Genomic DNA, 121896 nt, shown 5'->3' on the forward strand with positions numbered 1-121896 from the left:
TGAAAGAGATGGAAATGCAGACAAAACTTCCGTGAATGCATCTTCTCGTATAGTTTCAACTTTGTAGTCAAGTAAATATTCCATATAATTTAAAAATAAAATTAGATTAGAAAGTATAGTTCTAAAAATTAAAACCTAAATTAAAATAGCCTCACTGTACATGAATCAATTATGCTTTAACCAAATAAAAATATTACTTCATTTGACTCTAAAACCAGTGTTTTTATTTTTGATCCTTGTGAAATATATTCTAAGGACAAAAAATGTCACAAAGGGACTCAGGACCCAAGTCTAGTGGAAACCAGCCGCCATGTCATGAGGACACTTAGGCAGCCTGTACTGAGGCCTTCCACCAACAGATATGTGAGTCATCTTGGAAACCAGTCCTCCAGTCCTGCTCAAGGCTTTGGCTGACAGCAACCCATGCCAACATCCTGACTGCAACTTCAGGAAATCCTGAGCAATGCCTGCCCAGCTAAGCCACTCCTGGTTTCCTGACTCTCAGAAACTCTTCATCCCTACATACCTTACATGCTCCCTCAGAAACATGGATTTACAAACGCAGAGCTTATCACATGACTACTGGATCTAAGATTTCCTGGAGCAATCCTAAACTATCAATAAAGAAATGGATACTACAGGGGTCATCTCTTTGGGGCGGTCTGTGGAGGAAAATATGTAAGTTATTTGCAACATCTGTGGAAAACATAGCAACCAAAGACAAAGGCTCCAAATGGTTACCAACTGACTGATGCACCTCTGGTTCTTCTTTCCGGAAGGAAGAAAGAAGAGGAGGAAACAGTGGCCTAGAGGAACCAAGATGGCGGAGTAGAAGGACGTGCTCTCACTCCCTCTTGCGAGAACACCAGAATCACAACTAGCTGCTGGAAAATCATCAACAGGAAGACACTGGAACTCACCAAAAAAGATACCCCACATCCAAAGACAAAGGAGAAGCCACAATGAGATGGTAGGAGGGGCGCAATCAGAATGAAATCAAATCCCATAACTGGTGGGTGGGTGACTCACAGACCAGCGAACACTTATACCACAGAATTCCACCCACTGGAGTGAAGGTTCTGAGCCCCACGTCAGGCTTCCCAACCTGGGTGTCCGGCAACGGGAGGAGGAATTCATAGAGAATCAGACTTTGAAGGCTAGTGGGATTTGATTGCAAGACTTCGACAGGACTCGGGGAAACAGAGACCCCACTCTTGGAGGGCACACACAAAATAGTGTGCGCATCGGGACCCAGGGGAAGGAGCAGTGACCCCGGGAGAGGCTGAACCAGACCTACCTGCTAGTGTTGGAAGGTCTCCTGCAGAGGCGGGGGGTGGCTCTGTTTCACCGTGGGGACAAGGACACTGGCAGCAGAAGTTCTGGGAAGTACTCCTTGGCGTGAGCCCTCCCAGAGTCTGTCATTAGCCCCACCAAAGAGCCCAGGTAGGCTCCAGTGTTGGGTTGCCTCAGGCAAAACAACCAACAGGGAGGGAACCCAGCCTCACCCATCAACAGTCAAGTGGATTAAAGTTTTACTGAGCTCTGACCACCAGCAACAGTCAGCTCTACCCACCACCAGAACCTCCCATCAAGCCTCTTAGATAGCCTCAACCACCAGAGGGCAGAGAGTAGAAGCAAGAAAAACTATAATCCTGTAGTCTGTGGAACAAAAACCACATTCACAGAAAGATAGACAACATGAAAAGGCAGAGGGCTATATACCAGATGAAGGAACAAGATAAAACCCCAGAAAAACAACTAAATGAAGTGGAGATAGGCAACCTTCCCGAAAAAGAATTCAGAATAATGATAGTGAAGATGATCCAGGACCTCAGAATAAGAAAGGAGGCAAAGATCGAGAAGATGCAAGAAATGTTTAACAAAGACCTAGAAGAATTAAAGAACAAACAAACAGAGATGAACAATACAATAACCGAAATGAAAACTACACTACAAGGAATCAATAGCAGAATAACTGAGGCAGAAGAACGGATAAATGACCTGGAAGACAGAATGGTGGAATTCACTGCTGTGGAACAGAATAAAAAAAAAAGAATGAAAAGAAATGAAGACACCCTAAGAGATCTCTGGGACAACATTAAACGCAACAACATTCGCATTATAGGGGTCCCAGAAGGAGAAGAGAGAGAGAAAGAACCAGAGAAAATATTTGAAGAGATTATAGTCGAAAACTTCCCTAACATGGGAAAGGAAATAGCCACCCAAGTCCAGGAAGCGCAGCGAGTCCCATACAGGATAAACCCAAGGAGAAACATGCCAAGACACATAGTAATCAAATTGGCAAAAATTAAAGACAAAGAAAAATTATTGAAAGCAGCAAGGGAAAGACGACAAATAACATACAAGGGAACTCCCATAAGGTTAACAGCTGATTTCTCAGCAGAAACTCTACAAGCCAGAAGGGAGTGGCATGATATACTTAAAGTGATGAAAGGGAAGAACCTACAACCAAGATTACTCTACCCGGCAAGGATCTCATTCAGATTTGATGGAGAAATCAAAAGCTTTACAGACAAGCAAAAGCTAAGAGAATTCAGCACCACCAAACCAGCTCTACAACAAATGCTAAAGGAATTTCTCTAAGTGGGAAACACAAGAGAAGAAAACGACCTACAAAAACAAACCCAAAACAATTAAGAAAATGGTCATAGGAACATACATATCGATAATTACCTTAAACGTGAATGGATTAAATGCTCCAACCAAAAGACACAGGCTTGCTGAATGGATACAAAAACAAGACCCATATATATGCTGTCTACAAGAGACTCACTTCAGACCTAGGGACACATACAGACTGAAAGTGAGGGGATGGAAAAAGATATTCCATGCATCTGGAAATCAAAAGAAAGCTGGAGTAGCTATACTCATATCAGATAAAATAGACTTTAAAATAAAGAATGTTACAAGAGACAAGGAAGGACACTACATAATGATCAAGGGATCAATCCAAGAAGAAGATATAACAATTATAAATATATATGCACCCAACATAGGAGCACTTCAATACATAAGGCAACTGCTAACAGCTATAAAAGAGGAAATTGACAGTAACACAATAATAGTGGGGGACTTTAACACCTCACTTACACCAATGGACAGATCATCTAAAATGAAAATAAATAAGGAAACAGAAGCTTTAAATGACACAATAGACCAGATAGATTTAATTGATATTTATAGGACATTCCATGCAAAGACAGCAGATTACACTTTCTTCTCAAGTGCGCATGGAACATACTCCAGGATAGATCACATCTTGGGTCACAAATCAAGCCTCAGTAAATTTAAGAAAATTGAAATCATATCAAGCATCTTTTCTGACCACAACGCTATGAGATTAGAAATGAATTACAGGGAAAAAAATGTAAAAAACACAAACACATGGAGGCTAAACAATACACTACTTAATAACCAAGAGATCACTGAAGAAATCAAAGAGGAAATCAAAAAATACCTAGAGACAAATGACAATGAAAACACGACGATCCAAAACCTATGGGATGCAGCAAAAGCAGTTCTAAGAGGGAAGTTTATAGCTATACAAGCCTACCTAAAGAAACAAGAAAAATCTCAAGTAAACAATCTAACCTTACACCTAAAGGAACTAGAGAAAGAAGAACAAACAAAACCCAAAGTTAGCAGAAGGAAAGAAATCATAAAGATCAGAGTGGAAATAAATGAAATAGAAACAAAGAAAACAATAGCAAAGATCAATAAAACTAAAAGCTGGTTCTTTGAGAAGATAAACAAAATTGATAAGCCATTAGCCAGACTCATCAAGAAAAAGAGGGAGAGCACTCAAATCAATAAAATTAGAAATGAAAAAGGAGAAGTTACAACAGACACCGCAGAAATACAAAGCATCCTAAGAGACTACTACAAGCAACTCTATGCCAATAAAATGGACAACTTGGAAGAAATGGACAAATTCTTAGAAAGGTATAAACTTCCAAGACTGAACCAGGAAGAAACAGAAAATATGAACAGACCAATCACAAGTAATGAAATTGAAACTGTGATTAAAAATCTTCCAACAAACAAAAGTCCAGGACCAGATGGCTTCACAGGTGAATTCTATCAAACATTTAGAGAAGAGCTAACACCCATCCTTCTCAAACTCTTCCAAAAAATTGCAGAGGAAGGAACATTCCCAAACACATTCTATGAGGCCACCATCACCCTGATACCAAAACCAGACAAAGATACTACAAAAAGAGAAAATTACAGACCAATATCACCGATGAATATAGATGCAAAAATTCTCAACAAAATACTAGCAAACAGAATCCAACAACACATTAAAAAGATCATATACCACGATCAAGTGGGATTTATCCCAGGGATGCAAGGATTCTTCAATATATGCAAATCAATCAATGTGATACACCATATTAACAAATTGAAGAATAAAAACCATATGATCATCTCAATAGATGCAGAAAAAGCTTTTGACAAAATTCAACACCCATTTATGATAAAAACTCTCCAGAAAGTGGGCATAGAGGGAACCTACCTCAACATAATAAAGGCCATATACGACAAACCCACAGCAAACATCATTCTCAATGGTGAAAAACTGGAAGCATTTCCTCTAAGATCAGGAACGAGACAAGGATGTCCACTCTCACCACTATTATTCAACATAGTTTTGGAAGTCCTAGCCACGGCAATTAGAGAAGAAAAAGAAATAAAAGGAATACAAATTGGAAAAGAAGAAGTAAAACTGTCACTGTTTGCAGATGACATGATATTATACATAGAGAATCCTAAAGATGCCACCAGAAAACTACTAGAGCTAATCAATGAATTTGGTAAAGCTGCAGGATACAAAATTAATGCACAGAAATCTCTTGCATTCCTATACACTAATGATGAAAAATCTGAAAGAGAAATTATGGAAACACTCCCATTTACTATTGCAACAAAAAGAATAAAATACCTAGGAATAAACCTACCTAGGGAGACAAAAGACCTGTATGCAGAAAACTATAAGACACTGATGAAATAAATTAAAGATGATACCAACAGGTGGAGAGATATACCATGTTCTTGGATTGGAAGAATCAATATTGTGAAAATGACTATACTACCCAAAGCAACCTACAGATTCAATGCAATCCCTATCAAATTACCAATGGCATTTTTTACGGAACTAGAACAAATCATCTTAAAATTTGTATGGAGACACAAAAGACCCCGAATAGCCAAAGCAGTCTTGAGGGAAAAAAACGGAGCTGGAGGAATCAGGCTCCCTGACTTCAGACTATACTACAAAGCTACAGTAATCAAGACAATATGGTACTGGCACAAAAACAGAAACATAGATCAATGGAACAAGATAGAAAGCCCAGAGATAAACCCACGCACCTATGGTCAACTAATCTATGACAAAGGAGGCAAAGATATACAATGGAGAAAAGACAGTCTCTTCAATAAGTGGTGCTGGGAAAACTGGACAGCTACATGTAAAAGAATGAAATTAGAACACTCCCTAACACCATACACAAAAATAAACTCAAAATGGATTCGAGACCTAAATGTAAGACTGGACACTATAAAACTCTTAGAGGAAAACATAGGAAGAACACTCTTTGACATAAATCACAGCAAGATCTTTTTTGATCCTCCTCCTAGAGCAATGGAAATAAAAACAAAAATAAATGGGACCTAATGAAACTTAAAAGCTTTTGCACAGGAAAGGAAACCATAAACAAGACGAAAAGGCAACCCTCAGAATGGGAGAGAATATTTGCAAACGAATCAACGGACAATGGATTAATCTCCAAAATATATAAACAGCTCATTCAGCTCAATATTAAAGAAACAAACAACCCAATCCAAAAATGGGCAGAAGACCTAAATAGACATTTCTCCAAAGAAGACATACAGATGGCCAAGAAGCACATGAAAAGCTGCTCAACATCACTAATTATTAGAGAAATGCAAATCAAAACTACAATGAGGTATCACCTCACACCAGTTAGAATGGGCATCATCAGAAAATCTACAAACAACAAATGCTGGAGAGGGTGTGGAGAAAAGGGAACCCTCTTGCACTGTTGGTGGGAATGTAAATTGATACAGCCACTATGGAGAACAGTATGGAGGTTCCTTAAAAAACTAAAAATAGATTTACCATATGATCCAGCAATCCCCCTACTGGGCGTATACCCAGAGAAAACCATAATTCAAAAAGACACATGCACCCCAATGTTCATTGCAGCACTATTTACAATAGCCAGGTCATGGAAGCAACCTAAATGCCCATCGACAGATGAATGGATAAAGAAGTTGTGGTACATATATACAATGGAATATTACTCAGCCATAAAAAGGAACGAAATTGAGTCATTTGTTGAGACGTGGATGGATCTAGAGACTGTCATACAGAGTGCAGTAAGTCAGAAAGAGAAAAACAAATATCGTATATTAACGCATGTATGTGGAACCTAGAAAAATGGCACAGATGAGCCGGTTTGCAGGGCAGAAGTTGAGACACAGATGTAGAGAAGAGACATATGGACACCAAGGGAGGAAAACTGCAGTGGGGTGGGGATGGTGGTGTGCTGAATTGGGCGATTGGGATTGACATGTATACACTGATGTGTATAAAATTGATGACTAATAAGAACCTGCAGTATAAAGAAACAAACAAACAAAACTAATACTAAACTTTCATTGGGTTATTTGTATGGAAATATGTTAATATAAATGTTTCAGACATTACATGAAATTTCTAAAAATCTTAAAAAAAAAATGTCACAAAGGACTCAACTACATTCATTGTCTTATTATTTATATCAGTATTGTTATTTTGAAAACATTATAAGTATGTTGTAAAACAAATCAAATAGGTAATTAAATTATGTTAATGTTGATGGAAACCAAGATTTTCAAGCTAAGAAAGAAAACATTAAAATCCAAGAATTTAAGTAAAATAAAGTAAAATTTAAAAGGAGGCATTTCCTGACTCTGCCTATTGAATAGCCTACAAGCAAGGACAACTCAGTAGCAGAAAACACAAGCAAAACATTGGGACCTCTAAATACCATTTAGAGATTCTAGATCTGAGGAAGAAAATGAAAAGGAAAAGCCAAAACACAACAATGCTTGAATTTGATACCTGAACTGTGGTTAATAAGAGAATGAATATCCTTATTCTTAGGACATGTGTGCTTAAGTATTAAGGGATAAAAAGACCATGTATGCAACCTACTTTCAGATGGCTTGAAAAAGATGAAAGGATGATAAAACAAGTGTGGCAAAATGTCAAAAAATGGTGTACCTTGAAAAAGGTATATAGTAATTTTTTGTATTACTCTTACAACTTCTCTGTTTGTCTTTATTTTAAATTATGTGAAAATAATTCTTTAAAAGCAAGGAGACTTTCAATGGAACTTAATCTTATACACAGGCTTAAGGTGTGTTGATTGAGACACATATATTCAAACAAATATATTTAAAAAAATCATGAGTTCATGATACTTGATCACCTTTGGAGTTTTTTAGGGCACTAATTCATTAAAGATTGAGAAAGGAATGAATCGCACAATTTCCCCAGCCTTTCCTTAATAGACCTTATCTCAAGGTACCCAAATAAGTGATGAGGAAATGCTTTCCTTTATAGAATTCCAGCTAATAAATGCAGAAGGAATGGCAGAGTTAGAAAACTACTATTTTACAACTCAATATGATAATGGATCCAGCAGTAGTCACTAATAGCTGCTAAAACCATCTGGTGAGAGTTTGATGGGGAACTTGATAACGAAGGCATCAGGTTGACAACTGAACTCAAACTATGATTAATGTTAGCATCACTAAAAGTGGGATAACCAGACATAATATGCCTCAGATGCACTACCATAGGAGGTATATGCAGCATGAACTATGCTTGCAAAAAAAACCCTGAATCTAATGAAGACTCTGCAGACATCAGTTAGTTTATAGAACATTTGCAGAATAGGACAGTAAGTCAAACAAAACACACAAAAAGCAATCTGGCAGATCTAGAATGTGGGACAATCTACTAGACGAACAATCACATTTACTAACAAGTAAATGGCATGAAAAGGGGGAGGAGGGCAGTGACTGGTAGAGATTAAAATTGACTTAGGGATGTAACAGTCAAATGCAATGTATAAACCTTATTTAGATCCTGACTTAACCAACTAACAGAAAAAAAATTTTGAGACAATAAGGGAAATTTGAATACAGACTATACTAAATAATATAAAAATATTCAATTTTTAAGTGTGATTATATTGGTGTAGCTTACAGAATGAAAATTTTAAGTGTCCTTATCACTTAGAGATGCAGCCTCAATTATTTACCAGTCATATTATATTGCATGTTTGGGATTCTCTCTAAAATATTTCAGCCAAAAAAAAAAAGGGTGAATAGATAAGGAAAAGTAGGATTAACAAAATGTGCTTAATTGTTGAAGCTGGGTGATGGGTACATGCAGATTCCATTTCTATTAAAAAGAGGGGGGGAAAAAAAGCCTGGAAGATATATCAAAACCCATGTGTACTGTTTTAATACTACCTTGACACAGAACTCAATTTTACTCCTAGCCTTAAGAGTTTGGACTCCTGGAACAGCTTTTTGTATCCCATTATGAGTCTATTGCTGATTCCTACAATCCGCTCATCAGTCTTCCAAACTGAGTTGAAACTTCTACTTCCATTACTGCACTGGCCCCAAACAAGAGAAGCATCTAGTAATTTTAGAAAGAACATGAGAGGCACCAGTAGAGCTCTGCTAGAGTAGCATTCTCTCTTCAATTCTCCCTCCCTGAAAAAACAAACAAAAAAACCCCAAAAAGCAACCGAGGTGTCGTTTTCATTCCTCAAGCAGATTGTAAGATAAGGCTTGTTACTCCTCTATACCTTCCATCATGTCTTAAACATATTAAGCTCTTAATAACTGTCTGCTGACAGATTTTCTGGGTAATGTAAGAGCTATCTGTTCATGTCTTAGAATTAAAAAGCAGAACTTCAAAAGCATCCAGTCAAGAAATCTAAAGCCAGTATTTTAATATGCATTCTCAAAACATGTATTAACATATGTCATCTATAATACTTTAAATACTTCAGCATATATGTTAAGTTTCTACTTCAACTGCAGGAGTTGCCCTCACTAAGAATGCAGCTGAGGGATGGTTAGCTGGCATGCTAACCAGGAAACCCATTCTCAAGGCAGCTACAAATACATCTCTTATCCATAATTTGATCAGTAGCTGATGTTTTGCTAATTAGTATACTAAATGTCAGGGATATTTATTAGGGAATAGTGGCTTGTAGCCTAACATGATACCAAAAAGTTGCTCTTACTGGTGAAATTAAAGTTTCAAGATATGTGGACTGTCTACAAATACATTTCCAACCCTTGTATGGACAGGTTATCAGAATCCTTTCAGGCCTGTAGTTCACAACTTCCTTAAAGATAGTACCTAGGTTTACAGCTCTTCCTTTAGGAGGCCTATTGGTTACCTGATGCTGGCCATAAAAATAACAGAAACTTCTAGAATGTTGCCATGTCTGCCTCAAGTAAACCCCTCTTATAAGGCTGGTTCAAGAATCTAAAAAGATAAAAAGCTGGGACTGCAATGAACTTATCAACTGAACTCTTTTGTGCCTGCTTTGTTAATGAATGTTTCTTTAATAAGTGTCTAAATGTGCAGCAGTATTTAGCCTAAGACATGTTTTCATTATAACCTGGTAATCAGGATGTAAAGGAGTGGCTATCCCACATCCAACTCAACTTCTGTGGCCACTATCTACCTAAAAGAACCTAAGAGTTAAGCATGACAAAGTTAGCTTGGGTCAATTCACAACAATGGACACACACAAAGTCTTGTTTTTCAAGTTTATTTTTAATATTTCACATTAAATGAAATTTAACCATACTCGGTACAGAGCATTACCACAATAGTACACACAAAGAACTTTAAAAATAAAAGACAAAAGAATACAACCTTCAACAAGTTAAATGCCACTTTACTATGTAAACAAAAATAAAACCCTGATGCTAAAAAGATACATATTCAGAGGTAAAATACATATACAAAAAACACTTAAACATTAACATAATCCACAACTAGATCACATTCTTTGCAAGAGAGTACAGATATTAGTACTCTACATCTACAAAATTTCAAAATCCTGTTAAAATCAAAACCATCTCTGGTTTATGATACAGCACAATTCATAAGGCAAAAATATAGGCATTATCATCCAGTTCTTTAATTTCACTTGTTTTTAAGGCAAACTTGGAACTTTTTGCTTAGGATTTTAAAATAAATGGGACTTAACACATGATAACTTGACAAAATTAACCATAAATTATCTCTAGTTAAATATGTATAAAATAAAAAGATATGGATAACAATTTTTCTCTCTGCAGAGATGTAAACTGGATTTTTGACTCCATATTTACACCAGTAAGAAAACCTTTAAACCTGTAATAGTTAAAACTTATTGTATTCCTCAATCTTCAAATGTGAATCAATACTGAATCAATATACTGTAAGTGAAAATCTAATAAACATCCAGTCACAGAATAATTGTATCTAATTAAATCATGTCTAACTAAAGTGCTGTCTTACAAAGGAAAAAAAAAGGTTAAGAAGTAGAACTGGATGTTAACTTGATGTGTGACATCTTTATAAGTTATTAACTTTCAAACTACAGAGGTTATAGAGGTTATCACAAGTTTATTGAACTTTAAGCAGTGTATTTATTGTAGAATCTGATTTTCCTGAAAATGAGCACTTCGGTGACAATACCAGAAATCAAACACCAAAACTGAAAACAATCAGCATTATATTTACATATATTTCCTTCAATGTTAGCCAGAGCCTTGATAACATAATATTTTTTTTAAGTTTCTATAATTCTGTTTTTCTACTAGAAAATATATTATCCAATTTTAGGAAAGTTGGAGTTCTATAAATATTAGCTTTTAAATAATTCTCTTTCATGTCAATAAAACCTAATTGGACACTAGAGGACACAAATGTTTATATATAAACTGGATCTCCAATCACTTCATGATGTCAGAAATAAGGAATTAGATTCACACTTTACCATAATAGTTATTTGGGTACAGGTCTCCCTTACTATATTTTACTCTTTGGGTGAAAAGACTATATCTTATTTATATTTCTAGCCCCCATAGCATCCAGCACAGTATCTCATATAGTAGACCCTCCATATTTGCCAAGTTATCAAAATAATTTTTCAAAACCTAATGCCATTCTCCTATTACTTTGATACCACGTCCTAAAATGTAATATTCATTCATGTTTAAAACAGTATTAGCAATAATATAAGGAACTTACGTAACTATCCTTTGGGTTACATTAAAAATCACTTGAGTTCTATTACTATATTTAACAAATATTAAATAGCCAAACATTTCTAACAGATTAAGTCTTCATAACATAATTATAGAAGGCAATTATCTTCTAAATGATTAAATTAATTTCTATTTCCCACTGTTACTTTTTTCCAAAATAGTTCTGGGCAATCTTAAATAGCTTTCTCCTCCTTGCCTGAGTATATAAAATTATTTCTAAAATCTTTAACCCTGGGAATTTATAATCAAACATTTCGATCCTTTTTAACACTAGAAATGTGGCTTTAAATTCACAATTTGTCAGCAAAGTATTCATGATGAAACTTCTCACAAGCTGAACGAGAAGGCTCTATTGTAAAGTTATCAGCTGTCAGGTCATAATACTCTGGTTCTTATGCACAATTAAGTAGGTTTAGCAAACCTAAAATAAATATTTCTAAATTTGGGGGTTTTTTTCTCTTCCTTTCACAGGGTTTCATAATTTGTTCTCTAGTATATTGCTCTTACTACTGCCCCAAATGTTTCACATTTAGTCTTCACTGAGATGAAATTTAGATTCTTCCAAAACAATGATCAACTTATATCTTTGGTCTAATTTACCAAACGATTATATATTTTATACTAATTTGATAGTGGGGATGATATGTGAGGAAAACATTGTGAAAATAAAATGTATAGTACAGATCTGTTTACAATTAAAATAAATTTCTATAGTCTTTCAAATTCCCTTATCTTCTGGGGAGAGGGGCTTAAAAACAGTGTAATAGGATGTATTTAATAACTGATTAACATTGTTAATGTTATCAAGAATAACAATTCTTTCTGATTGATATAAACAGAAAGAAAATTGAGATGGGGATTTAAAATTAAGTATGTGATGGAATCTATTTTAAATTGCTTTCTTTAAATAAAGTCTAGGCCAATCACAATAGTGCACCTTGTTTCTATTCAACAGATTTATTCAAATCAATTAAAAAGTTATTGCTATATATCATTAAGTTATTCAAACAAGCAACATAGAAAATATTCAGCCTGTCAATTTTATTAGTAGCTCCTGTTGAGTTCTTAATTAGAAAGAGACTAAAAATCACTTGTAAGGTTTTATAATCTGTGCAAATATTCATAAAGGATGAAACTACTTATATGATTAAAGATGAGTTCACACAGTTTTGCAGTATATATTTAAGTCTACAACTGGCAGTTTATGGAAGAACAAGGAAAACTGAAAATTGCCTGGCTATAAATAGTTTTCAAGAAATAACATATATGTTAAAAATGAACCTATGTTTTATAATTACAAATGGCTTCTTAACAATAGTTCTGAACATTATGGCACTTAAGAATGCAATATGAACTTTTTCTTAGGAAACAAATATAGTTTTGTAGAGACTATAAAGAGATAGTGGGCAGTTAAAAAAAAGAAAAGAGAAAGAAAAAATCAAGGGAAGGAAAACAAAATGACTACAGTACCAAAAATACAAGTACCAACATCCTAATAAAATGCAAAGTAATGTATTCAAGATTAAGAGACATTACTAAAACATGCAAAACAAAATGAATTAACCAGTTCTTTTAAATAAGCTGTCACTTGGGTAAAGCAAACAATTTTGCTTTAAAAGATCGTTTCTTTAGTCAAAGTGGAACTGAATTTATAACCATTACTCAAGTAAACATCAAGTTCCAGTTTTCCTCAATAACTTTAAAATATTCAGTTACCTAAGAAATGTACAAAATAATGCTTAACTGCCTAGTGCTTTATATTTAATGCATATATTTCTGTTTTTAAGAAGGGCATATAACATCTAGCACAAGAAGAAAGAAGATAAAATGTATCTTTCTTTAAATCACTATTCAGGAACCATGAAAAGCATTAACAGGCCATTTGAATGTTTTTTGGATGTAAATATTAGTATAAACACTAACATTTTTAATAAGCACACATGAACCAAGCCGGTAAAAATGAAAAATACTATCAAAACATGTCATGCATATCTCATATTTAACATCCAAAAGAACATTTTTATAGCCCTGTTACAGATCCTACAGTTAGCACCATTTTTATATCTGAATACTTTGAAAAAGCAAACAAAAGTCTTAAAAAAACTAAAATTATTGTAAGCATATATGAAAAAACTTAATGTGCACTAAGGGTGGTACTAAACATTTATCAAATATTTACATCAACACTGGGAAGCCTGCTGGACTACTAAAAAAAAATTGAAACTGATATGCTTAACTCTTTCTATCCATGCTTAGCATACCATAGATGGGTAACTAAATTCATCCAGCATTAACCTGCCCATATAAAAAAGGCATACACAGTAAGTATCTGATTGCTTAAAATAGGACCCGAAATCATGATAGTAAATGCATTTATCTTGAAAACTTATTACATCCCCAGCCCTAAAGCCATTTAGCAGGAAGAATATCCAGGTGACTCAGTATGGCATGTAATTTACAACCCTTAAAAGTACCAGAAAAAAAAAGCAGCCCTTTGTTTAAAATGTGAAGCATATGAATTTATATCCAACAGATAGTATCAGCACTCTGTCTAGTCACTCAGTATACTCCAGCATCTAAGCATCTCTCATCCTGGTAAAAAACGGTGCAGAACAAGGAGGAGGAAGAAAGCTAAATTTTTTTTAAGAAGCAGCAAGGTTTTCTCCACATGTACACTTATGAACATAAAACTATTCTATCCCAGTATTAGGAAAAAAAAGTGCACAATTCAATTGGCAAGATCTTTCCTTTTTTTTTTTCTTGGATTATTGATTCACTGTATAATCAAGAGCAACCAAAGCTACTTGTCAGTTCAAAGTACCCAACAAAACTTTGAGTCTTCATGCCATTTCAAGTTAAAAAGAAAGCAATGTAGCTTTTGGGCTTCAGAAAACTGGGCATCCTTTCATGCGGCACAAGGTTCATCACTACGCTATTTCCACAAGTCCACACTTGTCAAAGTGCAGTTAATCCAAAATTGCAGCGACAGTATATCATGCCAGCTGAATCCAGCCATGTATCTGAGATAGGGTCATATTTCTGCACAGTATTCAGATAGGAAGACCCTGAGTGACCACCCACTACATAAAGGTAGTTATCAATTACTGCAGCACCAACTCCTAGGAAAGGTGGGTAAAAATAGGGGGAAAAAATATGTTAACCATGAAGCAGACTTCGCACTAAATTAAATTTGTATTTAAATGTTTTCTTAAAATACATTTCAACAATCTATTATTAATTATACAAGCAATATAGCAATATGTGCTTACTGGAAAAAAATCCCTTAGTATAAAAGAGCTGAAGTCTTCATCTCTCCTCCACAATCCTACTCTCCCTCTCTCCACCACAGTTAAATATTATTAAGAATGTAGTATATATCTTTCCATATGCTTTCTTCTCAATTTATATTTTTCAAAAATCATTAATTTTTGTTTTCAAATGTGTTAAAATTTTAAATATATATTGAACTATATAATTTATGCTTTAAAAATTTTACTTTATATATATATAGTTCTAAGAAGAACAAGCCTACCCAAATATTTTACATTTTCATTGTTTTATGGTTTTCCTTCTCAATGGTACCACAGAAACTAATTCTAGTAAACAAGCTTTTCAATTTCCTTCGTATGTTTATTTTTCAGGAGTTTCTTTAATCATAAATGCAAGGAATACTCCTAAAGCATTTCCACCAGTAACTTAAAATGTTCCTTTTAAAATAATGTGATTTGAGTTTGGGTTTAAGGATAATTTCTTCTTTTCCTCAAAGGTGTATTTGTTTTTCTTTATGAAACCTGAAACCCAACCCTTTCTAGATCAACTATAACTATACCCCTTAAGGAGGAGAGAACATTTGAAAGTAACATACAGACTGCTGATGTACAATAAAAAACAAAATAGAACAACCCTAGGATCCTGGGTGTGTGTGCACATGTGTGTGTAACACATAAAACAATTAACATTTGTTACATGGACACAAAGAGCTTCTATAAAGTACTTTCTATTATCAGCATTTCTCAAGATGTGTTGTAGAAGTTTAAAAAATAACAATATGCACACTGGCATATTAAAATCACAGTAAAAAAATATATATAGTTTTGTCTAATCAAGTTGTCAGTCAAGTTTATCACAAAAAAAGTTTTTTCTGGACAAGTAATAATACTCTTACTGTTATATCCCAAGAAAGTACTATTTCAAGAACATCACTATAAAAAATATTGTCCTGTATGTTTAGAAATTGGTATGTTATTATTACCTGTTCTGGGTTCTTTCATTGGTCTACACACAGTCCACTGATTTTGATGAGGGTCATATCTTTCAATGCTTGACAAATGTGAAACACCATTATGTCCACCCACCACAAAAATAAAGCCTAGCATGACACCCACACCAAAGTGAATCCTTTTATCTGCCATAGATGCAACCATCTCCCAGGAGTCCTTACTTGGATCATAACGCTCCACACTGCAAATATTCACAAAAGAAAGAATTAATTCACATATCCTTTGTGTCACTCTTCCTACTAAAGCAACTAAAACCCACCAGAGTTTTAAAAGTGCAAACGGACAGATATAAAACAAGAGTAGTTTGTCCCAAATGTTCAGATTTTGCTGATAAAATCAAAGGGATAAAAGCTTACCTTGTAGACTGGTGCAATAATAGCCGTACCCTACTCTATTATATTGTACAAGCAGCAAGGTGTATTAAAAGCATGGAGCATTTGAAGTCAGAAAATCTGGGTTCAAGTACTAATAATACATACCTAGACCTACCACTTTGGATTTGTGTATTCCTGGATAAGTCATTTCCTGTAAACATGGGGATAATATAACCTCAAGGATTCATGTAAGAATAAAGTCCAATGAGTATGCATGTGAAAGGACTCTGAAAATCACAAACTGAATATAGACGGTTCCTAAAGATACTAAGGATTTTCCACACAGCTACGGAAAAGGGAAGATGAAGAGAAGGAAAGAAGAGGAATTTTTTTCTTATAGGTGAATTCATGTTGACTAACTGTAAAGCAAACGCTACACACTTCATAACACAAACTGGCTAATCATAATAATGATTATTGTAATGATTATAATAATCAGAGTAATTTATGAGAATTCACGGATTTAAATAAAGTCTGTATTCCAGAGAATTCTTGGCATTTCCAAGTTGCATTATGGAAATCCAAATCAAATCAGAATTTCCAAATAAGCTTTCCTGGAAAATCCCAGAAGGCCTTTAAGCCTACACTTTCCCTGAAGGGGTGCAAAGGCAAGTTGGTTGAGCTTGTTCTGGTCCTAACCTAACTTCTCAAGAAATCCTAAAGCATTTGAGAGTAAGTTCAGAATAGGGACTAGACTAGACTAGACTAGAAGACTAAACTACAACTATTTCTGAAAGGACACCAGGATAAAAACCGTTAGAGCAAAATCACTAGACAAGAAAAATCCTGTGAAAAACTGTAACAAGAGCTTAAACTTCAAGAGCATTATCTCAAAATTAAAGTACTTAACCTTTTATCTTAGAAATTTCTGCTAGCAGCTTTTCAAAAAATAGAAATGCATGTCTGGGTCCCAAATACTTTTCCTTCAACTAAAGGAGCAATAAAAAGGGAGAAAAATTTAGCCTACACAGAAATAAAAATTTATAGATGAAATGCTGTTGTGTCATTACTTTCTCAGTCTATTAACAAACCACCACATACTCTCTTTTATTAAAATGCTCACAATAAATAAAACACATACCACTATTAGAGATAAAATACTATTAGAGAGAAAATCTTTGGAAGATCGACTTTCAACAAAGGTTCAGAATTATGATTAATTTTCCATATAAGCACTTTATGCTTTTGTTTTTCTCATATATATATTTCTCCTTTATTCAGAGAATACTATAAGATACAGAAATCTCACATTTAAATTTCAGCACAGCTCAGATACATAATGATACATGTATGATTACAGAATAAGAATCCAGAATGGAATATTTAAATAAGGCTTAAAGTTTATGATGTGTTATAATATTGTGTAAGCATATAGAAATTACATTTTCCACTTTTTTATTCTTTTAAACAATGTAGTAACAGATCATCCATCCATACACACACATACAGACACACACATTTATACGTACACACACCACCCCAAATCTAAAGTTATCTAACTTCATCTTATTTTCAGATTGCTGAATTCTAAAATCTAGTCCATTTATATTGAATGAATGAATGTAAAATTTAATAAAAGGGACTTGATTTTTAGGTTTGTATTAAATCTCCATGTAAAACAATTACAATTATACTTGTGGAGCAGGTTAAGTTTCCCAAATGTCTATCAATATTACTTTAAAAATTAAAAAGGGAAGTTCATTCATATACACAAATTGTTTAAAATCCAGAAATCATTGTTAATGATACTTTTAAAAATCTACAAGCATATACAACGTGATTAAGTTAAATACCTGTTCATGTGGGCAGGACCATACCCACCAATGGCATATATCATTCCATCCAACACAGCTGCGGCAAAACAACTTCTTGTTGTAGTCATTGGTGCCACAGGTTGCCACTTTCTTACTTTGGGAATATACTTCTCTACAGATTGTAAATAAGATTGTCCATCATAACCACCTAAAGCATAAAGTTCTCCTGCAAGTACCACTACTCCAAGGGTACTTCGGCTCTCATTCATTCTCTCAAGAGATGTCCAGGTATTTGTATCAGGATTCCAGCATTCGACTGAATTTTCATGTTTTCTGATAGTGATGCCAGGACGCACGTTAGTTTCAATACCACCTATAACATACACTTTTTGGTCTAAAACGCATATTCCAAATTCATAGCGAGGAATGTTCAGGGGTGCCAAACCAATCCAAGAGTCATTCTGAGGAAAGTACATCTCCACACTAAAGAATAAGCAGAAAAAATTAAATTTAAAACATCAAAATGGCCCATAAACAATATCTGGCAAAACTGAAGATACACGTATGCTCTGACACAGCAAGTTCATTCCTGTGTATCTACTCTACTGAATGCCTATTGCAGCCAGTTTTGCAAAAGAACACAAATAGAGAAAGGTTTACAGCAGCTCAACACAGTCATCTATCAAAAGGAGAATGGATAAATAAGATGTGGTATGCCCACCCCATGACAAAGCAATTCCATTCTTAGATATGCACCCAAGAGAAATGCACACATATGTATATGTACAACAGTGTTCACAGTAGCATTATTTGTAATAGTTGAAAACTGGAAACAATCCAAATTTTTCATCAACCATAAAATGGATAAGTAAATTGTGCATATCATATAAGAAAATACTATACAGCAATGAAAATGAACAAACTACAACTACATGTAACAGCGATGAATCTTACACATATAATGTTGAGGGAAACAAGCCAAATTCAAAAGAATATATTCAGTATAGTCTCATTTCTATCAAGTTCAAAAACACTTCTAATCTCTAGATTAGAAATGAGGGTGGTGGTTACCTTTGGGGAGGACAGGGAGGGAACTTAGGGGTGGTTTCTGGGTGTTGTTCATGTTCTTTTCTTGAAATGGTTTGTTATGTTTGCTTTGTGATAATTCATTGAGCTGTACACTTGGAATTTGTGGACTTTTCTGTATATGTGAAACATTTCAATTAATTTTCAGTCATCATACTCATAGTAGAAAGAAAATGTTGTATTATGTCCATCTACTATAATACCATACGCCAATGAAACTAAATGAATTATTTCCTCATGCAATCTCAATTTCATAAACCTACTGCTCAATGATAAAACACATCTCTGAAGAATATACATGGTACTACTGCATTTACATAAAAATGTGTAAAACCTAACTATATACTGGGGCACATATAATATGTGGCAAAATTATAACAAAAAGCAAGGGAATAATACATTAAAAATTCAGAATACTGGTTACTTCTGGGGGAGAGAAGGAGATGGCATCAAGGAGGGGCACAAGGGAACTTTAAAGCTATTGTTAGCCCAATCTCAACAATACTAGTTTTAGACCACAATTAAAATGTACACTGAGACTTTTTAAAAGATAAAAAACATACCAATTGACATTGATAAAACATCAACAGTTTCCTCCTATTGGAGGAAAGAAATGCAATCTACCAAATGTTTTGAAATATTTTAGAATATTAAATATTCTAATATTTATTCTAATATTTAGAATATTAAATATTAAAGAAATAAATTAAACACAAAAGTTTTCATAAAGCAATCCCATTTAAGGGAAAAGGAAGGTAACATCCAGCTATATTTTCAATGTATAAAAGTTATTTGTATAACACATTGTTAATCAACTATACTCCAATATAAAATAAAAATTAAACAAATAAACAAACAAACAAAAAAAGTTACTTGTAGAATGCTCTAAATCAATGATGGCCATGGGCCAAATTCAGCCCACCAGCTACTTTTGTAAATACAGTTTTACTGGAACACAGCCATGCTCATTTGTTTATGTATTATCTATGGCTGCTCTTGCACTATAATGGCAGACTTGGGTAGTTACAACAAAGACCATATGACGACGACAAAATTTAAAATATTTACTATTTGGTTCTTTATAGAAAAAGTCTGACAACTCCTACTCTAAGTTATCAGAAAAGAAAGCACTTTTTACTACTGTTGTTAAAAAAATATTTACGCTGAAGAAAATAAATTGCATGTAAAGTCCATGATTTATATCAATATCCTGTTTTTTATTTTCCTAGTGGTTACTCTGATTAACTGTATTCATTCAAACATATTCTTGTCCCAGTCTGACTTCATCACAAATCCCTAGCTCTCCTCTTTAGCATTTTTTGATATAGCTAGCAATAATAAATCTCCTCTGACCTGGTCTGACTCATATAAAGATGTAAATGATTTCACAAAGGAAAAAAGGGCATAAAATGGAAGAAAAGTTCATGAATAACCAGGATGGATAAAATTTGTGCACTGGGAGGGAGGAGAGGTGTTTAAAATTGAGAGTGTTGTACAGAATGGACGACAATGTGATTAAAATAATCAGGTAAGTGATTTAAAAAGAAAACAACAAAAAGAAGCAAATAAACAGGAAAATCAAACTATTTTAAAAATATAACAAATTAGCAAATTTTAAGAGTATAAAATCTATTAGCATCAATCCTTTAAAAGCCTTCTATTTACCTATCCAAACAGGCAAACAGTCCAGATTTTCCTCCTACTGCACAAAGTACTTTGGGAGCACAGCGAGGTCGTGTCATCAAGACTGTCTGATGAGAGAGTCTGTGTTCAGGCATAAAGTGGTACTTCAGAGCTTCATTCAAAAGATGTTTACAAGTGCGATCATCACGAATAAGATGATTTGCTTCATATAATCTAGTGAGAAACTTAACACTCAGCAATGGTAATCGTACACTGTTAAGTAGCTGTGCTAAGTATTTCTGGCGTTCTTGGACGTCATACTTGATCCAAGACTCAAGTGCATAAAAAACAGTCTCTTCAGTAGCTACATTCAAACAGTCATTGGAAACAATTTCATCCAAATCAGCATGCGTAAGCTCAAAAAACTCTTCAGTCTGGCAAACTGCTTCAAAATTCTGGCATATGTATTTAGTGGCTGCCAAATAAAGGTCATGACAACCATATGTCTCTGCAAAGCGAGAAATTCCAATACAATTACCAGGATCAAGTTGGCTTTCAAGAAATGCACAACATTCTTTCAGGACAAGTTTTATCTGGAGTAGGTTTGCTGCTGGAAGGAGAGATTCAACTGTGTCTTGTGAAATAAAAACAGTCCCTGTATAGGCATATTCCACAATGGCCTGGAGAGCAGTTTCATCAATGCACTGAAACTCAACCTCACTGTTCTCTTTTTCAGAAAGGTTTCCAGTAAACATAGCTTTGAAATATGGGCTGATGCTGGCAAGTACCACTTTGTGAGCATGGATTTTAACATCACCTACTCGAAGAATGATGTCACAGAGTTCGTGATGTTGACGAAGAAGATTCAAGCCCTGTAGAAGTTGTTCAGAATGTAAGTGGGTTAAGTTAGCAAGCATGTAGGTCGGGGATGTGTGGTCCATCTACAGAAAAACAAAAAGCATGAATAGTTATTTCAAAATAATTTGCAAATGATTACTTTTACAGGTAGCACAAAATAAATAAGATTTGTTGTTTATCTGCATGTTTGTTGTTTTTTAAATACTAAATACTAGACAGAGGCTTTTAGAGTTAGAAGGGAAGTTAACAATCATTCAACTCCTTTATTATCGATATTAAGCACACTCCGTGCTTCTGGAAGATGAACAAGATTAAAAATAGAAGAGAAGAAAAGAGACTAGCAAGAAAAGAAGAAGAAAAAGTGAGAGGCAATAAGGACTGGGGTAGGTTGAATAATTGCTCCCCCAAAAGACATCCGCATCCTAATCCCTGGAAACTTTGAATGGTACTTTTACGGCAAAAAAAAAAAAAAAAAAAAAAAGACTGTGCAGATATGATTAAGGATTTTGAAATGGGGAGATTATCCTGGGTTATCTAGTTGGGCCCTAAGTGCAATCACATGTACCTTATAAGAAGGCAGAAGGAGATTTGACACAGACAGAAGAAGAGAAGGTAATCTGACCACAGAGGCAGAGATTGGACTGATGCAGCCACAAACCAATTAACATTGGCAGCCACTAGAAGCTGGAAGAGGCAAGGAACACAGTCTTCCCTAGAACCTCCAGAGGGCACAGAGCCCTGCCAACACCTTAATTTCAGCCCAGTGATAATAATTTCAGACTTTTGGCCTCCATAACTGTGAGAGAATAAAGTTCTGTTATTTTAAGCAACTGAGTTTGTGGTAATTTGTTATAGCAGCCATAAGAAATCAACACATGGATACTTCAGAATGGCTCACAGCAGTTGCTTAGAATAGATGAAAGGAATATAAGACATCTACACAATATGAACTGTTTCTTTCCTGTCTCATTCACACCTCAAACACAAGTAATGGGGATAATTTAAAAAAGCAGAAAATTTGGTTCCTATTTTAAAAGTATTATCAAATAAACTTAAAAATTCTGAACATTATTAAATAATATAAATGTTGGTAGAACTGGGAGAGTATAGCACTTCATTCCTGTGCATTTTTAAGTGCAAATATCCAAATATTAAAACTTTTATCTTCATTAAGAACGTCATCATTTCACACTTGTTTCATTTGAATTTTATGTCCATTAACAAATTTTGTTAACATGACCACATTATAGCTGATATCACCAGCCTCCACTTCTGATCTCTCCAACTAATCCTGCACACATCTAACAGAATAATTCTCAATCAGGGTACAGACAAGTCTCAAGAAACCTGTTGGTCTTCCAGTAGGCACTTTATTCCAGAACAGAATATTGGTAAGAAAACAGCAACCAGAAGGCACATGTTTAGATCTGGGTCTGTTCTTTTTACTTACTATAGTGTTGACCTCTTAAACTTGTTTAACTTCTTTTAGCCTCAGTTTAATGGAAAAAGTTAACATCTAGACTGAAAAGAGAAAAATGAACAACAGGAAAGCAAGTAGATATAGCAAATAAGTGACAGGATTAAGAAAGTAGTCCTAGCTACTTTACATCATTAACTTTACCTTATCTTCATTTTCCTTATCTGTAAAGTGAGATCATAATAATACCTGAACTATATATATCTCACAAGGTTTCTGAGGATCAAATTAGATAATGCACAGGAACATATAACAAACTGTAAGAGTTATGAGTACAGGGTACTATGGTGAGGCAACAGAAATGTAACAGTATCAGCGAAGAACAGGGACCTTGGAAATATAATGAGTTTTAGTTCTAACTGGGTCACATACTATTATATGGAATTGGTACATTTCTTAATCTAAGTATTAATTTTTTCATCCATAAAATAAGAATACCTCCCACCTATCTCAGAAGGTTACATGAAAATTGTTCTGTAAAGTTTAAAGTTCCACACAACTCGAAGTGCTATGAATACAGCACTTAAGTCTCATTCTCTTCTCATGATCCCCACTTTCACTACTTCCCATTCTTTCCATAACGACCTTTCATTCCAATAAAGCTCATGTAATTACCACAGCTCTATATAAATATTTTCTTACATTTGCCAGATTTTGCCTATAAACTTTCTCCTCTCCCATGTTCTTTTCATCCAATTCAAATTTGCAAAAGGCTGGTTCAAAATTAACTTCAACTGAAAGTCTATAAACATTTAAGTACTCACTTCCTTTACATGCAATTAATTTAATTATAAGTGCTGTTTTGTGAAACATACCCCTCTCAACTCTCATTTGTCTGATTCAACAAGCAGATGTTATTCAGGATGAAAAGTGAACAACAAACAGGAAAGGTGAATGATACAGAAAATAAGAGAAGGAAATGAAAAATGACACCTAGCTAATACAATGAGATGAGAAAGGGAAATACAAGGCACACTGATTGGAAAGGAAGAAACAAAACTCTTTGTTGGCAGATGACATGACTGTCTATGTAGAAAATCCAGAACAATTAAAAAAAAACAAAACCCAAGACAGTGGAACTAATAGGCAATTATAGAAAGTTTGCAAGATACAAGGTTAATATACAAAAGTCAATCAATTTTCTATAAACCAGAAACGAACAAGTGGCATTTGAAATTTAAAACATATAACCATTTACATTAACACCTAAAAACTGAAATACTTAGATATAAATCTAACAAAATTAGGTACGAGATCTATATGAGGAAAACTATAAAATTCTAATAAAAGAAATCAAAGAACTAGCTAAATAAATGGAGAGATATTCCATGTTCATGGATAAGATGACTCAACTTTATCAAGATGTCAGTTCTTCCTGACTTGCACTACAGATTCAATGCAATCCCAATCAAAATTCCAGCAAGTTATTTTGTGGATGTTGCAAACTGATTCTAAAGTTTTTATGGGGAGGCAAAAGACCCAGAATAGCCAACTCAATATTGAAAAAGAAGAATAAAGTTGAACAACTGACACTACCCAAATTCAAGCATTATTATAAAGCTGTAGTAACCAAGACAGTGTGGCACTGGTGAAAGCACAGACAAATAGACCAATGGAACAGAACAGAGAGTCTAGGAACAGACCCGCATAAATACAGTCAACTGATCTTTAACAAAGCAGGAAAGGTAATACGATGTAGAAAAGATAGTCTTTTCAATAAATGGTGCTGGAATGTAAAGTAAAAAATGAATCTAGACACAGACCTTACTTATATCCTTCACAAAAATTAACTCAAAATGGATCACAGACCTAAATGTAAAATGCAAAACCATAAAACACTTAGAAGATAACACAGGAGTAAATTCTAGATGACCTTGGGTATGGCAATGACTTTTTTTTTAGATAAGACACCAAAGGCACAATCCACACAAGAAAGAATGATAAGTTGCATGTCTCTATAAAACAAAACAAAACAAAACAAAAAACCACACAAAAACTTCTACTTTGGGAAAAACAATGTCAAGAGAATGAGAAGACAAGCCACACACTGGGAGAAAATATCTGCAAAAAAACACAACTGATAAAGAACTGTTATTCAGGGACTTCCCTGGTGGCGCAGTGGTTAAGAATCTGCCTGCCAATGCATGGGACACGGGTTCAAGCCCTGGTCTGGGAAGATCCCACATGCCGCGGAGCAACTAAGCCCGTGCGCCACAGCTACTGAGCCTGTGCTCTAGAGCCCGTGAGCCACAACTACTGAGCCTGCGTGCCACAACTGAAGCCTGCGCACTGCAATGAAGAGGAGCCCCCGCTCACCGCAACTAGAGAAAGCCCTCATGCAGCAACGGAGACCCAACGCAGCCAAAAATAAAAATAAATAAAGAACTGTTATTCAAAATAAACACAGAACTTTTAAAATTAAACAAGAAAAGTAACAATCTGATTAAAAAATGGATTAAAGACCTTAACAGATACCTCACCAGAGAAGATACAGATGGTAAGTAAGCAGATGAAAAGATGTTCAAGATCATGTGTCATGAGGGAACTGCATATTAAAACAACGACATACTACCACACACCTATTAGAATGGTCAAAATCCAGAATACTGAGAACACCAAATGCTGGACAGAATGTAGGGCAAAAGGAACTTTCATTCATGGCCGTGGGAATGCCAAATTGTACAGCCACTTTGGAAGACACTTTGTTAGCTTCTTATAAAACTAAACATACTCTTACCATACAATCCTGCAATTGCCTTCCTTGGTATTTACCCAAATGAATCGAAAACTTATGTCCACACAAAAACCTGCACATGGATGTTTATTGCAGCTTTATTCTGAAGTACCAACACTTGGAAGCAACCAAGATGTCCTTCAGTAGGTGAATGGATAAACTATGGTACAACAAGACCATGAAATATTATTCAGTGTTAAAAGAAATGAGCTGTCAAGCTATGAAAAGACATGGAGAAAATGTCTTACCAAGTAAAAGAAGCCAATCCGAAAAGGCTATATACTGCAAGATTCCAATTATATGACATTCTGGAAAAGGCAAAACTATGGAGACAGTAAAAATATCAATGGTTGCTAGGAGTTAAGGGGGACGGAGGATGAATAGGCAAAGCACTCAGGATCTTTAGGGCAGTGAAATTATTCTATATGATACTATAATGGTAGATATGTATCATTATATATTTGTCCTAACCCACAGAATACAGAACACCAAAAGTGAACCTTATGGTAAATTATGGACTTTGGGTGATAATGACATGTCCATATAAGTTCATCAATTGTAACAAATGCACCACCGTGGTGGTGGACGTTGATAATGAGGGAAGGTACACATGTGTTGGGGAAGGGTGTAAATGGGAAACCTCTGTACCTTCCTCTTAATTTTGCTGTGAACTTAAAACTGCTCTAAAAAAATAGTCCTTTAAAAAAGTAAATTAAAAAAAAAGGAGACCTAGCTACCTTATAAGTTCACATCTCTCCCAGACCAAACAATTATGTTCCAAGATATTTAAAAGAACCTGTGAATGAGATCCCTGAATCATTGCCAGTGCCACAAGACAGGAGACTATTTTCAAAAATAAGAGTGTAATTTCTACTAACATTCTGGTAAGGTTAATGTTAATTTCAGATAACACTTTAAAACAAACGATTAAAGGTTTGATATGTGAATACTTAGAAGAGGATGTAGTGATCTCTAAGACTAGGATGCATGAGTTAACAAGAAGACGTGTCACAGATTAATCTTTTTTTTTTCCTGATGTATTTAGAAGACTTGCAGATCAGAAAAATATACAATGTTTAACTAGATACTTGCAAAGAATTTTATAATGCTTTTATGATTTTGAGAACAAAATCAAAAAATATAAGCTAGTTCAGTTAACTAAACTAGCAAGTGGTTGGACAACCACACCAGAGTATATACTACTTAATGAAATGAGGTCCACCTGGAGGGAGGTTTCTGATGGTATACCATAGGCCGAGATGAAGATACTGCAGGCAGGCTCTTCAGCTTTGCAGATGATATGAAGCTGCAGAGGACAGCAAATACATCAGCTAACAAAACATGGATCCAAAAAGACCTGACATCTAATAAGAAGAAATTTAAGAGGGATAAATGTTAAGATTCTATAGTGGATTCCAAAACAACTATACAAGTACAGAAAAAGAGAGAAAAGACTCATCTGTAGGATGTGTTTAAAGGGTTTAGGGATTTTAATTTTAGCAATACTTTAGCACACTAATCTTATGGAGGTTTAAGGTGCATTAATAGAACTATAATATACAGAACTAGAGAGGAGACATTCCACTTGGCTCTGCAAATGTCAGACCACATCTGGAGTTATGTGAAAAACCAAAGGGTGAAAGTTACTCAGTAATAATACAATAATATAGGAATGTTTTGAGGATTAAATGCATTTATGCATATAAAGTGCTTAGAATAGTGCCTATCAGTAAGCTCGTGATAAATATCTTATTTATTTATAAGTTATCTTATTACTAGTGATTTTTTTTACGTTGTTTGCTTAAGAGGTATTCTGCTTTCTATGTTGTACCATCTCTTACTACTGGCTAAGAAATCTACTTTGTACCATCTTTGTACAAGATATCAGTGGACATCTTGGACCACACAAAGTATTGAAGAATTGTTGATTCTCAAATCAAGGTAATGAGTTATTGGTTAGATTCATTTTTAGTATAAATAGAAATCATACAGTAATAGATCTTTATACTAATTTTTGTATATCCAATTCAAGACTGGTAAATTACCATCAACACGATATAAAAGCATACTACAATATTGATTTGTAAATATACATACACACACATATATATGTACACATGCAACACATAAAAGAACATATGTTTGTGTGTATATATGACACATATCCAGATATGCAGGATGGTATAATTTTAAGAGACGGGGCTCTGGAATCAGGTTCCTAGGGTTACAATATTGTTTGTACTATTTAATAGCTATGTGACCTTGGGAAAGTGATCTTAAAGTCTCAGTTTTCTCATCTGTAAAGCACAGACAAAATGGTACACATAGCACTCAATAATCATTAGGTGCTATTTATTATTATCATTATCTTCCTTAAGAAGACTCGGTTTTTGCCAGCTAAACCCATGTGACTCCCTTCCACACTCACCAAAAACGGAACAAAGCTTACTTACTGTCAAATGAATAAATACAAACAGGGCAAGGCCAAAACCTGACTAATTTGACCAGAAAAGATAACAGCGAGCCACTTTTAAATTTAGACAGTTTATTACTTACAGACAGTGAAAGAAGACTAAGCTCCCTGGATCCTTGTCCCACATACTAAAAAGGACAACACAGAAACAAAAGGGGCTGGATGGCAGCAATACAAGTTGTGAAGAACCCAAACTACGGCAGCAGCAGTTTTATATTCTGGAGCTCTATTCTGCGGGGCAGCAGGACACAAAAGTCCCATACCTCGTCACACCAGGGAGGTAAAGAGAAACTGTCTCACGGCAGACTCCCAGGGGTGACAGAGAGGTAGGTCAGAGATGGCCTTGCAGCAGCTCCTTAAAGACCACCCATCCTCTCATGTTCCAGGAGAATCGCAAGGTGTTCCAAGACTCAGATAAGCTTCAGTCCCACAGTCCAAGCTTTTGCCTATGTGGACACATGCAAGTTCACCAGAATGCCAGGATGAAGCTATTCCCCTACACTTATACCCTCTGTAGTATTTTTCCTTTGTCTCACTTTCCTATTACCCCCAAAATAATAAAAATGATCAAAGGTTTAAAAACCACTCAAGAAGGATACTGGTAAAGATGACTTCATAAAAGAAAACCCATACATATTTCTATCATTGTACTGGATTCAAATGACATGATGTTTAATCCCTTTAAGAAGTATTGAGAATAAAGTTTAAGAGATTATACTCTTAACATATAACCAAAACAATTTGAACTAAGAACTTTAAAAGGGCAAGGTAAATATAGGGAACTTAAAATGAATTACATTGGAGGTTTGCCATAACATCATTCTTAACATTTTAAATTTGACTCCTTTTCTCTCTCAAGAAATCTGACTTAAGAGAAATTCACAGAACTTTAAAAAGAGAGAGCTTTAAAACAATGGTTCTCCAAATATGATCCTTGCACCAACAGCATCAGCATCACCTAGGACCTGCTAGAAATGCAAATTCTTGAGCTCAACCACACATCTAAGGAATCAGAAACTAAGGAAGGGGCAGCAATCTGTGTTTTAAGAATGCATTAGTATTTTTATGCATGCTAATATTTGAGAATCGGTTAAAATATTTCCAGCACAAGTGTAACTGCTTAAAAATTATGGCAAATTATAACTGTTACTCCTTCAAAATTATGAATTACAACTGTGACTATACTTGGTTCTTAGTTATTTACCCATAAATGGCTAAAAATAACTCACAGAAGCAATAATTCCTAATCTTCAAAACCTAACCTTTGTCAGTTTTACACTGGCAGTTTCATTTATCTAAATAACAACCTTGTGCAGAATGAAGAACAAGTACCATAGAAAACAGGAAAGAACAGTGAGGAAAAAATGTGAATTTCAGGGCCAGAGAGATTAGGGGGTTCAAGTCAACATTTGACTACTTAATAGCTGTAGACTTTGGGCAAATTACTTATTCTAAACTTGAACTTTCTCATCTGTAAAATTTGTTGTGGATTAAATAGAATGTTTGGTTTGGAGAAACAAATCAATGGTGAAAAATAGAAAATACAGAAATAGATAATTTAATAATATATGTAAATTTAGTTTATGATAAAGGCAGCATCTCAAAATCAGTGAGGAAAAGAGGGACTTTTAAATAAACATGTTGGGATAACTGAGCCTCAGGAAAATAGATAAAATCAGATCCCTTCCACATATCTATGCCAGGATAAATTCCTTATGGATCAAAGGTATAAATGTAAAAAATGGAATCATACAAGTATTAGAATAAAATGGAGTGAATTCCTCTATAACTTAAGATTAGAGAACAGTTTCCTAACTATGGTACAAAACCCAGGGGCAATAAGTGAAAAAGTAGATCAAATTAATTACATTAAAAAACTTTCAATAGCTAAAAAAATAATAAGCAAAGAACAAAATATAAATGAGATTGAGAAAAAATTTACAATATATATATAAAAGATGTATCAGCAATAAATAAAACATTCCTAAAATACTCTAGCCCTATAGAAAAATTAGGCTGAAGAAATGAACAGATGGTTAAAAAATACAAATGGTTCTTAAGTATATGAAAAATCACTCAACTTCAGTTATAATCAAATGAATTAAAACTATATGGAGTTAACAATTCTCTCCTGACAATATACTCTTGGTGAGGCTGTAAGAAAGAGGCACACTCATACATCCTTGTGGGAATGCTGAATGATACAGACCTCTGGAGATAAATTTGGTAAGTCTAGCAAAATTACATTTGCATTTACCCTTTGATCCAACAATTCTACTTCTAAGAATTTATCCAAAAAATACACTGGCAAAAAATATATAAAGACAAATGCATAAGGTAATAATTGTAGGTCTATTTGTACAAGCAAAAGAATAATACCTTATGCTTTTGAACTTTCATATTTGAGAGACCAAGAGGCAACTGACCAAGAATTTTACAACAACTCTAATGCCCACCAACCAAAAAATGGCTGAAAAAACCTATGGCACATCCATACAATGGAGTACTATGCAGCTGTGAATAGAAATGAGGAATCTCTGCATATACTACTCTGCAGGATCTCCCTGCTCCAAGCAAGGAAGAGAAATGTGTGTACAGTATGTCACTATTTATCTAAGAAAGGGGAGGTTACAAATATACACACCCACTTATTTTTTTTTAAAAAAGGAAATATTACATGGTATATTTTTTAAAAGGTTACCTAACAGAGAAGGGAGAGAAAAGAGTGGAGGGGATAGAGATAGAAGCTACACATCTTTGAATATATCCCATTTATAGATTTGACTGTGGAATTAGGGAATTATTTTACACAATTATAAAGCAAAATTAAACCTTAAAAACACAATCCATAAGAAACTTGAAAATAAAAGGAAGCAAAGGAACCCAATGTTCATCTAGTTAGTAGCCTAACCATACCATTCCAAATAACTTTAAAACAGTAATTTGATAGTCCATCCCTAGTGGGGTATGCCCTAAAAATTTTTACACCACTTTCAGTAATCACATGGTTGGTGGGAGTGTTATTTGTATTCTGAAACTGTTACTGTGCATTGCCACATGCATAATTATGTGACATTTCTAATTCTATCGTCCCTAGAGTCATTTGTGATCTGGGATTCTCAATATGGGAGAAGAGAAAGATGTAAGACTGAGACATTAAATATAAACCTAGTAGTCTGATTTTGAATTAAAAATATCAAATATATATAGAAACAACATTATATACACTAATACATATGTATATACCATATGAAATATATGAGATATACAAATGTATAAAATGTACATTAAGAAAAAAATTGTATTTCCTAGCTCTGTCTACTAAAAAGGGCTAGAAATTACGACCAACCCAGTAGCAAAGAGCACTCCTAGCACCAGATGTGGTCCCTAAATACTGTTTCCCTCCAAGGGAACAGAACTCCTTGGAAAAAATGGCTGATTCCACACCTGGGGCAGAAAATGTCACCATAAATTTGGAATCTTTACATACTAGGTAGCAATAAAGCTATCAATGATGACTAAGGTCATAAAAAACTTAGGAGCCAAACTGAATAGGCTCTCATTAGAAAATAAAGGGAAAGAATCAAGCATTTATCATGCCTTTCCTATAATAACTGTACCACTGGGTTACCAAATAGATGAGGGTAAGTTTTTCTTTATAAAAGTACTCCAGTTATTAAAGAAGGAATGATAGAGTATCACCATTTTACAATCTTAATGAATTAATAGAGGTAGACATTGATTATGAAGGGCTGCTAACGTCACAAAAACAGAGACAACCAGACATCAGGGTCTTCTGATGGAAGATCATAATACCACCTATAAATATTTTTGCATACTCCCACTCACCATACACCCCCCCCCAAAATCAAACATGTAGTCAACAGACTAGATCCAACTATTAATTTACAAGAAATAAAGAAAACAGAAAAAGCATGTTAAACTATAACAGAAGGATGCAATCAGCAAAAACATCCTGACTGTGAGAAATTTTATGGAATAAATAACGTAGACGGCTTCAACAAATAAACGGAAAGAAATAGGATGAGAATGAACCTACAGATTACTATAAACTTAAAAGACATTATCAACCAAATACAACCTGTGATTCATTCAGGTGCGTGCACACACATGTAATATACATACACATATACACAACATTTAGGAGACAACTGGGAATTTTGTACACTGACTGTATTATTGATTATATTAACTAATCACTGTTATTCTTTGTTGTTGAACAGTGATACCATAGTTTTGTTTTTAAGAGTTTTTATCTTTTACAAATACATACTGAAATATCAGTAGATAAAATGATGTCAGGGATTGGCTTCAAATTAATATAGGATGAGGGATTGGATAGAAATGGATATGATGTCATGAGTTGATACCTGCTGAAGCCCGGTGACAAGTACATAAGGGTTCATTACATTATTCTACATTTGCATGTTTATGAGATTTTGTACAGGAAAAAAGAAATAAATAAAAAAATATATGGCACTAAACTTCACATAAGACTTACAGATGAAGAACCTGAAGTTCAGAGAGTTTAGATGAATTAACAAGATCACACAATTAGTTAAGACGTTACTGGGACTATAATGTTTTCTTAACCTTAGAACAATGTTCTTTACATATTACATTAAAAAAAATTACAATGCTGATCAGTGTTGACCTGCTTAAAATATTTACTGAACCAATTTATAATTGTTGTTACTCCTGATAAGACTAAATTATTCTATAAAGAGCATCTAGAATATCTTTGATTGCCATAATGTACCAGCTACTGTTCTAAGCTTTTTACATGTATTAACTCCGTTCATCCTCAGAGTAACACCATGAGATAGGCACTGTTATTATTATTATTCCCATATAACAGATGAAGAAATCTGAGGCACAGAGAAATTAAGCCCAAGGCAAGATTTAAACCTTTGTACTCTGTCTCCAGAGTTCTTAAATACTATGTTATAGTGCCTCACTTATAAACTCATAATTTCTTAATCTTATTCAAGTTTTAACTCAAACAAGAAACTAAAAAGGTACAGAACAGAAACCCAAAAAGGACAGATCATATACATATATATAAAATACACACACACACACACACACACTATGTAGATCAGATACAAGAATACATCAGAGCTTTAAAATGAAATAAAGAAAGGTCCATGGAACAATCATTCCCTTCTGTTATTTATATAATAGTAGGATTGATTCTTCTTCCCCCACATCCCTGCCATACTTCTTTGTTTTTAATTTTGGTATCATAAAACAAATAATTAGGAGTACTCTAAATCCAGGTAACTGGATTGATTAGTCAAAATTGAATAAATGGTATCCATTTGAAAAGTTTTAAAAAGGTAATAGCATTGTACTTCACTTCTAATCACATTCTTATCACATAAATATCCACAATATAAAGATAACATTAGATAAATTTAAAATAAAATCAAACATTCCATAGTCTACAGCAGCTTCACAATTTTAGATTCTGAAACCAAGCTATTAAAGGTCAAGTTGTGAGTTATTACACTTAATTGACACCTAAGCTACAAAACAGTGGTGCTGAAATCAGCTGGGAGGCAATTATCTGCTACAAAGAGGGCAAATAAATGGTCAAGAGAAATAAGAATTGTTTAAATTTCTTTCCCACAGTTCAATTTTCCTTACAGAAGAATTCAACTAGTGATGGCATAATAATTTTGACAGTGAGCCTATGGAACAAGTTGGCATATCTTCCTTTTCTCTGAGCTTGACTTTCATTATATCTAGAGAAACAAAAGTAAAATTAGAAGCCTGTTATAATACGAGTCATTATATCATAGATTCCAAAATAACACAGAAGAAAGCAAGTCCCCAAAGCCATTACTACATCCAGTAAAAGCTCTAAGTTACATAATTAACCCATCTACTGAAAAACTGGTTACAAAAAATGTGAAATCCTGTTAACAAACAGATTAGTGCTTAAAATGCAACAAATTTTTTTTGTTTGTTTAAAAGTAGCGTTTTGACTCAGAAACGCACAATGGATTTGGAGCACAAACCTAAGTAAATGAAATATAACACTGATACACATCAAGGAAACCTGTTTAATCCTACATGTATAAAAATAAGCTCATAATTTCTTAACCTTATTAAAGTTGTGACTCAAACAAGAAACCAAAAGGGTTCAGAACATAAACCCAAAGAGGAAGATTAAAATACATATAATCAAATAATACATAATAATAGATATGAATGATTAATGATGGAAAAATCTAATTTTATCCTATAGTTTCAACACTCTCCCCCATCAAAAGTTTTCCAAAGCTCTAAGCAAGTAGCTAAATTGACTAATTTGAGTAATTACTTTCTGATGCAAACACCCACAAAATGTGCCACAGTACAAATGTAGATGATGTAACCTCAAAAAATTGTGAGGATTCAATGAGTTAATATTCATTAAGTACCCAGCAAAGTGTATGGCACACAGCAAACACTCAAATAATAGTGTAATTATAATTACTTGTTAACGTTAATAGCACCTTTCATTTCCATAGCAATTCTTCACAATAACTTCTTAAACTATACAAAATTCTTAACAGTTTACAGAATTCAAACTGGTTTCCAATATTCCTGGACGTCTGTAAAATTTGAGTAAGAACAAGGAAAAAACTATAGTGGTTCATCCAACCAATTAATATTTTATTCTGACTGTGGAAATAAAGGATGCTTTTAGGGCAATTGTGTTTACCTTAACTTCAGCTCAAAAAGTTAAGGTATGTATCAGAAACATTCCTTAATTTAACTAACTAATCCATTAATTTAAGTAAACTTTCTTGAACTTACTGAAATTATCTTGAAATTATTAACTTATTTTATCTGAATTTGCTATTTTCAATGTATTCTTAATTACTCCCTTTCAACTTTCAGAGGTGTACTATTAATACACCTAATAGTGTATTCCACTGTTCTGGAATTTGATTTAAAAATTTTTATCCTACCTCTCTATATGGTTAAATACAAAAGACTTCTCTAGTCAGTACACAATTCCTAGAATTCAAGAATAAGATTTTTTAAAAATCTGCTTCGTAATAGAAATAAACAGAATATACATTAATTGGATGAGATTTATTTTCCACAAAATAACTCTAAAAGATAATTAGTAAGATATGGGATGCTGATAAGGTCCCATTTCCTGGTCCCATCCACCATGAAGACTAATGCATCTTCCAAGTCTTCATCAAGGAAATTAAAGGTAACAGATATAAAATAGACTACAATCTATAACATAGTGATCTACAGGGCCCTGAGAAAAGGGGTCAAAATGAAAACTCATCGTGCTTTGTTCCAAGGAAAAGGATATAACTAGTTGATTTAAGTATCCAAGCCCCTTGAAAAAGTATTCTTTATAGAGAGAAGGGGTAATTCTTAAGCTTCTACCATAATTTTGATGATGATATATAATTCAGGACTTTCCAAGTTCACTTTCTTTGTTCCATGATTACCACACAACTTCCCAAGTTCTTGCATACAGGAAAGAGTGCGCTGGATTTTCAACCTGAAAATTCTGATTACTGGAAAGGGTTATCTTCTATTCCAACATAAACTGGCATTCTAATGTGTACATTCTGATGTGTACATCATTCTTTTAGTTAAGTCTGAATTGAGTTCCTGAAGTCTGAGCATACATGAGTAAAAGTATAAATTTGAACTTCTTACGTTGGAAATATGAGAACTAGACATTCCTTCTCATTGACAACTTCTAAAATCATCTCTTGGTTTTCACTCCCCTGCCCTTACCCTGCCCCTAAAATTTAAAAAAAAAAAATTATTTTTTTAGTCAAACCAAATTTAGGCATTCATTTAAACACCAAAATGACTAATTAAAATCAAAGTAACAACCTAGAACTTAAACCAAAACAGAAGGATGCATGTTTACACAAGCCCCATTTACATTTACTCTACTCCCAAAAGAAAGGGGAAAAAGAAAAAAGAAAAGAAACCTATAATAATCAAATTGTGCTTTAAGACAACACCCAGAAGTTATTTTTGAACTTCCATTATCCAGCAAAAATTATTTATAAAGTGGTTTGATATGCTAAGACTTAAAAAAGTATTTGAGACATCTCGTGTGGTACAGAACAGGGTAGGAACACTTGCATTTTAAGTGCATAAATTGTAGACTTCAAATGATAACAGACTTTTCTCACTGGGTCATTCAAAAGCAACTGTATTATTCCTTCCCAAAAATATTTTCTTCCACACGCCAAAGAACTCAGCCTCACACCAGGCACTCCAGCTCTTCAATTGTTTCCGCTTAAGTTTAATTACAAGAAGGAAAAAATGCTCACCAAATTCACAGTTCGCCCAAAACAAATCAGCTCTAAATCTACAGGGCAGAATTCTCTTAGGACCGTGATGCCAAGAACTTCAACAGCAACTGAAATTCTCTGCAATCTCGGTTTCCAGGATACTGAAAGGCTGCAGAGACGCGGGAGGATCCTGCAGGGAGGCTGGGGTTGCGGAGGGAGCGGGAGAGGGGAAGGTGTGAGTCCCGCAGAGGAACTGCATTAGACTTTGAGAACCTATAAGGGAAAGAAGGTTAGCTACAAGGAAAAACAGATTTATCTCCAGATCAAGTACGTTTTCAAAGAGAACTTAAAGTGATGAGGATAAGGAAAAATGACAGAAAACCATTGACAGAAAACCATTAACCCTCCAAAACCGGAGGGTAAGCGAAGTAGGAAAAGGGGGTTGGGGGGGGACGGCGAGGAGAGTAAAGGCCTAAAACACCAAGATTTGAAAAAAAGTACGCGAGCTCTGAGCTTGGCCTTGGGCCGGCTCTCCCGTCCCGGTAAGCGGACGGCAGGCGGAAAGGATCGCACTTAGGGCTGTAGATAGCAACGCGTTTACAACGATTGAGCCCTGCACAAGAAGATGTCGCCTCTCTCCCTGCTTGCTCCCGTTCATTTCTTTACATCTTACTCCAGCACCAGCGGCACTCCAGCAGAACTCTGCCAAAGCCTGCGCCGCAGAAGGACAGCAAAAGGAAAATACCTGAGTCCCAGGAATCACGCCTGCAGCAACAAGAGGAGGAGCCGTGGACAACGCGAACCCGGGCAAAATCCTCTTTTGCCTTTAGTCAAATTCCCAACTCTTACGGGTGGGGCGGGGAACTTCCGCCCTGAGCGAGGAGAGCGTCACTTCCCCTTAATGCCTTCTCTCTTCCTCGCCTTCTCCGCTCCAGATACGTTCATTACGTTCGCAACGTTTTCACTTCCTTTTCCAGGAGCCTTCTGCCTAGTCCGAACTTCCGATGTGGACTACATGACCCGGCATTCATGACGGCAGATTGATTTCCGGGTCAAGAGGTCCGCGCTGGGTACATCACCATGGAAGCGATCGGTTTGGTCACGTGGTGCCCCTGGTTACGCCCGGAGGCAGCTGTGGGGTCTGGGGCTCAGACGGGGGCCATTTTGCCGAAGGCAGTCTCCTGGAGTTGGGGGCTTAAGCTGTTCTTTATCCTGCTCTGCAGCTTGAGGCTTGGAGAAGAACAGGAAGGCTGGGCTCCATCGAGCCCTTCGGAGACGATGGTTTCCTACAGGCTCCGCCACTTGACGACCCTTCATGGCGGCTGCGCCCTTCGCGCTGCTCCCGCTGCCGCCCCTTCCAGCCCTCTGTGCCTATCGCCTCCAGAGCCGCAGTCGTCCTCCCGCCCCAGAGACTGATGGTAGACGAGGTGGGGGCGCCATGAGAAGCGAGAAAAACTACTGCTGCCGTGGAGCTGCCGGAGACCGCGGTTCCTGCCCGCCGACACCTTCGCCTCTGGCCTCGACCTTCTTGATGCCCGCGGAGGCAATCTCAAGTAATTGGTCTGGGTCTGGAGGTGGTTTGTCAGGGGGAGATGAAGAGGAGACTAGGCTCCTTCGACAACTCCGGACCGCGCCGGATCCTTCCGAGGCCTTCCAGGCTTTACAGGCTGCTTTGCCGCGCCGGGGCGGTAGACTTGGCTTCCCCCGACGAAAGGAAGCATTGTATCGGGCCCTGGGCCGAGTGCTTGTGGAAGGAGGTAGTGATGAGAAGCGACTCTGCTTGCAACTCCTCTCGGACGTTCTCCGGGGTCAGGGGGAGGCAGGCCAGTTGGAGGAGGCCTTTAGCCTAGCACTTCTGCCTCAACTAGTTGTCTCCTTACGAGAAGAGAATCCAGCCCTGCGGAAAGATGCGCTGCAGATTCTACACGTGTGTCTGAAACGTAGTTCTGGACAGGTGCTGAGAACGCTTATACAACAAGGACTGGAAAGTACCGATGCCCGGCTTAGAGCTTCCACGGCACTACTGTTCCCTATCTTGCTTACTCCTGAGGATTTGTTGCTCGGCCTAGATCTTACCGAGGTGATAATATCCTTAGCCCGAAAGCTTGGCGTTCAGGAGATAGAAGAAGAATCTGAGACAGCCTTCTCTGCACTTCAACAAATTGGGGAGCGTCTTGGCCAAGAGAGGTTTCAGTCATATATCTCTCGCCTGCCTTCTGCCCTGAGGAGACACTACAATCGCCGCCTGGAGTCCCAGTTTGGAAGTCAGGTTCCTTATTATTTGGAACTTGAAGCCTCTGGATTTCCTGAAGATCCCCTTCCCAGTGCAGTGCCTCTTTCCAACAGCAATCTTAAATTTGGGATTATTCCTCAGGAGCTGCATTCAAGGTTGTTAGATCAGGAAGACTATAAGAACCGGACTCAGGCTATTGAGGAGCTAAAACAGGTGATGGGATGCTTTAACCCTAGTTCCACCTCTCATTCTAGCCTCGTCGGTTTCATTAGTTTGATGTATAATTTGTTAGACGATTCTAACTTCAAAGTGGTCCATGGCACACTTCAAGTCCTGCATTTACTGGTTGTTCGCCTTGGAGAGCAGGTACAACAGTTCTTGGGACCAGTTATAGCAGCTTCTGTCAAAGTGCTGGCAGACAACAAGTTGGTGATCAAACAAGAATACATGAAAATCTTCCTCAAGCTAATGAAGGAAGTAGGTCCTCAACAGGTGCTTTGCTTACTCCTGGAACATCTCAAACATAAGCATTCCAGAGTGAGAGAGGAAGTGGTGAACATTTGCATCTGCTCCCTCCTGACCTATCCCAGTGAGGATTTTGACTTATGCAAACTGTCTTTTGATCTTGCCCCAGCTCTTGTAGATAGCAAACGCAGGGTACGCCAAGCAGCTCTTGAAGCCTTTGCTGTGTTGGCATCATCAATGGGCTCAGGTAAAACCAGCATCCTTTTCAAAGCTGTGGATACTGTTGAGCTGCAAGATAACGGAGATGGAGTGATGAATGCTGTGCAGGCCAGATTGGCTAGGAAAACCCTCCCAAAGTTAACAGAACAAGGATTTGTGGAGTATGCAGTACTCATGCCATCATCTGCCCAGGGTAGATCAAGCCATTTGGCACATGGAGCAGATACAGACTGGCTGTTGGCGGGTAACAGAACTCAGAGTGCACACTGTCACTGTGGTGACCACACAAGGGATAGCATGCAAATTTATGGATCTTATAGTCCAACTATCTGTACTCGAAGGGTACTAAGTGCAGGAAAAGGAAAAAATAAATTACCATGGGAAAATGAGCAGCCTGGAGTTACGGGAGAAAACCAGACCTCCAATTCAAAGGATATAGAACAGGTATGCATCTTCCCTAATTTCCTTGAGTTGAAGCAATGAAAGAATTTAAAATGAAAGTATGCTTGTAATGACTTAAAGGTGAGGCTCCTTGAGGGCTGTATGCTTTGTTTTTAAGTCAATTTGCTGATGTATCTATTATAATGAGACAGGTTTGGTAGGTTAGGTAGGCTTCCTGCTTGATTGATTGGGTTAAATTTGAGGCATAATTTGATATAGACAATGCTTGGATTTCAGTTTTGGCCTGTCACTTTGGCATATCAGTTATCTCATTCATACAACAAACACTGAATACCTGGTAGGTGCCAGATAAAGAGCCAAGTTCTGGGAAGGAAGATGAGACCAGTTCTGCATAGTTGAGGGAAAAGGTCAGACCTATAAACAGGCAGTTACAAATTTGTTAAGTGGGTCCTGTGGGAATGCTGAAAATAGAAAAAATAATTCCACTGGAAAATTAAAAAAGAAGCCTTCCAATAAGATATGACATCTGAACTGAGATTTTTTTTCCTCATAAGTTTTTATTTTGAAAATTCCAAATCTGTAGGTTACTTAAAAGAATAGTACAGTGAATATTCATGTGCTTCATCTGTATTTACCACCTTACCATCTATAATGTGATGAACTTTACATGACATCACCTCATGAGGCATGTAATATCAGGTGTCCCACTATTGGTGATGCTAAGTTTTATCACTTGGTTAAGGTGGTGATAGCCATATCACGCCATTGCAAAGGTTTATTTTCCTCTTTATAATTAGCACATGATCTGCAGGATGATACTTTGAGACCTTATGGATACGTCAACAACCTTCCACCCCTGTTGTTAGCATCCACTAATGATCCTTACCTGTATATTTATTACATTGGGAACTACAAAAAAGGGTGACACTTCTGAAAATTCTAATGGTCCTTCTGTATTTGTTACCTGGCATTCTTTTTTATTCTATGTGTAATAATTAAATACATTAGTATTCCTTTTGATGCAAAAATTGATTTGACCAGTGGCTGGCTCCTGTGTCCTTTCTCATGACTCTTTAGTCTTTGAACACTTCCTTAACTTAAACATAATATGATGCCTAGGCTTACCTTGTATTTTTCTTGCTCCAGACCTGGAATCAACCTTTTTTCCAAGAGCCCAAGAACTGCTTTTTTTGTGGAGAGTGGAATTTTAAAACCAAAGTCTGGGTATAGATGTGCTCACTGCTATTGCTTATCATTATGCATTGGTCCTTTCAGTGGCTAGAACCAGGGAATACCTTTATTTATTTATTTATTTATTTATTTTAATTTTATTTATTTTTTGGCTGCGTTGGGTTTTCATTGCTGTGCGCGGGCTTTCTCTAGTTGTGACGGGAGGGAGCTACTCTTCATTGCGGTGCGCAGGCTTCTCATTGTGGTGTCTTCTCTTGTTGTGGAGCACGGGCTCTAGGGCGTGCGGGCTTCAGTAGTTGTGGCGCATGGGCTCAGTAGTTGTGGCTCGTGGGCTCTAGAGCGCCGGCCCAGTACTTGTGGCGCACGGGCTTAGTTGTTCCAAGGCATGTGGGGTCTCGCCGGACCAGGGATTGAACCTGTCTGCCCTGCATTGGCAGGCGGATTCTTAACCACTGTGCCACCAGGGAAGTCCCAATACCTTTTTTATTTTTTTAAAACAAATTCATACTGATACCTCCAATTCAAATCCAGCACTACAGGGTTCTTACTCATCTTCCTTTAGTCCATATTTGTATCTCCCTTCTCCCACAGTATAACTCTGGTCCCCAATATCAGTTATATTTATTCATATGCTGTATCCTACAATACACAAAAAATAATTACTACACTAGTAATACAACAACTAACTACCTACTAAATAAAGTTCAAGATTTCTTTGCAGTTGTTTTTATGCTTAGAATTATCCAACAGTCATATGGTCAAACTTTTCTTAAATTAATTGGTTTATAGGGGATTATAATCGAAATGGTATGATAAAAGATGAATAGGAATTTGCTAAGTGTGGATACATCCTGGTGAATTTCAGACTGAAGATATATATGTTCAGAGACACTGAATTATAAAAGGACTTAGCGAGTTAATAAAAAATGGCGAATTTCTAAACAGCTGAAACAAGGAGTTTGGTGGGAAGCAACAGAAGATGAAACTAGAAATGTAGGCAAGGACCAAGTATGGAGATCATTTTTGTAAATAAGGAGTTCATGCCTTTTGCAGTATGGATGGAGAAGAACTGTGTTCTCCCTTGTTCCTTTTAATTCTAAAATTTTTAATTTTTTAAAAAAATAATTTTTCCATATTTACATAATTTAGTCATATGGTTTTTCTCATGTATTTCTCATATAACTACCAGGCAATGAATGATTTTCTGTAAGCATTTATTTTAACACTGCTTGTTATGTGTCAAATCTAAAAGGTTAGTGTAGGGAGTTCTCTGGCAGTCCAGTAGTTAGGACTTGGTGCTTTCACTGCTGTGGCCCGGGTTCAATCCCTGGTTGGGGAACTAAGATCCCACAAGCTAGGATTTCCCTGGTGGCGCAGTGGTTGAGAGTCCGTCTGCCAATGCAGGGGACACGGGTTCAAGCCCTGGTCGGGGAAGATCCCACATGCCGCAGAGCAACTAAGCCTGTGTGCCACAACTACTGAGCCTGCACTCAAGAGCCCACAAGCCACAACTACTGAGCCTGCGTGCCACAACTACTGAAGCCCACATGCCTAGAGCCTGCGCTCCGCGAAAAGAGAAGCCACCGCAGTGAGAAGCCCGCACACTGCAACAAAGAGTAGCCCCGGCTCGCCGCAACTAGAGAAAGCCCATTCACAGCAACGAAGACCCAACACAGCCAAAAATAAATTAAAAAAAAAAAAATCCCACAAGCTGCATGATGCGGCCTAAACAAAAAAAAAGTTAATGTATTAAGATTCTGGTGCTCGCTAAAGCACCGAGAATCTGAAAATTAACACATTTCTGAAATTCTAGTGTAGATATATATTGCTTTTGAAAGAAGTTATGGTGAAATTAAAAATTATCCCAGAAATTAAGTTATACAGTTGTCCTTCAGTATCTGAGGGAGATTGGTGTCAGGACACCCAAGCATACCAAAATCTGCAGATGCTCAAGTCCCTTATATAAAATGGCATATTTTAGTTGCATATAACCTCCTCCTGTATGCTTTAAATCATTTCAAGATTACTTATAGTATCTAATACAATGTAAATGCTATATAAATAGTTGTAAATGCTATGTATTGCCAAGGAATGGAAAATTCAAGTTTTGCTTTTTGGAACTTTCTGGACTTTTTTTTTTTAAAACATTTCCCATCCACTGTTGGTTGAATCTGTGGATGTAGAACCCACCGATTTGGAGGGCTGACTGTACTTTCTTGCTCAGAAATGGTCTGTAGAAGAACTACACTGGAAATTATCTTAATGGAGGACATGGATTAAATATTTAAATATTTTTATGTGTGCAGTTTTTTAAAGTGCATATATTTTTTAAAAATTAATAAATACTATAGTTTCAAGCAGATGAATAGACAGAGCACAGAGAATTTTTAGGACAGTGGAATTATTTTGTATGATACTACAATGATGGATACTGGTGATGGATATATTTCTCCAAACCCATAGAATGTACAACACCAAAAGTAAACCCTAATATAAATCTGTGGATTTTAGATGATAATGATGTGTCAGTGTAGGTTCATCAGTTGTAACAAATGTACCACTCTGGTAGGGATGGTGTTAGTGGAGGGTGGGTATCTGCTATATGTGTGGGTGTGAGTAGGCGATATATGGGAACTCTCTGTACTTTCAATTTTGCTGTGAACCTAAAACTGCTCTAAAATATAGAGGAGGAGAGGGAGATAAAGAGAGATAACTCAAATTTTTTTTTTTTTAATGCATTTGAAATTTTTATTTATTTATTTATTTATTTATTTTTGGCTGTGTTGCGTCTTCGTTTCTGTGCGCGGGCTTTCTCTGGTTGTGGCGAGTGGGGGCCACTCTTCATCGCGATGCGCGGGCCTCTCACCGTCGCGGCCTCTCTTGTTGCGGAGCACAGGCTCCAGACACGCAGGCTCAGCAGTTGTGGATCATGGGCCCAGTTGCTCCGCGGCATGTGGGATCTTCCCAGACCAGGGCTCGAACACGTGTCCCCTGCATTGGCAGGCAGATTCTCAACCACTGCGCCACCAGGGAAGCCCTGATAACTCAAATTTGAATGAGGTAACAAAATGCATAATAAATCCATGAATAGGAAGACCCAAAAAATGGAAGTTAATTTGGGGGAAAATGAGCTTTAGGTAGAGGAAGATAGAACACTCAGCTCAGTTTGTTGAAGACCACTATTCAAGAGACAAGTAAAGAACTAGAGATGTAGAGCTTGGAAGTCCCATATTGAGAAGTAATTGCTGAAACTGTGAGATTGGAGGGGCTCTCCAATGAAGGGCATTTAGAGCAACAGCAGAGTGCTTAAGACTCAATTTTAGCCTACAGGCCCATTTAAGGAATAGCAGTAGGAGATAGAACCATACAAGGCAAAGAGAAAGAGAGCCTAAGAGTTGGAAGAGAACCAAGAAAGAACAAAGGTTTTAGAAGTGAAGTAAAGAAAGTGTTTCAGGAAGTACATCAGTACTGTTAAATGAAGGAGAGATTGAGGAGAATTAAATCTGAAAAAGCATGATTTGTTCTTATATATTCAGCCTGCTACTTGTAAAATAATTTTTGAAGGTACTTTTCTCATAATTTTATCTTTCTTAATTTCCTCTTAATAATTCTTCTGATTGTAAAAAATTATAGTGCTTATTATAGAAAATTTGGAAAATATAAAAAGGCACAAAGAAGAAATTTAAAATTTTCAGCAATCTCACTACTGAGGCCTCCTGTGAATATTTTATTGCCTGTTCCTCAGTATCATTTCAATTTATTTATACAAATGTAGATTATCTTTTCCATACACAAACGTCTCCCCCTTTCACTTACTTTACCATGAACGTTTTTTTCTTGAACAATAAATAATTTGTAGTAGGATCTTTATTGGCTGTTTAATATTAGATCATATAAGTCTGTTTAGCTGTTCTCATACTTTTGAATATTTAGGCTTTTTTTTTTTTTCCAAATTTTATTTATTTATTTATTTATTTTTGGCTGTGTTGTGTCTTCGTTTCTGTGCGGGGGCTTTCTCTAGTTGCGGCAAGCTGGGGCCACTCTTCATCGTGGTGCGCGGGCCTCTCACTATCGCGGCCTCTCTTGTTGCGGAGCACAGGCTCCAGACGCGCAGGCTCAGTAGTTGTGGCTTACGGGCCTCGTGGCTCCGCGGCATGTGGTATCCTCCCAGACCAGGGCTCGAACCCGTGTCCCCTGCATTAGCAGGCAGATTCTCAACCACTGCGCCACCAGGGAAGCCCTATTTAGGCTTTTTAATTCTGTTTTTATTTCCACCATTTAGTTGATTATTTTTGTGCCCTGACATATAGACTGATAACCAGATTCCTGTGGTATTCTGGTTATCAGAAACTTTGCATCTCTTTCTCTGCTTTTATGACTGTTTTAATGGTTTAGTGGGGTCCAGTAATCAGGCATCACTAGCTGGCTGCCGTGTTAGTTATATTTTTCCTAACAGATTTCTCTACAACGTATTAAGAGTTACAGTAACCTAGACTGAAAAGTAAGGAGCATACGTGCTTTACGTGTATGTAGTTACTAGGTCTGTAGCTTTTTCAAGGTAGAAGATTTGGTTATTGGAAGGTAATTGGGACATGGACGAAAGTGGTTTTAGACAGACCAAATTTATAAGTTTATGAGATGAATTGATAAGGAAATACAGGCAGCAAGCATTTACTAAACATCTTTTTGGTAATCCACTATGTGTGAAGCCAAGTTCGAGCTTATAGGTTACTCTTTAAAGCACTGCCTAGCATTTTTTTCCTCTTTTGGTATTTAGCACATGAGCCATGTCTTCTTTCTTCTCAATGATGGTAAGCACTGTGCTGATAGGGACTGTTTTTGTTTGTTTGTTTATATAACAGTACTAACATAGTGCTGTGTCTACAATCAGTATCAACAAATATCTGTTAAGTGAGAAAATAGAATCTAAGGGTTTGAGGGTGAAAGAAAAGACCAAGGAAGATATAGCAGGATGTAGTGGGATGAGTTATTACTATGTTTTATTTTTAAATAGGAAACACCCGATTTGAAAGAAGCAGAGAAAGAAGCCACTAGTGACTTCAACTTGCCTACTCTGTGTCTTGTACTGTGGTAGATTTTAGATTTGCAAGGAACATATGATTTGATCCCTGTAATCATATATGAGAGTCAAATTTGAGAGAGAAAGGCAAGGAATTAATGTCCCTAAATACTGAGTGAGTCAAGAACACAGGTATGTAGAGAGGTTAGCTTTGGAATAGAGGCAGAAGTCTTTTCTTCTAGAACTGGAGGAAAAATAAAAGGAAGATGACTTAGGATTCAGAAAAATTTTGAGACAGCAAAATTTTTTTTGAAGTCAAAAGAAAGGAAGACATGAGCTCTGGAATAGTGCTTATCGAATTTTAATGTGCATATGAATTACCTCAGGATCTCGTTAAAATACAGATTCTGGTTCAGTTTGGGAGGGGTTCTGAGACTACATGTCTAATAAGCTTCTAGGTGTTGCTGATGCTGCTGATTTGTGATTCACATTTTGAGGGCAGGGCTCTAATATTAGGCTTCCATATTCTGGTAAACTAAGAGGCAAGCTGAGAATGGAAAACAGAGGATCAGGGATTTGAAGAATGTGGGAAAGATTTAGAATACTTAATGTGACAAATTTAAACGTAATAGAAAATCCCAGATTATTAAGTTGCACTAATGTATTTGGTGTGAACTTAATCCTAAAAATTGAAATTTTCGGGCTTCCCTGGTGGCGCAGTGGATGAGAATCTGCCTGCCAATGCAGGGGACACGGGTTTGAGCCCTGGTCTGGGAGGATCCCAAATGCCGCGGAGCAACTGGGCCCGTGAGCCACAATTACTGAGCCTGCGCGTCTGGAGCCTGTGCTCCGCAACAAGAGAGGCCACGATGGTGAGAGGCCCGCGCACCGCGATGAAGAGCGGCCCCCACTTGCCGCAACTAGAGAAAGCCCTCGCACAGAAACGAAGACCCAACACAGCCAAAAATAAATAAATTAAAAAAAAAAAAAAGTAAAAAAAAAAAAATATATGATTGGAGGGTTTCCCTGGTGGTGCAGTGGTGAAGAATCCGCTTGCCAATGCAGGGCACACAGGTTCAAGCCCTGGTCTGGGAAGATCCCACATGCTGCGGAGCAGCTAAGCCCGTGAGCCACAACTACTGAGCCTGTGCTCTAGAGCCCACGAACCACAACTACTGAGCCCATGTGCCACAACTACTGAAGCCCGTGTGCCTAGAACCCGTGCTCCGCAACAAGAGAAGCCACCGCAATGAGAAGCCCTCGCACCGCAACGAAGAGTAACCCCTGCTCGCCGCAACTAGAGAAAGCCTGCGCACAGCAACAGAAGACCCAATGCAGACCAAAAAAAAAAAAAAAAAAAAAAAATATGATTGGAATATCTGAAAGAGAAAAACCCTTAGTTTTAAAACATGTCAAAATCATAAACAATCCTGAAAGCATATTTAATATCAGTGTAGATGTTGGATTGTTTCCAATAAATAGTCATTAATTTTCTTTTTAAAATTTTATTGAGATGTCTGAAGTATTGGAAAAACTTTTAATTTTTTAAAATTAATTAATTATTTATTTATTTTTGTGTTTGGCCAAGCTGCGTGGTTTGCAGGATCTTAGTTCCCCAACCAGGAATTGAACCTCCAGGCAGGGCAGTGAAAGTGCCAAGTCCTAACCACTGGACCACCAGGGAATTCCCAAAAAACTTTTATTTTTAATGCTTGTCAAAATCATGATTAACCCAAAAACATATCTATTCTCAGAGTAAACGATCTATTTAAAAACTTAAAAATAACTTAAAAGTAAGTTTTTAAAAATAAACCTTAAAAAGCATATTAAATAAGACAATGTATATATTATATTGATTTTACGATCTAAAAAAAAGCTATAACAATTCCCTTGATAAATGGATGAAACATACCCATTTCCTTGTATACATATTTTTATTGCCCTGTAACTTTTTAACCTAAGGCAGCATCAGCTACATATATTAAATATAACCTTACCCAAAGACACCAACTTTTGTTTCCTCACAGACAAAGAACTAAAAGTCATGTAACCAAGAACTGTCTTTTTATTCTCTCCATGAGTATATATATCCTTTTCATAATGATTTAAGTGGCAAAAATAACATGCATTTGTCATCATCCAAAGGCACTTATATATCCTTTAACCTGTTTATTTGATGGTTATCCAGTAATGTATAACAGACAAGGGTAAATTTAACATGGGGAACTATATTTAATATCCTGTGGTAAATGATAATGGAAAAGAATATATATATGTGTAACTGAGTCACTTTGCTATACAGCAGAAATTAACATAACATTGTAAATCAACTATACTTCAATAAAATTTTTTTAAAAAGTATTGTGATCAGTGATTTGCATTTTTATCTTAATTAGAAATTAAGTTTTAAAGATTTTTCATTAATTCAGTTTTGTATTATTCTAAAATCTTAAAGTTAACTGAGTCTAGAAATTATAATGTAAGCTAATATATTAGACATTATAAGAATTGTCCCTTTTAATAAAGATATCTATTATAAAATTTAATTGAACACATGATTTTACAATTTTATATTTTGAAAATGAGTGATGTTAATGTATCCAACCAGTGAAACCAGTAGGGGAAATTTAAGAAATTTAAGTTAATTAGGCGTTTCCTGAGAGGATGAGTTCAAGTTTGCACAAACAATTATATCATACTGATATTATTTTTTTATATATTTATTTATTTATATATTGGCTGCATCAGGTCTTAGTTGCAGGACGTGGGATCTTTCATTGGGGTGCACGGGATCTTTCGTTTTGGCGCATGGGCTTCTCTCTAGTGGCACGGGCTCAGTAGTTGCCCTGTGGCATGTGGGATCTTAGTTCCCTGACCAGGGATCGAGCTGGCATCCTCCGCATTGCAAGACGGATTCTTAACCACTGGACCACCAGGGAAACCCCCTAATATTATTTTTACACGGTGATAAAATCTGGGCAAAGACAAAAAGCTGTTTTCAAATGAGTCTGATTTGTCCAAAGAGCCATCTTAAATAGAATTTTTATGTGAATTTTTTCTATACAAGTATATGCAGTGTGTTAAAACTCTTAAGTTTAAGAACATTTTTTTTTCCCTTGTTCTTTAACCTAGTAACCAAGGTCATTAATTAAACCCACAGGTAGTCTGTGTTTTCCCTTGAATGTATAACTTTTGGCAAGACCATTTTTTTCCTTAAAGAGCCAGTACCTTTAAATCATCAGAAGTAAAAGAAATCTTAAATTCTCTTTTTGGGTTTTACTTAGTTTAATGTGATATAAGCTCTTAACCTAGTAATAATGATTTTTATAAACCAATTGGAACAAGAGTTTGTTCCAGTTGATATTATCCTGATTGATTAATATTGTCTATAGCGAGACAAGATATACCAATTTGCTCAAAAAATTTCATATTCATAAAATGGAAAATTTTTTTACTTTCTACATAACTTAGAGGATCTAATTATGATAAATCAATAGAATTTAATGTAGAAGCAGGTGCCAATCTATTAAGAATATTGAGCAGCTAAAGAAACAAAAGTATAATTAGATTCATTAGGTTCACCAAGGAAACATCATTGTTGAGTGTGTTGGTTTTAAATATATTTCCACAAATTCTTTGAAATTCTTCACCTGAAGAATTGGAGTCCAGTTCCCCTCTTCCTGAATGTGTCTGGACTTACTGACTCACTTCTAACAAATAAAGTAGAAATGGTAGTGTGTGACTTCATAAACTAGGTCATAAAAAGGCATTTTAGCTTCCATCTTGGTTGCTCTCTTTCTCTGATCACTTGCTCTGGAGGAACTCAGCTGCTATGTTGTGAGCAGCCCTTTGGAGAGGCCCAGATGGCAAGGAACTGAGGCCTCCTACCAGTAGCCACCTGAGTGAACTTCAGTGATCCTTCAGTCTCAGTCAAGCCTTCAGTTGACAGCAGCCTAGCCAACATCTTGATTGCAGCCTCAGAGATATCTAAACCATCAGTTAAGTTGCTTCCAAATGTGTGATCCATAGAAAGAGAGACAATTATGTTTGTTGTTTTAAGCTACTGTATTTTGGGATAACTCATTACACAGCAATAGGTAACTATTAGATTGAGAATTGTGGTTCCCAGGAATTTGGTGAGACATTTTTTTTTTTCCGATGTCCATATCCTTTATAATAATGGCATTAAATTTTCTTAGTTTTTAAAAGGCTAAACTTGCTTAAGGTTTGGAAAACTATTAAATATTGTGCTGTTTGGCTTTTGGAAACCATCATTTTTCTAAGTTTTTCTAATTTATAATTAAGTTTCTTTACTGTCCTTTCTTTAGCTTTAGAATTCTAAAATAATGTTAATTTGCAGTTATTTATTTAGCGAAGTCGAAGAAAGCTGACCATTGAATGTTAAGGATTTTGTTTTCTTTATTTTTGGTGTAAGAATTTGATTTTTATAGATATTGTCAGGTATTGGGCCCATAATAAGTAAACATGAAAAAACCTTAATTTTGGATGGAGGAAGAGGGCTCTGGTTATTGGAGTAAAGGAGCTCATATCCATACATTTACAAAACAAGCAAAAACAGAACATACCAATAAGGAAACAAGATTCCAGATTCCGTGTCAGCTGCCACCTGACAAGCAGACTGCTATCCTGCAGAAATCACCTGATAGACCATGAAATCAAAACCCATTTCCACCATTGCTGCCATCTGTGTGGAAACTATTATCCATGTGCCCAGTCAAAATCAGAACCAGAAACAGACTTTATCAAGAATCAGATTCACTGCAAGAGCCCTATTGCTCAGTGAGTTACGTGAGGAAAGGTTCACTGAGGACTCAACGGTCCAAGTCTCAGAAAAGGTACACTTTGAGGCCATGTGTTCGATTCTCAAGCTAGGACCCAGAAGGGCAGTATATTACTGACACCTCCAGAAATAGACATCAAAGAGCAGTCAGAAGCATTTGGTTTGTTATTTTGCAATTTGTTTTCTTACATGAGAGAGAGTCAGCTAATAGGCTAAATCAAGGAAAAACCAAGAGTGAGAAAAGAGAAAAAAATTGTTACAGACTAGACATAGTTAAGTCTTGTTTGCACATTTTGTGGGTAAACTGGTTAGCTGATACCTACAAAGAGTTCAGTCTGGGTATTCTGTTCTTATGTAGGAAGACTAAGGATATCAAAGAAACCATTTTAGTTGTTTTTAAAAAATACTATGCAACAATCTTTCTAAGGTCTGCTAGTCTCCTTCCATCAGCATTGCTACCTTATGCCAGGTATGTGCCATTTCCCTCATTGAAATTCCTTACTTACCAATATACAAAAAAAATTTGGAAGCAACCCAAATGTTCAATAATAGGAGAATGGCATATCTAGTCAATGGAATATTATGCAGCCTTTAAGCATAGTTTATGTCCTTAGACCTAGCAATTCCATTTTTAGTATTTCTGTAGAACTATATATTTCTCTTTATATATATTATATTTCTGTAGAGCATATAATGCACAAGGATATGTGCATAATCATGTTCACTACAAGATTGTAATAGTAAAAAGTTGTGACAAGGAAAATGTCCATCAGTTGGGAACTATGAGTCCAACCGTAATGTGGAATACTGGGCAGCAGTTAAAAAGAGTAAGAAGGTTTGTGCGGATTAACATGCAAGGATGTCTACAGTATGCTGAGCACTAACTATGTGCCAGAGTAGTATATGATCTATTTTTGTTTCTTTTTTAAATTGCTTGTTGAAAAATGTATATATGTTGAGAAAGAACTGTTAACAGAGCTTATCCACATGATTCTAGTGAAAAGGGTGCCAAAGAAGAATTTGACTTTATCTTTTTTTTTTTTTTTTACTATAAGTAGTTACTACTTTTTGTAATGAAAGTTTGTAGCACTTATGAGAGGTTTTAATAACATGGGAAATATAATGTTGTTTATAATATTTCATTATAATGTTAAGTACAAAAATGGGGTATAAAACTTGTCATATATGGTATCACAACTCTGTTTTCTTAAAGGGTGCATAGAAAATGATTTGAAAAAACACACAAAGATGTTTCAGAAGGTGACTTTGGAGGTAATTGGAAGGTAATTGGAATAAACTTTTTTAATGGCCACCATTAAGGGACAAGGTTGGAGTCCAGGTAAAACCAGAAAGAACTGGTAGAATATGAATGGATCCAAAAACTGGAGGCCGGAGGTTAAGATAAATGTAGTACAAGCTCAATAAAGGCAGGAGTGTAGGTGGTTTCTGAGAGAATTAGCTATTAAAAAGTCTTTTCCTGATAATTTGCTACTAACTATACCAAAGTGGAATTAAAACTATTTTTGTGATGGAACTTCCCTGGCAGTCCAGTGGTTAAGACTCTTGTGTTCCCAATGCAGGGGGTGCGGGTTCTTTCCCTGGTCAGGAAACTAAAAGCCCACCACATACAGCCAAAAAAGAAAGAAAAAAGCAACAACAACTATTTTCGTGATATCCTTAACATACCTTGCCAAAAGCTGAACTAAGATGTGTTAGGTCAAAGAAATGTTTTTAAGAAAAATATATAAGCAATCAAGTGTAAAGGTTAAGAGATAATAAACAGCAAGATTAAAATAGTAGATAAGACTGTGAATTTCAAATCATTGTTAATATTAAATGTGAAACTTGCCTTTTATAACACTTTCGTTTACTGTAAGGAATTAAGTGAATTAAATTTTAAGATATTAACTTCAAAGACTTAAAACTCAGTTCCATCTTCCTAAGAGTCATAAGGTGCTCTAAACAGACTGCTTCATATTTTGTAAATTTAGCTCACAACATTTTCAAAATATATGTGTACTTTTCTCTTTTATGTAACTCATTTCCCTTTCCCTTTATTTTTTGTTTAGTCCCATCAAAGCTTATCCTGATGAAAATCATTTGACTGCTTTTAAGAGAAACCAAAAGGGACCTCTCATGTTAATAATAATTGGTGTGTCTACAGTCTGCTTTCAAATATTTGCAGATTTTTCTACAGCAAAATGTAATTCCTGACTTCTAGATTCTTGAAAATGCCAGATTCACAGACACATTCTCCACTGCTACCACCGCTCCCATTATCTCCACCCCACCACCACTACCAGTAGCTGTTGTATTCACTGTCATACATATTCATGTTCTGTTCTCTAAGCAGAAATTAATTATGGAGTAATTCTAATGTAAGTGTATTCCATACTGGAGAATTATTTCTGGATTACTCATGATTTTAACTGGGTTAGTATACCTTCTTTTAATGTATCTAATCAAAAGTTGACTGTAATTGGTTTCATTTTTATTCCATTGTGTCCTTTTCATACTGCCTTCTATATAATCAGTCACAGAAATTATAACATTGGATTTTGAGAAAGTAAAGTGAGGCCTTTTTCAGCTGAGGCATTCATTATTTCTCACTGGTGTTTTGGGATTAATTTTTGAAGGAGTTAACAGGTTTTTCACAAAATTTGATGAGGAATAAGAAGTTACTTGAGGTATATTTAGTAGTTTATAGTCTTAATCTTGTAATGGTCAAGTAGCTAAGAGGTTTTCAAGTAGATGTATCTTTAATTTTATTGTATTTCATTGCCATTTGACACTTGACAAAGTTTGTAGGGAAGGATACCTGAGAAGACTTATAGTTCACTGCATGTGTAGATTTGATTGTGTCTGTAAGCGCCAAATAAATATATGGACAGTAAGTATAATTCCTTGTGTTTTCACTCAATTTTTAAAATGTTCTATAGCTATGATCCATGCGAAATGATCCAGAGCAATTGAGGCCGTCATTGGTGAAGAATTCTGAACACTTGAATCATGCTTTCACTTAGTTCTTTAACTATGATTAGGTAGAAATTCAAAATTCTATCCTGGCACTTTTGTACCTTAAGGATCAAAGTGGGTATGTGGAAAAGGAATTGGAAACTATAAAGTACTAGACGTATATAAAGTATTATGTACACTTGGTTTTGACTGAAAGACCTATCATACAGAAATCTCCTAAGGGAACTGTGACATAGGTTACATTTACATTTGGGCTGCAGATTATGGATAGTAAATTTGTCTCACTAAGAATAGTAAAATGGGATGCTTACAGGTTCAGGGATCTTCAATTAGCATTTATTGTCCAATGCTCAAAGATGGCATAGTGTGACTGGCCATGCTGCTGAATCAGAAATGTCCTTTTCTCTATTCAAGTTGTCATTTCACTCTTTTTGTCATTTGCTTTCTTTCCTTCCTAGCTGCCAGGTGTGTACTCTAGGAAGGTAAGGTACAGAAAAGGTTTGGGGTGAGGTATAAGAAAGAGGAAAAAAATTAGCATTTCTATCATGGCATGAAAAAATACTGCTAGTGTACCATACTGTATGTGGACGTTTATTTGTATCATTGTGTATTTGATTAATTTTTTTCTTTTAATCTGAATTTCATAATTAGGTCTAAATTGTGTCATATTTATTGCCAAGTAGACTTAACCCACATTTGCTAATTTATTATTCTGTTCTTATAGTTTTCAGCCAATGATTTCATTCCATCTCCAGAATTAAAGCCCTCTCAAGGAATGCCAGTCAATGATGGTTTATGTTTTAGCAGAAAAAGAGTGTCAAGAAACTTATTTCCGAAGAGTCAGGAATTTAACTCAGATTCTCTTCCTACATGTGCTGCTGGTAAGTGAAAGTTGCAGGTAATGGAAATTTTGAACCAAGTTAAAGATTCCTCTAAACTTCATGGTTCTTTTAAGAGCTCATAGAACTTATAATCTAGTAGACAGTTCAGATTCAATAAATATTTGTTAAAGATCTGATAAGAATGGACAGTTTGACATAATTGTCTCCTAAGACCCTGGGAGTGTTTCTCACTGAAATCCTTTAAGTGGTAATGTAAGGCAATATTTGCTTAATCAACAACCCATATTTACTGAGTATATCCTATGTGCAGGTACTTTTCTAGGTAATAGAGATATAGCAGTCAACAAAAGGGGGAAAACTTTCTGCCTAATAGGTCTTTCATTCTAGTTGGGGCAAAGCAAACATTAAATAAATGCAAAACAGAGTAGGTTAGATGGTGATAAATGCTATGGAAAAAAATAAGCAGAAAAGAGGAATATAGAGGAGGGGCTACTTTAAATAAAGTGATGAAAGAAGGCCATATTCAGAAGGGAATATTTGAAGCAAACCACATAGATATCAAGAGAGAACAGCGAATAGTTCCAGGAAGAGTGAACAGTTAGTGCAGAGTACGGGACATGTTTGAGAAAGATCAAAGAAGCTAGTAAGTCTGGAATGAAACGCGTAAGGGGAAGAGTAGAAAATTAACTTGAAGAGATAATAGGGGTTCTTATTTTAAGGCCTAATGGGCTTTCGAATGAACTTTGGCTTTTACTCTGAGTGAGGAATATTTTTGAGGAAAGAAGTAACATCAGTTGCCTTGTTTTCCAGGCTTGTTTTGGATGTTACATTTGAAATAGATTAAAGGAGGCAAGGGAGAAAACAGGGAGTCTGTAGTAATCCAGGCTAGAGTTGATGGAGGCTTCGACCTGTGTAGCAGTAAACGTAGTGAAAAGTGATTGGATTCTGAATATATGTCAAGGGTACAGTTGATATGATTTGCTGATGGGTTGTGTAGGAGTGTGAGAGGGAAGTCAAGAGTGCTCTAAGGTTTTTTGGCCAGAGCAACTGGAAAGGTGTTTAATTGCCTAAGTAAGTGTTACAGAAAGTAAATATTATGTAGTTCAGAGAACATGGTCACTATCATGGGCCTTATCAGATAGAAAAGGCATTAAAGAGGAGATAGTACTTGAACTGCATCTTTTTGGGATATATATGATTTAAGATGTTAGAAGGGAGGTATGAAGAGAGCAAAGGCTCACATTAGGAATGGGCTTGAGACGTTCTGGCAACTGTGTAAAGGCAAGATTCATTTTAGATGGTCAAAGATAAATTGGGATGTGGGGAACCCTTGTGTGCTAGCTAGATTCAAAAATTTGAGCTTGTACTTATAAGCTATAGGGAGCTAATAGAGATTTTTTCTGTTAAGGAAAAAAAGAAGCTAGGGTTACAAGGTTGTTTACAAATTGAATAGAAATGAATAATCAGGAAAATATGACTGGATATAAAAAATAAAGAAGGGGAATAAAAATTTCAAGACTTAGTACCCAGGTAATTAGAAAAATGGTAATGTGTTGACAAAACGAAACCAGTTAGGAAGGGAAAATGGAGTATAAGATAAAGATTGAGTTTGTTTTTTATTTAAGATCCAAATGGTATCAGTTATTGAAATTTGTTTGCTATGAGTTCAGACACAATATTTAGAAAACGTTGTTACCCTAGGAGAATTTATAGACCTTTATACAGTAAAATTCCGTAATATTTTCATACAAAAATGAAGTGTTATAATGATTGTGTAGTTGAATGTTTATTTAATAGACAAAAGGAAATGCAAGAATATATCCAGTTATGCTTGTGCCATTACTTGGGATTTTTATAAGGCTCACTTTTTTTTTACCATCTAGAAGTTCTTACCTAATTTTACAGATTTTAAATAACTGAGACAACATGTAATTTAATGATAGATTGAATGATATGAATTATAAGTACCATAGGGATTCAAGAAAGGAAACGATCATAGGTATGGAAGTGGTTTACAACAACTCCAGGAAAGAGGTTGGACTTGAGCTGAATTTTAAAGAAGGGAAATGTTTGTGATTGGCAGTGAGGCAAGATTTCAGGAGAAAGTATAACCGAAGCATGGAGGTAAGAATTAACTTAGAAGATGTCCAGTACATGAAAGATAAAGGGGCTTGAAATCGTAGAGAAAGAATTATAAAAATCAGAATTTTAGAAATACATACAAAGGATTTTATAGATGAATAAACTAAATACCAAAGAGGTCAATATCACCTTCTTTTCTTCAGACTTATTCCCCTGCCCAGGAATAACCTTAACCAGCCACAGGAGGGGGAAAGGGATCTGGGAAATATTCCTGGATAAGCTTGGAAACTGTGCAAATGCTGTGTTACATGTTAGGAAAGAAAGAAGAGTCCTGCAGTAGACCTTTTTGGGTAGAGTGTAAATGTACTTACAAATACTGGGAAGAAGGAAAGCCAGGTCTGGAGAAACCTTCCATGGTGAGAGAAGGGAGCATGTAGGAAGAAACTGCCTTTGTACATATTTTTCGATATATTTTTCTTTTCTCTGTACTTTACCAGTCTGTCTTCTGTCCTTTAACCCCTGTCACTAATCAGATCTGCCAATAGCAAAAGCTTTATCCCTTTCTTGCCTGCCTGGCTCACTGTATATATACTCCTGTATTCATTCCCACACAAATGACACCAACATTTGTGAAATTAGATGTGTTCATGAAATAAAGTTAACTTTTGATTTTATGTTTTTCTCCTCCTTCCTTCCAAAGGCACCACTGGGACTCATCAGACAAATCTTTCTGGGGAACGTGGACAACTTGGATTTTCACAGATATGTGGTAAAACTGGCAGTGTGGATTCTGACTTACAGTACCTGGGGACAACTAACAGTCATCAAGATAAAGGTTTAAATTCCAACTTTATTTGGATACAGATGATTTATAATTATTATGTGGGGTTTCCAAATCTACCTTATGTGTTATTTTGGGTAATTATACTCATTACAGAAAAGAAAAGGATGTTGTATTTTTTTTAAAAACTTTTAATCAAATTTTTTATAACTGTTATCCTAAAATGTTAGATTTAGTAATCTTGAGATATATATATATATATATATATATATATATATGACTAATTAAAATTAGAGAGCTTAGAAACTCATGGTAGAGATGAGCATTTTAATACCAAGTAATCGAAAATAAAATTATCCATTAAGTATTACTATGTTAGCAGAAGACAGTTATTTTCCATAACAGTTTTAAATTTTAAACAATTTATTATGTCTCCTGTTAGGAACCATAGTTAGGAATCACAACTTCCTGACCAGCTATCATTTCAGATATCTTACATATATATAAGGTATAGAACAAAAGGGAGGGTTTGAGGCTGGCTGTCAGTCATATGAATTCTGGATATGAAGATGTTTCTTCAATTTCTACGCTAATTAATAGCTATATCAATTATTATTTAGTAGTAGGATCAAATCAAATATTTCTAGAGATATTTTGATTTTGTTGTATATCCTTTACTAAAATTTTTTGAGTGATAGGGTTGTACTTCTGTCTTTATTTGTTGATGAAAAAATAATGCTCATTAGAAATTAGTGAAGATTTAGTTAATAGTATAGCACTTACACTTTAGCCATCCTTTCCTCCACCCACTCCGAAGGGCCACATGTCTCCATAAAGTTTTTCTTTATGGTGTTATTCCCAGTAAAATAGTTTATCTTTCTTAATGATAAAGCTTTTTTTCCCCAAATCTTGACGAGATACCTTTGTGACTGGTGATTAGTAGAAACAGAGAGGCTTCTCTGTGTTGCTTAGCCTCTTCCTGTTTTGGATATCCCTGAATGATTACATTACTTTTGTAGACTACTTCCACTCTCAGTGTTTAATCAGATCTTCATAGTAGCTCTGGTTTTAATAACCTCTCGGAATACTTGTTAGAGCAGCTACTAAAGGAATATCATGTTTTTCTAAGGTCAAGGTATAACTTACTAGTAGGTTGTGTATGTAAATTTGTGACCACTTAAGTCTCCAATAAGATTTAGGTAGAAGTAGAGGTCCTAAGCATGTCAGATATGAATTAAAAGTAAATGATATATGATATACATAGTCATTTAAGTCTTAAGAAAAATGTTTTATTTGTTATATACATAAGCTAGGTCTGTTGTCTTAGAAAGTCTTCAAAAAAATTTAAGGAAAATTTGAGGGAACCCCTAAAAGATTACAAATAGACTTTTAAAATTGAAGTATAGTTGATTTATTAGGTTGGCCAAAAAGTTCATTCGGTTTTAAGTAAAAATAAAAGACACATTTTTCATTTTCACCAAGAACTTTATTGAATAGCATATTCATTAACCAAACAAACTTTTTGGCCAACCCAATACAATATTATGTAAGAAACAGGTGTACAATATAGCGGTTCACAATTTTTAAAGGTTATATTCCATTTATAGCTATAAAATATTGGCTATATTCCTTGCATTGTACAATATGTCCTTGTAGCTTATTTTATACATAATAGTTTGTATCTCTTAACCCCCTACGCTTATATTGCCCCTCCCCCCCGTCCCTCTCCCCACTGGTGACCATTAGTTTGTTCTCTATATCTGTGAGTCTGCTTCTTTATTGTTACCTTCACTAGTTTGTTGTATTTTTTAGATTCAAATGTAAGTGATATCACACCGTATTTATCTTTCTCTGTCTGACTTATTTCACTTAGCATAATAGCCTCCAAGTCCATCCATGTTGCTACAAATGGCAAAATTTTATTCTGTTTTGTGGCTGAGTAGTATTCCATTGTAGATATATACCACATCTTCTTTATCCATTCATCTGTTGATGGACACTTGGGTTGCTTCCGTATCTCGGCTATTGTAAATAATGTTGCTGTGAACATTGGGGTGCATGTATCTTTTCAAATTAGAGTTTTTGGGTTTTTTTCGGATATATACCCAAGAGTGGAATTGTTGGGTCATATTGTAGTTCTATTTGTAATTTTTTGAGAAACCTGTGTACTGTTTTCCACAGTGGCTGCACCAATCTACATTCCTACCAACACTGTCTGAGGGTTCCCCTTTCTCCACATCCTTGCCAACATTTGTTATTTGTGTTCTTTTTGATGATAACCATTCTGACAGGTGTGAGGTGGTATCTATCTCCTTGTGGTTTTGATTTGCATTTCCTTTCCCTGATGATTAGCAATGTTGAATGTCTTTTCATGTGCCTGTTGGCCATCTGCATTTCCTCTTTGGAAGAATGTCTATTCAGTTTTTCTGCCTATTTTTTAATCGGGTTGTTTGTTTTTTTGGTGTTGAGTTGTATGAGCTGTTTATATGCTTGGATATTAATCATTTATCAGTCATATAATTTGCAAATATTTGTTCTCATTTAGTATGTTGTCTTTTCGTTTTGTTGATGGTTTCCTTTGCTGTATAAAAGCTTTTAAGTTTAATTGGGTCTCATTTGTTTATTTTTGCTTTTATTTCCTTTACTTTAGGAGTTGGATCCAAAAAAATACTGCAGCGATTTGTGTCAAAGAGTGTTCTGCCTATATTTTCCTTTAGGAGTTTTATAGTATTCGGTCTTACATTTAGGTCTTTCATCCATTTTGAGTCTATGTTTTGTATATGATGTTAGAGAAATGTTCTAATTTCATTCTTTTGCATGTAACTGTCCAGTTTTCCTGGCACTACTTATTTGAAGAGATTGTCTTTTCTCCATTGTTTATTCTTGCCTCCTTTATTGTGGATTAATTGACCATAAGTGCATGAATTTATTTCTGGGCTCTTTATCTTGTTCCATTGATCTGTGTGTCTGTTTTTGTGCCAGTGCCATACTGTTTTGATGACTGTAATATAGTCTGAAATCAGGGAGTGTGATTCCTGCAGCTCTGTTCTTCTCTCTCAAACTTGTTTTGGCTATTCGGGATCTTTTGTGCTTCCATAGAAATTAAAAAAATTTTTTGTTCTAGTTCTATGAAAAATACCATTGGTATGTTGATAGGCATTGCCCTGAATCTGTAGATTGCCTTGGGTGGTATGGTCATTTTAACAATGTTGATTCTTTAAATCCAAGAACACAGTATATCTTTTCATCTGTTTGTGCCATCTTCAATTTCTTTCATTAGTGTCTTATCGTTTTCCAAGTATCCGTCTTTTACCTCCTTGGGTAGGTTTATTCCTAGGTATTTTATTCTTTTTGATGCAATGGTAAATGGGATTGTTTCCTTAATTTCTCTTTCTTTTTTTTTTTAATTTATTTATTCATTTATTTATTTTTGGCTGCATTGGGTCTCCATTGTGCACACGGGCCTTCTCTAGTTGCAGCTAGTGGGGGCTACTCTTCGTTGCAGTGCATGGGCTTCTCGTTGTGGTGGCCTCTCTTGTTGTGGAGCATGGGCCCCAGGCACGTGGGCTTCAGTAGTTGTGGCACGCAGGCTCAGTAGTTGTGGCTCGCGGGCTCTAGAGCACAGGCTCAGTAGTTGTGGCGCACGGACTTAGCTGCTCCGCGGCATGTGGGATCTTCCCGGACCAGGGCTCGAACCCATTTCCCCTGCATTGGCAGGCGGACTCCTACTCACTGCACCACCAGGAAAGCCCCTTAATTTCTCTTTCTGATAGTTTTTTCATGTTTGTTTTTTGGCTGTGCCACACGGCTCGTGGGATCTTACTTCCCCAACCAGGGATTGAACCGAGGCCCTTGGCGGTGAAAGCGTAGAGTCCTAACCACTGGAGCACCAGGGAATTCCCTGATAGTTTGTTGTTATTGTATAGAAATGCAACAGATTTCTGTATATTTTGTATCTTGCAACTTTACTGAATTCATTGATGAGCACTAGTAGTTTTCTGGTAGTGCCTCTAGGATTTTCTGTGTATAGTATCATGTCATCTGCAAACAGTGACAGTTTTACTTCTTCCTTTCCAATTTGGATTCTTTTTATTTCTTTTTCTTCTCTGATGGCTGTGGCTAGGACTTTGAAAACTATGTTGAATAAACGTGGCAAGAGTGGGCATCCGTGTCTTGTTCCTGATCTTAGGAAGTACTTTCAGCTTTTCGCCACTGAGTATGTTAGCTGTGGGTTTGTCATATGTGGCCTTCATTAGGTTGAGGTACGTTTCCTCTATGCCCACTTTCTGGAGAGGTTTTATCATAAGTGGATGTTGAATTTTATCAAGAGCTGTTTCTGCATCTACTGCTATGATCATAAGGTTTTTATTCTTCAATTTGTTAATGTGGCATATCACATTGATTGATTTGCAGATATTGAAAAATCCTTGCATCCCTGGCATAAATCCCACTTGAACATGGTGTAGGATCCTTTTAATGTATTGTTGGACTTTGTTTGCTAGTGTTTTGTTGAGGACTTTTACATCTATGTTCATCAGTGATATTGGCCTGCAATTTTCTTTTTTTGTGGCATCTTTGCCTGGTTTTGGTATCAGCGTGATGCTGTCCTCATAGAATGAGTTTGGCAGTGTTCCTTCCTCTGTAATTTTGTGGAATAGTTTGAGGATAGGTGAATTGATAGAACTCACCTGTGAGGCCATCTAGTACCAGAGTTTTGTTTGTTGGGAGTTTTAAAACTACTGATTCAATTTCAGTACTGGTAATTGGTCTGTTCATATTTTCTGTTTCTTCCTGGTTCAGTCTTGGGAGATTATACCTTTCTAAGCAGATAAAACATGGTGCAATGTAGTGGTTAAAAGCACAGGCTTGGGAGCCAGAGTGCCTGAGTTCATATCCCAGCTTTATAATTTCCTAGTGTGTGATTTTTAGCAATTTACTCTGTCATTTTTTTAATCTATAAAATAGGAATGATACCAACACCACAAAATTGTTGTGAGGATTAAATTAGTTAATACATATAAAGTACTTGGAACACCACCTGGCACATAAACATTAGCTCAATAAATATTAGCTCTCATCATTGTCATAGTCTTCATCATTATCATTATTACCATTATTGGATTAATTATCTATGTAGAAAATCCAAAAGAATATACAGAAAACTATTAAAATAATAAACAATTTAGCAAGTTTGCCAAATATAAAACCTGAAAGGAAAGGTCAATAAAGCTCCCAGACACCAGCAACATTCAGAAAATGTAGTTTTTAAGAAAGATTACAGTACCAACAGAATGTGTAAGTATCTGGAAATCTAACAGAAGATTTGCATACCATTTATTATGAAAACTAAACTACTTTTTTGAGAGACATAAAAGAAGGCCTGAATAAATTAAAAGAGATCCTATATTTTTAAACAAGGAGACTCAGTGTCATTTCTGTCAAAATCTCAACAGGATCTTTTATGGAACCTGACAGGCTAATCCTGAAATTCATATGAAAGAATGGAGGACCAAGAATGGCCTAGATAATTCTAAAGAAGATCAAAATGGAAGGAGACAACATGATTACTATAGTTAACACTGCTGTGTGGCATACATAAAAGTTGTTACGAGAATAAATCCTAAGTGTTCTCATCACAAAGAGAAATTTTTTTTTTCCTTTTTTCTCTTCTTTTTATTGTATCCATGTCAGAAGGTAGATGTTAGCTGAACCTATTTTGGTAATCATTTCACAATGTGTATATATATATATATATATATATATATATCAAACCATCATGGTGTGTGCCTGAAACTTATACAGTAATGTATGTCAACCATCTCTCAATAAAACTGGAAAAAAATGGAAGGAGACTCATCCTATCAGCGTGATGATAAATAAAACATTGTGGTGCTAGTGCAAGAACAGACAAAAAGACTAAGGCAACCAATAAGAAGCACCTAAGAATAGACCTAAATATACATATGGGAGATTTATAGATGAAAGAGAAACAATGCGTGGCTCAAAAAGTGGCACTGGGAAAACTGGACTATCTATATAGCAGAAAAATTAGGTCTTTACCTCACATCGTACAAAAATATAAATGCCAGATGGGATTAAAAACCTGAATGTGAAAAGCAAAAAAACTTTAAACTCTTAGAAGATGTGTATAAATAAATTACATTCTCTTTTGTTTTATTACAGTTTATGCTAGCCTAAATTTTGGCAGTAAGACACAGCAAACATTTGGTAGTCAGAGAAAACGTACTTCATCATACTCTCGTCCAAATCCAAGTTCAGGAGGCTTCATTCTTCCATCCTATCCTCTCTCATCACCTCGAACTAGTCCAAAGCACACGTCTCTTACTGTATCTCCAAAGAAGTCCCAAGATAATTCCGTTAATTTCTCAAATTCCTGGCCTCTTAAAAGCTTTGAAGGAGTTTCAAAGCCAAGTCCGCAGAAAAAGCTTGTCAGCCAAAAGTCGTCTGATCCTACAGGTATACATGATGGTAAAAATTAATACTTTGTTCAAATTTATTTATATGTTCGAATAATTACTTTGAAGTTCGGGTTGTTAGATCTTTAAAAGCTGGTAAATTGCATTTTATTTCTCTGAATTAGTAAATATTTAAGAAAATATATAACAGAATGTTAAATAGATCAAATGTGTAATATAAAATTCCATTGAAATTCTCATTTCTTTTTTTTCTTATATTGCTGCTTCAAAATCCTTTTTCGGAACTAAACAAATAATAATGCTTTATAATGTACATGAACATGAACAGCCTGAGAGCCTACTAACAAGTTTTAGCTTTACAAATATAAAATATCATTCATATATTTACTGTAATGTCTAGTATTTATACAACATTTATTGACTATTTACTCTCTGTTAAAATTATTTTGATGGTTTTTCTACTACTTGTTATTAACTAAAATATTCTTTTCTTAACAATAGCCCACTCCAAAATCATAAAATTAGCATGTTAGATTATTTAAGACAGAGTCAGTCGCAAAATAAAAAGTCTATTAAAGGCAAGCCCCATGTCCCAAATGCTTTCCTATCCCTAGCCCCTGAGGTCAGATATTTCACCTTTAAACTATCCTACAACACAAATGTTCCAGTTTATAACCATAAGGTCAATTTATTGCATAGTCAGCCGATATTATTACTTTCTCTTAGCACTGAGTCTTCATTCTCTTCTTTAATTTATTTCTGTATTTGTCTTTACTCTAAAATCAGATATTGTATTGAAAGCTGAGACATTATTCAACTTGTTCTCCCTAGTGCCCAGTATTACTGCTTTGCACATAGTAGTCATTCAAGTGTTGCTTGCATAGTTATATCAAGCCAGATAATTAACCCTTCTAGCTTATTACGGACTTTACAAGTATTAATCATGATGATGTGTATGAAGAAGTTTCACGGAATTCCCTGGAGATCCAGTGGTTAGGACTCCGTGCTTTCACTGCCAAGGGCGCGGGTGCAATCCTTGGTCAGGGAATTAAGATGTCACAAGCCATGCGGCGCAGCCGAAAAAAAAAAAAAAGATTCACTTGGTATATAATATTTTTATTTGATATGAAAGGATTTTGGGTGGTCCATTTTTGTTATATTTGTTAGGGGACACTGATATTTTTATCTCATCTTAAGTAGCAATCTTTATTTCTAGTAAAATATAATGTGCTTTTTAATTTAAAAACACCTAATTCTAAACACTTGTGATTTTAATGCTATTGATTACTGTTTTTCAACTTGAAGTTGAAAAAAAAAAAGAGTACAATATGTCTTTTTCATGCAGGAGAAAATTCTCAAGAGAAACCTTCTCCAATTCAACTTACACCTGCCTTGGTGAGATCACCATCTTCCCGACGAGGCTTAAATGGGACCAAGCCTGTACCTCCCATACCACGGGGTATCAGCCTTTTGCCTGATAAAGCTGATTTAAGCACAGTGGGACCCAAAAAGAAAGAGCCAGATGACATTTGGAAGAGTGAAAAAGATAGTCTTTCAATTGATCTTTCAGAATTAAATATCAGGGATAAAGACTTGGATCAAGAAGAGGTTAGAACCAAATATTTTCAGTAATTTTTAAATGCTTGTAATTGTCTATAAATAATAGTTGTTATTTAAGGAAAAATCAAGTACTTTTTATCCCATAACATGGTGTCTTATTTGTAAAAATATTTTATGTTCACAATAGAAAACGTGGAAACTATAGTGAAGTATTAAGAAGAAAATTCATCACACCAAATTCCACTACCCAGAATAATTTATCATTATCACTCTAATGTCTTTCCTTCCAGTATTCTGTGCATATATTATTCCTTTTCAAATTAAAAGTACAGATAATATAGCAATATACCCATGCACTAACCCCTCCCAAATGAACAATTTGTCATATTTGTTTCCTACTTTTTTAATAAATGAAACATAACATAGTTCCCTCCCTAATCCAGTTTCTCTTTCCTCTTCACCAGAGGCACCACTGTTACCATTAGTTTGTGTTTTATGTATTTATGTACTTTTTATATTGATATAGTAGTATTTTGATATATTTATAATGTATTCATATAATTGATTTTGGCTTATTTCTAGTCTTTTGCTATTGCAAACTATGCTGCAGTAAACATTCTTGGGCATGTCCCTTGTGCATACGTGCAAGTTTATTTATCTTTATGAAATTGACATCATATTGTATTTTCATCTTTGAATCCTAGATCACTCCATTTATACTATAAAAATGTATTGCCAATATGATAACTCCGTATATTAATTATGCCAGAGGAGGGATGTGGCTGCTATGTTACTTTAGATTCAGAGCACTATTTCCACAGATGCTTCCTTTTTATCATTTCAGTTTGCCTGATGTCAGGTTGAAAAGTGTTTTACATTAAATATGTAAACTGAAACACCCAATGATGATATTTTGTGGTCTTATTTTAGCCTGTTTTTAAGACGTAAGGCATCATGAACTGATAATTTGCTCAAAAAAAATTAATGCATATTCATTTAAAAAGCATTTCTTTAACATTAAGCATGTGTAAAACTAACTTATAAAGAATCAAAATTGGTTCTTAATGAATTAATTAGTCATTCCAGCTTCTAATTGCTTGTAAAATCTTTTCTTGTTTTTTTCTTTTTGCTTTTGTTTTTCCAGTTATAGTCCAGTGGTACTATGAAGGGAATTTATTTACAGGAAACAAACTTACAGAAGAGGCATTTTCCTGTGTAACTCATAAATTTCATCTGATCCTACATATTGTTTTTTATGATAACTTAAAAATAGTCCTTTTAGTGGGTAATTGAAAGGGTAATTTCTTTTTTATAATTATTAGTAAATATAGGTAGATACTAATGTTTTTGGATATTCAACCTTCCAAGGATTTACTAGGCAAGTGGCTGTACTATTGAATCAACTATTACAATTGTTATAATCAAAATGTAAGCAAAACACAGCTTATGTATATTTCTGAGTTCCTTAATTTGTTCAAGGCTCTATTCCCAAACTTAATATATATGTGATAAAGATTTCTACTCTGCATTTCTATAAATACTTGTCTTCAGAAGTTGCATACAATGATCTATTATTCTCTGAACTCTAACACTGGCAAGCTTGATGTAAACTTCAAATTTAGAAAGCTGATTACTTTTTGCTGACCTTCTCATAGAAATTCTAAATAGCCACATCGGCACACTATTGACCTAAGGTTAGATGGACCTCTGTGACTTCAACTGTGCTACCATCTGATTCAGTGATTCACCTATGAATGAATTTTTACAATATATTGGTCATTGTACCCAGTGCTGGAAATACCATGGCGAATAATATCTTGAGATCCTTCCTCTTAAGGAACTTATAACCTAGGAGGTTGTTTATAAATAAATACCTGAGTGATGAAATCTGTATTTATACTATGTACAAATATGTTAACATCCATCTTGTTAGTATTGGATTGAAGAGTGGCTAGCTAGGTATAGTTATTGGAGTTTGAAATCTAAGGATAACTTTTACTTATATTATATTTATGTATATATATTTATATTTATTTATATATATTTATATTTTGTAAAGTTTATATATATTTATATTTTGTAAAGTTAATTGTTTTAATTTTTTTTAGATGCAGAGCTCTCTTAGGTCCCTTCGTAATAGTGCAGCTAAGAAAAGAGCAAAACTGAGTGGCAGTACTTCTGATCTTGAAAGCCCTGATTCTGCAATTAAGCTCGACTTGACTGTGGACTCTCCATCTCGATCTTCCTCTCCAAACATCAGCTTTTACAGTGAAAGTGGAGTTTACAGCCAAGAATCTTTGACTTCTTCTCTGTCGACAACTCCCCAGGGGAAGAGAATAATGTATTTTACTTTTTGACATGTTAAATGAATTCTGATCTGTAATTTGTAGTCTGAAGCTCTAATATCATATTTAAAAAAAAAAAACTTTAAGATCATTTTCTAGTTTTTGAAATGTTGAAATACATTTAAAAGACAACAGAAAATTTACAGATATTACCTTGGTTGGCTTTGGTTTGGGGTGGTGGTGGAGAGACAGAACACAACCCCAACTAAATTAATATAAATCCTAGTCTCAAAGCCCCACTTATTCTTATGCCTATCCAAGATTTATCCTAATATTCCTTGTCCTTTAGCTCTTTTCTGTATCATTGACTCTTTGGCGATTGACCAATAGCTGATATTGCTGTTTTCGTTTAATAATTTTCGTTTAAAACTCAGCACCAGTTTCCTCTAATCGATGGATAAATTCCACCCAGCCATTACCCAACTATTTCTTATATTTTGTTATTCCATTATCTTGTGGGAGTTTAGGACTCCATGCAGTAGCTTTTGCAGCCCTCTCAGGAGTTTCCTTACGGCAGCAGTGCTAGAATTAGAGTCCTGGTCACCCCATACTGACAGCATAGCAATTCAACAAACTTTTCCAGATTACCTCAATAACGTTTAAATCTTAAACAGTGATCCTACCTTGATTTCTGAAAATCTCTGTGACCCTATTCTAGAATTTTGGGGAATCCTTTCCCTCTTTATTGTATTTTATTTTATTTATTTTTAAATTTTTATTTTTTATTTTATATTGGACTATAGTTGATTTGCAATGTTGTGTTAGTTTCAGATGTATTCCTCTTTATTTTAGACAAAAACCTAGGAGTAGAATTACTAGGTCTTGGGTAGATGGACATTTAACTTTTTAAATAAGTGCTAAGCAGTTTTCTAAGATGCTTGTGCAATTTTATACTCCTGTCAGCAATGTATGAGAGTTCCAGTTGTTTTACATCCTTATTAACCTTTGGTGTTGTCAGTCTGTTTAATTTCATTTTCCTTTGATTTTATCCATACCATGTTTACATATAGAGGTAAATATTTAAAATTAAATTTAAATTATTTTTACTTAAGTGAACTAGAACCTCTAATAGGTAGAGATTACATAATCCAAGGAGAGATGATGTTCTGTGAACATTAATGTAAAAGGGTGTTTTATTTCAGCAGTTCATAGAATTAAACCAAATTTTTGTGTCCCATTGTGAGAGGTTTGTCTCATTCCATGATTTCCTTCCCCACATTTTTTAGCTGAAACAGCAGCTTTTTTTGCAGTTGGAAATTTTTTCTTACTGGAAATTCCTTTGTTGTAATTACCTATGTAGAATAATGCAATATATTTACAAAATGAATTTGGAATGGCTACGTGGGCTGGTGAAGTAATTATGTTTACATTAAGTTACCAGACATTTAAAATATATACATTTATCTCTTAGACCTAAAGTTTTTCCTTTATCTTACATGAGTGTGAAATTTTATGTTACATACTCGTACAGTTTCAAGGTTCTGTAAGTAATCTGGAATGCAATTGGGAAGAAAAGTTCATTTTATATTGTTGATATAACATTTAGAATTCACTATTCACAATATTGTTTCATAGAGTTATTCTCTTCAGATATTGAACTCCGTGAGAAAAGAGTTCAGTATACCCTCATTTATGGACTGAATTATCTTTAATGAATTTAGTATTTCCACATTTTATTTTATTAGTTTAAGAGCAATTATTCTCAACCAGCTTACATCCTGCCTTAAGAATCATGGCCAAAGAAAGTCACTACTACTTCTGCAGGGCTTTCATCCTTACGTGGGTTGGGAAGGAAAAATTATTGAGAACCACTTTTCTAGAGACTGAAGTATTTTCTTTCATCTAAGTCAAATACACTCAATATAAATGTAAATTGACAGTCATCTAGTCTAGAGAAATTACTCTTTTAAAATATTTAACATTGATTTCTCACTAGGCCAATTAACGAATATGCCTACCCAACTACTAAGAATTGTACTGCTTTGTAAAATCTCTTCTTAATAATATCCATCACTGACTTATTGGCATTATAGCTCTTACTGATTTTAAACAGTTCCCTTTATGTACAGACTTAATATTCTTCAGTTTACTTTCTTTGTGAAACAAGGCCTGTAGGCCTTTATGAAGTCAAGAAAGTATAGCAAAAAATAGTCCACGAAGAAAGCGGCATTTGCTAAAACTCACTTGTTGCTGATCTCTTACGTATAATATTATTAAGTCCCTATTTTTATATCATATATGAAGGTAGATAATATACTAGATGATTAGAATCATTTGGCTTAGTTCTGGAATGGACTGTCTTTGGGTCAGGTTTTTTTTTTTCCCCTTACCCAAGGAAAGATTAAACAGCACAAATTGTAGTGTCTTCATTTCCTTTGGTAATCCTCTCATGAATAATTAAGGATTGACCATATGTTGAAAAGGTTGGAAGTTCAAAAGGTGAAATAGGAATACCAATAAGAAATATTCTTAGCCATAGTTTATCATACTTGTTGCTGCCTCACTATCAAAGTTTAGTGAGTTAATTAAAGTATAGAGAATGTTTGATATAAGAATGCTGAATAGCTCTAGATCTTCAATGTTTATTGAAATTACTTTGTTTCATTGTAGGTCAGACATATTTCCAACATTTGGATCAAAACCTTGTCTAACAAGACTTTCTTCTGCAAAGAATAAGAACTCTCAGGTAGCTGAACAAAGCCCCAGTGCAGGTATTCTATGACTGTTTTATAAATATGTTTTATAGAAAGTATGATTTTTAAATGATTAAAAAATGATGGCAAATGTATTTTAGATTTAGAATTTTTGTAATTACTAATTAAGGCTAACCATCTTTTTAACTCCTTAAAAGGCCATTTTGGCAAGAATACTTATTATTCTTGGAAGAAAAAATACTTACCTGAATAATTGATACCCCTTTAAACCCATAAGTTACCCATTCTGGCTCCCACACCAGGACATTTTGATTTAATTGATACAGAATGTCACCTGGCCATCAAAGTTTTTGAGAACTCTCTAGGTGATTCTAAAGTGCAGCATAGTTTAGAAACCACCGGGGGCCACAAAAGACAATTTCTTTTAAAAATAATATTTAACTAGTATAAATATCTTGTGTTAAGCATTTTGCAAACTAACCTGGAAATCACTAATTTATAACAGCAGTTCTTAGAAAATAGATTCAGGTATAGGTAATAAATTAGAAAAATATTTGAATTCTGATCAATTTAGGATGGGAACTATATGTTCTTCTTTATGATTTGTAAAACTATTGAATTATGAATTAATTGTAGCAAGTTGGGATATGATATTTATTTTCGCATGATCTCATTGTGAAAGTCCTAACAACCTTAAGGTTTACCTTATAATTACTTTCCTAAAAAGCTGTGTGTGTATCTAACTGTTTGCTAAGATTTTAAATTTCTTCCTCCTAAATATATCTTAATTTCATCTCTTTTTAATTCCCACTATCACTCTTACTCATTTTTTACCTAGCTGCCTAACATTTCTCTCCAGCTTCAGTCTCATCCACTTACAATCCCTTTCCCATAATGCAAAACTGACTATATTGCCCAGCCTAAATTTATTCAGAGCATTCTTCTTTGATCAGAGCCGTGCAGACATCTCCAGCTTCATTTTCATTTCCTGCTTTGTATGTTGTGATCCATTTAAATCAGTACCATTTCCTATCTCTGCAGTTGCACATACTGTTTCTTCTGGATGAACTCTGAAATCCACACCACACCCCATTCAGCTGTGAAAACAACTCAGTTGCTTTCTCTGGGAAGCCTTCCCAATTCACAAATAAAATTGATATTACCGCTTTTGTAATATCATTACATTTTGCACTGACATTTTTATAGTGGTATTGCAATTATTTTACTTTTTTGGACTCTCAGATTCTTGATCCCCAGAGATTATTTACCCCTGATTGCCAACAAGTGCCTGTCATAATTATAAAAGCCCAACTCAACTATGTGTGTCTGGTATACTGGCTTCCACAAAGCTTGTGTGTTAGACTAAGAGATAGTTATTCTACTAGGCACAGGAAGGCAATGTATATGTGCTTTGGAGTCTGAAAGACCCCAGCTTGATATTTTAATAATCATATTCTTGCCCTGTGCAAGTTACTTAATTGCTTTGAAACTAGTTCCCTCATCTGATGATGTAAACCTTGAGAAGGGTAGTGAAGATCTAAGTATATAACATATATAAAGCATCTAGTACATAGTGGGCACTTGGTAAGTATTTGTTCTCCTAAAGGGGAAGACCCAAAGAAATACAATACATAAACTTATTCTTTAATTCTTTTTTAAGGCTGATTATCCTAATAAATTATTTATTACTTTACAAATAATTATATAAGTTTGAAGAGACACTTTGTTGCCAGGTTGTATCTAGTTTATAAAAATGGAACCCTCTTTGGGAAGAATATGCTTGGAATTAGAAAAGGGTAGATTTAGAAAACCGAGATTTGAGTTTCCCTCTGACCCTAGTTGTATGACCTTGTGAGTCATTTAAATTTTAGTGGAGTGATAGGTGTTACAGTAATACTCGCTTCTGTATGCGATGTTCAATGTTTCCCAAACTTGTTTAATAGTCAGTGTTTCTCAAACTTGCCTAATCCTAGGAATTGCTAGGAATGCATATAACATATAGGTTTTGGAGCCTCACCTTATACCTACTGAATCAATCTTAAGAGTTAGAAATCTGCATTTTTAACAAATAAGTTAGGTATTTCTAGGATCAAGTTTTAGAAACACTATTATTGTATTTACTGTAAGATATTCTTGGTTAAATTTAATATGCTTCCAATATGTTAAGTTGCTAATGGTTTAGGATTTTATAAATTTGGGTTTACATTTTTTGTTTATTTGGGATAGGGTTTGTTTGTTTTCAGTAAGCAAGTGATTTCTACAAATTTATTGTTGTTTAATTGGTGAAACATAAAAATGATAATGCTCAGAATAAGGACTACCTGAAGATAAAAATAATTACATAAAAATTATAAATTCATTCTGTCTTCACATCAGCATTTCCAATAAAGATTTCCGCATAGATTCCACTACAACCTACTATAGCACATTGTGCTGAATTTCCTGAATGTTGTTTTAGCAAACTTTTTTCCTGTAGCTTTACGTTAGTATCAACTATTAGTAGAAAGCATTTCCATCCAAAGCCAATATCTTTATGAGGCTTACTTTATGAATTAACTATCAAAATTAAGAAGAATTTAGAAAGATATCCATGTTACTCCCAGAAGGTCTCTGTCATTTAATAGCAGATATTTTTTAAATCTTTCTCAATGAATCTGACTTAGTGCCCTATACTCTGCAGTACTCTCTAGCCCAGCGGCCACCAGCCACCTCGTCTCCCTGCTGTCCTGTTTTTATTAAAATACCCTCAACAGTATTAAAAACAAATTATATTTTATTGTTATTACTTAATGGTTTACATGGCAGCTATACATAAAAATGGATGGTGACTTAAATATATATTGCCTAGGATTTTCCATTTAGTAGTTTTGTGGTTTTAACAGCTGCAAAGTATTAGTATAGGGTGTTCAGTTTAAACATTCAAATATAGATTAAAATTTTAGGTATTTATTAAAAGGAGGCCTACATTAGGGTTTGATTTGTTTTATTTTTAACTAGGAATATAACATTTGTATATTTATGGTACACTAGTCCCTGTACTAACCCCTTTACATTTTCTTCATTCAGTCCTCACAGAGGTTCTGGAAGAGCTACTACTATTATCCCCATTTTACAAATAAGGTTAAGTGTCTTGACCAGCTTCTGTCAGCAATTTAAGTGGCAGTGCTATGATTTAAAGCCAGGAAGCATAATTTCAGATTCTGAGCTCCTTTCCTATATAGTTTATTGCCTCACAAGCCAGACCATGAGAGTGGGAGAAAAGAGAGAAATGGAGAATATAGGCCTCTCTCAGGAAGCAGTTTAAAAATTCTAGATTTAAAAAAATTCTGTTTTGCTGTAAAGTGTAAAATTTCGTTTAAACATTAAATGCCTATCATGTTTTAAAAATATATGTATTTGATTATCTCTTTCAAACATTGAATTTTGTATTTCATTGTAATTTTAAAGCCTCTTTTATAAAATGTGATAGTATGCCTTATAATAAATGTTCTGATCTGCTAGTAAGGCAAAAAGTATTATAAAAATTTAAAATAAGATAAAACTTTAAAAAATTACTGTAATGTTATAATTTTTAATATTATGTTATTGAACCTTTTTAAAAGGTTAGAAGCCAAGATAGATTTAGAGGAGAGATATGTACCTATGGTATTACATCATTCAAATGAATATTTTTATGTATTTTATTTATTTTATAGGGATTACAACATCCAATGTAAGCATAATTGGTCAACGTGTGAACTGTGGGTTTGGATGTGGTGATTTTGAAGATGATAGGTCACATGACATTTCACCTAGTGTTTTAAAAATACAAAATAAGGAACACCCAAGACATTATAAGCATACAAAAGGTTAGTAAATTTCATAAGTTCATTTTTAAGATTCAGTGTCTCTCTGTAAGCATGCCAATAAAGAAAAATTAACTGAGGTTTCTCAGTTTTGAGATTTTTCTTCTTACCCTTCTGCTGCTGTGTTGTTGTTTGAATAATTTTGCCCAATAGGAGAACACATAGGTTCACATATTAATTTATGGTTTTGTCTGAGGAGCCAATGCAGGGAAGCTATTACCCAAGAGGTTAAAACTAGGGTTTCCCTGCTGACCTTTACCCCCAGGATACACACACGCATACACACACATACAGACACACACTCATTTTTTACAAGACATTTTACCATTAAAATGCGACGGAGAAATCATGTGAACAAAAGACTCCCAGATGCCTACTTAGGTTGTAACTACGGAGTAAAACTGTGGAAACAGGAATATAATTTCCCTGTGGTAGAACCTGGGAAGCCTCTTTGTTATCACTAACCATTGTTAATAATTTACATTCCTTTTTTTTTTTTTTTTAACTTAGTTGCAAGCAGCACTTCTGTGACTGCTCTGTTTTTTTCAGAGATCCTATTACAGCTGCATTTAAAATTTTTTCCTCAGGGTAAAGAGGAAGTGATTTTGTTTTGTTGTTGTTGTTGTTTTTTACTATTGGGGTATAGTTGCTTTACAATGTTGTGTTAGTTTCTGCTGTACAATGAAGTGAATCAGCTGTATGTATACATATATCCCCTTCCTCTTGGACCTCCCTTCCACCCATCTAGGTCGCCACAGAGCACCGAGCTGAGCTCCCTGCGCTATACAGCAGGTTCCCACTAGCTATCTGTTTTACACGTGGTAGTGTATATATGTCAATCCCAATCTCCCAATTCATCCCACCACCCCTTCCTCCCTCCCCCGTGTCCACACGTCCATTCTGTACGTCTGCGTGTCTATTCCTGCCCTGCAAATAGGTTAATCTGTACCATTTTTCTAGATTCCACATATATGCATTAATATACGGTATTTGTTTTTCTCTTTCTGACTTACTTCACTCTGTATGACAGACTCTAGGTCCATCCACCTCACTACAGATAACTCAATTTTGTTCCTTTTTTATGGCTGAGTATATTCCATTGTATATATATACCATATCTTCTTTATCCATTAATCTGTCAATGGACATTTAGGTTGCTTCCATGTTCTGGCTATTGTAAATAATGCTGCAGTGAACACTGGGGTGCATGTATCTTTTCGAGTTATAGTTTTCTCCGGATATATGCCCAGGAGTGGGATTGCTGGATCGTATGGTAGCTCTATTTTTAGTTTTTAAAGGAACCTCCATAGTGTTCTCCATAGTGGCTGTATCAATTTACATTCCCACCAACAGTGCAAGGGGTTCCTTTTTCTCCACACCCTCTCCAGCATTTATTGTTTTTTTGATATTGAGCTGCATGAACTGTTTGTATATTTTTGGAGGTTAATCCATTGTCAGTTGCTTCATTTGCAAATATTTTCTCCCATTCTGAGGGTTGTCTTTTTGTCTCGTTTATGGTTTTCTTTGCTGTGCAAAAGCTTTTAAGTTTCATTAGGTCCCATTTGTTTATTTTTGTTTTTATTTTTGTTATTCTAGGAGGTGGGTCAAAAAACAAAGAGGGAGTGATTTTGAAGGGTATAAATATTTCAATAGAGTAAATAGAAGTCACCTGTATTTAAGCGTTGTGGCCTACCAGTAAATGTAAGGAGCTGTCATTTTTTTGTGTGTAGCAATCTTGGTTATCATAAGGTCAACTTCTCTTGTTTCTGGTCACCTTAAGTCATACATGTGCAGGTAATCAGGCATTTTAGACATGTATATTTTTTGTGGCGCTAATATAAATTCAGTAAGAGGGAACTTGATTAGAAACTTGTTTTTTTGTTGTTTTTTTTTGTTTTTTTGGTAAATTTCTTAAAATTTAATCCTTAATATAATTCATAGTATCTGTTCTTTTTAGGAGAGATCATTTGTCCATTGTTTTTACAAAAGAGAATGACAGGGTTTTTTCATATTTACTTACATATTTTATTTCTTATATAAAAAAATCAAATGCAAAAATACTTCCTAAAGGTAATATAATTTAATTGTTTTTAAATAATTGCTGAATATGTTCATTTACTGCCAGTGGCTTTTTTTGTTTTGGACGACAGAATCATAAAAATATTTGTATCTTTCATCAATAGTTAATTCTACTCCAGAAAATTACTTCACACTCACACTTCCAACTCTAAACCAAACATATACTAGGTCTATCTGGCCAACAAGAATAAACATGTTCAAAACCAAACTTACCTTCCTTTCTGGACCTGCTCCTCCTCCTTTTTTATCTATTTTTATTAGCAGCATTACCATTTTCCCAGTTATGGAGACTTAAAACTTTAGAATCATCTTTTCTACTTCTCCTTATCTTCCAAGTTCAGGCAGTGACCAATCCTACCAATTCTTTTCAGTTTGATTTGGGCTTTCATTACTTCTTCCCTGGATAATTACAGTAGCCTTGTGATAAGACATTTTGTCACTTATTTCCAGTTCTTTTTAATTAAGGCTACATACTCTTCCAGAATTATCTTTCTAAGGTACAGTCCTCATCTCTTCCATACTCGAAACCTTGAGTGGTTTTCACAGAATAAATTTCCTACTCTGTAGCATAATTTTTAAGACCCTTAATAATCTTGCCTCAGCTTTCCTTTCTTGCGTTACCTCTTACTATACTTCTTTTCATGCCCAACGCTCTAGAATTCTTAATACTAGAAATTTTCTTGGTTTGTATATACAGTCTGCATTGATGCCCTTTCCTAATCTTAATGTGTCCAGATCATGTCTGTTTTTTGAATACTGGCTAAAAGCCATTTCTTTAGGAAGCTTTCCCCATGTTTCTGGTCTGGAGTAGTATAAGATAAAGTTAAGATACTGTCTTCTTTATATCCCTGTTATGCTTTGTATATAATGGTGTCCATGCCACATGTTAAATGAATGGAGTGGTGATGAGCCAACCAAAACTAATAGTGTGGCCTCGGGCACAATCAGACAAAACTTGCATCCTCAAATAATCAGGTTAAAGTAAATATTGAGTGCAACGCTGAAAGGAATAAAAAAGACTTCCAAAAGAAATATTGGCAATGAGTGGCAAATGTGAATGGATTCCTTTTACAAGAAACTTCAGACTTTTTTAGGATTAGCTCTCAGAACCACCTCTTCTTCCTTTCCTCTGCTGGTTGTCCCTTTGAACCTGCCCATTTTCTAGCATATTAACCTGGAGCCCCAATTAATGGTTTGAGAAAGTGATTAAGATGGATGCTTGGAGTGTTAGCAAACTAGATTCCATGAGTTAATATTTTCTCTTTCTCTGTTTGAATGAATGGGACAGAAATAACAACAAAAAAAGATTATATAAGGATAGTTCATATGCAAAAAATCTTTTAAGCATATTTTTTCTTTATATGTTAGAATTGAGATTTGAGCAATATTTCTTTCAGTAATTCTTTGCTTAGAAGAAACTGTAGGGTAAAAAGTAAAAGTAACATTAAAAATGATGTTATGATCGCTGCTCATTAATTATTTCCAGTTCTCCTTTTGGCTAATCAGCAGGAATACCCTTCTCTGACCCTTTGCAGTTAGATGATCACATGAGTTTCTTTAACCAATGAAATGTAATCAGAAGTGACATGTGGGTAGAAGGGCTTTAGAACAGGTTCATGATTCTGTTTTTCCATCTTCCTCCTGCCACTATGATTATGATGTTCTAGGTGATGAACCCTGGTCCTTGAGTAAGGATTATATGGAGCAGAACCTCCCCCCTGTTTCAAGAACAAATATTATATGATTGAAAAATAAAGCTTTGTTTTGTTAAGGTAAAAAAAAAAAAACCAAAAAATGGTGTTATGTCAGCCTCTCTTATAAATGAAATTAAACTACTTAAATATGTTTTTTATGTGTTTCCTCATGAGATTTGTCTAATTATCAATCATCTCTTAATAGTTTATGTATAGATTTTATGTTTGTGAACTATTGTGGAGCAAATTGTTCCATTTACTGAGATTTGTTTCTCTTTGTCACCAAACACTTTTTGGGGCTACCTGATGTTTCTGTCAGTTGACCTTAAATTAATTATATTTTGCTTTCTGTTTTTTTCTGCCTTATAACATTCATCTAACATTTATTGAGCACCTACTATGTGCCAAGCACTGTACTAACGGTCTCTGGAAAAGAATGATAATCAAAACTAGACATAGGTCCTATCCCCATAGAGCTTACAGTCTAGTAGGAGAGAGGATAATGAAATAAATAATCACAAACTGAGCTAGAAGTTAACCTAGGAAAGTACAGATTGCTGTAAAATTGACTTGATCTGTTCCTGGGGGTTAGAAGCTTTCCTTCAAAGTTATCCTTTTGTTGGTTGATTATCATGTGGTGATTATTTTCTTGTATATCTTTTCCACTCTTTTTTTTTTTTTTTTGGCTGTGTCAGGTCTTCGTTGTTGCGCTTGGGCTTTCTCTAGTTGTGGCGAGTGGGGGCTACTCTTTGTTGCAGTGCATGGGCTTCTCATTGCAGTGGCTTCTCTTGTTGCAGAGCATGAGCCCTAGGCACGCAGGCTTCAGTAATTGTGGCACGTGGGCTCAGTAGCTGTGGCTCACGGACTCTAGAGCGCAGGCTCCGTAGTTGTGGCACATGGGCTTAGTTGCTCCGTGGCATGTGGGATCTCCCTGGACCAGGGCTCAAACCCATGGGCCCTGCATTGGCAGGAGGATTCTTAACCACTGCACCACCAGGGAAGTCCCATCTTTCCCACTCTTAACCTTGGCATGTATAAACTCCTTAAGTGTTTCAAGGTTTCTTTTCTCTCTAGTGCCTAGTCTGAACTAGGTTTCTTTTTTTAATTGAAATATAGTTGATTTACAATATTGTATTAGTTTTAGATATATAGCAAAGTGATTCAATTATATATATTTTTTTCAGATTATTTTCCATTATAGGTTATTACAAGATATTGAATATAGTTCCCTGTGCTATAAAGTAAATCCTTGTTGCTTATCTATTTTATGTATAGTAGTGTGTATATGTTAATCCCATACTCCTAGTTTATTCCTCCCTTCCCTCCCATTTCCATTTGGTAACCAGAAGTTTGTTTTCTATGTCTGTGAGTCTGTTTCTGTTTTGTATATGGATTCATTTGTATTATTTTTTATATTCCACATATAGCAATAGCATATAATATTTGTCTTTCTCTTTCTGACTTACTTAGTATGATATTCTCTAGATCAATCCATGTTGCTGCAAATGGCAATATTTCATTCTTTTTTATGGCTGAGTAATATTCCATTGTGTATGTGTATATATGTATGTATGTATACATATATTATATATATATAATATATACATATACATCACATCTTCTTAAATCAGTCATCTGTTGATGGGCACTTGTGTTTTTTCCATGTCTTGACTATTGTAAATAGTGCTGCTGTGAACATTGGGGTGCATGTATCTTTTCAAAGTAGTGTTTTCATTTTTTTCTGGATATATACCCAGGAGGGGAATTGCCGGATCATGTAATAGTGTTTTCCATCGTGGTTGCACCAATTTACAGTCCCACCAACAATGTACAAGGGTTCTCTTTTCTCTACCTCCTCTCCAGTATTTATTATTTGTAGACTTTTTGATGGTAGCCATTTTGACCGGTACCTCGTTGTGATTTTGATTTGCATTTCTCTAATACTTAGCAATGTTGAGCATCTTTTCATGTGCCCGTTGGCCATCTGTATGTCTTCTTTGGAGACATGTCTGTTTAGGTCTTCTGCCCATTTTTTGAGTTTGTTTTTCTGATACTGAATTTTATGAGCTATTTGTATATTTTGGATATTAACCCTTGTTGGTCACATCAATTGCAAATATTTCCTCTGATTCCCTAGGTTGTCTTTTCATCTTGTTTATGGTTTCCTTTGCTATGCAAAAGATTTTAAGTTTGATTAGGTCCCATTTGTTTATTTTTGCTTTTATTTCTTTTGCCTTGGGAGACTGATCTAAGAAAACATTAGTACAATTTATGTTTGAGAATGTTTTGCCTATGTACTGTTCTAGAAGGTTTATGGTGTCATGTCTTTCATTTAGGTCTTTATGGGTTTATTTTTGAATATGGTGTGAGGTAGTGTTCTAATTTCATTAATTTACATGTAGCTGTCCATCTTTTCCAACACCACTTGCTGAAGAGACTGAGAACTTCTCAAACATAGAGAAGGAAACAGATATCCAGGTACAGGAAACAGATATCCAGGTACAGGAAACACAGAGGGTCCCAAACAAGATGAATCCAAACACCCACACCAAGACATATCATAATTAACATGGAAAAAGTTAAGGAGAGGATTCTAAAGACAGCAAGAGAAAAACAAATAGTCAAAGAGTCAGTTACAAGGGAACCCCCATAAGGCTATCAGCTGATTTCTCTGCAGAAACTGCAGTCCACAAGGGAGTGGCATGATATAGTCAAAGTCCTGAAAGGGAAAAACCTGCAACCTAGGATACTGTACCCAGCAAGTTTATCACACAAATCAGAAACATACATAGATTCACAAAAACCAAAAAGAAAGGAACTTCAACATAATACACAATCATCAAACCACAAAAGGAAAAACAAAAAGAAGAAATGAACAAAGAAGAGCTACAGAATCAACTGGGAAACAAGGTTTAAAATGGCAATAAGTGGGCTTCCCTGGTGGTGCAGTGGTTGGGAGTCTGCCTGCCAATGCAGGGGACACGGGTTCAAGCCCTGGTCTGGGAGGATTCCACATGCCGCGGAGCAACTAGGCCCGTGAGCCACAATTGCTGAGCCTGTGCGTCTGGAGCCTGTGCTCCGCAACGAGAGAGGCCGCGATGGTGAGAGGCCCGCGCACCGCGATGAAGAGTGGCCCCCGCTTGCCGCAACTGGAGAGACCCCTCGCACAGAAGCGAAGACCCAACACAGCCATAAATAAATAAGTAAATAAATAAATAAAATTTTAAAAAATGGCAATAAATACATACCTGTTAATAATCACTTTAAATATCAATGGACTAAATACTCCGATCAAAAGACACCGAATGGCAGATTGGATAAAAAAACAAGAACCTGCAATATGCTGCCTACAAAAGACTCACCTTAGGGCAAAGGATGCACACAGATTGAAAGTGAGGGGATGGAAAAAGATATTTTATGCAAATGGAAATAACAAGAAAGTGGGAGTAGCAATACTCATATCAGACAAAATAGACTTTTTTTTCTTTTTTTAATAAATCTTTGTTGGAGTATAATTGCTTTACAATACTGTGTTAGTTTCTGCTGCACAACAAAGTGAATCAGCCATATGCATACATATGTCCCCATATCCCCTCCCTCATGAGCCTCCCTCCCATCCTCCCTATCCCACCCCTCTAGGTCATCACATAGCACCGAGCCGATCTCCCTGTGCTACGCTGCTGCTTCCCACCAGCCAACTATTTTACATTCAGTAGTGTATGTATGTTGATGCTGTTCTCACTTCACCCCAGGTTTGCCCTCCCACCCCATGTCCTCAAGTCCATTTTCTAAAGACAAAATAGACTTTAAAACAAAGTTCATAAAGAAAGACAAAGAAGGACATTATGTCATGATAAAAGGATCAATACAAGAAGAGGATATTACTCTCATTAACATATATGCACTCAATATAGGAGCACCTAAATACACTATATAAAACAAATACTAACAGACATGAAGAGAGAAACTGACAGGAATACAATAATACTAGGAGACTTTAACACCCCACTGACATCAATGGACAGATCTTCCAGACAGAAAGTCAATAAGGGAACAGAGATCCTAAGTGATGCAATAGACCAGTTGGACTTAATTGATATCTATAGGACACTACATTGAAAAAACCCAGAATACACATTCTTTTCAAGTGCCCATGTAACATTCTCTGCAATAGATGACATACTAGGTCACCAAACAAGCCTCAACAAATTTAGGAGGATAGAAATTATTTCAAGCATCTTTTCTAACCACAATGGTATGAAACTGTAGAAATCAGCCACAGAAAGAAAAATAAGAAAAAATCCCATCACATGGATACTAAGCAACATGGTACTAAAAAACCAGTGGGTAAACGATGAAACCAAGGAGGAAATCAGAAAATACCTCAAGACAAGTGACAATGAAAATACAACTTTACAAAATCTATGGGATGCAGCAAAAGCATTTCTAAGAGGGAAGTTTATAGTGATACAGACATTCCTCAAGAAACAAGAAATATCTCAAACAACCTAACCTACCACCTAAAAGAACTAGAAGAAGAAGGACAAACAAAACCCAAAGTCAGCAGAAGGAAGGAAATAAATAAATATCAGAGAGGAAATAAATAGAGATCAAAAAAAAAATAAAAAGAAGATCAATAAAACCAAGAGCTGGTTTGTTTGTTTGTTTTTAAGATAAACAAAATTGACAAACCTCTAGCCAGGCTCACCAAGAAGAAAAGAGAGAGGACCCCGAAAAAACGTAAGAAAGTAAAGAGAAATAACAACTGATACCACAGAAATACAAAAAGTCATGAGAGAATACTATGAAGAGTTATATGCCAACAAATTGGACAAATTTTTAGAAATATACAGCCTGCCAAAATTTAGTCAAGAAGAAACAGATATTTTGAACAGACTGATCACTAGAAGTGAAATAGAATCTGTACTTAAAAAAGCTCTCTGCAAGCAAAAATCTAGGACCAGACAGCTTCACTGGGAAATTCTACCAAACATACAAGACCTTACACGTATCCTTCTCAAACTATTCCAAAGGATTGAAGAGGAGGGAACTCCCAAATTCATTCTATGAAGCCACCGTCACCCTGATACCAAAACCAGACAAAGACATTAAGAAAAGAAAAAAGAAAGAAAATTACAGACCAATATGTTTCATAAACATAGATGTACAAATCCTCAACAAAATATTAGCAAATATTTTTTGATTTGGTCCAGTGGTTAAGAATCCACCTTCTAATGCAGGGGACATGGGTTCGATCCCTGGTCGGGGAACTAAGTTCCCACATGCCGCAGGGCAGCTAAGCCGTGCGCCGCAGCTACTGAGCCCACACAGTCTAGAGCCCATGTGCTACAACTAGAGAGCCTGCATGCCGCAACTGCTGAGGCCGCGCACTCTGGAGCCCATGCGCCACAACTAGAGAGCCTTTGTGCCGCAGCTACTGAGCCTGCGCACTCTAGAGCCCACGTGCCGCAACGAAAGATCTCGCATGCCACAACGAAGATCCTGCGTGCCACAACTAAGACCCAACGCAGCCAAATCAATCAATCAAAAAAAAACTTTCCAAAATATTAGCAAACTGAATCCAACAATACGTAAAAAGGATCATACATCACGATCAAGTTGGATTCATTTTAGGGTCACAAGGATGGTTCATCATAATAAATCAATCAATGTGATATATCAATACTACATCAACAGGAAGCCATATGATCATCTCAATAGATGCAGAAAAAGCATTTGATAAAATTCAACATCCATCCATGGTAAAAACTCTCACCCAAGTGGGTATAGAGGGAACATATCTCAAAAGCCATTTACAGCAAACCCACAGCCAACATAATACTCAATGGTGAAAAGCTAAAAGCCTTCCCACTAAATTCAGGAACAAGACAAGGATACCTGCTCTCACCACTTCTATTGAGCATAGTATTGGAAGCAATCAGACAAGAAAAAGAAACAAAAGGTATCCAAATCGGAAGGGAGGTGGTAAAACTGTCCCTATTGGCAGATGACATGATACTCTATATAGAGACCCCTAAAGACTCCACACAAAAATTATTAGAACTAATAGATGAATTCAGCAAGGTAGCAGGATACAAGATTAATATACAGAAATCTGTTACATTTCTTTACACTAACAATGAAATATCAGAAAGAGAAGGTTAAAAAAAAAAATCCCATTTAAAATCACGTCAAAAAAAAAAAAAATACCAGGACTTCACTGGTGGTTCAGTGGTTAAGACTCCATACTCCCAATGCAGGGGGCATGAGTTCAATCCCTGGGCAGGGAACTAAGATCCCACATGCCTCATGGTGTGGCAAAATGAAGAAATGAAATGAAATGAGTGAAAGACCTATATGCCGAAGACTCTAAAACATTGATAAAGGAAATTGATGATGATTTTAAGAAATGGAAAGCTATCCCGTGCTCTTGGATTGGAAGAGTTAATGTTGTTTAAAAGTCCATACTACCCAAAGCAAACTATACAGATTTAATGTGATCCCTATCAAAATACGCATGGCATTGTTCACAGAACTAGAATAATAATACTAAAATTTATATGGAACCACAAAACACCCAGAATTGCCAAAGCAATCCTGAGGAAAAAAGAACAAAGCTGGAGGCATATCCCTTCGAGACTTCAAACAATACTGCAAAGCTACAGTAATCAAAACAGCGTGGTATTTGCACAAAAAAAGACATATAGATCAATGGAACAGAATAGAGAGCTCAGAAGTAAACCCACACACCTACAGTCAATTAATCTATGACAAAGGAGGCAAGAATATACAATGGACAAACCAGGTATTCTAATTATAAATATTTATTGAGTTAACATGCGTAAATATATAAATTGTAAATTCTTTGTATGAAGTTGGTTTTCAGTTTTAAAAGACCGTGTTACGATATCCTAAAATACTATATAAGTATGTATTTTTTAATGTGGGTTTTTTTGTTTCTTTAGGATTTACAGGGTCATCATCAAATTTCCACCAAATTTCCAGTTTTGACTTTATGTCTACAAATACCTCATCAGAAGACTCAGTAGTAGTTGTTGGAAAAGGTATTTCAAAGTTTTTTAGCTTTTAATTGAATATGTTCTTCACATATAAGCAAAGCATATCAATAAAGAATAGAGAAGAGTGTGATTCAGGTGTTGAATAGAACTTTCTTTTTAAAAAATTGTTAAATTGAAAGAATTAAAAGTGAATACGTAACATGACATTTCTATCCTCTGATGAAACAATGGTAAATTCATGTCAGTAATTTTCAGAGATGTATTATGTGACAGGTGCAGTTTAGGTACTTCTAAGACACTTTTAGGATAGCTTAAACCATTTTACCACAGTTTAAATTCAAATAGTAGTCCTTATTGATTGACTTTGTCATCAGTATAAATTAATATAATTGTATTGTCTCCCATGCAAAGACTAGACAAATATTAATTAATATCATATATTTTAGGGGGGTTAGGAAACCTTTGAACAGCATATTTGCAAATATCCTTTAAAACTAGTGTTTTTTTCCCCCAACTTTATTCAGCTATAATTGACAAATAAAATTGTAAGATATTTAAAGTGTACAGTGTGATGATTTGATATCCATATACATTGTGAAAGGATTTCCCCATCAAGTTCATTAACACAACCCAACTAGATTCCTTTTTAATTTTTTAATTAAATTAAATTTTAATTTAATTTTTAAATTAAGTTTAAATTAACTTAAAATTTAATTTAAATTAAATTTTAATTTAATTTTAGTTTAATTTTAATTTCAATTCTAGTTGAAAAACTAGAATATGATGATAGACATTGAGGGTGTACATCTTATTTTTGGTAAATAGAATGAAATGCTCAGAAAGCTTTCCTAACTTCTTTGCTTGATAGAGTCTTATTAAGTTAATTTAAGACCCTCCTCAGGGCTTCCCTGGTGGCACAGTGGTTAAGAACCTGCCTGCCAACGCAGGGGACACGGGTTCAAGCCCTGGTCCAGGAAGATCCCACATGCTGTGGAGCACCTAAGCCCATGCGCCACAACTACTGAGCTTGCGCTCTAGAGCCCACGAGCCGCAACTACTGAGCCCGTGTGCCACAACTACTGAAGCCTGCGCGCCTAGAGCCCGTGCTTCGCAGCAAGAGAAGCCACCGCAATGAGAAGCCCACACACCGCAACGAAGAGTAGCCCCCGCTCGCCGCAGCTAGAGAAAGCCCACACGCAGCAACAAAGACCCAACGCAGCCAAAAATAAATAAATTAAATAAATAAATTTTTAAAAGAAATATATAATAAAAAAAAAAGACTCTCCTCAGATTGGCTCCAACCTACCATTATAAACTTATTTTCTGTTTTTCCTCTGTTTGCCTTGTGCCCAACCGAACTTATTCACTCCACATACATGCTTTCTACTTGTTCAGCTCTGCTTATGAGCATCCCATCTCATAGGACGTCCTCCCCTCCTTCCTCACTTGTCTATCCAAATTCTTTGTGTCTTCCAATCCCAGCTCAAATCCTTGCTCTTTGAAACCATCTTAAACCCCCAGCTCACCCAACCTTTCTTTCTTGTGAACTCAGAACTTACAATACGGTGTTCTCATTTGATATTATCATGAAATGTCTTGTGGTACCTCTTATATTATCATCCTGTTAGAGTGTTTTTATATTTTGTGATTATTTAACATGTTTTTCTTATTAACTATATCGTATACTTCTTGAAGACAAGAGCCTTGTCTTAAAACTTTGCTGTCCAGAGTAACATCACATAAATACTTAATGACAGTTTGATGGTTGGTTGCTTTCAGGGGTATTTGGAAGTCCAGTCCCAGCACCAGCAACCTGCAGCCAATCAGTGATATCTTCTGTAGAAAATGGGGATACGTTTTCAGTTAAAAGTACTGAACCACCATCAGGGATTTATGGAAGAGCAGTCCAGCAGAGTATTCCATCACGTGTTGATGTTGAGAATGAAAAAGATGTAAGGTTATTTACTAATTATTAGGATAAATTCAATGATGCATCATTGTTTTGTGTATATCAGATTTGGGGTAGTGAAAGTGTTTTGATTAAAATTTTTTAAATCTCAGTGTAATTGAAATTCCTGAACTTTAATCATTTAAATGATAGATTATTCTCCTTTCCCACCAAATATGTTGTCATTCTGGCGTAAAGTAGCTAGTGTACTTTATACTCTACATGTACTTTATATACATATATGTATGTGTATGTATATATTCAACAATTTCCTAGGATATCCTCAGGGAGTAACAAACTAGTATCTTCAGGCACAAATTTAGTTGGAGATTAGCACTAGGTAATTCTATTCAGTTTTAGAATTAACTGAAATAAGGACTAAGAAATGTATAGTTTATTTTGTATAGCTTACAGTTGTCTAAGATGAAGATAGTTATTTTAAATGTCAAACTCCCTGAATGATTTCAGATATTTCAACTTTTTCATGCAGATTAAAGTTTCTATTTCAAAATCTACTTATGACAAGATGAGACAAAAGAGAAAAGAGGAAAAAGAACTTTTTGACATTAAAGATTGTGAGAAGAATCCTTGGGAACGAATGAAACATACAGGAACTGAGAAAATGGCATCTGAAAGTAAGTGGAATTTAACATTTTCTGTGGTTTTATTTAACTCGTAGTATTCTAAAACTAATGTACTGTAGTTTAACTGAGGTTGATATATGGCTAATAGTGGAATATGTTGAACTATAACACTGAAATTTGAAAGACCCGGTAACTTCTAACTATTGTAATAAATATTGTTTCGTATAAAAAGGAAGCTGATTGATTGTTTTTCTCCTTTCTAGACTTAAATATTTTGGGGGATGAGGTGGGAATATCAAAAAAATGAGAGTTCTCCTTTAGAAAACATTGCCTTCAGCCCTCCATTGAAAAAAAGAGGCCAGTTTAAAAAGGTCACCATCTTTAGTGTTTTCAGATTCAGGTAAGATATGTTTAAATATAGGGAGTAATGTCACAAATGCTTATTTAAGTTGAAGAGACCACATGTGGTTCAATGCATTTTGTGATGGAAAGAACACTAAACCAGTATTTTTAGTATTAGTTCTGCCTTTTAATTAGCTTTGTGACCTGAAAACAGGCCTTTATTTTCTGGCCATGTAAAATACCTAAACTATCTGAAAGGTCCAGATTATCTCAAAGATCTCGTCCTTGTTCCCTGCAAATATTCTTGTTTCACTGAGGGTAGTATTCCATTTTATAGCTAAGGTAACTGAGATTGTTAAGCTGGTTTATTAGATCATGATAAAAAAATCATTGCATTTATCATTTATTCAGCTAGTCATTGAGTACTTAATAGGTTCTATACCTGGTCAAGATTAAGCTCCATGTTTCCTGTGCTATTTTTAAAAATATTGAATAGGTCTTAGGTATAGTAGCAGCTAGGAAAATCAGAAATTGAAATGAAAAATTGTGTGAACTATAATAAACATTAAAAATTACTGCTTATTATTTTTGTTATTATTTTTTTCCTAAGGAATAAACTGTATGAACTATAACAAACAATCTTAAATTGATGTTGGGTCTGAAGTCCAGGTGTGAACAAAAAACCCAAGAAGTATAGAAAACGTAAATTTATAAATGTGATCTTAGACAACATACTTAACCTCTCCCAAAGATAAATATAAAAGAGAATTGAACTAGATGAATGTTTGCAGTTCTTCCTAGCTTGTATTTCTTTTAATAATGCAGGAAGTGTAGAAAACGTTTTAAAAATTCTGTATCCTCAAAGTTAGTAATTATTGAGAGTATGCCTGATGAGAGGTGTTGGCCTGTAAAATTACTGGCCCTGAGTACCAGTTAAATCTAGGCATTTGTGACATTTAAGCCTATTTTCAGCATTCTTAAATAGTTTCACTAATTATTACTGTCATAGAATCTAGGGGGAGAAAAACCCACAAAACTTCTTACCTAAGTCAGTAGTTAACAGTAGGAATAGAAGTACAAATAGTAGCAAATAATACAAAGAGTAGCAAATCATAAATTGTTTCATATTCATTCTTGCTAGAGACATAACGAATTTTGTGATTTTTCTCGCCTATAATATGGGCTTTGCAGATTTTATTTCTAAGCAGTATAAGGAGAGTGCTTCCTTGAAATCATGCTTATATTTTGAACAGAAGAATATGCTTACAAGATAACTACAAAAAGTGAGAGTAACCTTTTAGAGACTTGCCACAACACTTTTATTGTATTTTATAAAAGTAGCAGGCTTCAGGAGGGGACATTTAAACAAAAAACCCTTAGTTTGGGCAGCACTGCTTTAGATTGATACTCTGTACACCTCCTTTTCCAGAGTAGTATTTGTTTTGTTTTTTTTCACTTTTTTCAGGTAAAAACAGTAGAAATAGTGGTATAACCCCAAGGTTGATAACTTGGTGTTTATCTGCATCTCTTCCTAATGAATTATTCTCTCATGAGAATGGAGGTGGAGTAGATATAGAGAGGGAATCCTTAAAACTTTAGCAACAATTTCTTCACCTGTAATGTAGCAATAATAGTAACCATCACATAGGGTTGTTGAATGAATCAAATGGGATAATGTAAGTGAAGCACTTAGCACAATGCAGGCAAGATGTCAATAAATGACGGTTAGTAGTGCTATTTTGTATTTGCTATTCTTTCTGGATTGTAAAATTCCAAAGTTGGGTTTTTTGGGTTTTTTTTTTTAATACATGTCAGTCTTACATATGAAACCTAATGAGGGTGCATCTGAATCATCAAAAAAATTTAATGATGTCTATTTATCATATTCATTAATTGTCATATAATTTTCTTCATATGTGATTTACTCTAACAAAAACTGGTACAAATTTATCACTACAGTAATCCAGAATACCATATTCATCTTTTTGCATGTCTCTTCTCATCAGGTATGTGATAAAGTTTGGAAAGCAGGGATTCTGTCTTAGACCTCTTTGTATAAAATCTAGGGTGATAGTAGACCTAGATGAAAATCCTGCCTTTGCCACTCATTAGCATTGAGACCTTGAATACATTTCTTAGCCTCTGTAAAACTCAGTTATTTTCTCAGTTGCGAATTAGAGATAATGAGAATATCCATCTCACCTTTGTTGAGAGAATTAAATGTAGTAAAGTCTGTAAAGCATTTATCACAACATCTAACACAAAGTATTTAATAAATTTTAACTAATATCATTAATATCTTGTTGCCTTTGGATTTTAATTGCATCTGAATATGTAATTAATATACAGCATCAAGTATAATTTCTTATATTTGTGTATCTCATGTGTTTCATGTAGCTTTTCTTAAGAACAGCATGGTTGATAAATAACTTTTATTATAGTCGTTTTCTAGTGCTTAATATTACCTTTTTAAAAATATCTCTTAACATGAAAAAATAACCTTTACCCATTTACAAAAGCCATTACACATTCTGTTATATCTTTTTGGTCTATTCCGTTCTAACACCTTCACTGCATGTGTCTTACATTATGCAGTGCCCTCAAGGTATTACCCTGAGCACTCAAATGATTTGTTTCCCCAATATCTAGGGCAATGCCTTACATCTGGAAAATGGAAAGTAAATGTTTGATTATGGAAGAAACATCGACCATGTTACTACACATGGTCTTAGGATTTTTAGTATAACATTACTTCAATAACAATAGCAAAAATTGGTAATTTATATACGGTTGTCACAAAGCTTCATTTCTGTTATCGGTTGTATAGTAAAACAGGTATATATCCACATGTTTTTACAAAATGGGATCATATGCTTCTTACTGACTTTTAGCTCTTAAAGCTAGACTTTGTTATATGACTCATGACTGCAAAACCACTTATATACTTACAGTAAATGTAATTTAATAATTTTGTATATAAAAAGTATAGTTTTAAATAGCTTTGGTATCCAGGTATTACAATTTTGTTGGAGACTAAACTAATAGTTACTAGTTTCTATAAGAAATATTCATAGTCTATGGTCAGAATATTATTTGTACCTCTTTGTATCAGACTTATTCGATGCTTTATTTAGTATGTTTCTTTGTTTTAGATGAAGCATCTCCTGGAGCCATTCCACAGTATAAAGAAAGGATGCCTTCTGTCACCCATAGTCCAGAAATAATGGATTCATCAGAACTACGGCCATTTTCCAAACCAGAAGTAGCACTGACAGAAGCTCTGAGGCTTTTAGCTGATGAGGATTGGTGAGTTCACCATCCTTAACTTAAAACTAAGCTGAGTTCCAAAAGTTTTCTGAAAATTTATTTTTAGAAACCTTGAAACATTTTCTATTAAAATAGTCTTAGGAATGATTATTTTAGTTCTTAGGCAGTCTGAGTTTTTTCCAACTTATTAATGTAGCTGAACTCTGGTCCTAATAACACTGTATTACCAGTTATGTTATAACTTACATACCATAAGGACATAGTTAGCTTTATTATGGATTATGTAAATCTTTTGGTATTAAGTATAAATCTCATCATTTCTCCAAGTGTTTCTCTGTGAAATATATCCTATAAAAATCCTGAAAATACTTATCTGTTCCTACCACAGCTACAGCAGCCACCCAGCCAGCCCAGCCAATAACTCAAGGGAAAAAAAAAAGACAGTGGCATTCCACTTGCTTCAGCTGGAACATCTCTTGGCTCCCCTTGTCCCATATCCTCCCCTATTCCTTCAGTCTCTCTCTCCATCCGCACCCTATACCTCATCATCAGTTTTGCTTCTTTTCTAGATTCATATTCATCAACATACAAATGTGCCATAATATTTCCTGTTTTTAAAAGTCCTTCCTAAACTGCACATCTTCTTCACATTTTCACATTTCTTTTCTCCCCCCTTTTTAGCAAAAGTCCTCAAAAAGGCTAATTCATTGTGTCTGCTTTTTCACCTCATGTTCTCTTCTCAACCTTCTTTAATTGGCTTTCAACCCTCCCCACCGTGACCGCCACTTCACTAAAACTGCAAAAGTGACCATTTGCTAAACACTGGTCACTTATTAGTCCTCATCATACTTAGCCTCTCAGCATCATTTGACAAATTTGACACTCCCTTCTTCATACACTTTTTTTCATTTCACCCTGGAAAAATTTGAGACTCTTGGTTCTTTTCCTGCTTCAGTACTTAATGGTTCCTGCTCTTCTGTTTGATTTCAAAATTGAGGAGTGCTCCAGAATTTAATCCACTGGCGTTCTCTATCTACATTCATTCCATAGATCCAGGCTGGCAATCTTTCCCTATAAAGAGCCAGATAGTAAAATATTTCAGGCTTTGCAGGCCACTTATCTCTGTTGCAGCTACTCAACTTTGCTGTTATAGTGCAAAATCAGCCTTAGACAGTATGAAAACAAATGGGCACGGTTGTGTTTCAGTGAACTTTACTTATAAAAATTTTACTTATAGAAGAAAACTCTGATGGGGCTAGATTTGGTCTGTGAGCCATAGTTTGCCAACCCCTTTCTTAAATGATCTCATTCAGTTCGATAGCTTTAAATTCTATCTGTACTCTGATTTCTCATAAATGCATATGTGAATCCCTGGTATCTTCTTGAGCTCTAGACTTGTAATCCAACTGCCTCCTTGACTTCCACTTGGATGCCAATAGACATCTTAAATTTAACATGGCCAAAATAGAACTCTTGAAATTCCACTTCCTGCCAAGATGGATTAACAGGCATTAGATTTGCCTTCACATCAGAAAGAACTAAAGAAATAATACAAAATATATGAAACAATGGTTTTCAGAATATTGTTAACCAGGTGGTGAAAGACAGTGATCCCTGAGAAACAAACAAGGTGAGCCCTTGCTAACTTCCTGCACAGCTTAGGGACGGGAAAACCATGTAGATACTAGCAGAGATAGAGATGGAGCTGGGAGTTTGGGGAAGCCAAGATAGCTAGAGCTTGCAGGGCAGAATGCCAGAGGAGGATACAGTTCCTTAAAGAACTCTAAGAACCTTCAGAGGATTATTCTCAAATGTTTAGCTGAGTATTTGGTCAAGGCATGCTTGTGAAACCAGAACAAGGACCACTCATAGAAGTTACAAAGAACATTCCCTGGGACGTATACAAGGCCAAGAATACTTTCTGTCCCCACTGGCAGAGTGGAAAACCTTATAATTCACATGGCATTAGGTAGAATACTCAGGAGAGTTTTGCTTCATCTATGGAATGAATAAGCCCTAGGCTAAAGACTAGTTTTGTTTCTCCAAACAAAGCATAAAAGCAAGGCCTGAAAGGATCAGACTTTCCAAGTAACTTAACTATATCTCATAATGAAGCCTAAAAATATTTATAGGAATACAAAAATATCTAAGATAAAAATTCACAATGCCCGGCATCCAATAAAAAATTACCAGGCATGCAAAGAAGCAGGAAAATACAACCCATAATGAAAAGGAAAAAAAGCAAACAATTGAAACTAATCCAAAAATGATATAGATGATAGAATTAGTAGACAAAGACATTATAACTATAGTTAAAATTCTAACCCATGTGTTAAAGAAGCTAGAGGAAAGACATGAACAGAGGATCGGTGAGCTGTAGGACAACTTGCAAAATCCCTTTTGTTATATAATGTAACATGATTGAGAGAAGTGATATCTCATCATATTCACCCTCAAGGGGAGAGTATTATTCAGGACATGTACACCTGGGACAGGAATCAAGGTGCCATCTTAGAATTCTATCACATCATGAATAAAGAGGGCCATTTTATATTGATAAGGGAGTTAATTCATCAAGAAGACATGGCAATCCTGAACCATATTCTATTATATAATATAATATCATATATATTATATTACCATATAATGGAGCTTCAAAATACATTAAGCAAAAACTGGTAGAACTGCAAATAGAAATAAACAAATCCACAATTATAGTTGGAACTCAAACAATCCTCTCATTAATTGATAAAACTAGTAGAAAGAAAATTAGTAAGGATATAGAAGACTTTCAACTTGACCTGATTGACATTTATAGAACACTCCACCTAAAACAACAGAATTCACATTCTTTTCAAGTCTGCAAGGAACATTTACCAAGAAAGACCATATTCTGGAACATAAAACAAGTAATTTAAAAGGTTTCAGATTATACAAATTTTGTTCTCTGACCACAGTGGAATTAAATTAGAAGTTAGGAACACATACCTGTAAAATCTCTAAATATTTGGAAACTAAGGAACATACTTATAAATCACCAATGGCTGTAAGAAGAAATCATAAGGGAAATTAGAAAGTATTTTGAATTTAATGAAATTAAGAATGAAACATTAGATCAGTGACCTCAGCTTTCATCTTAAACTGAAACAGAAGAACAAATGAAGCCCAAAATAAGCAAAAAAAAGAAAATAATAAACAACATAATGGAAATCAATGAAATAGAAAACAAACAATAGAGGATATAAATGAAAGCAAAAGCGGGCTCTTGGAGAAGATAAATAAAATTGATAAACCTCTAGTCAGACTGATGAAGAAAAAAGAGAAGAAACAGATTACTACATCAGGAATGAGAGAAGGAACGTCACTACTGATCATACAGCTGTTAAACAAATAATAAAGGAATATGATAAACAGCTTTATGCCCATAAATTTGACAACTTAGTGAAATGCACAGATTTCTTGAAAGACAGAATCTACCAAAACTCACTCAAAAAGAAGTAGATAATCTATATAACCCAATATCTATTGAGGAAATTGAATTTGAGTTTCTTTCTCACAAAGAAAACTCCATGCTTGGATGGTTTCACTAGTGAATTATACCAAACATTTAGGAAAGAAATCAATTCTATACAAACTTCTAGAACATTGAAGAGGCTGGTATACGTCCCATCTCATTCTTTGAAACCAGTATACCCTGATGTCAAAACCATGCAGATGGGGCTTCCCTGGTGGCGCAGTGGTTGAGAATCTGCCTGCCAATGCAGGGGACATGGGCTCGAGCCCTGGTCTGGGAAGATCCCACATGCCGCGGAGCAACTAGGTCCGTGAGCCACAACCACTGAGCCTGCGTGTCTGGAGCCTGTGCTCCGCAACAAGAGAGGCCGCGATAGTGAAAGGCCCGCGCACCGCGATGAAGAGTGGCCCCCGCTTGCTGCAACTAGAGAAAGCCCTCGCACAGAAACGAAGACCCAACACAGCCAAAATAAATAAATAAATAAATAAATAAAATTAAAAAAAAAAAAACCATGCAGATGCATGTTTCACATGAACTTGAAAAGAATCTGCATTCTGAAGTTGTTTGTAGTGTTCTATAAAGGTTAAGAAGATCAAGTTGGTTGGTAGTGGTTGATAGTGTTAAGTTTTCTGTATCCTTACTGATTTCCTGTTTATTTGTTCCATCAGTTACTGGGCTTTTCCAATCTCCAACTATAGTTTAAGATTTGTATATTCCTCCTTAAATTAAGTTGATTTTCTGTCGGTTTCTTTTTAGCACTTAAATTTTGTTCCCTGGGTTTCTGGCTTGCATATTTCTGAGCTAAAGTCTTTTATCATTGTTATCTTTGTTCTCCTGCATGTAATTTGCCCTTTTTTCTATGGCTGCTTTTAAGAATATTCCCTTCAACACTCTTTTTAGTAATTTGATAATGATGTTCCATTTTGTGTTTATTTTATGGGTATCCTGTTTAGGATTTGTTCTTGGATCTGAGAATTTATAGCTTTGATCAAAAAATTTCAGCCACTATTTCTTAATTTCTTTTTCTGCTTTCCTCTCTCTTGACTCCAATTTCTGTTATTTACTTTGTGTACAGAATCTGGTTGTTTATGCATCTGAACGGTAACTGTAACAGTTTTATGCTTAACCAAAAAATGAAAATATTGAACCAGACAGCTATTAAATAGGTTTACTCTTGCCACCTTAGAATCTTAGGTCTTTTCTCCCTATTTTCCATAACTTATTCAGGGGATTTAAATGCTTAGAAAAATAACCACCATCAATATTACCAACTAAGGAAACTCAGCTTACATTTTTCAAACATATAAGATGGAAACCATCAAGTTTAAAATGTTATATCCCAATCCCACTTGAATCTACCCTCTTGTTGTTAGTATTCACCTACCCTTCATCTGGCTCATTAGGTAAGATAATGAAAAAGAAATACAAGTTACAGAAACATCTGTTGATGGTTTTCTGCACTTGGGTTATATACTTACCAACAAAGTAATACGTAGTTACTTAATCTCCTTCCATTTTTGTTTTACTGATTCCCTCACATTTTATTTGCCATTCCTTTCCCTTCTGTTCTCTAAAAAGAATATGACATTCTTACTGGTGGAGAAATGTTCCTTTTTATTTACAAAGCATGAACTTAGTTTGACTGTCAATAGTGGTTTTGGCTCTTAAAAGGTGTTCTGAATCATGAAAGAGAACTATAGGAGTGAACAAAACTTTCCATATCTTTTTATTTGAGCTTCCTACATGGCAAGGGAAAATACTCAGAGTCTCCTCGTTGGCAGTATTCCATACACACAGAAGAAGAAATCTGAGATCCTGTTCCAGTTGAGCCCCATTTAATGCATGATTTTGTTGTTTCTTTCTTTTTCCCATAGGGAGAAGAAAATTGAGGGACTGAACTTTATTAGATGCTTAGCTGCTTTTCATTCTGAAATATTGAACACAAAGTTGCATGAAACAAATTTTGCAGTAGTTCAAGAGGTAATCCTATTTTTCAGCTGAGTTAAGGATTGTTTGAATAACAAAGTATAAATACGCCACATTTATTTGACCTTAAAAAAGAAAAGCTGTACTAAATGAAATCAGTAGGCTTGTATGTAAAGTAACTCATGCCTTACTTTGCCACATTTGAAAAAATTTATAAAATGTTGATTTTTTTAGGAAATAATATAATACATATTTAAAGCACGTTACTTTGATAGTAAGTTTGGTTTCAAAGTCATTATTACTGATTTTCTTTCAGAATTTCAGCAAAATGTACATTTTGGAAATTTTTTTTAGGTGAAAAATTTACGCTCTGGAGTTTCTCGTGCTGCTGTGGTTTGTTTAAGTGATCTTTTCACTTACCTGAAAAAGAGCATGGATCAAGAACTAGATAATACAGTAAAAGTTTTGTTGCATAAATCAGGAGAATCAAATACATTTATAAGAGAAGATGTTGACAAGGCATTGAGAGCTATGATCACTAATGTAACTCCTGCACGTGCAGTTGTTTCTCTTATCAACGGAGGACAAAGGTAATGTTCAAAATAATCTGGACATGTCCTTAAACTAAAAATACAGTTGCTTGTAATCTGGGGTATAGAAAAAAAAACAAGCAAATTTCAATGTTATTTCAGTCAAAAAACATGTATTAAATAATTCCTATGTGATAACATCATATTAGGTACTAAGCATACAGAGGATAATAATATTGTTATTCTAATGTTACTTACATTCATACATCTGGAGCTAAATAAATGTCAGTGATTATGAGTTTTGTTTTTAACTTCTTGGAGAGGGATAGCTAATGCAAATAATTTGTCATTTTAGCCTGCAAGGATGATTGCTGAGGCTTAGGAGTAATCATTTGACTTTTAAGGTATATCTTTGAAAAATTGTTTATACATCAGCTCTATTTTAATTGACCACGTTTCCCTGTAGCCATTTACACATTGCGGTAAGAAGATGTGCAGCCCAGCACTTATCAGACGTAGTAAAATTTATGGAACCAGAACGTATTTTATCTGGAACAAAGGATATGGCTGACCGTATATTACCAGCTGCTGCTAAATTTGCTCAGGACAGCTCACCAGAAACCAGGTGAGTAGCTGCTAATTGTATTTGCTGAATCTCTTACTATAAGGGCTTAAATGTAGAAACAAAGGCTAAAGAAGAATGAACATTTTTCTAAATGGAAAAGTGGGATTCCCCAGGGATTAGCGCTGGGGGATGATCGTATTTAACCAATTTGCAAATGGTCTTGAGGGAGTGCACAGTGAATTCTCCAAATTTACAGATGACACTACATACTTCTGGGTAGTGAGATGCCGTGTCACAGGGATGATCTGCGTGAAAACGGCACAAGACTCTATGAGTGGGCAGAAAAGTGGCTGAAGAACTTCATTGTGGGCAAATGTAAGGTAATGCATTTAGGGGAAAATGATATATTTTCCAAGAAGCCAGGTAAAATCAAGGAAAAATACAGGAAGCAAATGGATAACATGAGATACGTTCACTTAGAAAATTCCATGAATTTCTGATTGCTGTCTGTACTTGAACAGTTTTATGAAGGTTAAGCACAGTCAGAGAAAGATAACAAAATAATTAAGATGTGGATGGTACTCTAGCTGTAGTGCTGACAGAGGTTTGGAAGTAGTCAGAAGCCTAGGTTCAACTCCTAGCTCCAGTCACTGTCTGCCCTAAGCAAGTTACTTAACCTCTGTTAGCCTCTGTTTCCTTGTCTATCAAATTAGTAAGGTTGGACCAGATATTTATAATGTCCCATACAAAATCTAAAAATTATGGCAGTTATATATGAACATAGATTAAAGGAAGAAGGTAGGATCCTGACTTCATGGAGACTAAAAAGTAAAGAAGGATATCAAACTTTTAACATTTTAAGACAAAGATATTCAGTACTTTAGGTAACTACAGTTAATCTTGTGGAAGCCATTATGCCAAAAGCTAACATAGAAAGTAAATATATTCATTTTCTGTTGCTGCATAACAAATAACCACAAACATAGTGATTTTAGATTTCTAAAAACACAGATTTTTTAAAAACACAAAGTTTTTTAGCTTACCGTTCTTAGGTTAGAAGTCTGGCATGCTCAACTGGGGTCTCTGCTTAGGGTTTCACAAGGCTGAGATCAAGGTAATAACAGTGCTGGGCTCTTATCTAGAGGCTCTATAGACGAATCTGCTTACAAACTCATTCAGGTTTTTGACCAAATTCAGTTTCTTGTGATTATAGGACTGAGGTCCCTGTTTCCTTGCTGGCTGTCAGCCAGGGTCCTCTCTCAGCTCCCTTAAGGCCACCTGAATTCCTTCTCACACAACCCACTCCATCTTCAAGCCAGCAGCAGCAAGTTGAATCCCTCTCATGCTTGGAATCTCTTTGACTTCTTTTTCTTCTACCAGCCACAGAAAGTTCTCTGCATTTAAGGGTTCATGTGATTAGATTAGATTCACCCAGATAATCCCCCTATCTTAAAGTCAACTGTACCATATAACATAATCCTGGAAGTTATATCTCATCATATTCATAAATTTTAGGAATTAGAGCAGGACATCTTTGGGGGAACCATTTTAGAAGTTCTGCATACTACAGTAAAGTTCAAAACAACTTAGGGGGGCTGGATCATAATAGACTAGTTAGGAACAAAATAAAATTTACAATAGTTGTTTTGTGTACATCTTAACCTTTCCTTAATGGCATAGTAATTTTTCTAATCCATTTTGTCATTTCTTAGATTCTTATTTGAAATTTTAAAATTACAAAATAATTACAACTTTCCAGTTTTAGTATTTCTTACACTTTGTGTCCCTTTTGCATGTTTACTTGTTTGCTTTAGCCATTCCCATATCATTAAGGCCTATGATAGACCTACAGTCCTTAACATTCTGGGATAAACTGTAGAGTCACCTTTGAAACTATAACTGATTAGGAGCTACTTGTCCAGGTGTTGACCTTATTCTGGTTGTGGGGCAAGAAAAGTAATTTTTATTCTCTGTTACTACCTCCCTTTCTGTAATTTCATTACATTTGAAGGAGTTTGGTTGATATAAATGATGCTGAGATCATCCTATTCATCTCCCCCACAAAAGCCTTGCCTTTCCTGGTTCTTCTAGTGTCATAATTCCAAGTTGTAGGTAAAAGTATAACTGTAATTATTTTAGGGCCAAGCCTCCTTGAAGAATAATAATGTATTTTTATTATGAGGTACTATACCAACCACCCCATCCAAAAATATCTCCAGTATGCACTTCCACCATATCATTTACCATTAGAATGATATCTTGGCTTAAGGTATTATCCTAAAAGAATTATTTTAAAATTCATATAGCATAAAAAACCTAGTTTGGAGAACATTAGACATTCATTAATATATCAGCCACGATTTACCAACTAACTTTGGTTGTATTTTAAGTAGCAAAGAATAGGTTTTTGAAGAATTGAAACCCAGGTAAGTTTTGGCAGGAAAAGGAAAAGAGAGAGGATCGGAAATACAGAACCTTTGGAAGGTTGTCTCAGGCCAGAACATCTGGCCAGCAGGTGAGCAGCAAAAGGTCACCGGGCAAGGAGCCCAGGACAAAGGCACACTTCTCTTAATTCACAGTTCTGCCAAATGCCAGCCTTGATATGGACTCTCGGGTGCCTGAAAAATAGAGTCAGAGCTTTTGGCTCTGATCTGACACATAGCTAAAAGATTTGAAGCCATGTTTTTTTAAAGATGGGTGGCAAGAGAATGCTGTACTCTCTAATCCAGTTAGTGTAACTACATTTCAATGGCTTATTTAAAATAGAGATGATAATCTTGATGTTGATAGGTTTTTTCTATTGGAAAAAAAAAATTGTATCTAAGGACAGAAACTGAGCTTGTTAAGATTTATAGACTTATTTACATATTTCTTAAATATCCATAGGTATTATGGCCGAAAGATGCTTTTCCTCATGATGTGTCATCCTAACTTTGATAAAATGCTTGAAAAGTATGTCCCATCTAAAGATTTGCCATATATTAAGGAATCTGTTAAAAGCTTACGGCAAAAGGTATGTAGAAGAAGTTTATTTTATAAACAACTTTAAAAACAAAGTTCATTTTCTGAGGAAGGTAAAGGATAGAAATAATTACTTCTTTGATTATTTCTGTTAACCATTTAGAATATATCTATAGTAGCATTTCAACAACTGCAGTATTGAGTAGACATTCATAGTGTCAGTAGATGTTTATTGAACAGAAGCTTGATACTTGGTAGAATGTAGTGTGGTTTATTGGAATTACAAGACAGGTTTGAATCACAACTCAGAATTAGCAACTATATAATCTTAGGCATATCACTTCATTTCTTTAACCCGGAATTTTTATTTTTATAAAATGAGGATAGTGATGTTTATTACAATTGATTCCTACTTTATTTACCTTGTACGTTCCACTGTTAGAGCTCCTACCACACTGTGGAGTGTTGATAAGGAGATCCTTGAGGGGAAGCCCCATGTCTTACATATCATGACAGATAATGGGGATTCAAAAATGTCTGTAAAATGAGTGACTGAGGGAATATCAAGTGAAATGAAATGTGAAAAGTGTCTTATAAAAAAGTAATTTGTTTACATATTATTTTTTGCAAAAATTTCTTAATTTAATAATGTAGAATTTTTCTGTGGTAATTTATGTTATTCCTCTCTGGTAAGCTTAGGCAAAGGATTCATTTATGAAGGGATACTACTTCAAATATGTATTGTGGTAAACATTTTAGAGCATTTTTTTCTTCCTATTGATATTAAAGATTTCAGCTTAATTCATATAGAATTTATCAAAATAACCATGCAAAAAGATTATCTTACTAAAATGAGGCAGATTATATCTGTGAGTTATTTCAAGTACAAGTATCAGGAAAAAAAGAGGTTTTAAATAGTTCTTTCAAAATGTTTATTTTCATACTATTGTTGCATAGGAATTCATTGTTTATATAATGTGTTCGTATTTTCTGTATAGATTTTAAGCTTGAAGAAGAGTAGTTACAAAACATAGATGTTAAGTTTTTCATTTAAACAGTTTTACCAAGCCAATATCATTTCCTAGTAGTTGGGTACATATTTTGTTAATTTACTACTAATTACAAGATAGTTTATATATCTGAAACCCTTTAAAGCACAAGTATAGCAGATTATTAAAATGCTTTCAACCATAAGAGATCAACAATGACTGCTATGAAAATTCCATTGTACACATTCTTTCACTTTACAAGTTTTAAGACTTTTATTACACTGCCTTTCTTATAGGGTTTGGGAGAGATACCACTAGATACTCCTTCAGCAAAAGGAAGACGATCTCATACTGGCAGTGTTGGAAATACAAGGTCATCATCTGTTTCTAGAGATGCTTTCAATTCAGCTGAAAGGTAGAATCATTTGCTAGTCCACATTATTACAGAAATTACTCCCTAATAGTGATGATAGTCTATTTGAATGTTTTCATGAACTATCCCAGGGGTATTTGTCAAAATTTAATGGAGTTTTAAAAGTTGGTAAGGACTTAGGAAGTGTGACGTAATTAGATCTAATAAGGTAATTGTATATTCACAGCAACTTGCTTTTACATGAACTAAACATTAGTAAAACTTTAGTATTATTGAACTTGTCAGTAGTCGGCCAGTGTTGGACAACTCTGATTAATTTTTTCAATTTATAGGCTTTACTTTCCCCCCTTGATTATAAAAGTAATACATAATTATGGTTAAGGGGGAGAAAAACTTGAGAAAATACAAACATTAAAAGAACTTAACTGGGGGGGGTGGTGGTGGGGTGAGTTGGGAGATTGGGATTGACATATATACAGTAATATGTATAAAATAAATAACCAAAAAGAACCTGCTGTATAAAAAATAAAATTCAAAAGAATAAAAATAAGAGAAAAAAAAAGTAAGTGAAAAGAGTGGATATATGTATATGTATAACTGATAAACTTTGCTATACAGCAGAAATTAATGCAACATTGTAAATCAACTATACTCTAGTAAAAATTTAAAATAAAAAAAAAAAAGAATTTAACCAATCACCTATAATATCACCAACCAGGAAAAAAAACTACTCTTAAAATTTTTATAAATATAATTGCATATGTAATTGCATAACCTGTTTAAGCCATTTAGCAATATTTAATAGGTTGATTATATACTTTTAAAAATCTTTCAGAATTATTATGATCTCTTTGGTATGTTTTAAAATATATTTTAAACATTACTTTAAAAATTATATGAGTAGATACATAGGTATCTTTCATATTTTCTGTATTTGTGTATCTTTGGATAATAAATTTTACAAAAAATAAAAATCCATGGACTTTTGGACCTTTGTTTTTCAAAGTATACTTCACAGAGGGATGTGTAATGTACAACATGATAAATATAATTAATGCGGCTGTACATTATATATGAAAGTAAATCCTAAGAGTTCTCATCACAAGGAAAAACGTTATTTATTAAAAACATTTTTTTTCTGTTTCTTTAGGTACAACTAAACTTATTGTAATAATCACTTCATGAGATATGCAAATCATATCATTATGCTGTATACCTTAAACTTACGCAGTGCTGTATATCAATTATATCTCAATAAAATTGGAAGAAAAAAAAAGTGTGGGAGAAACAAAGGCTTGCTTAGACAAAAAATGAGGGAATTTGTTTCCATTAGACTTGCTTTGCAAGAAATGTTAAAAGAGTTCTTTAGAGAAAATAAAATACTATAGGAACTAGGTTGCTTCCAGAGCAGAGACTGTGTATGCCACTTTATTCTATAGCTTGGAAGGACCAAACCACTGTGGGGCGAAAGTCTCAAAACAAAATGTGAGAGAAGATGTGTATTTATGTTTCTTTTAATTATTTTAGAATGAATTATTATTTAATTTATGAGGACTCTAGAGGAAATCGCTGACTTCTTCATGCAGTAAATAGGGCCTACTTCCAGTACCTTACCAATGAGGGCCTCATTTCACCTGCCACCTCAGCTCTTTTCTCCTCCTCAATACCCTTCTCAGTCTGATTGACTTCATTAGTCTGCGGGCCCTTTTTACCCCATTTCTTGCCTCCTAGAGTCCTGCTTTTCTTCAGTTGGTCACTTTTCTCACTGCACTTTAGCTCCCTTCTTCTCTCATGGCATCTTCACCTCCATGTCCAAAGCCTCAGTTCCTCTGTGCTGGGTTTTCTCTGCATGGGGTATGGCCTTCTGTAGCTGTTGTTCAAGTCTTCTATACCCTAACTGATTTTCTGTCTACTTGTTCTATTAATTGCTAAGATAGGAGTATTAATATCTCCAACTGTAGTGGATTTTTTAATCTATACTTTAAGTTCTGTCATTTTTTGCTTTATGTATTTTGATGCAACGTGCTTATTTATGTTCAGGTATTTAGGATAGTTGTGACTTTTTGGTGAAACGACCTTTTTATCCTTATGAAGTCTCTCACTTTATCTCTGATAATATTCTTTTTCCTGAAGTCTACTCTGTCTAGTATTAACCATTTTATTGTAATGGTTTACATGATATGTCTTTTTTTTTTAATAACAGTGTTGTGGAGATGTAATTCATATAACACATAATTCACCTATTTAAAGCATACAATTTAATGTTTTTGTATATTCACTGAGTTGTGCAGCCATCATTACAGTCAATTTTAGAACATTTTCATCACCTCTAAAAGAAATCCCATGCTCATTAATAGTCACTGTCATTTCCCTACAACCCTCCCATTCCAAGCCCTAGGCAATATGCTTTCTGTTTCTATGGATTTGCATATTCTGGGCATTTCATACAGATGGAATCATATGATATGTGGTCTTTTGTGACTGATTTCTTAGACTTGGCATTATGTTTTTAAGCTTCATCCAAGTTGTAGCATATATCGGTACCTCATTCGTTTTTACAACTAAATAATATTCCATCATATGGATACACTACATTTTGTTTATCCATTCATTAGTTGATGGATATTTGGGTTTTGTTGTGGACATGTCTGCAATTCTCTTGGGTATAAGGAGTGGAATTGCTGGGTAGTATGATAACTGTGTTTAAACTTTTGAAGAACTGTCAGACTGTTTTCCAAAGTGGCTCCATTTTACAGTCCAACTTACCAACAATAGTAAGAGGGTTCCAATTTCACCACACCCTCATCAATACTTGTTATTTTCCAAGTAGGTGTAAACTGGTTTCTTATTTGACAAAGATTCTCTCTTTGACAAACTTTAGACAGCCTCCTCTGAGCCCTCTTTTACACCAGGCCTCATCCTCGGGCCATGTCTTTGGCCTGCCTAAGCTAGTCTTAGTTAAGAATCCTGCTAAGTCATTTCCTTCCTACCCCTTCATGCCTGATCACCCTTGATATCTGAGCAGCTTCCTCATCCTCCACCTTTGATATGTAAGTATCTGGCTTGTCTTCAGCAAAAATCTTGTTAGACCAGCTTAGCAAGAAACCCCCTACTCTTGATGTCTACTCTTAGTAATCTTCCATCCACTGACCCTCTCAATCTTGGCTATAAATCCCCAGTTATCAAGTTTCAGAATAAATTTTCTTTTTTTTTCTTTTTCTTCTATGGTTTTCACTTCCATTTCCTTGTATATCTTTTTTAAAGTATGTTTTTTGTAGATCGTATATGATTAGGTCTTGCTTTTTATCCAATCTAACAATCTCTGCCTTTTAATTGGGGTGTTTGACCATTTATATTTGATGTTATTGTTCATATGGTTGGGTTTAAGCCTATCATCTTAATATTATTTTTCATTCTGTCCTATATTTTCTGCTTCATTTTTCCTGCCTTCTTTTGAATTGATTGAGGGGTATGTGTATGTGTTTGTTTTTATATTCCATTTATCTCCTTATTCCTTTTTCTTTTTAAGTGGTTGATCTAGGCTTTGTAATATACATATTTTATAATACACATCTTTATCTTCTCATAGCCTACTTTCAAATAATATTAGACTACTATAGGTATAATGTAAGAACTTTACAACAGTATACTTTCATTCCTCCCCTTTCATCTTTTATGCTATTTTTTTTTAAAACATCTTTATTGAAGTATAATTGCTTTACAATGGTATGTTAGCTTCTGCTTTATAACAAAGTGAATCAGTTATACATATACATATGTTCCCATATCTCTTCCCTCTTGCGTCTCCCTCCCTCCCACCTTCCCTATCCCACCCCTCTAGGTGGTCACAAAGCACCGAGCTGATCTCCCTGTGCTATGCGGCTGCTTCCCACTAGCTATCTATTTTACATTTGGTAGTGTATATATGTCCATGACACTCTCTCACCCTGTCACATCTCACCCCTCCCCCTCCCCATATCCTCAAGTCCATTCTCTAGTAGGTCTGTGTCTTTATTCCCATCTTGCCACTAGGTTCTTCATGACCTTTTTTTTTTTTTCCTTAGATTCCATATATATGTGTTAGCATACTGTATTTCTTTTTCTCTTTCTGACTTACTTCACTCTGTATGACAGACTCTAACTCCATCCACCTCATTACAAACACCTCCATTTCATTTCTTTTTAGGGCTGAGTAATATTCCATTGTATATATGTGCCACATCTTCTTTATCCATTCATCCGATGATGGACACCTAGGTTGCTTCCATGTCCTGGCTATTGTAAACAGAGCTGCAATGGATATTTTGGTACATGACTCTTTCTGAATTATGGTTTTCTCAGGGTATATGCCCAGTAGTGGGATTGCTGGGTCGTATGGTAGTTCTATTTTTAGTTTTTTAAGGAACCTCCATACTGTTCTCCATAGTGGCTGTATCAATTTACATTCCCACCAACAGTGCAAGAGTGTTCCCTTTTCTCCACACCCTCTCCAGCATTTATTGTTTCTAGATTTTTTGATGATGGCCATTCTGACCGGTGTGAGATGATACCTCATTGTAGTTTTGATTTGCATTTCTCTAATGATTAATGATGTTGAGCATTCTTTCATGTGTCTGTTGGCAATCTGTATATCTTCTTTGGAGAAATGTCTATTTAGGTCTTCTGCCCATTTTTGGATTGGGTTGTTTGTTTTTTTGTTATTGAGCTGCATGAGCTGCTTGTAAATCTTGGAGATTAATCCTTTGTCAGTTGCTTCATTTGCAAATATTTTCTCCCATTCTGAGGGTTGTCTTTTGGTCTTGTTTATGGTTTCCTTTGCTGTGCAAAAGCTTTTAAGTTTCATCAGGTCCCATTTGTTTATTTGTGTTTTTATTTCCATTTCTCTAGGAGCTGGGTCAAAAAGGATCTTGCTGTGATTTATGTCATAGAGTGTTCTGCCTATGTTTTCCTCTAAGAGTTTGATAGTGTCTGGCCTTACACTTAGGTCTTTAATCCATTTTGAGTTTATTTTTGTGTATGGTGTCAGGGAGTGTTCTAATTTCATACTTTTACATGTACCTGTCCAATTTTCCCAGCACCACTTATTGAAGAGGCTGTCTTTTCTCCACTGTATATGCTTGCCTCCTTTATCAAAGATAAGGTGACCATATGTGCGTGGGCTTATCTCTGGGCTTTCTGTCCTGTTCCATTGATCTATATTTCTGTTTTTGTGCCAGTACCAAACTGTCTTGATTACTGTAGCTTTGTAATATAGTCTGAAGTCAGGGAGCCTGATTCCTCCAGCTCCATTTTTCGTTCTCAAGATTGCTTTGGCTATTCGGGGTCTTTTGTGTTTCCATACAAATTGTGAAATTTTTTGTTCTAGTTCTGTGAAAAATGCCAGTGGTAGTTTGATAGGGATTGCATTGAATCTGTAGATTGCTTTGGGTAGCAGAGTCATTTTCACAATGTTGATTCTTCCAATCCAAGAACATGGTATATTTCTCCATCTATTTGTATCATCTTTAATTTCTTTCATCAGTGTCCTATAATTTTCTGCATACAGGTCTTTTGTCTCCCTAGGTAGGTTTATTCCTAGATATTTTATTCTTTTTGTTGCAATGGTAAACGGGAGTGTTTTCTTAATTTCACTTTCAGATTTTTCATCATTAGTATGTAGGAATGCAAGAGATTTCTGTGCATTAATTTTGTATCCTGCTACTTTACCAAATTCATTGATTATCTCTAGTAGTTTTCTGGTAGCATCTTTTGGATTCTCTGTATAGTATCATGTCATCTGCAAACAGTGACAGCTTTACTTCTTCTTTTCTGATTTGGATTCCTTTTATTTATTTTTCTTCTCTGATTGCTGTGGCTAACACTTCCAAAACTATGTTGAATAATAGTGGTGAGAGTGGGCAACCTTGTCTTGTTCCTGATCTTAGTGGAAATGGTTTCAGTTTTTCACCATTGAGGACAATGTTGGCTGTGGGTTTGTCATATACGGCCTTTATTATGTTGAGGAAAGTTCCCTCTATGCCTACTTTCTGCAGGACTTTTATCATAAATCGGTGTTGAATTTTGTCGAAAGCTTTCTCTGCATCTATTGAGATGATCATATGGTTTTTCTCCTTCAATTTGTTAATATGATGTATCATGTTGATTGATTTGCGTATATTGAAGAATCCTTGCATTCCTGGAATAAACCCCACTTGATCATGGTGTATAATCCTTTTAATGTGCTGTTGGATTCTGTTTGCTAGTATTTTGTTGAGGATTTTTGCATCTATGTTCATCAGTGATATTGGCCTGTAGTTTTCTTTCTTTGTGACATCTTTGTCTGGTTTTGGTATCAGGGTGATGGTGGCCTCGTAGAATGAGTTGGGGAGTGTTCCTCCCTCTGCAATATTTTGGAAGAGTTTGAGGAGGATAGGTGTTAGCTCTTCTCTAAATGTTTGATAGAATTCGCCTGTGAAGCCATCTGGTCCTGGGCTTTTGTGTGTTGGAAGATTTTTAATCACAGTTTCAATTTCAGTGCTTGTGATTGGTCTGTTCATATTTTCTATTTCTTCCTGGTTCAGTCTTGGCAGATTGTGCATTTCTAAGAATCTGTCCATTTCTTCCAGGTTGTCCATTTTATTGGCATAGAGTTGCTTGTAGTAATCTCTCATGATCGTTTGTATTTCTGCAGTGTCAGTGGTTACTTCTTTTTCATTTCTAATTCTATTAATTTGAGTCTTCTCCCTTTTTCTCTTGATGAGTCTGGCTAATGGTTTATCAATTTTGTTTATCTTCTCAAAGAACCAGCTTTTAGTTTCATTGATTTTTGCTATTGTTTCCTTCATTTCTTTTTCATTTATTTCTGATCTGATCTTTATGATTTCTTTCCTTCTGCTAGCTTTGGGGTTTTTTTGTTCTTCTTTCTGTAATTGCTTTAGGTGCAAGGTTAGGTTGTTTATTCGAGAGGTTTCCTGTTTCTTAATGTAGGCTTGTATTGCTATAAACTTCCCTCTTAGAACTGCTTTTGCTGCATCCCATAGGTTTTGGATCGTCGTGTCTCCATTGGCATTTGTTTCTAGGTATTTTTTGATTTCCCCTTTGATTTCTTCAGTGATCACTTCGTTATTAAGTAGTGTATTGTGTAGCCTCCATGTGTTTGTATTTTTTACAGATCTTTTCCTGTAATTGATATCTAGTCTCATAGCGTTGTGGTCGGAAAAGATACTTGATACGATTTCAATTTTTTTAAATTTACCAAGGCTTGATTTGTGACCCAAGATATGATCTATCCTGGAGAATGTTCCATGAGCACTTGAGAAAAATGTGTATTCTGTTGTTTTTGGGTGGAATGTCCTATAAATATCAATTAAGTCCATGTTGTTTAATGTATCATTTAAAGCTTGTGTTTCCTTATTTATTTTCATTTTGGATGATCTGTCCATTGGTGAAAGTGGGGTGTTAAAGTCCCCTACTATGATTGTGTTACTGTCGATTTCCCCTTTTATGGCTGTTAGTATTTGCCTTATGTATTGAGGTGCTCCTATGTTGGGTGCATAAATATTTACAATTGTTATACCTTCCTCTTGGATCGATCCCTTGATCATTATATAGTGTCCTTCTTTGTCTCTTATAATAGTCTTTATTTTAAAGTCTATTTTGTCTGATATGAGAATTGCTACTCCAGCTTTCTTTTGATTTCCATTTGCATGGAATATCTTTTTCCATCCCCTCACTTTCAGTCTGTATGTGTCTCTAGGTCTGAAGTGGGTCTCTTGTAGACAGCATATATATGGGTCTTGTTTTTGTATCCATTCAGCCAGTCTGTGTCTTTTGGTGGGAGCATTTAATCCATTTACATTTAAGGTAATTATCGATATGTATGTTCCTATTCCCATTTTCTTAAATGTTTTGGGTTTGTTATTGTAGGTGTTTTCCTTCTCTTGTGTTTCTTGCCTAGAGAAGTTCCTTTAGCATTTGTTGTAAAGCTGGTTTGGTGGTGCTGAACTCTCTCAGCTTTTGCTTGTCTGTAAAGGTTTTAATTTCTCTGTTGAATCTGAATGAGATCCTTGCTGGGTAGAGTAATCTTGGGTGTAGGTTTTTCTCCTTCATCACTTTAAGTATATCCTGCCACTCCCTTCTGGCTTGCAGAGTTTCTGCTGAAAGATCAGCTGTTAACCTTATGGGGATTCCCTTGTGTGTTATTTGTTGTTTTTCCCTTGCTGCTTGTAATATGTTTTCTTTATATTTAATTTTGGATAGTTTGATTAATATGTGTCTTGGTGTGTTTCTCCTTGGATTTATCCTGTATGGGACTCTCTGTGCTTCCAGGACTTGATTAACTATTTCCTTTCCCATATTAGGGAAGTTTTCAACTATAATCTCTTCAAATATTTTCTCAGTCCCTTTCTTTTTCTCTTCTTCTTCTGGGACCCCTATAATTCGAATGTTGGTGCGTTTAATGTTGTCCCAGAGGTCTCTGAGACTGTCCTCAGTTCTTTTCATTCTTTTTTCTTTATTCTGGTCTGCAGTAGTTATTTCCACCATTTTATCTTCCAGGTCACTTATCCGTTCTTCTGCCTCAGTTATTCTGCTATTGATCCCATCTAGAGTATTTTTAATTTCATTTATTGTGCTTTTCATCGTTGCTTGGTTCCTCTTTAGTTCTTCTACGTCCTTGTTAAATGTTTCTTGCATTTTGTCTATTCTATTTCCAAGATTTTGGATCATCCTTACTATCATTATTCTGAATTCTTTTTCAGGTAGACTACCTATTTCCTCTTCATTTGTTAGGTCTGGTGTGTTTTGACCCTGCTCCTTCATCTGCTGTGTGTTTTTCTGTCTTCTCATTTTGCTTATCTTACTGTGTTTGGGGTCTCCTTTTCACAGGCTGCAGGTTCGTAGTTCCCGTTGTTTTTGGTATCTGTCCCCAGTGGCTAAGGTTGGTTCAGTGGGTTGTGTAGGTTTCCTGGTGGAGGGAACTAGTGCCTGTGTTCTGGTGGATGAGGCTGGATGTTGTCTTTCTGGTGGGCTCGTCCACGTCTGGTGGTGTGTTTTGGGGTGTCTGTGGCCTTATTATGATTATAGGCAGCCTCTCTGTTAATGGATGGGGCTGTGTTCCTGTCTTGCTAGTTGTTTGGCATAGGGTGTCCAGCACTGTAGCTTGCTGGTCGTTGAGTGAAGCTGGGTCTTGATGTTGAGATGGAGATCTCTGAGAGATTTTCGCTGTTTGGTATTACGTGGAGCTGGGAGGTCTCTTGTGGACCAGTGTCCTGAAGTTGGCTCTCCCACCTCAGAGGCACAGCCCTGATGCCTGGCTGGAGCACCAAGAGACTTTCATCCACACAGCCGGCCCGCCGGCCCCACGACTGTCGCAGCTTCGGCCGCCGGGGCACCTCCAGAGCCGGCAGCCTCAGTGAGGTCGCCCTCCCCTCGGGCTCTGGGGCAGTTCCGTGACGGCGGAGGGAAGAGACCCCGAGCCGGGAGTTCCAGCTCTGCGGAAACGCGGGCTCTTTTTTATGCTATTTTTGTCATGCATTTAACTTCTACATACTATAATCTCCACAATACACTATTGTAATATTTGCTTTGAATAGTCTATATATTGTATAATTAATAATGTTGCCATGAACTGTGTTCATTCATTCTTTTTTTCCCCAATTTTATTGAGATACAATTGAAATATAACATTGTATTAGTTTAAGGTATACAACATAATGATTTAATGTGTAAATATATTGTGAAATGATTACCACAGTAATAAATTTAGTTAGCATCCATCACCTCACATAGTTACAATTTCTTTTTCTTTTGCTGAGAAATTTGAAGACCTACTCTCTTAGCAACTTTCAAGTCTACACTATTGTCACCATACTGTACTTTACATCTCCAGAACTCATTTATCTTACAACTGGAAATTTTTATCTTTTGACTCTCCTCACCCATTTTGCCCACCCTTTAACCCCTGCCTCTGGCAACCACCAGTCTGTTCTCTGTATCTATGAGTTTGGTTTTTTAGATTTAAGTGAGATCATACAGTATTTGTCTTTCTCTGACTTATTTCACTTAGCATAATACCCTCAAGATCTATTCATGTTGTTACAAGCAGCAAAACTTCCCTGCTTTCTAGGGCTGAATGTATATGTATATACCACATTTTCTTTATTCATTCATCTGTCAGTGGACACTTAGGTTGTTTCCATGTCTTGGCTATAGTAAATAATGCTGCAGTGAACATGAGGGTGCAGATGTATTTTAGAGATAGTGATTTCATTTCCTTAGGATATATTAATCAGAAACGGAGTTCCTGAATTATATGGTAGTTTTTTTGTTTTTGTTTTTTAAAGACCCTGGTGAGGCATAGTTAGAGGCCTCCTCACCCAGTTGTCATCTTCCAAAACAGTGGCTGCCTCACTCCCTTTCCCGCACTTGGAGTTCTTCATGGTAGTTCTATTTTTAATTTTTTTGAGGAACCTCCATACTATTTTCCATAGTGGCTGCACCAATTTACATTCCCACCAAGAGTGCACAGGGTTCCCTTTTCTCCACATCCTCACCAATACTTGTTATTTCTTGTCTTTTTGATAGTAGCCATTCCAGCAGGTGTGAGATAATATCTCACTGTGGTTTTGATTGCATTTCCCTGATGATCAGTGATGTTGAGCACCTTCTCATGTACCTGTTGACCATTTGTGTCTTCTTTGGAAAAATGTCTACTCAGTTCCTCTGCCTATTTTTTAATCAGGTTGTTTGTTTTTTTGCCATTGAATTGTACGAGTGCCTCTTATACTTTGGATATTAGCCCCTTATCAGATATATGATTTGCAAATATTTTCTCCCGTTCTGTAAGTTGCATTTTAATTTTGTTGATGGTTTCTTTTGCTGCGCAGAAGCTTTTTAGTTTGATGTAGTCCCACTTGTTTGTTTTTACTTTTGTTGCCTTACTTTTGTTGTAAAATGCAAAAAATCATTGTCAAGACCGATGTCAAGGAGCTTATCCTCTATGTTTTCTACTAGGAGTTTTATGGTTTCAGGTCTTACATTCAAGTCTTTAACCCATTTGTGTTGATTTTTGTGTATGGTGTAAAGTAGGGGTCCAGTTTCACTGTTTTGCATGTGGCTGTTTGGTTTTCGCAGCACCATTTAAAAGACTATCCTTTCCCATTGTATATTCTTGGTTCCTTTATCATAAATTAATTGACCATATATCATAAATTAATTGTGTGTTTATTTCTAGGCTCTACTTTGTTCCATTAATCTATGGGTCTGTCTTAATACTAGTACCATACTGTTTTGATTACTACAGCTTTGCAATATAGTTTGAAATCATGAAGTGTGATGCCTCCAGTTTTGTTCTTTCTCAAGATTGCTTTAGCTAATCGGGCTTTAGTGGTTCCATTCAAATTTTAGAATTATTTGTTCTAATTTTGTGAAAAATACCATTGGTATTTCGATAGGGATTGCATTGAATCTGTAAATTGCCTTTGAGTAGTATGGTCATTTTAATAATCTTAATTCTTCCAATCCATGAGCATGGAATGTCTTCCATTTATTTGTGTCTTCTTCAATTTCTTTCATTTTGAGTGTGGAGCTCTTTCACCTCCTTGGTTAAATTTATTTCTAGGTATTTTATTCTTTTTGATGCATTTATAAATGAGATGGTTTTCTTAATTTCTTTTTCAGATAGTTGGTTGTTAGTATATAGAAATGCAACTGATTTTTGTATGTGAATTTTGTATCCTGCAACCTTACTGAATTTTTCATTAGTTCTAACATTTTTTGGTGACATCTTTAGAGTTTTTTTATATAAAATATTATAACATCTGGAAATAGAGATAATTTTACTTCTTTCTTTCCAATTTGGATGCCTTTTATTTCTTTTTCTTGATTAATTGCTCTGGCTTGGACTTCCAATACTATGTTGAATAAAAATGGAAAGAGTAGGCATCCCTGTTTTGTTAATGAGATTAAAGGAAAAGCTTTCAACCCTTCACTGTTGTATGATGTTGTGGGCTTGTCATATATGGCCTTTATTATCTTGAGGTATGTTCCCTCTATACCCAAATTGTGGAGAGTTTTAATCGTGAATGGAAGTTGAATTTTCCAGATGCTTTTTCTGCATCTATTGAGGTGATCATATGATTTTTATCCTTCATGTTGTTAATGTGATATATTACATTGATTGACTGGTGGATGTGGAACCATCCTTGCATCCCTGGAATGAATCCTATTTGGGTCATTGTCTATAATTCTTTTAAATTGTTATATTCGGTTTGCTAATGTATTGTTGAGGATTTTTCCATCTATGATTTATGATCGTTTTTAATGTCTTCTCTTTTTTATAAATTTTGTTAATGTTAATATACCTAGTGAGTTTCTCCTTTTGACTGTTATTCCATCTTTTCCCCCTAAAGTATATTAAGTGTTATTTCACTATCAAATCTATCCTGTTTTCAACAACAACAAAAAACTATCTTTAAAGATAGGTTTCAGTAGTTCAATGGCTTCTTGATGTGTTCTTCTGTTATTTGACTTTTATATATCATATAGTTCTTAGTTTAAATATAAATTTAATTCTGTTTTTTCTCATTGTATAGAATTAATTACCTCACAGATTAACCTCAGATTAATTTATGTAAACAAATTAAAAATAATGGATAAATACATCTAGGTTCTACATTTAAAATCATCATCCTGGGATTTCCCTGGTGGTCCAGTGGTTAAGACTCCGTGCTTCCACTGCAAGGGGTGAAGTTTCCTTCCCTGGTCAGGGAAGATCCCCCATGCTGCAGGGTGCGGCCAAAAAAAAAAAAAATCATCATCCTGAGTCCACTTTCAGGATGATTCTGAGCCATTCATTAATCATTGCTCTTAAGATGACTTTAGGGAATTCCCTGGCAGTCCAGTGATTAGGACTCGGCACTTTCACTCCTGAGGGCATGGGTTCAATTGCTGGTCGGGAAACTAAGATCCCCTAAGACACGTGGCACAGCAAAAAAAAAAAAGATGACTTTAATGCCAATTTTAATACTGCTAGTCCAACAAATGGTGGTAACTGGAAATTGTTACCATTGTCTTTAAGACCTTGACTCTAACCAGTTTATGTCGTGTCCTCGATGGTTGTCATTCTTTTAAAGGTGTGCCTTGCCCTGTCAATTTGTACGACTCTAATTTCAAAGGGATCATCATCTGTCACATTGTCACTCCTTTTTTATTTTTTCTCATAATTTACATGTGCAAAGTCACAGAGCTGTTAGGTACGAGAGCCAAGATTCAGAGGCCAACACATGTTTTTACTTTTGTTTTTGTTTTTTAATATTTATTTATTTTCCTTATTTTTTAGCTGCATTGGGTCTTAGTTGCAGCACATGGGATCTTCGTTGAGGGATGTGGGATCTTTTGTTACAGTGCGTGGTCTCTTCATTGCGGTGCTCGGGCTTCTCTCTAGTTGTGGCATGTGGGCTTCTGTCTAGTTGTGGCATGAGGGCTCAGAGCGCATGGGATCTGTAGTTTGCAGCACATGGGCTCTGACGTTGAGGCGCGCAAGCTCAATAGTTGTGGCGAGTGGGCTTAGTTGCCCTGCGGCATGTGGGATCTTAGTTCCCCTACCAGTGATCGAACCCGTGACCCCTGCATTGGAAGGCGGATTCTTTACCACTGGACCATCAGGGAAGTCCCGAGTCACTCCTTTATAGCAGTGGAAAACATTATGCTACTAATACTAAGTCATTGAAATAGTAAATCCCGCTGGTCTTGAGATTCTAATTTTCCCAGGCATGTTCACATGGCTATTTTTCAGAAAAGGATTGACATATCGGGCCTGAGACTGGTATCCTTGGAAAGGCCAGCTTGTAAGGTTAGCCTTTGGCTAGCATCTGGAAACTAGAATTTCAGGAGGATTTCCCCCCCATTCTTTAACTTGATAAGAGTAATTTACTGTGCCTGTATTATTTAGGCAAACAGTATGGTTAAAGCTGAAGACCTGCTTTCCTTCTGGGAGTCTGGAATTTTGGTATGTCCAAGGCAGAGGACCACCCATGACCAACTAGCCATAAAAATCCTGGGCACAGAGCCTCTAATAATCTTCTTTGGTAGACAACATTTCATATGTGTTATCACAGTTTGTTGCTGGAAGAATTAAGTTTATACTGTGTGACTTCATGGGGAAAGGACTCTTGGAAGTTTCCATCTAGTTTCCTTCAGACTTTTACCCCATGTACCTTTTCTCTTCGCTGATTTTGCTTTATATCCTTCTGCTGTAATAAATCTTAACCATGAGTAAAGCTACATGCTGAATCCTGAGTTCTCCCAGCAAATCACCAAACCCAGGGGAGATATTAGGGACCCCCAACACAGGTATCGTGGCTATGGGTTAAGTCATTTTTTGAATTTTTCAAAAATGAATACATGATGAGAATTATTCATTGTGTTTGTGTTTTACCTTTCTTTCACTTTAGAGAGGTAACTGAAATTCGTGAAATCACCAGAAAATCAGTTCCCCGCAATTCCTTAGAAAGTGCTGAGTACATTAAAGTCATAACAGGTTTATTAAATGCAAAAGACTTTCGTGATCGTATTAATGGGATTAAGCAGCTTTTATCAGATACTGAAAACAATCAAGAGCTTGTTGTTGGAAACATTGTGAAGGTAAGGACTGTCAAAATTAATTTTCATTTTCAATCTGTGGTTAATAAAGTTCATTAGCATAAAAAATTGCCCTATTTCTTAATATTTTATATATATATTACTTTAAAGTGTTAAACTTAGTGAGAAGAATGCACTGCTTAGGTTTTGCTATGTTAAAAGCATTCTAGAACAATTGAAAGTAATTGAGGAAAAAGGTAAGAAAATAGCAGTTTATTTGTTTGACTCGTCCCACTAGATGGTAACTCCTTGAAAGCTCTGTATTCTCAGAGCTCTTAGAACCTGGCATTCAGTAAATATATGTTGAGTGAGGGAGTTCCTTGTTGGCCTCATGGTCATTATTCTGGGCTTTCACTGCCATGGCCTGAGTTCAATCCCTGGTCGGGGAACTGAGATCCCTGCAAGCCATGAGGTACGACCCAAAAAAAAAAAAAAAAAATGTTGAGTGAATCAATAAGTATTTTAAAAACCAGGGCATTTAAGAGACTTGATATTACTAAGGAATAGATAATAAAAGTTTTCATATGTAGGTTAGAAATCTGCGTATGCTAGTTTTTATATATTATGTTAATATATATTTATAAATATATATTTATATTTTATAATTTATATAGGAAGACAAGAAGCAATAGAAAGGGAGACAGTAGTAAATTAATAAATGTTAGTGGTACCAGAGTATAGATTACTTATGCTTCATCAGAGTTTAGTTCAGTTAATCCCATTAGTAATTTATTCATTAAATTCCATTTTAAATTTGTATTAGGTTCATTAAACTTGGCAAACATACTATAACAACTCTATTCTAGTGGTGGTGTCTCTTAATTTTCAGAAGAAAAGTACCATGTTACCATGTCATGGGAATCAGAAAGTTACATTTTCTGATATCTGTAGAGTAATTTTCATATATCTATATCTATATGTATCAGGAATTATTAGTTAATAGTCTTGGTTTCACAGAATAGCTCTTCCCTCACCTGATATAGGTAAAGAATTGCTTAGCATTCACTTTATTATATCTTGAAGTTATGAAAGCTAAGAATTAGAAGAGCAAGGAACAATTGTTTAAGTACTCAGGTTAAGAGGTAATAATAAAAACTTTACTCTGAAATTGCATCTAAAATTCTCATAAGAAACCTAAATTGAGACTAAGTTAAATCTCTGTAGTAAAATGGACATGTCTACTTCTGTTACAAATAGAGATAAGAATAGAAACTTTTCTTAAGTTCTTAAAGTTAGCTAAACCTGCACATTTCAGAAAACAGCATTTTTATCACATTTATAGTAAATCAGTTATCTGTGTACTGAACCAAATTTCTCAACCTTAATTTAGTAGGATGTCTTTTTAGGTGATGTTTGAAGCCTTCTCTTTTTGCTATAAGAAGATTGGACACTTAGATTTAGCATCAGAATTTTTATAAAGTTCCTATTGTCTAAGTTCAAGTTAAGTAAGATGTGTGTGTGTTTTTAAATAGTACATTTCTCCTTTAGTAGGATGAATACTATGAAATGTCATAAGGAATTTAAATATAATAGATATCAACATTATTTCACTTTAAATAATTTACCAATTTACTTCCAGATCTTTGATGCTTTTAAATCTCGACTTCATGATTCCAATAGTAAAGTAAACCTGGTGGCCCTAGAAACAATGCACAAAATGATTCCTTTGCTTAGAGACAACTTATCTCCTATAATCAACATGCTCATCCCAGCAATAGTAGATAACAATCTGAATTCCAAGAATCCAGGCATCTATGCTGCTGCCACAAATGTTGTTCAGGCACTGAGTCAGCATGTAGGTAAGAAATCTTACTTTGGCATTCAAATTATTTTGGCTTTACTTTCGCATTTTCTGATTCTACACATTTTCTATAATGCTGAAAACCTAGCTGTTAAATTTTTGTCAATTAATGTTGTGACAGAATTTTTTTATTTTCTCAGTAGCAGTTTTAATTATTTTTGTGATTAAATACCATCCCATTAAATTGATTTTCTCTTCCCTTCTTTTTGACTTTTTCAATTCTTATTTTCTACCTCAACTTCATATCTGATACAAAATTAACTCAAAATGGATCACAGATTTAAATGTAAAATTTAACTGTAAAACTTTCAGAACACATGAGAAAATCCTTAGGACCTATGCTTGGTGAAAAAAAAGAAAAAAAGTATGATCCAAAAAAAGTCCATAAATTGGACTTCATCAAAATGTAAAACATTTACTTTGCAAAAGACCTTATTTTTTTTACATGAAAATATTTATTTTTGTGTTACAAAAACAAAAATAAATCCAAGCAGATAATGAAATAAACATATTTTTTAAGTGTCCATCCTGGGCTCTCTGTCCTAGAAGTTAGTAAACAGTTCAAGTTTAGGTTGCTTCATACTTGTTCTGGATGCTATGAGGTCTCCATCTTAGAACCATATTTCTGTAGTTTAGCTTGTAACTAATTGGACAAGTCATCCTCTATGTCATCATCCCAATTATCCTCCCAGACAAACTGCAGATTTGGAGGAAATATTTGCAAACCACATATCTGATAAATATGTATATCTGGAATATATAAAAAACTCTTGGGAATTCCCTGGCGGTCCAGTGATTAGGACTCCGTGCTTCCACTGTAAGGGGGCCTGGGTTCGATTCCTGGTCGGGGAACTAAGATCCTGCAAGCCGTGCGGTATGGCCCGGCAAACAAACAAACAAATTAATAAATAATAAATAAATTTTAAAAATAAATAAATAAATAAAAAATAAAGAAGTCTTAAAACTCAACATTAAAAAAAAATCTAATTAGAAGATGGGCAAAAGATGTGAAGAAACACTTATATGGATGGCAAGTAAACACATGAAAAGATGTTTAACATCCCCAGTCATTAGGGAAATGCAAATACAAATTAAGACCATAATCATTACACAAGTGTATTAGTCTGTTCAGGTAGTTAAAACAAACTACCACAGCCTGGGTGGCTTAAAAACAACAAACAGTTATTTCTCACAGTTCTGGAGCCTGGGAAGTCCAAGATCAAGGCACCAGCAGATTTGGTGCTGAGTGAGGGCCCTCTTCCTGGTTTATAAATAGCCATCTTCTGGCTGTGTCCTCACATGGTGGAAGGGGCAACGGAGCTCTTTGGAGCCTCTTTTATAAAGGCACTAATCCCATTCCCATAGAATAGTTCCCATAGAATAGTTCTGTATCTTAACTGTACTGATAGTTTCACAAATCTATACATGTGATAAAATGACTTAGAATTATATACACATATTGTACCAATGTCAGATTCCTTGTTTTGATGTGTACTATAATCATGTGAGATGTAACATTTGGGTGAAAGTACACAAGACCTCTCTGTACTGTCTTTGCAACTTCCTGTGAAACTATGAAATTAGAGATTTGAAAAAAATCAGTAAAGGTAAAAACTATCCCCAAAATTTCAATTCTTTTTTTTTTTTTGATAAACCTATGTACTATCATTTGGAATAAGATGCCTAGGAGATAGGCAGTTCTTTTTCTTTTTTATACCATATGACAGCTCCTTTAATATTCTGTGAGGTATTTTTATTTCTCATTTGCTGTAAGAATATTACTCTGTTAAGGTTTTATAGAGAATTTTAAAAAGTGTTTAACTATGTAGATTAAATCTTTCTAACACATTTGCATTCACTTGCGTGGATTTTTTTTCCTTTCAATGCTATGTAATGGAAAATAAATAAGATCTTGTAACTCTTTAAACATGTGTCTCTGTGTTATTCTTTTTGTTTAGATAATTACTTACTTCTACAGCCATTTTGCACAAAAGCCCAGTTTTTAAATGGAAAGGCAAAACAGGATATGACCGAAAAGCTTGCTGGTAAATATTTTTAAATTGTTATTTCTAAAGAAATAATTTATTGACTAAGGATAAACTGATGGACATTTCAATTCAATTTTAGGATAGCTACCAAACTCAATATCATTATCCAAGAAGTAGAAATAAATTGTATAATGATCCGAAAGAGGACCTTTTAAGACTTTTACCCAAAAATTTTCTTCAAAAGAATTTTATTCCTCTTTTCCCCAGTAAGTGTTTAGTCTTCTTGTTAGTAGAAGTAAACAGGATAAATAAAAAGACATTAAAATCAAATATTGGTACAGATGGAAAACAACTATTTCAAATTATGTATTTAATAAAAGGTCCATGAGTTAAAACTGTATATGTCTTGATTTAACTACATTTGGAAAACATTGAGATGAATTTTTGGTTTGGTTTCTGTCTTTACTACTTCTGCCTGTCATATATAGATTTCTAATACTTGAAGATCCCAATCTTTGGGAGCAAAGTTTCTGACTTTACTTTTTTTTAAGATACCAAACATTTCAGGGCAAATGGCATAGGGAAGAAGCTTAGTTTATTTTATATGCTTTTTAATTCTCAGAACTCGAATTTGTTTTTTTTTTTTAAACCTCACTGTTTACCATATTTTTGTGTTTCAGATATTGTTACGGAACTTTATCAAAGGAAGCCCCATGCCACAGAACAGAAAGTGTTGGTTGTTTTATGGCATCTCTTAGGGAACATGACAAATAGTGGCTCGCTGCCTGGAGCTGGAGGAAATATACGCACAGCCACAGCTAAATTATCAAAAGCACTTTTTACACAGATGGGTCAGAATCTGTTAAATCAGGCTGCATCTCAACCATCACATATAAAAAAGAGTTTAGAAGAATTGCTTGATATGACAATTTGAAATGAATTACGAATTTTTGATGAAATATGATGAACAGAACTGTTTACATGATGACAAATGAAAGTTTTTTAAAGTTAGATTTTCAGTGCCTGCACTTCTCATCCCATAAATTAAGTCAATAGCTATTTTTATTTGCAGCTTATGAGTACACATCTGTCCTATATCAACCCTATCACTTGCACCCATCACACAAAAATCTAAAATAATATAATCTAATATTCATGAAATCTGAGGCATGTGGAATGAATCCAATTTTAATATTTTTGAGAAAAGTCCTGCTCATTTGCACTATTTTATAGAAACTGAAATTTGTTGCCCTATATGTACAATTAGACTTTTAATTAAAAATATACTTTTTATTATGTAATCATGTTTTGCTATGTCTCATTACTCAGCCTTATTTTATGAAGTGGAAGAAAAGTCACTGAACTATGTTATCACAAACTAAGTTTTGTGTGCTATTTGTGAAAAACATGTATTTCTGAAATCAGTCTGCTAATATGATTGTGCAGTATTAGCTTGCTTTTGCTGCTGTGTTAATGTGATATATTTGCTTACCATTTGGGTTTAATCAT

General features: G+C 35.2%; 2 protein-coding genes across 4 annotated transcripts; one reads left to right on the forward strand and one right to left on the reverse strand.

Moving 5' to 3' along the window:
- Nucleotides 1–14162: 14162 nt before the first annotated feature.
- Nucleotides 14163–37251, reverse strand: KLHL28 (kelch like family member 28). Of its 2 annotated transcripts, none has more exons than XM_061182486.1 (5): nucleotides 37081–37251; nucleotides 20542–21440; nucleotides 17830–18273; nucleotides 15635–15843; nucleotides 14163–14501 (listed from the first exon to the last, which is right to left on the reverse strand). In XM_061182486.1, the coding sequence occupies exons 2-5, from the start codon at nucleotides 21438–21440 to the stop codon at nucleotides 14338–14340; spliced, it is 1716 nt and encodes a 571-aa protein (XP_061038469.1). In that variant the 5' UTR covers nucleotides 37081–37251; the 3' UTR covers nucleotides 14163–14337. The 2 variants fall into 2 exon arrangements, with proteins under 2 accessions (XP_061038469.1, XP_061038470.1); XM_061182487.1 differs by lacking the exon at nucleotides 37081–37251 and adding an exon at nucleotides 36375–36425.
- A 229-nt stretch (nucleotides 37252–37480) lies between these two features.
- On the forward strand, nucleotides 37481–121643 carry TOGARAM1 (TOG array regulator of axonemal microtubules 1). 2 transcript variants are annotated; one of them, XM_061182490.1, is made up of 21 exons: nucleotides 37550–39696; nucleotides 54367–54523; nucleotides 57267–57401; nucleotides 63531–63824; nucleotides 65130–65392; nucleotides 67453–67685; nucleotides 70300–70400; nucleotides 74039–74191; nucleotides 84927–85025; nucleotides 86760–86932; nucleotides 87419–87563; nucleotides 91007–91160; nucleotides 96510–96615; nucleotides 96916–97151; nucleotides 97558–97716; nucleotides 100543–100669; nucleotides 101903–102021; nucleotides 116412–116601; nucleotides 118178–118397; nucleotides 120358–120444; nucleotides 121068–121643. In XM_061182490.1, exons 1-21 carry the CDS (start codon nucleotides 37651–37653, stop codon nucleotides 121319–121321), a joined length of 5451 nt encoding a protein of 1816 aa, XP_061038473.1. In that variant the 5' UTR covers nucleotides 37550–37650; the 3' UTR covers nucleotides 121322–121643. The 2 variants fall into 2 exon arrangements, with proteins under 2 accessions (XP_061038472.1, XP_061038473.1); XM_061182489.1 differs by lacking the exons at nucleotides 100543–100669; nucleotides 101903–102021; nucleotides 116412–116601; ... (1 more) ...; nucleotides 120358–120444; nucleotides 121068–121643 and adding an exon at nucleotides 97913–98033 and having other exon boundaries at nucleotides 37481–39696.
- Nucleotides 121644–121896: the final 253 nt, after the last annotated feature.

Source organism: Eubalaena glacialis, chromosome 2 (assembly GCF_028564815.1).
Source record: "Eubalaena glacialis isolate mEubGla1 chromosome 2, mEubGla1.1.hap2.+ XY, whole genome shotgun sequence".
Taxonomy (NCBI): domain Eukaryota; kingdom Metazoa; phylum Chordata; class Mammalia; order Artiodactyla; family Balaenidae; genus Eubalaena; species Eubalaena glacialis.

Coding starts and splice junctions, on each gene's coding strand:
- TOGARAM1 (XM_061182490.1), top strand. CDS start 37,651: ATGGCGGCTGCGCCCTTCGCGCTGCTCCCGCTGCCGCCCCTTCCAGCC. Junction 65,393..67,452: donor AAGACTTGGATCAAGAAGAG/GTTAGAACCAAA, acceptor AATTTTTTTTAG/ATGCAGAGCTCTCTTAGGTC. Junction 87,564..91,006: donor TGAGAAAATGGCATCTGAAA/GTAAGTGGAATT, acceptor TCTTTGTTTTAG/ATGAAGCATCTCCTGGAGCC.
- KLHL28 (XM_061182486.1), bottom strand. CDS start 21,440: ATGGACCACACATCCCCGACCTACATGCTTGCTAACTTAACCCACTTA. Junction 18,274..20,541: donor CTGTTTGCCTGTTTGGATAG/GTAAATAGAAGG, acceptor CTTATTCTTTAG/TGTGGAGATGTACTTTCCTC. Junction 14,502..15,634: donor AATGAAAGAACCCAGAACAG/GTAATAATAACA, acceptor CACCTTTCCTAG/GAGTTGGTGCTGCAGTAATT.